The 109,863-nt window shown below is 34.6% G+C and overlaps 7 protein-coding genes, 1 long non-coding RNA gene and 1 other non-coding gene across 12 annotated transcripts; 5 read left to right on the forward strand and 4 right to left on the reverse strand.

The window, feature by feature from the left end:
* The first annotated feature begins 44,071 nt into the window (after positions 1-44,071).
* On the forward strand, positions 44,072-49,485 carry LOC141684486 (telomere repeat-binding factor 1). Its single transcript, XM_074489488.1, has 7 exons — positions 44,072-44,197; positions 45,530-45,712; positions 45,840-46,060; positions 47,457-47,541; positions 47,757-47,840; positions 48,826-49,179; positions 49,260-49,485. The coding sequence occupies exons 2-7, from the start codon at positions 45,563-45,565 to the stop codon at positions 49,281-49,283; spliced, it is 918 nt and encodes a 305-aa protein (XP_074345589.1). The 5' UTR covers positions 44,072-44,197; positions 45,530-45,562; the 3' UTR covers positions 49,284-49,485.
* A 709-nt stretch (positions 49,486-50,194) lies between these two features.
* On the forward strand, positions 50,195-53,224 carry LOC141683126 (WAT1-related protein At5g40240-like). Its single transcript, XM_074487817.1, has 7 exons — positions 50,195-50,688; positions 50,789-50,851; positions 50,943-51,059; positions 51,150-51,384; positions 51,699-51,857; positions 51,939-52,087; positions 52,552-53,224. Exons 1-7 carry the CDS (start codon positions 50,483-50,485, stop codon positions 52,685-52,687), a joined length of 1,065 nt encoding a protein of 354 aa, XP_074343918.1. The 5' UTR covers positions 50,195-50,482; the 3' UTR covers positions 52,688-53,224.
* On the reverse strand, positions 52,814-54,371 carry LOC141683127 (LIM domain-containing protein WLIM1-like). 2 transcript variants are annotated; one of them, XM_074487818.1, is made up of 6 exons: positions 54,201-54,371; positions 53,792-53,876; positions 53,601-53,697; positions 53,440-53,483; positions 53,275-53,352; positions 52,814-53,190 (listed from the first exon to the last, which is right to left on the reverse strand). In XM_074487818.1, exons 2-6 carry the CDS (start codon positions 53,837-53,839, stop codon positions 53,002-53,004), a joined length of 456 nt encoding a protein of 151 aa, XP_074343919.1. In that variant the 5' UTR covers positions 53,840-53,876; positions 54,201-54,371; the 3' UTR covers positions 52,814-53,001. The 2 variants fall into 2 exon arrangements, 1 of the variants encoding a protein (XP_074343919.1); XR_012560122.1 differs by lacking the exon at positions 53,792-53,876.
* A 6,908-nt stretch (positions 54,372-61,279) lies between these two features.
* Positions 61,280-61,351, forward strand: TRNAP-CGG (transfer RNA proline (anticodon CGG)). Its single transcript has one exon. It is a non-coding gene; the product is annotated as a tRNA-Pro (tRNA).
* Positions 61,352-61,465: 114 nt separating this feature from the next.
* Positions 61,466-69,729, forward strand: LOC141684122 (DNA polymerase kappa). 2 transcript variants are annotated; one of them, XM_074488961.1, is made up of 14 exons: positions 61,466-61,779; positions 61,924-62,096; positions 62,962-63,135; positions 63,306-63,429; positions 63,529-63,629; positions 63,755-63,841; positions 64,562-64,657; positions 64,812-64,932; positions 65,503-65,631; positions 66,247-66,338; positions 66,585-66,696; positions 66,862-67,190; positions 68,104-68,429; positions 69,390-69,729. In XM_074488961.1, exons 1-14 carry the CDS (start codon positions 61,698-61,700, stop codon positions 69,502-69,504), a joined length of 2,061 nt encoding a protein of 686 aa, XP_074345062.1. In that variant the 5' UTR covers positions 61,466-61,697; the 3' UTR covers positions 69,505-69,729. The 2 variants fall into 2 exon arrangements, with proteins under 2 accessions (XP_074345062.1, XP_074345063.1); XM_074488962.1 differs by lacking the exons at positions 61,466-61,779; positions 61,924-62,096 and having other exon boundaries at positions 63,013-63,151.
* Positions 69,730-70,264: 535 nt separating this feature from the next.
* On the reverse strand, positions 70,265-71,328 carry LOC141684123 (uncharacterized). Of its 2 annotated transcripts, none has more exons than XR_012560545.1 (2): positions 70,882-71,328; positions 70,265-70,776 (listed from the first exon to the last, which is right to left on the reverse strand). It is a non-coding gene; the product is annotated as an uncharacterized LOC141684123 (long non-coding RNA). The 2 variants fall into 2 exon arrangements; XR_012560546.1 differs by having other exon boundaries at positions 70,878-71,328.
* A 5,920-nt stretch (positions 71,329-77,248) lies between these two features.
* Positions 77,249-77,584, reverse strand: LOC141683709 (cytochrome b561 and DOMON domain-containing protein At5g48750-like). The gene has a single exon (XM_074488461.1). It carries the CDS (start codon positions 77,582-77,584, stop codon positions 77,249-77,251), a length of 336 nt encoding a protein of 111 aa, XP_074344562.1.
* Positions 77,585-78,730: 1,146 nt separating this feature from the next.
* On the forward strand, positions 78,731-82,982 carry LOC141682810 (vacuolar-sorting receptor 3-like). The gene is made up of 12 exons (XM_074487502.1): positions 78,731-79,145; positions 79,792-80,484; positions 80,563-80,651; positions 80,762-80,831; positions 80,896-80,979; positions 81,072-81,148; positions 81,220-81,301; positions 81,424-81,506; positions 81,586-81,652; positions 82,006-82,134; positions 82,228-82,343; positions 82,504-82,982. The coding sequence occupies exons 1-12, from the start codon at positions 78,839-78,841 to the stop codon at positions 82,600-82,602; spliced, it is 1,896 nt and encodes a 631-aa protein (XP_074343603.1). The 5' UTR covers positions 78,731-78,838; the 3' UTR covers positions 82,603-82,982.
* Positions 82,983-83,147: 165 nt separating this feature from the next.
* On the reverse strand, positions 83,148-84,425 carry LOC141683712 (transcription factor bHLH84-like). Its single transcript, XM_074488464.1, has 5 exons — positions 84,000-84,425; positions 83,651-83,926; positions 83,496-83,561; positions 83,330-83,395; positions 83,148-83,240 (listed from the first exon to the last, which is right to left on the reverse strand). Exons 1-5 carry the CDS (start codon positions 84,423-84,425, stop codon positions 83,148-83,150), a joined length of 927 nt encoding a protein of 308 aa, XP_074344565.1.
* Between the last annotated feature and the right edge of the window lie 25,438 nt (positions 84,426-109,863).

Here is a 109,863-nt window from a genome sequence, read left to right on the forward strand (position 1 = left end):
AGAAGAAATATTAGATTTAAGATTGTGAAGCTCAGGACTGAGTGTTGGCAGCTCCCCTTAAATGGATGAGGGAGCTTCAAGAGATGTGCTTTCCTTGTGTGTGCAATCCTTATTTCTCCTACCATACACTTAGATTTGTTCAAGTATTGGCTGTGCAGAATCTTGACAAGGTGTATTGGGGAGCATGCTCTTTTCAATAGAAACATCATGTTGAGAGGATGTCTCTAGAATTTTTTTTCCCTTATTTGTACAACTGCATCCTTTTGGGAGGATACAGAGGTGGCTTGAGTGGTCAGCTCAGTTTTCTTAGCCTTCTTTGTTTTTCTAACCAAGGTGACTCAGGTTGTACTTGTACCTCACTACTCTCATTCATAACAGTTAGTGTTATCTCCTTTTAGAGAATGAAGTGGTTGGTTTTCTAGTTGCTATAGGTATAGAAGAAAGGGTTTCAACTTTGAAAGGTCCTTGTTGGTGTTCCTGTATTTGTACTTCCACAGGTTCATGGACCATTGTTGTACTAAATTGAGTATTAGCCCTCATGTTAGGCATGGGGTAATGGTAAGTCCTAAACCTCTCCATCATAAATGGAGTGATTTTGAGACTTATAGGTACCTTGTTCTTTGTAGTAAGTGATCCAAATAGAATTTTGGACACTTGCTTACAATTGCCTATTTGTGATCTATCTACACCATTTATCAAATGTATGTCATTCACATTATAGTTCAAAGTAGACATATGAATCTAGGAAGAAAATTTTCCTTACCTTCTTGACTCCAATGGCATGGTTAGTCCTGGTGCTCAACTCCTCCAGTATGTAGTGTCCTACATTAATCTGTTTGTTGTGAGCCATTGAGTAGACCAGCTTCTGGACTAACACTAGATATGTTATCAAACCCTGACTTTCTGCAAGTGAAAGCCCTTATCACTGAATCAAACAGGAGGGACCATTCTCTCCTCAGGTGCCTCTTGTTCATGCTTGACAGATTGATCTTCTCAGAATAATTGATGGAGTCCATGAATTCATACAGCTCATCCTAAGTTGGAGCCTCCACCAGCTTGTCAGTAGGTATTCCTAATGCCATATTGACATCATCCTCAAAGATCTCCACATGTTGGCCCTTGATTGTGCAATTTATTACAATTGATACATCCTGGTACTCATGCATAATTGTCCTTATTACCGCTGTGTTCCAAAAATCCCCTAACACATCCAAGTAAAGCACATGATTAGCAGTAAGAGCCCCTACAAAGTAAGTCTCAGACAAGAACTTGATAAAATTTTGAAAGTTTCAGGAGCTTGGTTTGCATCTAAGAATGCAAGGAAGTTAGTCTCCTTTGGGATGAAGGGTGCAATATTGTTTGCTGCCATTGTTATGAGTATGAAATTTAGTGGGTAAGAAAAATTAGTGAAAAATGAGTTGAAACGAGAGAGAAATCGGTTTTGGATTGAAAAAGCTAGGTCATTTAGAGTTCTCGAAGGTGTAAGTATGTATATGTATCGAGATGTCTGAGTATTTATAGTAAAATCAAATGACTTGTCGAGAAGTCAAAAATAGACGTTTGGAGTATACTTATCGAGAAGTCATTTTGAGATGTGAAAAACATATCTATAAGTCATTTTATTTATTCTTGTAGAGAATTATAAATTAACTTACTCGAGATGTCAAATAAATACCCAGTTTGTCCAAAATGGACTGAATTGTTTCCAATTTTTATTTGAATTAATCAAAATAAAATCAGAATAAATTTGCCAAAAGTATTTTACCAAAATAATTTATTAAATTAAATTATTTCAGTTCTGAGTTATTTATAAGTATAAAAGTTATACTTGTAGAGAACTCTGTGAGTTAACACTACTAGAGAACTCTACAATGACTTATCGATAAGTCATAATAAAGCTTATCGAGAAGTCACTCGAGAAGTCATTAAATTGACTTATCGAGAACTCACTCGAGAAGTCTTAAAGTGACTTATCGATAAGTTAGTTAGTCTTATCGAGAACTTGGTTCTCTATATACTTTTGATCAATTTGATTATGCCTTGCGTTAATTTTACATATTAAAGGATGTAAATTAACAGTTAGATAATTTTCTTAGAATTTGAAAAATTCCAAGCTGAATTTTCATTTTTGAAAAATAAATATGCAGAAATTTCTGAAATATTTATAATTCATATAACTTTCCAATTAAATCAAATTAATTTTGATTTACTAGAAATTAATCTACTGCAAAACATTAGTTGAGTTCTTGCCTTAGGATGAAGAATTTAGCATCCCAATTTCACCTACAAGTCTAGTGAAAGTTGCTTCATCTAAAGGTTTAGTAAAAATATCAGCTAATTGTTTTTCTGTGGGAACAAAAATGAGCTCAATGGTATCATTTGTAGCATGTTCTCTAATAAAATGGTACTTTACATCAATGTGATTTGTTCTAGAATGATCAACTAGATTAGCCACTATAGATATAACACTAGTATTGTCACACATAATTGGAATTTTGTGTAACACTAGGCCATAATCCATTAGTTGATTTCTAATCCAAAGCACTTGAGCACAGCAACTTCCTGCAACTATGTATTTAGCCTCTGCGGTAGAAATTGACATAGATTGTTATTTCTTGCTATACCAGAATACAAGTTTTTGTCCAAGAAACTGATAGCTTCCACTAGTACTCTTTATGTCAACCCTGCATCCAGCAAAATCTGCATCTGTGTATCCAACAACTTCAAAACTAGTTCCCTTAGGATACCATAATCCCAAGTTTAGAGTCCCCTTCAAGTATCTGAAAATCCTCTTCACAGCCATCAAATATGATTCTTTTGGATTGGCTTGAAATCTTGCACACAGACATGTAGCAAACATGATGTCTGGTCTACTTGTAGTTAAGTAAAGCAATGATCCAATCATCCCTTTAGCTATAGCTTGAAATATCTACACTTTTGCCCTTTTTATCTTCATCCAACTTTGTTACTGTAGACATAGGTGTAGATGCAGGTGAATAATCAACCATGCCAAACTTTTTCAATAAATATTTGACATACTTAGTTTGGTTCATGAAGATTCGATCACTTGTTTGACTGACTTGAAGTCCAAGAAAGTAACTTAATTCCCCCATCATACTCATTTCATATTCACTCTGCATAAGCTTAGAGAATCTTTGACAGAGCTTCTCATTTGTAGAACCAAAGATGATATTATCCACATAAATCTGAACTAGGATCATATCACCACCATGCAGCTTGTAGAATAGTATCTTGTCTATTGTACCTCTAGTGAAACCATGTTTAAGTATAAAATCTGTCAGTGGGCCATACCAACCTCTAGGTGCCTGCTTTAGTCCATATAGAGCCTTGAGTAGCTTGTACACAAAATATGGAAACTCTGGATCTTCAAATATAGGTGGTTGTTGAACATAAACTTCTTCTTCCAACTTACCATTTAGAAAGGCACTCTTGACATCCATTTGATATACTTTGAAGTTAGAATGTGCAGCAAATGCTAGAAAAATTCTTATTGCTTCAAGTCTTGCAACTAGAGCAAAAGTTTCATCATAATCATTTCCTTCTTCCTGTGAGTAGTCTTTTACAACCAACCTTGCCTTGTTTCTGGTAACTATACCATTTTCATCCATCTTGTTCCTAAACACCCATTTTGTTCCAATTACACTTCTGTTCTTAGGTGCAGGAACTAATTCCGAAATTTTATTTCTTTTAAATTGATTAAGCTCTTCTTGCATGGCAAATATCCAATCAGGATCCATAAGAGCTTCTTCAATTTTCTTGGGCTCTACTTGAGACATGAAGCTTGCATGTAGTCACTCATTAGCAGTTGCACTTCTAGTCCTTACACCATCATTGGGATCACCAATTATTGCATTTTGATTGTGAATCCTATCCCATTTTCTTGTATGAGTTTGTTGACCGGTGCCTTCATCATTTTCTTCATTATTAGTATGACTGGTAGATTCTTCTTCTCTTCCCCCCCCTGAGTTTGTGCTATCAAATTCAGGTGTATGAGATGAGCTTCTATTTTCATGATTTTCCTGTTCAGTAGTCTCTTCATTTAACATCTGTTGTGCATTGCCTTCATCCTCTTCATCAAAATCACTTTTAATGTTGAGATTTTCAAATACAAGGACTTCAGCTTTATTTTCATCAAGGCATTCCAAGCCTGGACACTTGTCATCATCAAAAGTCGCATCTGTGCTCTCCATGGATTTCTTTTGATCAATTACATAGATCTTGTAGGTAGTTCTCTCCAATGAATATCCTAGAAAAATTGCTTCAAAAACCTTTGAGTCAAATTTTCCCACATATTCAGAGTTATCTTTTAAAATGTAGCACTTGCTTCCAGACACATGAAGATGCTTTACAATAGGCTTTATCTTAGACGTGATTGAGTAAGGTGATTTGCCATGATTCTTGTTAATGAGATATTTATTTTAAGTGTAGCATGCAGTATTTACAGCTTCTTCCCAAAAACTAGTTGGCAGATTGGCATCTTGCAACATTGTCCTTGCAGCTTCTACTAATGTTCTATTCTTTCTCTCAAATACCCCATTTTGTTGAGGTGTTTTAACAGCAGAGAACTCTTGAACAATGCATTTATTTTTGCAGAATTCACTCAATATTGCCTTTCTGAATTATGTTCCATTATTACTTCTCAATCTCTTCACACAGTTTTGATCTTCAGCCTATTTTTTTATCTTCTTTATATGCTCAATTATGATGTGTGGAGTCTTATCTTTAGAGTGCATAAATTCTACCTATGTGTATCTTGAGTAGTCATCCACCATCACAAGTGCATATTTGTTTCTTGAAATTGATAAAATATTTACCGGCCCAAACAAGTCCATGTGAATAAGTTGTAATGGTGCACTTATGGAATTCACAGTTTTTGACTTGTGACTTGGTCTTTTCTTTTTTCCTTTCTGACAGGCTTTACAAACTTCAACTTGAGCAAACTCTAATTTTGGCATGTCTCTCGCCAACTCTTTCTTGACCAGAGTGTTGATTGCCTTGTAATTTAGATGTGAGAGTTTCTTATGCCATAATTCGTTTTGCTCTATGGATGACTTGGTGTAGAAGCAACAAATTCCATTCTCATTTGTTGAGTCCAAGTTTACAACAAACAAGCTTCCTTTCCTTGCTCCTTTTAGAGCAATTTCATTGGTTTTCTTGCTGATAAAAATACATTCTTCTTTGTCAAATAGAACTTTAAAGCCTTTGTCTGCAAACTGGATGACACTTTGAAGATTTACTTCAAGACCAGCTACCAATGCTACATTATCAATGACAATATTTCCAGAAACAATCTTGCCATATCCCAATATGAATCCTTTGTTGTTGTCTCCAAAGGTCACCAAAGGACCATCCTTCCCCTCAAATTATGATAGAAGGCCTTATCACCTGTCATATGCCTGGAGCATCCACTGTTTATGATCCATATGACCTTCTTCATTTTGCCCGACACACAATGAGTTTTAAGTGTGTTTAGCAACCCAAGCAGTGTTGGGTACTTTCTTCTTGTTTACTGATTTAGCAGAAGTAGAGTTGGAAGTCTCAAAAAGAATAGCATTCATAGATGTTTGTGCATTTTCCCTTGTAGTTGTAGATCCACTACTGACTTCTTTGAGATCTACTCTCAGCTTGTGACAATTTTTCATTACTTTTAAGTTACATGAAATGCAGTCAAACTTATCACAAAATGAATAGGGGTCATTTGCCTTGGCTTCATTATACTTGCAAGCTCCTTCAGATGGGTTGCTAACAACCTTTTTATAAAGCTGAGTTAGGTGATTCACAGAGCCACACTTTTCACATTTCTTCCTTGGAGCATCTACAACATAAGCAAGATTGTTGCTTTTGTTTATCTCAATCTTCCCATTTATATTCTTCTTCTTCTTCTTTCTTGCATCTTCAGTTTTTGTTTCCTTGACAGGTGTCTTGGAATCTTGGATTATCCATGAGCTTCTTTTCAGCTTTTGAAGTTTGAGTTATTTCTGCATTTTTCTTCTCATTGTCTTTATCATCAATTTCATGCTTTATGATCAACTCCTCTTCACTGAAATTTACTTCACATGTTTTGAACATAGGTGAACCGATCTTTTTCAGCATAGCTGGAACATCTTCATTTTCATTTGCTTTCCCTTTTTCACCTACAGCTTTCTTCTTGTTGTTCAAGGCATCATAATCAAGACCAATAGCAATATTTGCACATGGCTTGTTCTTCTCATGGTATTATCCAACCAACTCAGATGCATTCCTGAAAGATTTCAGCTTGACTTCATTCTTTTCTAACTTCTCCCTTAACACGGCTTACAATCTCATTTGCACACTTGAGCTTGTTCTTTAGATATGCATTTTCTTGTTTCACAGCTTCAAGCTCTACCAACAATAACTCAGTTTCTTGTTTCTCATTTTCAAGCTTCTCATTTATCTTTGTCGATCTGCTAACTTCTACATTAGCAGCAACCATACTTGTATGAATGTGAAACATTTATGTGCTCATCTTGTCTACAGTTTCCTTATATTGACTCACGTTTAAATCAATGGGGGTAAGAGTTGGTACCTATATTTTTGATGAGGATGACTCTCCTTGCTCCAAGACCATTAATGCATAATTTCCAACATCCTCATCTTCATCATTATCAGAATCATCCCAACTCTTTCCTTCTGCAATATAGGCTTTACTTTGTTGTTTCTGTTAGTGTAGGTGCCCTAGAGGCAATACATTATTCTTTTATCTTTATGTCAGTTGATCATTCAATAAATGTATTTATTATGACCTTAATTACTGCGATATTTTGTTAGCATAATAAATGTCCTTAGAATCATGATACAAATTGTATAGTTTAAGTACATGACTTGAACTTGAGATTATATAATATATCATATTCTTAAAGGTCCCTAGTCGAGTATTATTATATAGGACAATAATAATACATAGATAGACTAGTATGTTGTTTGACAAGATAACCACATCTCATTGGTTATAAGTATGGGGATACTAAAGTCAATACATAGGTACATGTGAGAGTACATGGTACTGGACAGACCCACAGTAAGATTCTTCATGTTTAATAAAGTCATAAAAAAGACTCACAGTGATAATGGTGTAACGATCCTTTGACTTGAAATCATTATATTTCTATACGAGGATTAATATACTTTGACTACATTAAAAGTTACTTTTGATCGGGTGATGATAAAAGTGGACATCAGGTATATCATGAGTCGTATGAGAAATATGAATGATAGATAAAGGATTTAACCCTCCTATAATTAGGAGAGATATTATTGGCCTCTTGATTGAGTGAGATTATAAAAGCATGGTCATGCTCAAATAATGATTTGTCTCGATAATCTACTCATGGATCAAGTAAACCCGGATTAAATAGTTGAAGAGGATGACTAAATACATGCCTCGAGTTTAATCTATAATATGTATGGTTAAAGGGATTATATTACATGAAAAACATTAATCACGAAAGGTTTTATCTAATCACGATTTAATTATTGTTTAATTGGGTAATAATGATGTATTACTAGATACCGCTCATTGTTTATAATTTTATTAGAGAATAAAATTATTGCCAATTAAATAATAGCCTATAGGGTCGCACAAATAGAGCACTTAATGGAATAGTTAATTTAAATTATGGATTTAAATTAATTGATGATTATTTGAATTTTATTATAATTAAGTAAGACTTAATTGAGATAATATAAATTCGAATTAAAAGGAATGTTTTTGCCCATAATAATTAAGTATGACTTAGTTATTAATTAAATAATAGAAATTCGTTTTTATTATTTAATCCAATACCTACTAGGGTTGGACTTTGCTATTATGGGCCTTTTTAATCAGTCATTATAAATAGATAATGAGAGGTTAAAGAGGCTTGTACGTTTTTAAGAAAACCCTAGCAGCAAAGAAAGGCAGAGGCAATTCAGATCGTCAAGAAGGAGGCTAGTACATCCATTCCGTAGTCAAGTTCGTGAGACGTTCTTGAAGGTGCTTGTGTGGATACCATAGAGGTGTTTCTCCGAGAGGTAGACACAAAGCGTGATAGCTAGGATCTCCGTTGAGTTCGTGAAAGTTAATCTCTTGAAAGGTATGATTCGTTATCTCCATAATCTGCCCATAATTATACATGGATCCTGTTTTTGGGTTTCGAAATTTTTGTTTTATTTACGTTTATCCGCTGCGTTTTATGCCTTCGGAACCCAACAATGGCATCAGAGCTACGTGTATAAGGGGCTGATTTGGTTATGTGTTTACTGTATTTTTACAAGTATGCATGTGTGATGAGTCTGCCATGATAACAGTTATGTTATATGAGTCTGCCATGATAACAGTTATGTTATATGAATGATATGATGAATCTGTTAATGATCTATATGATGATACTAGTATGTTTAAGATCTGCCATAACTCATATGTATGCGATCTCTTAAAATATGTATACTGATACACGTTTTTGGTAACTGGGATATGGATCATGTGTATACTGATACATGCTTCTGGAATAGTATTCTGATACATGTTTTGCTAGTATTCAGATACTTGAGCATGGTGCATAGTTATGGCCTTAAGTCCTTAGTTGTAATGGTTTATTCTTTTGGTTTGTAATAAATACGACTTGCATGTCGTTTTCTATTTGTAGTTGTTTTATCTCGAATGTAACTCGAGTTCTTTTGTAAGTTCATTAGTATAATTCTTAATGTAACATCCAAGAAGGACAAGGGAAAGAGGAGGCATCCTATGGAGGCCAAGGAGACAATGGAAGCAATAGAGAAGACATATGTAATAGTTATTTTTACACCATAGATTGACCTTGATCTTTTCATTAGTCTGAAAAGATCACATAAGATTGGGCCATAACTATTGCACGTTTACTTTACGTACTTTTCATATGATGTATAAATAGTATGTGTAGAGTAGAAAATGCATGTTTTAATTAGATTAATGATGCATGTATGTATTAGATACATCACCCATGCCATGCCTTTAAACAAGATAAAATCTGTAATGACTCAAGATTTAAAATTAACAAACGATCATGAGATTCTCGTGTTTATAAAACACGGAATAAAATACGAATTTTATTTATTTCTGACATGGGGCGATTTTGTCAACAACGGGTTCATAGAACTTGTAAGGCTGTGGGTTTTAAGCGAGACCGATGTGACTCCTCCACTACCTGGAAATCAAACCATTGACGAGTATTGATTTGAAGTATTTTATTCAAGGAAAAATTGGGAATCTCTTTATGATGGGATCATGATCGTTCTAAATTAAAAATCCCTAAGTAAAAATATTAAGTTTTAATCAGATGCTTTTCAATGAATGAACACTCATTAAATCCTAGATCGATAAGGGGAAGGGCTGTCAGTGGCAGGGGACTCCTATCTATCATGGTGAAATGCGACGAATATAAACGGTTATATTCGGACGTTGTATCATTGGGTCTAACTTAACTGAGTCATCATAATAAGGTGAATATAAACGGTTATATTCAACTATTATGAACTTAGAAGCATAGAGTTTGGTTAAAAATCTATTAGATAGATAAGATCAATTGTTGTTCACCAAATTATCCATGAATTATATATGATATAATTGACAACTGTTGTCTACCTAAATAATCATGTTTTAAGGATACCAGTGGTTGACTTAGAACATGACGAAATATGGGTCTTGGCTCACTAGAAAGATTTATGGGATATACTTTCCGAATTAATAGTTAGGGCTATTAATTTGATAAAAAAATAGTGGGAGATATATTATGAATATATCATAATCATATGAACATAAAATTTTAACTCAGACAATCTAATGTTTATTTTGCGCTTTTATTATTGTAGATACTGAGTAATGGCAAACAACACAAACACACTATTCGTACGTTCAGTCCTTGAGAAGGACAAGCTGACAGGAGGAAATAACTTCCTAGACTGGCAGAGGAATTTGAGGATTGTCCTCAGGCAGGAGCGCAAGCTTCATGTCATTGATATTCCTCCTCCAGGCCCCCTTCCTGAGGGTGCTACTGCTGATGAACGAGCAGCACGCACAAGGGATGAGAATGATGCAAATGATGTTGCATGTCTTATGTTGGCAAATATGAGTGCTGAGCTTCAAAGACAGCATGTGCATATGGATGCATATACTATCAATGAGCACTTGCAAAGCATGTTTGCAAGCCAAACTCGTCAAGAAAGGTTCAACACGAGTAAGTCACTTTTTAATTGCAAACAAGGGGCGAGTGAACCAGTTGGCCCACATGTTCTGAAGATGATTGGTTACATTGAGTACCTTGAAACTTTGGGTTTCCCGATTGGTCCGGAAACTGGTATTGACCTAATCATGAATTCTTTGAACAACAAATTCACTCAGTTTGTTGTGAACTACAATATGAATGAATTTGACAAAACACCTACTGAATTGTTGCATATGTTGAGAACATATGAGACCAACATGAAGACAGCTGAACCTGCTCTCATACTGATGGTGGGAAATAAAGGTAAGGCCAAAGGGAAGGGCAAATGGAAGGGTAAGAAGAAGATTGGATCTGATTCTACACCCAAGCCAAAGTCAGGTCCCAAACAGGCTTTAAAGCCTAAAGTGGTGTGGCCAAGGGTGAATGTCACTACTGTAAGAAAGATGGTCACTGGAAGAGAAACTGTCCAATTTACTTGGAGGATCTGAAGAAAAAGAAAGCAGTTCAGATTTCTGGATCAGGGTATTTATGTTATAGAAGTCAATTTGTCTATTTCTACATCTTGGGTATTTGATACTGGATGTGCTTCTCACATTTGTATAAATGTGCAGGGCCTGCAGAGAAGTAGAACTTTGGCTAAGGGAGAAGTGGACCTAAGAGTAGGCAATGGAGCAAAAGTTGCTGCTTTAGCTGTAGGGACTTATTATTTATCTATGCCCTCTGGGCTTGTTTTAGAACTAGAAGACTGTTTTTACGTGCCTGTGATTCGCAGAAATATTATTTCTGTTTCTTGTTTGGACAAGAAAGGTTTTTCGTTTACAATAAAGAACAACAGTTGCTCTTTTGCTTTGAATGATTTAACCTATGGTGTTGCGCGTTTATTTAATGGTTTATATGTTCTTGATTTAGATAACCCTGTCTGTAATATAGAAAACAAACGACTTAAAATGAATGACTCAAATCAAACATACCTCTGGCATTATCGTCTAGGCCACATAAATGAGAAACGCATATCCAAATTACATAAGGATGGATACTTGGATAAGTTTGATTTTGAATCATACCAAGAATGCGAATCTTGTTTGCTTGGTAAGATGACTAAAGCCCCTTTCACTGGTAAGGGTCAAAGGGCCACTAAACGTCTGGAGCTAATACATAGTGATGTATGTGGCCCAATGCGTGTAATGGCTAGAGGAGGCTACTACTACTTCATAACATTTACTGATGATTTCAGTAGATATGGATATGTATATCTTATAAGAACAAATCCGATTCTTTTGAAAAATTTAAAGAATACAAGGTTGAAGTAGAGAAGCAAATTGGCGGAGATGCAAGTATTAAGATCTTACGATCCGATCGTGGGGGTGAATACTTAAGCACCGAATTTAAGAGTATTTGAAAGAGTGTGGTATTGTATCACAACTCACTCCGCCAGGAACACCTCAATGGAATGGAGTTTCAGAGAGGAGAAATCGCACCTTGTTGGACATGGTGCGATCGATGATGAGTCATGCAGATCTTCCAATTAGTTTCTGGGGTTACGCTCTAGAAACAGCGGCTTTCACACTTAACCGTGTTCCTACTAAGAAGGTTCAAAAGACTCCATATGAGATATGGAAAGAGAAACGGTCAGGCATGAACTTTATGAAAGTTTGGGGATGTAAGGCGTTTGTGAAATGTCAAGAATCTGACAAGCTTGGACCTAAATCCGAAGAGTGCATTTTTGTAGGATACCCTAATGAAACAAAGGCGTATTATTTTTATAGTCCTTCTGAGCAGAAAGTGTTTATTGCTCGAGACGCTGTCTTCATGGAAAGATATTTTGTTTCCAAAAGAAACAGTGGGAGAACTATAGATCTCGATGAAGATCGAGAACCGCAAAATAGCATTGAACCTGAAGTGGAACAAGAGCAGAATAATGATAATGCTCAACAAACACAGGTTGTTCGTAGATCTGGTAGATTTCGCCATGAGCCAGAGAGATATGGATTTCTCATGACTCAGTGTGGTGATTTGATGCTCATAGATGAAGATGAGCCTCTCACATACCAAGATGCTATGAACAGTCCAGACTCTAAGAGATGGCTTGAAGCCATGAAATCCGAGATAGATTCCATGTACGAAAACCAAGTATGGACTTTGGTTGATCCACCTGAAGGGGTAAAACTCATAGGGTACAAATGGGTTTTTAAGAAGAAAAAGGGCATGGATGGAAATGTTCAGACCTATAAAGCTAGGCTGGTTGCAAAAGGTTTCAAACAAATTCATGGTATTGACTATGATGAAACTTTCTCACCAGTGGCTATGGTCAAGTCTATAAGGATTTTACTTGCCATTGCAGCATTCCATGATTATGAAATCTGGCAAATGGATGTCAAAACAGCCTTCCTTAATGGAAGCCTTGAAGAGGATGTGTACATGACACAACCTGAGGGTTTTGTCGATCCAAGGAATGCTGGCAAGGTATGTAAATTGTGTCGATCCATTTATGGATTGAAGCAATCCTCTAGGAGATGGAATATCCATTTTGATGAAATAGTCACAGAGTATGGCTTTGTTCAAAACGAAGATGAATCGTGTGTTTACAAGAAGGTTAGTGGGAGCTATGTGGCATTCATAGTACTATATGTTGATGATATACTACTAATGGGGAATGACATACCTTCTCTAAAGGCTGTTAAGACTTGGTTAGGGAGCAATTTCTCCATTAAAGACTTAGGAGAGGCATCCTACATTCTAGGAATGAGGATCTATAGAGAAAGATCTAGAAGGATGATCGGTCTAAGTCAGAGCACATACATTGATAAGGTTTTGCATCGTTTTGGAATGCAAAATGCAAAAAGGGGATATGTCCCCGTGTCTCAAGGGATAACGATCTCTAAGGACCAGTGTCTGAAATCATTGGATGAGAAGGACCACATGAATAAAGTTCCATATGCTTCAGCAATTGGATCTATCATGTATGCAATGGTATGTACTCGCCCAGATGTCTCGTATGCTTTGAGCATGACGAGCAGATACCAGTCTAATCCGGGTGAAGGTCACTGGACGGCAGTTAAGAATATTCTTAAGTACCTGAAAAGAACTAAAGATTCATTCTTGGTGTATGGAGGAGAAGAGAAACTCGTTGTAAAAGGTTACACCGATGCAAGTTTCCAAACAGACAGAGATGATACTGTATCACAGTCTGGTTTTGTGTTTTGTCTAAACGGAGGTGCTGTAAGCTGGAAGAGTTCAAAGCAAGAAACAGTAGCTGATTCTACAATGGAGGCTGAGTACATTACAGCTTGTGAAGCAGCTAAGGAGGTCGTTTGGATTCGAAAGTTCATTTCTGATTTGGGAGTGGTTCCATCGATCGCAGATCCCATTGATCTATACTGCGATGATAATGGAGCCATTGCACAGGCTAAAGAGCCTAGATCACACTCCCGGGCTAAACATATACTCAGGAAGATTTCACCTTATTCGAGAGATTAATGAAAGGGGTGATATACACATATTCTAGTGCAACTGGGAGATTGTTAGTGTAGGTGCCCTAGAGGCAATACATTATTCTTTTATCTTTATGTCAGTTGATCATTCAATAAATGTATTTATTATGACCTTAATTACTGCGATATTTTGTTAGCATAATAAATGTCCTTAGAATCATGATACAAATTGTATAGTTTAAGTACATGACTTGAACTTGAGATTATATAATATATCATATTCTTAAAGGTCCCTAGTCGAGTATTGTTATATAGGACAATAATAATACATAGATAGACTAGTATGTTGTTTGACAAGATAACCACATCTCATTGGTTATAAGTATGGGGATACTAAAGTCAATACATAGGTACATGTGAGAGTACATGGTACTGGACAGACCCACAGTGAGATTCTTCATATTTAATAAAGTCATAAGAAAGACTCACAGTGATAATGGTGTAACGATCCTTTGACTTGAAATCATTATATTTCTATACGAGGATTAATATACTTTGACTACATTAAAAGTTACTTTTGATCGGGTGATGATAAAAGTGGACATCGGGTATATCATGAGTCGTATGAGAAATATGAATGATAGATAAAGGATTTAACCCTCCTATAATTAGGAGAGATATTATTGGCCTCTTGATTGAGTGAGATTATAAAAGCATGGCCATGCTCAAATAATGATTTGTCTCGATAATCTACTCATGGATCAAGTAAACCCGGATTAAATGTTGAAGAGGATGACTAAATACATGCCTCGAGTTTAATCTATAATATGTATGGTTAAAGGGATTATATTACACGAAAAATATTAATCACGAAAGGTTTATCTAATCACGATTTAATTATTGTTTAATTGGGTAACAATGATGTATTACTAGATACCGCTCATTGTTTATAATTTTATTAGAGAATAAAATTATTTCCAATTAAATAATAGCCTATAGGGTCGCACAAATAGAGCACTTAATGGAATAGTTAATTTAAATTATGAATTTAAATTAATTGATGATTATTTGAATTTTATTATAATTAAGTAAGACTTAATTGAGATAATATAAATTCGAATTAAAAGGAATATTTTTGCCCATAATAATTAAGTATGACTTAGTTATTAATTAAATAATAGAAATTCGTTTTTATTATTTAATCCAATACCTACTAGGGTTGGGCTTTGCTATTATGGGCCTTTTTAATCAGTCATTATAAATAGATATTGAGAGGTTAAAGAGGCTTGTACATTTTTAAGAAAACCCTAGCAGCAAAGAAAGGCAGAGGCAATTCAGATCGTCAAGAAGGAGGCTAGTACATCCATTCGTAGTCAAGTTCGTGAGACATTCTTGAAGGTGCTTGTGTGGATACCATAGAGGTGTTTTTATCCGAGAGGTAGACACAAAGCGTGATAGCTAGGATCTCCGTTGAGTTCGTGAAAGTTAATCTCTTGAAAGGTATGATTCGTTATCTCCATAATCTGCCCATAATTATACATGGATCCTGTTTTTGGGTTTCGAAATTTTTGTTTTATTTACGTTTATCCGCTGCATTTTATGCCTTCGGAACCCAACAGTTTCTTCAGAAGAACTTCATACTTTGCTTCCAGTTCAAGATAAGCTTTGTCTTTCTTTGTTTTCTTGGGTTTTCTGCATTCTGTAGCAAAATGGTCTAGCTCATCACAATTATAGCACCTTATCTTTGATATGTCAACAGATCCAGTTTTGTAACCATTTTTGCTATCAGATGTGTACTTCCCTTTTCCTTTCCAGCTGCTGTCTTTGTTGAATGATTGTCCTTTACCCTTGAAGAATCTTGGCTTCTTTACTCTAATGTTAGAGAACTTTCTTTCCATATAGGCCATTGACTGATCAAGCTTATCAAGTTCATCCAGGATGTAGAACTCATCTTCTTCCAATTCTAGTATGACTTGTTCCTGTGAATCATTAGTTTCTTTGCTCACTTGTTGAGGCAACTGGAGTCTGGGATCTTGGCTCATCATTAGAGGTCTGGCTTTCATTGACAATTAGAGCACTTGAACCATCTACAACATGCCCTTGACCAGCTCTTAATGATTTCCTTTGAATCATTTCTAATTCATATGTTTTTAAGATTCCATATAGAACTTCCATAGTTATTCTGCTCAAGTCTCTCCATTCTCTGATTGTTGAAATTTTATGTTCCAAATGATCAGGGAGTGTAAGCAAAAACTTCAAGTTTACTTCTTCAGCTTCATAGTATTTGTCATGCAGCTGCAAGTCATTAATCATCTTGTTAAACCTTTCAAACACATCAGTAATACTTTTTTTTGGCTTAGCCATAAAACCCTCATACTGTGAAATCAGTATCCTTCTTTGATTTGACCTAACTTCCTCAGTTCCTTCACACAATATCTCTATCTTTTCCCATATCTGCTAAGCAGTGTCACCAGTTGACAATGTTGTTGTACATTACATTATCAAGTGACTCTATTAGGATTAACTGCAAACCACTGTCCAGGGAGACTTTTTCTTTCTCAGGCTCAGTGTACTCTGAAGGGTCTTTAGAAGCATAATGAGTTGGAATGACCATATCTCCATCTGTAGATTCCTCAACTCTTACCATAGGAGTAAAAGGCCTATTCTTGAGAATCTGAATATATAATGGATTGGCCATCCTGATAAACAGTGACATTTTCTTCTTCCATAGAGTGTAGTTAGTCTTATCAAAAGTAGGGATTTTGATGCTACTGATTTTCTGTGTATTCATTCTTCCAAGATCTTGATTATGTTTACTTTCAAATTTTGCTGTGATACCACTTGTTAGATAATGAATCACACACGGAGGGGGGGTGAATGTGTTTTAGTGTTTTTCTACTTTTCTTGAATTGTTTAAGGTGGTGAACAAAGTAAATTAAATCTTGTAGTGAAATGTGTTACTGAAATTAAACAATTAAGAACAGTGGACACGGATCTTTCAAAACTCACTTAATTTTATATTAAAAATTAAAAATATTTTGCTACAAAATTTCCAGGCTCTTTGTTAATAAAGAGCTTAGCTTCTTTCTTGAGAGAATACATGATCTTTCTTATCTAAATTGTTACCACTAAACAAAGCATCCAGTGTTTACTTTATAGAATATTAAACATTGGTTATTACACAACATGCAAAAACATGTACTAAACCATATTTTTGGATAACCAAATCTTTCTATTTATGGCTTAGTGTATCTTTGCTAATATTTCATGCCTGTGACTTTACTTTGGCAGTTAATCTTGGCCTTTGATCTTGTACTCTTCAAGATGCTTTTGTAGACTTGTCAAGCCAACTGATTAGATTGTTTGTTGCTTGATAATCTTGGATATTGAACTGGTCTGCATTTTGTACTTTGAGTTTTACCTCGAGATCTCCAGTTTTGTATATAGAGAACTTGACATGCTCGATAAGAGTATTGGCTTATCGAGATCTCTAATCACTCTATAGATGTTTTAACTTATCGAAGTCTCTGAGTTCTCTATAAGAGAATTTGGCTTGTCGAGATCTCACATTTTCATGTCTTCACTTTGACTTATCGATAACTCCGAGTTCTCTAGTGATAAATAGATTTATCGATATCTCAGAGATCTCTAGTGAAGAAATGACTTATTGATATCTCCAATCTTCATGTCTTAATTTGGCTTGTCGATATCTCTGAGTTCTCTAGTAGCTTTTCCTGACTTGTCAATAAGTCATTTGGAGTTCTCTAATGACTTCTCTATAATACTTAATCTGTGATTTGTAGAGATCTTGACTTAGAATATTTTTCCCAAAATAGATTTATTCAACTCCAAGGTTCTTCACAATTCTTCTGAGGCATGATCTTTTTGATCTTCTTCTAAGATAGAATTCTTAAGCTTGATACTATTTACAGAAAAAGTCTCCAGTCTGCCCTTGAACATTTCTACAGACTTAAGAATTATAATACATAATGCAAACATAGATTATCATACAACTTACTTAGGGTTTTCATATTGACTTAGTCTTCACTACTAGAAAAATGTCAATAGACATCGGCTAAAAACCGATGTCTATTAATGCAAAAATCCGATATCTTCGTGGGTGATGTTAAAGACCCCCCATTTAACATCGGTTTTAAACTGGTGTTAAATACAGCATATAACATCAGTTCTTTGTTTAAAACCGATTTCTGTTTTTTGATATTAAATTTCTCATGCATATCTAATCTTCATATATCATCATAATATGATATTTTTATCAATTTAAATATATGTAAGCTAAGCAAAATCTTTCAATATAACCAATAAACTGATGTTACTAGTACCAGTAACAACAGTTTTCATCAAAAACCGATGTTAACAATACCTTTGGCATCAGTTCTTAATTGGTAACTGATGTCTATTTGTAACAAACTGATGTCTATAATGCTTAATAACATTAGTTTTTAATTTTAAGATTTTTTTTGTTGTAGTATTTAACATTGGTTTTTACTGATGTCAATGGTCAACTAGAACTGATGTATTAAGCTTTGACATACTTCATTTTCCATTGTAATGATGTTTGTACCTGTTTTATTAATGCACATTTTAAAAATATAGATTCCAAAAACCAATGAACTACCAAAACCAATTGCTGCACAATACCAGTTATCCATTAATCTAACAACCAATATTCAAATATCCGGTACAACAGATTCATCTAATCCAAATATCAAGTACTACACATATCCATCCATATATTCTACTACTGTCTATACAAAGAATTTGACTTGATACCGACAATAGCATGTAAAATATCATTTGAGGAACTCCCTTGTTCTTCTGCATCTTCCCACTCCTTAGTAAAGCTCATGTAGCCTCTGGTCCCGTATGATGACAATAAGTTTTTGACAGACCTGAGAGAATTAATTTTGTTGTAGAATACTTCAAGATATTAAAACAGTAACAAATAACTATCCTAAAATAACAGAAATAAAGAAAAACACCAAAAAAAGCATGACATTCACCTGCCACTTTAATGTCTCAAGACTAGTTTCTAGTTAACGCCTATGATTGTTTACTGACGCAAGTAGCCTATGATCAGGTTTATGGGTTTCTTGAGCAAGACTTTGTTCGAGCAACAAAACTCAAAACACTGATTCCATTCTATAACAAAAATCAACCATTTTAAGTCATAGCATAAGCAACAACTTAATCATCTTCTCTTATAATGTTTAAGATAACACTCATACTCAATATACAGAGCAAATAAATCAAAAACAAGTTTTAAAATTACCATTTCAAGGATTTCTATTCTATTGTATGCCCTATCAGAGATCACAATAAGATCTTCAACAACCGGGACTGCCACTTCTTCATACTTGCAGGAGAGAAGAAGAGCTGTAATCCCAACCAGTTGGAGCTTTTTCCGAACCAGGTTGAATGGCCAAAAACCTGTCAATCAGAATCACTGTAAGATACAGGGTAACCTGCATCACCTCAAATTTATAGTGGACCTAAATCAAAATAAGGAATCAGCATTTGACACTCCTGAAGTACCATATCCCAAGATTTTTATAGTGGACCTATAATTTATAATGCCAAATTCTTTAAATGAACCTAAATATGTAAGGAAAATCTTAGGAAGAATCCATTAATTGAATTACATTTTGCATTCAATAACAAAATGATTTAAGACTAGTGACACTACAAATCAAGCAAAGATTTCAAGAAAATTATGACTTGAACTAAAAGACCATTGACACTAGAACTCAAGCCAATATATTTTGTTCTATATCCAAGGCGTGACCAAATCAAGCTTAAACAAAACTGGTGGCCTAGTCCATCTCTTCAAGAAAAAGCAAGTGAAGAAAATACCTTTTTCCAACTGGACTTTTCCATTTGAAGATAGACAGTTAATATGATACATCCAAGTCTGATGTTGCTTTCAATGTCTGTAGGGGTATTTGCTAACCAGGCCAAAAGCTGCCAGAAGTAATTAAGAGCGTAAATTTTATATATGCACCAAGTAGATAGTAGTATTTCAGTTATCAGTGGAATGATATAGTTGTGCATAGATATTAACATGTCTGGCTTTGCAGGTCAGATGGTATTCCACTAGGATCCTGTCCAAAGAGCTTGAAAACAATCCTATATGTGCCGCTCTGAAATCAGTTGATACATATATGTAAGAGTAAACTTCAAGTTTGAACCCGAAAGCAGATGAATAAATTAGTGCTTGACCTTGAAAAAGGTAAGCCGTTAGTTTAGCATAACCCTGTAGCTCTAATGCATTAATCAAATGCTTTTATATATAGACAACATTAAAATTAGCAAACTTATTAAAATAAAATGGATAAATATAATCTGTAATCTAAAAAATAAATTAACAAATATATAAATATATACGTATATATAGCATGCAAAACACTTTCACACCCTATGTATTACAGATAACAGTACATTCCATTCAGGTTACTAACTCAAAGGTTAAGATTTGTAGGTCACGTTGTGAAGACCTATTCTCATTGTAGGATAGAACATTAGTTTATAAATAAAAAGTGCAGTACTCTTCAGGCACACTGACACTGGAGCAAGCCACTGGGGTTGGCTTTTTTGTGTTGTTCCAAACTTGTCACAAAAAGTGTTTGTGAAGTCACTTTTTACAAATGTATGCTAATTAGTCTAAATAATCTTGTAGAAGATTGAAATGTTATCCAATGGTTTGGTGCAGCTTGAGAACATTGTGAGACTCTTATTGGATTTTTTTGGCTTTTTTGTGTAGTTCAAAACCAAATAAGTGTCACAGATCCTAGCTATGTATTCCACAACCCTCTAATATGCCACATAAGGTATTAGCAAGTAAATAAAAAATAAAGTCGGAGATACTAAACCAAACCTACAATCTGAAATATTAGTGGCTCTATATCTTCTAAATTACTACCATAATCGCCATCCGTCCGGTGTGGTAGTAGATGACGAGAGCAAAATTTGATTGATGGACTACTTTCTACACTACTATATATATACAGAGAGAGAGAGAGAGAGAGAGAGAGAGAGAGAAAGAGAGAGAGAGAGAGAGAGAGAGAGAGAGAGAGCAAGAGTAAACAAGTTGTTTCATTTACCACATCATTCAAATCTTGTTGCACCTGCTTCCACTTAGCATCGGACAAAACTTTTTCACGTATCTCATTTTGCAATTGTTCCATCAATGTTTCATGATCTAATGTGCACTTTTCAAGCAAACCTCGAATTCTTTGATTCTGTAAATAATATAATATATTAATCTACTGACAAACTAAGATACAATTTTATTTAGCTGCATATTAGCACAAAACTCAAATTGGGTTATTGGAAGAACAACTAATTTGAATTCTATGAAGTGCAAGTATTTGGCATTCCTGTTTGCAGTAATGAATAAATAACCATCAAAAGTGCTGAATAAGGTTGTACAAAGTTCAAGATGCAAGAAAAAAATAACAATAATACGAAACTATACAAGCAACTCCAAAAGGAAAGATATCTAAGAAGTGATTACCTGTATATTTAAATAATGCCAGATATGATCCAACTCAGGTTCCAGATCCAATAAGAGTCTCACAATGTTCTCAAGCTGCACCAAACCATTGGATAACATTTCAATCTTCTACAAGATTATTTAGACTAATTAGCATACATTTGTAACAGGTAGTTTAAAATGGAAGAGGAAGGAGGATGAAGGGGTTACAAAGGAAAACAAGCACTCATATTTACCACAAATAATATGAAAAAAATGAAATACCCACGGTGATGAAACCTAATCACAGTGCAAAGTAATCCGACTTCTTCATTGAAATTTTGAACTGTTTGAGAAAACAGAGCTGTAATCACAAATAAGTCTATTAGCATTTTACAGAGGAGCATGTAAAAGATGTACTAGATGTAAGGGTATGTAAATCTTTCAAAAAGAAATATCATATATAATTTAAGATGCATAGTCAACTGCTAATTAAGCTTTAAAATGTATATAAATTTTAAAAAAATGAAACTAGAGTTGAGTAATACCGGTTCATGTAAATTGATTTGAAAGAGAATAAATCACAGGCATCCTGGAAAAAGAAATATTACCATCCAAATAGATATCTAATCATAAAACTTATTCTGCTAAAGCAAGATGAGCAGCGCTAGGCTGTGCTTTGGTAAAGCGTCTCTATCCAGCATAGCTTCTTGCCCAATACCACCTGCGAGCTCGACTTGAACGTGTAAATTCCTATAAGCAAACATCATATAGACTGAATGATCAAGAATAAACATAAATAAAAAAAGCAAATTTCAGAGGACATGATTTAACACACCTAGATTGTCAAGCATATATTTGTTATAAAAAAATGGAGAAACCCGTGCTATGTATAAAGAAATTCAAACAGACCTAACACAGGAAATATAGAACTCAATGCAACTGTCAAGGTATTCTACACATCTGAAAATAGAAAAAAATGCAGGAATATTTTTTGCTAAATCACCAAAAACCTCAAGACCACAATCAATTACTGAAGTAGGGGCTGATGCCTATCCACCCATCAGCCGATAAATTACATAATATAAACACATAAATACACATATATATACATTAATATTAACTCAGAGAGTCTTACACAAGATTAGATAACACTACCACACACTACATATAAAATGTATATAAAAAATTCAAACAACTACTCAACTAAAAAAAAGATTAACATGCTTAATTGAAACAATTATTCAAACTAGGTTTCAAATCGAAATCCCCAAATTAAAAATTAGGGTTTTAGGCTTACTTAATTCAAGATTGACCTACGACTTGAGCTTTAAACTCTGATTTGAGCTTTAAGTCTTCACATCTTTAACCTTTAAACTTAGATTTGAGCGTACCCAATTCAACCTCCGACCGAAAGAGATAGCAGAGCCAACAGAGAGACCAGAGAGAACATAAAGAGAGGAGACGAGCGAGTCTTCCATAGAGCAGAATCTGGAGAGAGAGAGGGATTTTTTTTCTCGAGAGAGTTGTTCTTCGAGAGAGATGAAATCTGTTCTTTTTTATTTTTGGTTTTAAGTTTTTAGATCTGCATATGTGTAATTTTGATTTTGATTTTTAGTGTAAAGTTAAAAAAAAGAGGGGGAAATGAGTACTTCAAATTTCAGAAGGTAAAAAACGGGGGGAGTTTAAAGAGGGAATGAAATATTTGGCTAAGGGAGGGGAAACAGGGAAGGCACGTTGATTAATTTTTTTAAAACAGACCTATAACGTCGGTTGGGCTAAAAAACTGATGTTTATAACTACAAAAGACATCGGTTGCCCAAAACCGATGTAAAAACACCTTTTACATCGGTCAAAAAAGCAACTGATGTCTAAGAGGCGATGTCTATTCTACTTTTCTAGTAGTGCTTGTTATTGTACAGGCATGTCTTGCACAATAATTTGTTCTTCTCTATAAAAGTAATGTATGTAATCTGATCTATTATATATTGTATAAGAGTCTAATTATTATTATTATTAAAATAATAATAATAATCCTCACTCAAATATTAATATATATTATACTTATTTATACAAAATATGTTTATAAAGTTCTAGCAATTGGCTTCCAGTTCAGGCCGTGAGCATAAGCCTCAGGCCCTAAACAAACCAAAACTTTTCAGCACCTAAGGACCCGAACCTCTAGCCTCAGGCCCTAAACATTCCAAAAATGTTTTCAGCATACCATCAGGTCCTGAGCTTCCACTTGTTATTAACCGAAAATTACATCAAGAAGATATATTACATGTATCCTCAAATTTCCATTTTCTAACACGGTGTTCACCAGTTCTTATATCTTCCGGTATATATAGTGAACATGTATGATCCTGGTATGGTCACTTATAATGAACATGATCCTGCTTCAAGTTTTCTCCCATGAAATAAATGCAAACATGTGGTTCATCATTTCAGTTAGTGAGATTTTTTTTGTTTCATCATGCCTGCAATGATCATATTTATCAGAGTCACACATTTCTCTTAAGTCTTGAACAAAAAGTATCATCGCACATTTATCTTGAGTGTTGAACAAAAAGTATAGTCGCAAGTATGAAAAATGTGATCAAGATTTAGATGGACTTCCTATGCTTCGACGCCATCCATGTAAAATTAGATTTTATACCGTTTGTGTTAAAAAATGATCAAGACATAGATCTACTCTTTGATTAAATTTGAGCAGGAAAGTCCTATGCAATATTAGATTAAATTTGACAGGTATTCTTTTCAAGATATATGGTCATACCATATCATCGATTGGCAAGTAAATGTAATTTCTTGATTGTTTTCAAGATATAGGGTCATATCACACCATCGGTTGGCAAGTAAATGTAATTTCTTGATTGTTTGAGTGGTGTTATCAATTTTACAAGCGCTAACGGAAGCGTATAATAATTCATTTTTACAAGCACTAGTTTAAGATTTTAAATATCAAAAATTATCATTCTCTCAATTTCAGTTAATAAAACTAAGATCAAAATTTATATTAATAACTAATCCAAAAATATAAAAATATATAAATCAATTTGAGAATCAAACAAGTTAGAAGGTATCTAGGCCTTTAACTGACCTTTACTTCCTCTTGAGTTTAACAAGCATTCATCGTCATCTCTATTTTAATGTTCTGATCTCTAGTTTAGGGTACATCAATAATCACTTGGACCTTCCGAATCTCAAGTGAATCTAACTCATAAAATTAACTCCCATATTTCTATGCAAAATTTAAATCCATGAGTAGCATTAACACATTGCTCTAATTTGACTATCATATCCTAAATACAAATTAACATCATTGTCAATCACAAGTTATATTAATTGACTCTCATCTGGATTATTTCTTCCAAACATTACCTAGACTACCATTTCAAGTAGAAAATTATTTTTTGTAAAACATTACGCGCAAATCAATATAATCAAACCATAATGAACATAAAACAGAGAATTAAAAAGAATGCTTATATAAAAATCCAAGAATTCATTAAAGCCCTAGAATAACAATTAGTTCAACATCTTAAAGTAAAACACAATTAAGGAATAAAGAAGATGAAGGAAAGATAACACTTGTGATGTGGCTTCAATCTTCAATTTTCAATCTTCATGTGCATCTTCTCCAGATGTCTCTCCTCTCGTTCTTCTTCTTTGTCTCTGTTATTTCTATGTCTAACTACGTCACTATTCCCTCTAAAGGCCACTCTGCGAGTCTAACTAATAGGTATCATATAATTCAAGTGTTTTAGATGCCAATATAGGAATAAAAGAAATAATTCTAAATAGAACAACATGTTAATATAAAATTTGTGGGCTGACTTCATGGACTGATTCTGGGTTCTTCAGAGTAGATATAAAGATCAGGCCAAAGATAGAATTATGGACCTCTTTTCAATCTTTCCAATGATTGCTTTTGGGCCTAAAACGGACTTGTAGAACTCCTGGTATAACCCAAATAGGTAAGACCACAAATCATGTCCAAAAATCCAAATTTTCAATGAACTGACTCCAAAATATTCAATTTAAACTCCAATTCATTATTTTCTTCATTAAACATTAAAACACATTAAATAAAATTCAAATTTCATACAAAATAACCTAATATATAAAATATAGAGATAAACTAATAATAAATAACTACTTATCAAGTGGTAAGTAGAAAAGCTTACACCCACTTTGTTGTGCAAGACATGCATGTACTATAACAAGACTAAGTCAAATTGACAGCCCTAAGAATTAGTTGTATGATAATATAAATCTGTATTTTGTATTGTATTACTTGAGTCTGTAAAAATGTCAAAGATTAGAATGGATTATTTTTCTGTAAACAGTCTCAAGCCTGCGAATAAACTCTAGAAGAAGATCAAGAAGATCATGCCTCATAGAAACTGTGAAGAAGCCTTGGAGTTGAATAAATCTGTGTTAGGAAAAATATTCTAAGTCAAGATATCTACAAGTCACAGATCAAGTCATATAGAGAAGTCATTCGAGAACTCCAAAATGACTTATCGAGAAGTCCAAAACAGCTTATAAGGAAGTCTCAGAGATATCGACAAGCCAAATGAAGATATGAAGATTGGAGATATCGACAAGTCAAATTATCATTAGAGATCCCAGAGATATCGATAAGTCATTTCTACATTAGAGAACTCAAAGATATCGACAAGTCAGAATGAAGATATGAAGATTGAAAATATCGACAAGTCAATTCTCTCATTAGAGATCTCATAGATATCGATAAGTCAATATGCTTATAGGGATCTCTGAGATATCGATAAGATTTTCATATATAGAAATTTGGAGACCTCGACAAGCCAGGTTCATTTATAGAAAACTCAGAGACCTCGACAAGTCAAAACACTTATAGAGAACTAAGAGATCTCGATAAGCCATTATACTTATCGAGATGTCAATTTTCTATAGATCAAACTGGAGATCTCGATATGAAGCTCAAGTATAGAATGCAGAAAAGTTAAATATTCAAGATTATCAATCAACAAACGATATAATCACTTAGATTGAAAAGTCTACAAAAGCATCTTGAAGAGTACAAGATCAGAGGCCAAGATTAACTGACAAAGGAAAATCATAGATTCACAGGATTTGCAAAGATACACTAAGCCAGAACTGGACAGCTTTAGAGATAACTTAAAGTAGGGTTTAGTACATCTTATTACATGCTGTGTAAATCTGTTTTTACTAATCTATAAGATGAACACTGGTCCTTTGCTTTTAAGTGGTATCAAATAGATCTCGATTTTCTTGTAACTCTCTCAAGAAAGATGTTGAGTTCTTTACTTACAAAGAACCCAGGATTTGTAGCAAAACACTAGCTCTAGCTTGATTTTAATACAAAATTAAGTGAGTTTTAAAATATTATGTGCACTGTTTTAATTTTAGTTTACATAATATTACTGCATTTCTAATTTGCTTTGTTCACCAAGTAACAAACATTCAAAAAGCCTTAAAAATATCCAAAACACATTCACCCCCTCTGTGTTGTATTTATTACCTAACAAGTGGTATCAGAGCAAAATCTAAAAGCAAACAGATTAAAGATCTTGGAAGAATGAATACACAGAAGATTAGCAGTATCAAGATTCATGCCTTTGAAAGATATAACTACATATTATGGAAAAAGAAGATGTTGTTTATAAAAATGGCAAACCCATTATATGTTCATATTCTCAAGAATGGCCCTTTCACCCCCATAGAATGAGTTGAGGAATTTACAGATGGAGATTTGGTTATTCCAGCTCATTATGCCCTTAAAGATCCCTCAAAGTATACTGAACCTTAAAAGGAGAAAGTCTCTATAGACAGTGGCTTGCAACTGATTTTAATAGAGTCACTTGACAATGTAATGTACAATAACATTATCAACTGTGATACAAGCCAAACAGATATGGGAGAAGATAGAGATTCTATGTGAGGGAACAGAGGAAGTTAGGTCAAACCAAAGGAGAATTTTGGTATCTTAGTATGAGGGTTTTATGGCTAAACCAAAGGAGAGTATAACTGATGTTTTTGAAAGGTTCAATAAGATGATTAATGACTTGCAGCTTTATGACAAATACTATGAAGCTGAGGATGTCAACTTGAAGTTTTTGATCACCCCACCTGACCATTTTAAACAAAAGATCTCAGCTATAAGAGAAGGGAGAGACTTGAGCAGGATGACATTTGAGGTTTTATATGGTATCTTAAAAACCTATGAACTGGAAATGATTCAAAGAAAGTCTTTAAGAGCTGGTTAAGTGCACATTATTGATGGATCAAGTGCTCTTGTAGTTAATGACAACCAGTATTCTGATGATGAAAAAGAAATAAGGACTCTAGTTGTCTCAAGCAATGAGCAAAAGAACAGGGAACCACAGAAGCAAGTTATTCTTGAACTTGAAGAGGATGAATTTTGTACCTTAGATGAACTGGATGAGTTAGATCAGTCCACGGCTTACTTAGCAAGGAAATTCTCTAATATTAGAGTAAAGAAGCCAACGTTCTTCAAAAATAAGGGATAAACATCCAACAAGGACAACATCTGGAAAGGAAAAACACAGTACAACTCTGGTGGCAAAAGTGGCTACAAAATATGATCAATTGACAGGTCAAAGATCAGGTGTTTCAATTGTGATGAATTGGGCCATTTTGCCCCAGAATGCAGAAAGCCTAAAAAGGTGAAAAAGGACAAGGCTTATCTTGAATTGGAAGCAAAGTATGAAGCTCGTCTAAGAAAACAACAGGGTAAAGCTTATATTGTAGAAGGAAAGAGTTGTGATGATTCTGACAATGATGAAGATGATGAATTTGGAAACTATGCACTCATGGCCTTGGAGTAAGGAGAGTCATCCTCATCAAAAATAAAGGTACCAACTCTTACTACTATTGATTTGAATGCTAGTCAATATAAGGAGACTGTTGAAAAGATGAGCATGGAAATGTTCCACATCCATACCAGCTTGGTAGCAGCTATTGAAGAAGTCAATAGGTTATCAAAAGCTAATGGGAATCTTGAGATTGAGAAACAAGATCTGGAACTGTAGCTTATTGAGCTTGAAAATGTCAAGCAAGAGAATGAATATCTAAAGAACAAACTAAAATGTGCTATTGAGATAGAAGCTGTGTTGAGGGAGAAGCTAGAGAAGAATGAAGTGAAACTAAAATCATTCAGAAATGCATCTCAGTTAGTTGGTGAGTACCATGAGAAGAACAAGCCATGTGCTAACATAGCTATTGGCTTGGATTATGATGCATTGAACAATAACGGGAAAGTTGAAAGTGATAAGGGAAACGCAACTGTAAGTGAAGATGTCCCAGCTATGCTGAGAAAGGTTGGTTCACCTATGTTCAAAGCATGTGAAGTAAAATTCAGTGAAGAAGAGTTGATCATAAAGCAAACTAATTGCTGATAAGGACAATGAAAAGAAAATACAGAAACAACTCCAACTTCTAAAGCTGAGAAGAAGCCCATGGATGATCAAACCTCCAAGAAGCCAATCAACGAGGTTAAAACTGAGAATACAGGAAAGAGGAAGAAAAACATTAATGGAAAGATTGGGATAAACAAAAGCAATAACTTTGCATTTGTTGCAGATGCTCCTAGAAAACAGTGTCATAAATGTGGCTCTACAAATCACCTAACTCACCTTTGTAAAAAGGTTGTTAGTGAGCCTAGATTGGGAGCATGCAAATATAATGAAATAAAGACTGTAGATCTCTATTCCTTCTATGATAAATTTGATAGCATTCCTAGCAACATGAAAGTAATGACAAGTTGCCACAAGCTAAGAGTAGACCTCAAAAAAATCAACATTGAGTCTACAACCAAAAAGGAATATGCAAATCAAGCAATGAACACCATTCTTTCTGAATCAACTCATACTAATTCTGCACATTCTGTTAACAAGAAGAAAGTACCCAACACTGCTTGGGTAGCTAAAAATACTTAATCCTCATTGAGTGCAGGGAAAAATGAAGAAAGTCATATGGATCATAATAGTGGATGCTCAATACATATGACAGGTGATATGGTTTTGCAATCACAATTTGAGGAAATGGCTGGCCCATTAGTGACTTTTGGAGACAACAATAAAGGTTTCATAATGAGATATGGTAAATTAATTTCTGGAAATGTTGTCATTGAAGATGTAACATTGGTTGATGGTTTGGAAGTAAATCTCCTAAGTGTCAGTCAATTCACTGATAGAGGATACAATGTTAAATTTGACAAAGGAGAATGCTTAATCATCAACAAAAATACTAATAAAGTTGCTCTGAAAGGAGTAAGAAAAGGAAGCTTATTTATTGCAGACTAGGACTCAGCAAATGAGGATAGAATTTGTTGCTTTTACACCAAGGCATATGAAGAACAAAATAAGTTGTGGCATAAAAAGCTCTCTCACTTGAATTACAAGGCAATCAATACTCTAGTAAAAAAGGAATTAGTGAAAGATATGCCAAATCTGGAGTTTGCTTAAAATGAGGTCTATGAGGCTTGTCAAAAAGGAAAAATGAAGAAATCAAGTCAAAAGAGTAAAACTGTGAATTCTATAAGTGCACATTTACAACTTATTTGGACCGGTTAATGTCTTGTCAATTTCAAGAAATAAATATGCACTTGTGATGGTGGATGACTACTCAAGATACACATGGGTAGAATCTATGCATTCTAAAGATGAAACTCCACACTTTATAATTAAACACATTAAGAAGATTGAAAAACAGGCTGAAGATCAGAATTGTGTGAAAAGGTTGATGAGTGACAATGGCACAGAATTCTGTAATGCAACTTTAACTGAATTCTGAAAAGACATGGGCATTGTTCCAGAATTCTCATCTGCCAGGACACCTCCACAAAATGGTTGTTGAAAGAAAAAATAGAACATTAGTGGAGGCTGCTAGAACAATGCGGCAAGATGCCAAATTACAAATAAGCTTTTGGGAAGAAGCTGTCAATACTGCATGCTCTACTCAAAATAGATATCTGATTAACAAGAATCTTGGTAAATAACCCTATTCAATCTTATCTAAAAGAAAGCCTATTGTGAAGCATCTTCATGTATTTGGAAACGAGTGTTATGTTTTAAAAGACAACTCTGAATATGTGGGAAAATTTAACTCTAAAGTTTTTGAAGCAATTTTTCTAGGATATTCATTGGAGAGAACGGCCTACAAAGTCTGTGTGCTTGAATAAAAGAAAATTATGGAAAGCACATATGTGACTTTTGATGATGACAAATGTCCAGGCATTCTTGGAATGCCTTGATGAAAATGAAGATGAGGCCCTGAAATTTGAAAATCTCGACATTGATAGTGATTCTGAGGATGAAGCCGAAGTCAACACAAATCACAAAATGAATGAAAAGTCAACTGAACAAGTGAATCATGAGAATGGAAGCTCATCTCAAACACCTGAATTTGATAGCACAAAATCAGGGGGAGAAAGAGAAAAAGATTGTGCAAGTCATGCCAATGGTGAAGAAAATGCAGAAAACTCAAGTCAATAAACTCACACCAGAAAATGGGATAGAAGCCACACAAGAGAAGCAATTATTGGTGATCCAACTATTGGAGTGAGATTAGAAGTGCAACTGCAAATGAATGTCTTCATGCTTGTTTTTTCATAAGTTGAGCCTAAGAAAACTGAGGAAGCTCTACTTGATCCTGATTGGATATCTGCTATGCAAGAGGAGCTAAATCAGTTTGAGAAAAATAAAGTTTGGGAGTTGGTTCCTGCACCAAAGAACAGAAGTATAATTGGAACAAAGTGGGTGTTCAGGAACAAAATGGATGAAAATGAGATTGTCACCAGAAATAAAGCAAGGTTGGTTGCAAAAGGCTACTCACAGGAGGAAGGAATTGATTATGATGAAAATTTTACTCCAGTTGCAAGACTTGAAGCAATGAGGATCTTTATTGCATTTGTTGCACACTCAAATTCTAAAGTGTATCAAATGGATGTAAAGAGTGCTTTCCTTAATGGTGAGTTGGAAGAAGAAATTTATGTGCAATAGCCTCTTTGCTTTGAAGATCCATAATTTCCAAACTTTGTATACAAACTACTCAAGGCTCTCTATGGACTAAAGCAAGCACCTAGAGCTTGGTATGATACACTCTCAGAATTTTTGATCGAACATGGATTTACTAAAGGTACAATTGACAAGACTCTCTTCTACAAGCAACATGGTAATGATATAATCCTAGTTCAGATCTATGTGGATAATATCATATTTGGTTCTACTAATGAAAAGCTATGTCAAAGATTCTCAAAGCTCATGCAAAGTGAATATGGAATGAGTATGATGGGAGAACTTAGTTACTTTCTTGGACTTCAAGTTAGTCAAAAAAGTGATGGTATTTTCATCAAGCAAACTAAGTATGTCAAGGATTTATTGAAAACGTTTGGCATGGTTGATTGTTCACCTGCATCTACACCTATGTCTACAGCTACTAAGTTGGATGAAGATAAGAAAGGAAAAAGTGCAGACATTTCAGGTTATAGAGGAATGATTGGATCTTTGCTGTATTTAACTGCTAGTAGATCAGGTATTATGTTTGCAACATGTCTGTGTGCAAGATTTCAAGCCAATCCAAAGGAATCACATTTGATGGATGTGAAGAGAATTTTCAGATTTCTAAAAGAGACTCCAAACTTGGGATTATAGTATCCCAAGGTAACAGGTTTTGAAGTTGTTGGATATACAGATGGAGATTTTGCTGGATGCAGGGTTGACAAAAAGAGCACTAGTGGAAGCTGTCAGTTTCTTGGAAAATAATTGTATCATGGTATAGCAAGAAATAACAATTTGTATCAACTTTTACAGCTGAGGTTGAATACATAGCTGCTGGAAGTTGTTGTGCTCAAGTGATTTGGATTATAAATCAGCTAATAAATTATATCCTAGTGTTAAACAAAATTCCAATCATGTGTGACAATACTAGTGCTATATCTATTGTGGCTAATCCAATTAATCATTCTAGAAGAAAGCACATTGATGTAAGGTACCATTTTATTACAGAGCATGTTGTAAATAGTACCATTGAGCTTATTTTTGTTCCAACAGAAAAACAATTAGCTGATATTTTTACTAAACCTTTGGATGAAGCAACTTTCACTAAACTTGTAGGTGAAACTGGAATGCTAAATTCTTCATCCTAAAGGCAAGAACTCAGCTAATGTTTTGCAGCAGATTAATTTCTAGTAAATCAAAATTAATTTGATTTAATTGGAAATTAACTGGAATATGAGTTATAAATATTTCAGAAATATCTGTATATTTATTTTTCAAAATTCAAAATTTAGCTTGGAATTTTTCAATTCTAAAAAAACTGTCTAAATGTTGATTTGCATTTTCAATATGCAAAATTAGCACAAGGCAGAATCAAAAAGATCAAAAGTAGATAGAGAACTGAGTTCTCAATAAGTCTAATTGACTTCTCGACAAGCCATTTTAAGACTTCTCTAGTGAGTTCTCGATAAGTCATTTTTCTAACTTCTAGAAGGACTTCTCGATAAGCTTTATTATGACTTATCGATAAGTCATTGTAGAGTTCTCTATAAGTATAAATTTTAAACTTATCAATAACTCAGAACTGAGATAATTTATTTTTATAAATTATTTTGGTAAAATACTTTTGATAAAATTATTCTGATTTTATAAAAATTGGAAACACTCAGTTCACTCTGGACAAACTGAGTATTTATTGGACATCTCGACAAGTCATTTTCTAATTCTTGATAAGAGTCAGGAAAATGACATATCGATATGTATCTATTCTCTCAATTGACTTCTCGATAGGCAAATTCCAAACATCCATTTTTAGTTCTCGATAAGTCAATTACCTTTTACTATAAATACCCAGACATCTCGACATACACCTCTTTACGCCTTCGAGATCTCTAAGTGACCTAATTTTTTTTTCAATTCTCAACAGCTCTCTCTCTCATTTTTATTAGCACTCAAATTTACTCCTCTAAAATGGCACTAAACAATGTTGAGGCTACAATTCCCAAGGATGGAACCAACTATCTCGCGTTTACAGATGTTAATCAAGCCCTTGACATTTTCAAGAGGTTTGTTAAGTTTTTTTCTGAATCTTATCTTGCAGGAGCTCTAACTGCCAATCTCATGCTTTACCTAGATGTTCAGCATGAATCTGGACAACAGCTATAGTAAGGACAGTTGTGCATGACAACTCTGTGCCTATTGTGGTGAACTGCTCTATTGGAGGCTAACAGGTGGAGTTTAATGATCAAGATGTGAATCAAGCTTTGGGCATTCCAACTGAAAATGTGATGGAGGTTCCAACACATGATGAGCTAGCTGAGTTCATGGACTTCATCAACTATATTGAAAGAATCAATCTAGCTAGTATGAACAAGAAGTTCCTAAGGAAGGAATGGTCTTTCTTGTTTGATTCCATTGTGAGGGCCTTCACTTGCAGAAAGACAGGATATGCCATATCAAGTGTGATATAGAAGCTGGTGTTCTCCAGAGCTCACAACAGACACCTGAATGTTGGTCTATTGATCCTGGAAGAACTTAGCACCAGGCTCACAATGCCCCTAGCTACAAGAGGTAGGGAATATTTTTCCCTAGGTTTATAATGTCTACTTTAAATCTTAAAGTTCAAGACATTCATTTAGTTAATGGTATAAATAGGATAAAAATAGGCAATTGTAAACAAGTGTCCTAAATTTTATGTGGCTCACTTACTACAAAGAACAAGGTAACTGTAAGTCTCAAAATCACTCCATTTATGTTGGAGAGATTTAGGACTTACCCTTACCCCATGCCTGACATGAGGTCTGCTATTACATCTAGTGCAGTAATGGTTCTTGTACCTGTGGAAGAACAAACACAGGTTCACCAACAAGGACCTTCCCATACTGAGACCCTTTCTTCTTTACTATTAGAAGCTAGGAAACCAACCACTTCATCCTCTCAAAAGGGTGAAGTGAGTTAAAAGAAGAGAAAGCGGGCACCTTTAGCAATAATAAATGAGAGTGGTGAGGACCAAACTAAATAAGAGTCACCCTTGGTTAAGAAAACAAAGAAGGTAAAACAATTTAAGTTGACCACTCAAGCCACCTCTGCATCATCCCAAAAGGATGTAGAACATGGATTAAAATAGACTCTAGGGGCATCCTCTCAACAAGGTGTCTCTATTAAAAAGAGCACTCTCCCTAGTGCACCCTGTAAAGAGTCTGCACAAACACTTAAACAAATTCAAATGTATGAAAGGAGAAATAAGAATGGCACACAAAAAGAGAGCACGTCTCTTGAAGCTCCCTCATTCAGGGGGAGCTGCGAACACTCAACTCTAAAATTCAAACTCTAATTTCTCTAATTTCTTCTTCATACAATGAATCACTTGAATCTGATTTTCAAGTATTGCCAATTTCATGTGACATGGTTCAAGAAACTATGCTCACCACCCATGAACCAAATTTAGTTAGGTGAGAGGCTACATGCTGGGGTAGACCTTGATGACACTAACACAAACACAGGAATTTCATCAGTTTTCACTGAAGACCCTATGGTAGTTACAAATGTACCTTCATGTGCAAATCAACCTTCAGAGGTTGAAAGGTTTGAGGGTATTACTCTTGAGGGGGAGCTATCTAAATCCTCTCCAATTCAATTGGAGGTTCCTCTTGCAGGAACAACTCCTCTCAAAACCCTAGATGAAATTGCACTCATAATTGAAGCTAGGAGTTCAATTGCCAATGATCCTGCTATGGGGGAGGTAAGTTTAGCGCATTCAAGTGCATGCTCTCTGCAAAATGAGCAAAGGGTTTGAAACTAGAGTACATGACGGTAACCTAGTTAACTCCCCTCCAATTCTAATGGAGGTTCCCACCACAAGTGGAGAACAACAAACTGTCATAACCATAAGTGAACCTGTGACTCAAACTGTGACATCTGTCACAGGTGGTTCTATAGAAGATCTACCCTCCACTTCACAATCTACAGATATTCCTTCAACATCCAACCCTACCCAACAACTCTCTCATCCAATCCAACAGGGGTTACAAAACACTCAATCTCAACCAAGCACAGTGGATGATCTTCTGGTTGATCAACTCTCAGGCCTTGCAAAAATCACACAACATCTACTCACTTCAGATATGTCAAATCAAGACTATCAGGAAATTCTGCTTATCTATAATGAAGAAGTTGAAAAACAGAAGCAGAAGATAGTGAATGAAGCTTAGAAAGATGGAAATGTGGATGTTTGGCTTTCTAAGGACTTCACCTTGGAAATGGATGAGGTCTTGGCAAGGTTAAGAGAAGAATATGTCACCATTTTGGGGAGTAATGCCAAGATCCTCACTCCACAGGAGGCCTATGATGCAGTCAATAAAGCCTACAAGGCTCAAATCAAGGCTTTTCACCTTTTTGGTAAAGCACTACAAGTGACTTTGACTGGTCATCAAAACAAAATCAGAAAGATGGTGAGGGAAAAGATGGATGAGATTATCCCCTCACAAGTTAAGATCAAATCATAATTCAAGACCTTTGCAGAATAGATGGCAAGATTTGATTTAACTTCAGTAGATGCCAATTTCAAAAATCTCAGGCAATCTTTTGTGGCTCTGCATGAGGTGGTTCTCCAGCACAATTCCAATTCAAATGACACCAGACTAAAGTTGAATCAACTTCATCAAAGCAGATATGAGCCTTTAGCCTTGTTTATGGAAGGAATCAAGGAAGTTGTGCAAGCAACTTTTGGCACTTCTCTCACTTCAAGCTCTCAACAACCCATCTCTACATCAACCAACTTGCAGATCCAAGCTCTCCAAACTCAAGTCTCCACTCTGCAATTAGCTAATGAGTCCTTGAAAAATCAGGTATCACAACTCACAGCAATGGTGGCAAGTCAACATGCTGATATCCAGACCCTGGTGGACTCTCACAAGCACCTCCAAATACAAAATTCAGTGTCTTTGGGAGCCATCATGGGTGCACTCAACATCCCACTTCCTGCACTTCCAGAAGTTGTGAGGCCTGAAATCCCTACACATCTCATCTTGCCTGCTAAAATGACTAAGGGGGAGATAGAAGCTAGGTTATTAAGATCATCTGCCCAATCTGTTCAAGCTGCTAATAAAGGAAAATCTCAAGAAGTTGATGTTGGAATGGAGAGGCTTATCAAAGCAGCTGAGGGACCTAGTCTGAGCAGGGAATTTGATGAATTGCTCAAGGCTCTCAGGGCTTCTCTAAACAATAACTTCTTCGCATACAAGAAGGCCTTGGACAAGACATTAAATTTTATTAGGGCGATCTTGGTGACAATGGATAATTTTCAGGAGAAAAGAATTGTGGCCAACATAAATGACTCAGGGGTAGACAGGTGTATACAGGTGTCCCTTAACTATCTCATAACAAGAAGGGCATCTGAGTTGCACATTCTGGATAAACAAAGTCAACAGAGTGATTCATGAAGATACTCTCTTGCTAACTGAATTAAAGATGGCTCAAGTAGCTGCTTTTTCAGAAGCATATTTACAGGCAAGCAAGGGAGTATCATACATCTGTCTAACCACCAAACATTGACAAACATTTCCAAATTCCTAAGTAATGTGTCATGGCAAACAAAAAGCTAATTATGACTCTGGAGACAGACTTGAAGACTAAGCAATACAAGACTGTTGAAGGTGAAGAAATGATCAAGCTATTGGGGAGATATCTGAGAGATCCTGAAGCCAATTTGCCCAAAATTCAAATCAATAAGGATAACTTAGATGATGATGAGCAAAAGAAAGATGATAAAAAACCTTTTGGCTCAAATCCAAGTCAATCCTCCAAGGTAACTAGCAGCAAATAAGGAGACAAGAAAAGAGATGCAAAGAAGAAGGGTGATGAGAGAAGAAGGAAGAAGAAAGAGGATGGTTCAGAACCAAAGAAAAATACCCTACAAATCCAAATCAAACAAGCTCAAACCCCTAAGCCAACAAACTCAAACACTTTACTACCTTTAACCTCTAAGCCCAAGTTCTTATATAGACCAACTGCAAACACCATACTAAAATTATCAATCATTTCCAGCCAAACTTCTCTAAAGAGAATTTAAAACCTACCTTCTGTCAAGTCACCAATCAAAGTCCACTACAAATCTGTTGAAAGAAAACCAAAGAAACTGCAAGTTACTGAGAGAGCCATCTGAAATTGTTTCAATCAAAATAATTTTCTACCTATATACTGGTGCATCACAGAAGAAGACTACTTTCAACAATTAGCTGAAGAAATGGTCAAAGGTTGGGTTGTATCATTGACGGAAGTAAGAATCTACTATCAAGATAGATCATACACTTAACTTGGCAGGAATTTAATTGATATATTTTCAATCATAGAGATTAAGAGGGTAATTAGCTTACTAAAGGATCGGGATACTGATACAATGACATGGAGATCTGTATTGGATGTATAGTTAATAGTATGGGAAGAAAAAAGAGCAAAAGAAAATGCTGAAAGAGAGGAGAGAGAAAGGAGATGTTGTGTAAAGCTGTGTTTACTAATCTATAAAGTGAACACTGGTCCTTTGCTTTTTAAGTGGTATCAAACATATCTAGATTTTCTTGTAACTCTCTCAACGAAGAAGTTGATTTCTTTACTTACAAAGAACCCAGGATTTGTAGCAAAACACTACCTTGATTTTAATACAAAATTAAGTGAGTTTTGAAATATTGTGTGCACTATTTTAGTTTCAGTTAACATAATATTACTACATTTCTAATCTGCTTTATTCACCAAGTAACAAACATTTAAAAAGCCTTAAAAATATTCAAAACACATTGACCCCCCTATGTTGTATTCATTACCTAACACACTTCACCGAGAAAGAGCCCATCACCACTTATGTTAATTAATATATGGGCTCGGTTGGTGGGATATCTTAAAAAATAACTTATGAACAAATGTATTATAATTGATAAATAAATGGATATTTATAAGTTATTTAATTTTTTGGATAAATTTATGTGTTTGATAAATTATAACTCATAAATTGACTTATTTATTTATTAAAAAAAACAATACATGAAATTAACTAATTAAAAAAGAGAATAATGAAGTACAAATTTTGAAAAATAAAGTATTTATAGTAAGAGTAGCACTACTACATGCACAAAATTTGGTACAAAAAAACTTACAAAAAAAAGTGTCACATGAGGTGATATAAGGGCTCATTTCAATCAATGGAATATCACATGTAATTTTATAAAGAATTTTGTATCAAATTTTGTAATTTTGTGTGTGTAGCATTTTCTCTAAAAGTAAATAGCATATAAATAAAAAAGAGAAAAAAACAGATAATCAACTTATGAATAATAAGGTTCAATAAATCCAATAAAATTATTTACCCAAATGTATAAGTGGGTTTTTGAGTCCATAAGTCTACCTACCAGACACCCACTATATACATATATTTAATAAAAATTTAACATAAAAAATATATTTGAAGTGCAATTATGACATAATAATGAGTGTAAATATTTTCATCGATAAAAAATCAAGAATATAATTCGAATGGCATAAAGGATATTATCTAAAAAGTATATCAATTGTGATATAAATGATGAGTGTGATTATATTCAATAATTAAATATGAAAACTATTTAATAATCTATAAAAGTTTAATCCTCCTTATAATTATGTATATCTCCCACTCAGGTAAAATACCTCTATTTTTAATATAAATATATTAGGATATATGTCTAATTGGACAATTCAGACGATCCATTATAATGGTCACGGGTACGGCTGATCCCACAGAAATTTGAAAAAATGGATATTTAATATGTGCACATTTATTTACAAAAATATTTTTAGTAGAGAAATGCAAATTTGACCATTGGAATAAGTACTTTCATAGTAATAAAATTTAATTTGACTAATAAGTGCAAAAATATTTCATATCTAGTATCATAATTCCACACATTTTGTTAGATTATAGTGCTTACAGTGCTAAAATTAATCATATTTCGTATATTATGGTGTAGGTTGGTGCATTCAAGAAAATTGAGCAAAAATTTATGTTTTTAATGATTTTAAAGTTTACACATTTTCAAGGCTAGCATATTTATAAGATGTGGGCATGACTTATCGCGGTGGATATGTTCAAGGCTAGCATATTAATAAGGCATGGGAACGCCTTACTACTTGCCGCCTAATTGGAAGAGTCCACTATCACAAATAACTCTTAAGTCACTTGTATTATATCTATATTTACGAAGATCGTATTAGAAAAGAATATGCTACTTTTGAAGATCATCTAGGTTTTCATATCAAGAACATATCATTTCCAAAATCATGTGTGGTTAATTCTCTAAAATCTAGTCAAGGATAATTTAAGGTTTTGAAGCAACAATTGTGAGGTCTAGTTAAAATTTATTCTCTTCATATTTTGCGTATTTATATATTCGATGTATTTCATGTTATTATTATTATTATTATTATTATTATTATTGTTGTTGTTGTTTTTGTTGTTGTGAATGATTAAGTAAAATGCACGTTATTTGATTGTTTATGATAGTATACATTTACTTAGAATTATCAAATCCGTAGTTTTTTTGATTAATCTATTATATATCTAATACAGCAACAGGGGGGTTCGCTGGGCAAATTTAATCATAAATACAGTGATTAATATCCATACATGATTTGTTTTAACCATTAATGCTCATTATTATATAATTAATACCAATTCATTCATGTAATTTTTATTAACTCAATTAAAACATCACTAATATGCAACTCATTCATTATTATATATTTAATACGGATTTATTCATGTAATTTTTATAACCTCAATTAAAACATCATTAATATGCAAGTCATTAAAAATAATTTCTTCATAAAATTTATATACTCTATTAAAAAAAATAGTATAAAAAATTTAAATGGTAACCCTTGCATAAGAATTCATATAATACATAATTGACTTACTAATATCGATTAGTTGTTGCATACTTAGTATATATATTTATTTATAACTAATTATTATAGAGATACATGCATGCATCATATAATACATAAGATTTCTCATAAGTGACTTACTAGTATCGATTAATTATTGCATACTTAATATATATATATATATATATTATTTATAACTAATTATTATATAAATACATGCACGCATGCACGTATCCATATATACATACATACATATATCCATAAAAATATATGTACGTATGTACGTACATGTGTGTATATATAACAATTTAGTTATAGATGTTATATTTTCATAGCAGGTTCTTAATTATCAGAGCAAAACAATAAAAATATTATATTACCCTGAGTTTGTTTTTCTATTTTGGCATGTGTTAGTCATGTCTTGTCCTTTTTATTTGCTTCGAAAATTAAAAACCTAATATTCAAATGAAATTTCTCTTTTAGACTTTAGTTATTGATTCAATTTTTTTTGTCTACAAAAAAAATTGTACTTATTTTTAACGTAAGTTAAATTCTAAAGACGAGAATACATAAATTATTAATTATCAAATTAATAGTATAAATAAGTGAATTTTAAATATAAAGAAAAAATAAATAAAAAATATTTAATTTGAATAGCCGGTCTATAAAACATATATATTAAAAATTCTAATAATAATAATAATTATTATTATTATTATTATTATTATTATAAAAAAATAAACAATATTAATACATGAGAAACTTGAGTACAAAATCATGTTATTTATAAAAAAAAGTGGTAGTACATTTAAATTATTATAAAATTTATTTTTATAAAATATTATTGTTCGTCGTTAATCTTAATGACAATATATATATAGATAAAAAGATATGCGAAAATCGTACAAAATCTTACTATTAAAATAAAATTTATTTATTTATATTAATTGGTCAAACTTTGTAAAGAATACTTCGTCTCTTCGCCCCCGCCCAAAAAACAGCACAACGCCCATTCGCTTCGCACCCCAATTATGACATCCCTTCTCTCCCACTTCACACCCACCTTTAATCACACAGTTGACTGACATATACCATATTTATCACATTATAGTCTACTATAAATATTTGCGAATTAAATATTAAAAACAAATCAACTAGCGAAACTTATATATTGAATATGATTATGTGCATCGCAACCATTTATACCTCTAACTGAATAAATATTTATATTTAATCATGTCATACTTTAAGTGTTATATTCTTATATTTACACAAAAAAAAAAATTCAGGACTTTCATATATATATATACACACACATATATGTATATATATATATACATATATATATATTCTTATATTTACACAAAAAAAAATAAAAATTCAGGACTTTCATATATATATAGACACACACAAATATATTTGTATATATAATACATATATATATATATATATTCTTATATTTACACAAAAAAATTAAATTCAGGACTTTCATATATATATATAGACACACACACATATATATGTATATAATATATATATATATATCTATGTGTTAATTTATTCAAAAAACCTTTAACTTATGGTCTTCATAATTCATAAAATATATGATTATGTTGGTTTACAATGGTATTTTACGGCGTCATCATGGCGTGAACGACTAATATTAACTAAAATAAATAATCTAGGTAAAGTTTACATATGAAATACAACCAAGAAGCGCCTAGTAAGTCGAGAGATGCGAATTTATTAATATTTTTCGAGAGGGGAAAGAGTTACTAAGGTCGGAAATTAAAATTGAAGAATATTAAAATTCAAATAACAATTATAAAATAAAATTTTATGTAAACAAACAACTATTTCGTGCAGTAGTTTAGGCAATTACTAAAATTTCTAAATAACTTCGATAGATCATCCTTAACGGTGGAAAACAAGAAATGTCACTGGTCTCTACTTTAATTGTAGATAAACACTATTGCACCAATGACATCACAATAAAAATCTACTCATATACACAAATAAATTCATCAACATTCAGAAGGGGGATAACATGAAATATTATCATAAAGTATAACTAAAATAATATCGATTCGTCCGATCTAGAGCATGCCAGTGCATTACACGGGCTATAGAGCTAGTTCTAATACAAGTAGCAACTAGCAATGTTGGTTATGGACAATTAATTAATTGTTATTTAGGAATCTATAATCTAATATAAATAAATTCATCGTATATATTTGTTGGCTGGAATTGGTTGTTTTTCTAATTCTTAATGCTAAATATTAGGAAATATAGGAAATTAGGTCGTAGCAATAACCATAATCAATTTATTTGAGAAAATGTGAAGTGTTCCTTGCATCAATGATCAGTTGTTGAATCATCGTCGATATAATTTATTTGGATGGATTATTTTACATTTTTGCTCTCAATACTTTTTAGTTAGTTAATTTTGTTCTCATTAGTTTAATAAGAATTCAAACCCCTCGTTTTAATTTTATAGAAGAGATTATTACCAATCTCTTGAGTTCGACCATGCTCACTATTATATACAGTTATTTTGAGTAAAAATAGTTTTTTTGGTTTCGATATCCATCACTGACCCCTTTAAATTATACATATAGTTAATTTTTACATTAATATGTTTATCGGGAAAAAAAAATCTTACTCCCATCATAGGCCTTATATAAAATTTAACTCAGCTTATTGTAAATTCTGACTACACCACCGACACAACTTGATTAAAAACTTCCCGAATCTATCAATAAAATACACTACATATACGCATATGATTGTCTTAAATACGTACTTATATGTATTTTTCTCATTATGTATTTTGAGCATTTTCAATAAACTCTTTATTTAGACTTTTAACTAAAAAATATAAAGAAAATGAGTGAAAATACAACTCCAACCAGTTTTTAGGTGCTCCTTGAATCACCAATAACCTCTTTTTCTTTTTCTTTTTTAAGTCAAAACTCACTCTTAACTTATGTTTTGTAATAAAATAATCAATCCATTTTCTTTCTTTTTCTCCCGTTCTTTTATAACTTCAATATATTTTTAATTATAAAATAACATATAAGAAGTGCGTTAAGGATTATTGTTGGAGGTGAATATACCTTATCTTACTAAGAGTTATTTTCTAAAAAAATATTTATAAAGAATCGGTAAGGCTATAATTCGGGCCGAGCTTGTTTAAATTAACGAGTCAAAATCTCTGTCCGGCTAGGTTTTCGACTCGTTTCTACTGGACGAGCCCGAGTCGAGCCCTGTTATACGAGCTTGCGAGCCGCCTGATAAGTTACAGCTCAAAGAATGAGTTAAAAATGTATTGGAGATGCTTTTATATTTTCAGTTAAAAGTTTTTTTTAAAAAAAATTGTTAGGCTTCGATTTTTAAGTATGAGTATGTGGTCGAATAAATTCTGCATAAGTGAGAATCGAATCATGTGGTGACAATGAAATTTTAATTAAAATAAAATTTACTATTCTCTCCGCTCCAAAAGATTATTAACACTTTTTTTTATAACATTTCTTAAAAATATAAAATATTTTTCTTCCCTAATCTTGTAATATCCCACTAATTTTCATTTTTTGCTTATTTTATATATATTCCCTTTTTTATTCTCTAACCAACTATTTGAAATGTTTGTTTGCCATAATTTATGGTAAATAACATAGTATAGATAGATCTATAATTATCTCAAAATATTAAAACTGAAATATAAATACATATTCTAAACCTTTGGATAATACACTAAAATCTCGATGAATGAATATTTGATAAACGAATAATTTTATCAAATATATATATATTTTTTCTCGGTCACAATATATAAGATATTTTGTTTTAATTTCGATAAATGAATCTCAATAATGATCCTAAAATTATTCAATTATCGAGATTTAAATATAACATGAAATTACATGAGAAGAAAAGAAAATGAAAAAAAGCAAATAAACCTTTTAATCTACCAAATCCACGTGGCAGAAACAGAACAGATGAACTAAAAACCTATTCTTCTATACATACAATCCATACACAAATTAGGGCAAATATATACGAAAAGGGGGTCTTTAATTTGCCTCCATCAAGCTCAAATCGATCAATCTCCTGGTAATTATCTTCCCTTTTTTAGCTTCATATCTGAATCTTTTAGGAAACCCAGCTCTTAATTTTTCATTTTCTTATAAAATTTTGTAAAGATTTGTGTTTGATCTGAAATCTAGGGTTTCGATTTGATTTTGTATTGTGAGTAATTTTTATGTGTTAATTATGGATCAAAGTTTTGATCTTTTGATGTTTGTATGTGTGTTTGGATGGTGTAGTTATAGTTTTGTCTGTGTAGATTGTGGATTTGGTGTTAACTGGCTGAGGCCTGAGGCTTTTTATGATGGTTTTCGTTGTATCGAAATAATGTAACGGACCCCGTGTATCGTTTATTCTGTAAAGATCCCGACTTTGAGAGTACGTATAATAATGCTAACTGAAGAACCCCGAGTAATGTGTATTACGTAAAGATCCTAATATTGAGAGTATGTAAAATAAGACTCTGTAATAGAATATAGGTATACGTACATTGTGTAGAAGAGAGGGGTGGTAAATGTTGTAGAATAAAATGGATTGGAGAATGTGTATAATTTGAAGATCTGTTGTATTAAGTTATGCGGTGATAGTGCATTTGATATGGATCGATTGTGTAAATGTGAGTTTTTTCTTGGTTAGTGTTGGCAAGAGTGTTAGTCTGAGAGTCGACACTCAGTTATATGTTTTACGTGTGTGATGTTTGGTAAAATTTGTTATTGCTATGGAAAGATGGCCAGCTACATGTTCTTATAAATTCCTGCAACCTAGTCATAAGTTATAGTAACTCTTTGTGGAAAATAAGAATTGTACCTGTTTAAGGCGTAGATAGTCTCTCCCCATCCTAGTCAGTGAAGCATACTGATGAGTGATGACTGATAAGGACGAAGTGACACGTGTGTCTCAAAAATAGTTCCGGTCTGGCGACTTTTTTTAACACTGGTTTTAACAAATTCCGGAGATGATTAAGAGAAACATTATTTCCTTGAAAGTGTTTGGTACTTTTTTTTTATATAAATATAATTTTGCATACTTAAATAGCTGTATGATTATGAACCTTAGCCTGTCCTTGCTGTTTCTTGGGTTTTAATTGGAAAGTCTAGTGGGTGTCTTCATAAGCTCCTTATTGCATCAGACTGGCTTCTTGAAGCTTTTTACAATATGAATTGAAGAAATGAGATTTTGTTCAGATTGTTGTAAGATTAATGTTGAACCTTATGTACCTCCATGTATGTTTGCTCAGGAAAAATAATCATCCCTGGATAATTTTCCAGCTACACCACCTATCTTTTTTGTAGTTTGTTATACTATTCTTAAAGGTGTGTGAATGGGGTAAGAGTCGCTTTTGTTGATCCAATCTTCTAGGTAGTTCTGTTAGGCACTTGTGAGCAATTACCAATGGGTGCCCCCAAGCAGAAATGGACATCAGAAGAAGAATCTGCTCTTAAGGCTGGTGTCAAAAAGCATGGTGCAGGCAAGTGGCGTACGATCCTTAAAGACCCAGAGTTTAGTGGTGTGTTGTATCTGCGCTCAAATGTGGACCTCAAGGTAAAGAATTCACCTCAAATGTAATATTCAATTTCAACTAGAAATCTTGAATCCAATAATTTAGAATTTGTTCTTATTACTTGTGTGTTTTCTTGCACACATGATATTCTTTTGTACATCTTATTAGGACAAGTGGAGGAACATGAGCGTCATAGCAAATGGATGGGGTTCTCGAGAGAAGGCTAGGTTAGCACTTAAAAGAATGCACCAGAATTCTAAAGATGATGATGGTTCTATGGCCCTTGCTCATTTAGATCAAAGCGATGAAGAAATGCTTGATGAGCAGCCGCTTGCAATTAGTATGGGCTCTCCACCGCAGACTGGTAGTTCTAAGAGATCCATTATAAGGTAAGTTGGTTGTATCTTTGCGTATTATTGTTATGTTATGTAAGCTTCTATCATTGTGCACTATAAGCCTTGGAATGATGCAGGAAGCTTTACAGAAAGGCTGACAAAGTCGATTACATGTCTCAGTTTGGAAGTATAATGCTTAAATTCTGAAACTTCCTCGTCTGCCCCTTGGAACCCTCTTTCACAAATCACAAGATAATACAAAGAATACAATATCACAAGTTTCAGGAAAGAGTGATGTGTACATTTTAAGTATGTAGCTGAAAGTAGGATTTAATGCAAACATTTCTTGAAATATGAACCTCTGACAGGGTAACTTACTGTCACGCGAGTCACATGCACAGTTAGGATCAAAAGCCTCCGAGTATATGCCTAGGTTCCGCGCTGTTATTCTTCATTTTGTTTGGATATGATATATCTCAATAGTAGGTTTGAAACACTGTACAACTAGATAATTATAAACAAAAACAAAGTCTATATGAATTATTATGAAGGATAAATACTTGAAAAATGATAACTAGGTGTATCTGACTATCTGAGTATAGGATAGGGTTCAAGGGTCGGCTTGGATATTACATGTGAGAACCTTGGTTAATGCCCGAATTCCAATCCGAAATAAGTACAGTCTATTTCAAAATAACATGATATCGATTTGCTGCAGTTTAAAGTAGAAGTGTCCCTTGTGTTTAAATGTGGGACAAGGTGTTACAGTCTCATTTACTTAATTCTCCTAAAACGTAGTGGATAGCCAGATACCTCGGATTGGTGCTCTCTGACCATTGTAGGTGATAATACCAGTGGGATCATTCCTCATGTTTTCATTGGAGTCTTTAGAGTCTATTGCTGGAGGTGGGATGTTCATTTGGATTTGACCCTGATTTTAATTTTGGACTCAGGATATGGTCATATGACCTGGTTATTGCAGTATTGGGCTTGTTATCAGGACATCCTTTGTCCCTGATCAGTGTATTAAGCAGTATTAATGAGAGATAAACCTGGAGATATTAAATATGAATATGTATCATATATCCGGAAGCCAGAAAGTTGATAGTATTAGCAAGCCATCATGACTGGAGTCTGTGATAAGGTTCAATTGACTGTTCAGAGTGTCATCATGGTCCAACAGTATCCTATAGAATAAACAGAACTCAATGAGTCTAGTGTTCTCTTGAAGTTCTCAGTTGGGAACTTGGGCTTTAGACAAATATTTACAAGGCTCCTAATTTTGTGGTTTGACTTGGTAGCTTAGTGCCACATTAATTTTACTCTTCCTATCATTGGATTCCCCCCTGGTTCTAATTGCCTGTTCTCACATGTTATAAGTTTCAAGTTAAATTAAAATTATGGTAATATAATTTTAATGGTTGAGAATGCATATGCTCACTGTTTACAGGTTGGACAATCTTATAATGGAAGCAATAACCAACTTGAAGGAACCTGCTGGTTCTAATAAGACTACTATTGGAACATACATAGAGGTAGTTAGTTCTATAGGATATACTTCCTTTTTTTTTGCTGTATTCTGCATGCCTGCCTAAATTGGTAGCAACCCCTCAGAAATATTTGTCAAGTCCTAAACTTTTCAGAGGCGTGGACTAACAATAGATGATCTCCCTTTTTTAATGTACCTTTGCCAGTAGACGTGTCCTTATAATCTTTTCCTGTATTAACTCAAATATCTGTTATTCTGCAGGAACAATACTGGGCACCTCCAAACTTTAAAAGACTCCTTTCTGCCAAATTGAAGTTTTTGACTAATACTGGTAGACTGATCAAGGTAAGTCTGATGGAATCTTTATGCAATGTGAGTGGTAGTGCTGAACTATGATGCCGAGTCGCTGCTACTTTTGTTAGATAGATTTTAGCAATAGCTAATCTGTTACACCACATATATTGAGGGCTTGTGATATTTTGCTGATCGTACTGTCTATCAACAAATCTCACTCTTTTGGACTACTGTGATTGAATTATTATAAGGATGATCTATTAATGTAATTCGTATGAGTGACTGAGATTGTGATTTCTTTTAGGGTATCAATATGTTCTTTAGGTTGTAATGCTTATGTGGACCTTTTGTGGTTGAACTTAACAGGCTATCTTTGAATATTTTTTACCCGTTTTAAAAAAATATAGAATGATTTTGGACAACAAAAATAAGAAAATAGGATAAATAATGAAATAATATATAGAATGATTTAGGAGAAGAATGTAGTGTATGGGACTGTGGTTAATGGACTTGATAATTTTTGGTGAATAAAGATATCCAATGAATTTGTCAGATGTTACCCGGATGGTTACTTTCGGCTTGTTAAATATGTAGTATAAGTGGCGGTCCCTTTTTTTCATATCATTTTTGTTATCTACAACATTTGTTCGATACATGGATTGGCAAGTATGTAGCACTGTCCATGTCAACTACAATCAGATCCAAGACAGTTAAGATAACTGTCAATCGTGGTCAGAACATAAGCAGAGACTTGCATCTTTATTTAATGCAAATGATAAGTTCTCCGGAACCTTATTTACTTCTCTCAGCCAGAAAGATAATGATTATGATTCAAGGAATGGATTTTTTGACAGTCTTGCTTCATTAGTTTACCTCAAATATAATACAGAACATGTATCTGGTTGTTTTGTTCTCAAATGATAACAATGAAGTAATTCCGATCTTTAGTCTTGGTTAAATTGCTTCATTTTTCTGTAAGAAGTTGTAGTCCTCCTTGTTTTGTTCGTTCTGTAAACTGTTATATATCCTATTGCAGATGAAGCGGAAGTACAGAATTGCACCCACTTCAGTTTCACCTGACAAAAGGAAACAGCCTTCCATGTTACTCCTTGAGGGAAAACAGAGGTCTTCTCTTAAAGCTGATAGGGATGAGGTTTACGCACCTACAAAGCCCGAGATTGATGCAGAGTTGGCTAAGATGAGAAGCATGACTCCAGAGCAGGCTGCTGCTGTTGCTGCTAGAGCAGTTGCTGAGGCAGAAATTGCTATGGCAGAGGCTGAAGAAGCAGCAAGGGAGGCGGAGGCCGCAGAAGCTGATGCAGAAGCTGCACAAGCTTTTGCAGAAGCGGCAATGAAGACCCTGAAAGGCAGAAGCAGCAACCCACGAGTTGTAAGATCATACATTCCCTTCTACGTTCCTTTCAAGTTGGTATAGAGTTTGACCTAATAAGTTTTAATGAAAACTTACAGAATTTGCACATGATTCGTGCTTGATGAAAATAACAATGGAGCAACCTGGATCTCAGTTCAAAACTTCTAGGTTTTTGACGCAGTTCGTGAAACATCTTCGTTTGTAGTTGTAAATAATGTTAAGGCCTGTTGTCAAATCCAAATGTTGAAGTAAATTGTCCAGACATCTAGTTCCAGTTATTATGAAAATACTTGGAATGCTAAATTACTATTACTGGGCCGTTAATGAGTGTTGGTGCCTGGGTTTTAAATTTTCTGCTAAAATTCTGGAAATCTTATGCAAGTTTGAGAATATTTTTCGCAAACCTTTTTAGAAATGTACGTATTTCTTAGGACCATAATCGAAGTTTTTCACGAAATCAAAATTGAACTCATATACACTAATATTATACTGTGTGCAAGCTCGGCTCAAATTATAAATCTGTGATTATTCTTGATTCGTTGACAAAGTGAACCGAATTGAGATTAAGATTTTTCCGAAATAAACTCCATTTTAAAAATTAACGTAGGCCTGTATAACAACTACCATTTTGTACTCTAGTCTAGTCTCTAGTGGTACAAACTTTTATACTACATATATCGATAGTGAATTTATTTTAAAGAGTTGTTTATGAGGGTAGTTTATTTAACAGGTCCTATAATCCTATTCCAGAGCAAGGGTTGTTGCATCATATCGTATCATGGTAGATTATTGCAGTTCATGATGGAGGCCCATTTTTTCCAACATACCAACCGTTCAGCTCCAATCATTGCTCATATTTCATGTTTCTGAATATGACCCTTAAAATCAATTATTTAAATTTTTTTACCGATCACGTATAGTACAAAAAACATGTGCATTTAAGGAGTCAATATAAAACTCTTAACGAATAATCTATCAAAAAATTTTAGTTGGTGATTATTTTTATGTTAATACAGCTAGCTTGAGCATCAAAGCTTAATTAAAGAATGAAATGGTTGTTAATACTTAAATGCAGCTTGTTTGGAGGATGGTGTTGTATAATAAACCTTTTCTTTGGCTTTTCTGGTGTTGACTAAATTATGATAGCAATAGCTTTGTAATGTATCATCTAAGAGTGTTTTACTACCTGTTTCTATTTATAACTTCGCAAAAATTGTCAACAAAGTGTTGGTGCAGTGGTTGAACTCTTGTACTCCTTCCAGTAAGTCAGGATTTCGATTAAACTTGGGAAAAATTCAGGCACAAATTGTAACAAACAGAGATGACACAAGTGTTAGAATTGCAGTCCTTCACCACAAATGCATTACCCTTTGCTGTAATGATAATGGCAGAGTGCATGGAAGTGATGTTTATAAGTCTTGGCAAGGCAGCACTGAACAACGGGATCAGCTCCTTTGTTTTTGTTGCTTATTATAACCTCTTGGCTACCCTAATTTTTCTTCCGTTTTTCGTTCTTCATGTCTGCAGGTTCGTGATCCTACTTTTGTTTCTGCTATTATTATGATCTTGATTTCAGTACTAATACGACGAATCCAATAAGAGAAAATTTCTTTGTTCTTCTTTCCAGAGGTAATCAGCTTCCACTTACTTTCTCTCTACTGTGTAGATTCTTTCTACTTGGGCTAGTTGGGTAAGAATGATATTAACTTATCTATTGTTTGCTCATTATAATTTATGATATGCTCAATTGTGTAGAACTGTGATAAAGATTTCGGCAACAGAATGTGTCTTTTGCAGATATGTGGTTATGTAGGTATTGACTACGCCTCTGCGACTCTGGGAGTTGCCATGGGGAACTTGATACCCGCTTTCACATTCTTGTTTGCGATTGCCTTAAGGTAGGATTTATCAGTATTGGTAGGTTACATTCGAATAGATGTTTGATGAACATGTCTTTTGCAACATTTTGGTGTTTAATGATGTTTTAGGATGGAGAATCTTGATCTAAGAAGATTGAGCAGCGTAACAAAAGTTCTAGGCGCGGCAATAGCAATATCTGGAGCGTTTCTGATAATTTTTTACAAAGGCCAAGCAATATATACAGTTGTGTCTTCTTCAAGTTCAGCTCAACAGCTCCTACTCTCAAAGCATTCAAATTGGGTACTTGGCGGTGGTTTTCTTACAATCACTTGCTTTTCTGCAGCAATATGGAACATTTTACAGGTCAAATTTTATAGGCACAAAAGTTTCCTTTGAATCTTAGCACATGCTGCTTAGATATTGCATGATACCTTGATAAACTCCTGCATATATCATGAACTAATCTACTTATCTTTTTGGGTTCTGAAACTGCAATTAGGGAGTTGGATTTTTTTCGCAACAGGTTTGTTTACAGGGGTATTTCAATGTTTACTTTTTCTTTTTGCAAGAACAGACATAAGTTTTCAAATTTCTAAATGTTTCAATCATACATTTCAAATGTATATGCACTATTAAGCCACAGTATCTGCTATTGACTCTTAGTCTCTTACACTCAGGCGGCAACCATTAAGGTGTACTCTGACGTAACGACTGTAAACTTTTTCTTTTGTTTATTTGGATCCGTCCAATGTACAACAATTGCTTTATATGTGGAGAGGGATAGAGGTTCTTGGGTGCTTAAGCCTGGTATCGAGATGATTGCTATGGTTTTCGCAGTAAGGAGATTATTAACCGACACAATCTGATTTTAGGTTTATCTTTTGATTTCTCGGCTGATTCAATCTGTTCCATTGTAGGCTGTGAACTGTGTAACCCGTGCCAGTCTCTTGACATGGTGCCTGCACCGGAAGGGTCCAGTTTACATCTCAATGTTCAAGCCAGTATCGACTGCCATTGCAATGATCACAGGGATCATCTTTCTTGGTGATTCTCTTTATATTGGCAGGTATATTCATTAAAACTCACAATTGCAATGCCTTTGGCTGGTCTGTTTTTAATTCTAGTGGAACTTCATTGCCTTAAAAAGTCTCTTCTCCAAAAACAATATGGTTTTAGATTTGTAGAACCTAAAAATAACACAAAAACAGTTGCTGCTGAAAATTGAATATCAAGCTTGCGTAAATATATTAAATCATCTTTTACGACATTTTATCTCAGATTTTAGCCCTTACAAGTCACTGGTTACGGACTTATGGTGTTACAGAATAGTAGCTGTTACAGTACTGTGTATTCATTGATATTATGATGCTAATTACCGATGTGTAGCTTACATACCAAATGAGTTCGTACTTAAAAGAGCCTTTACATAAATTTCAGGCACTTTGCAATAATTTACTGTGACTTATTTTTGTTAGGAATTTTTAAATTCTATAAATAATCCAAGACTTACAATACTGTTTTTTGGTGTAGTGTTCTTGGAGCTGCCACGATTTGCGTGGGCTTCTACGCATTGGTTTGGGGTCAAAATCAAGAGAAGAACATGGTTACCGCGGACTTTGCTTGTGAACCAGAATCATCAACCCAGACTGCCCTCCTTCTGCAATAATAAGTTGTTTTGACAGCATATAAGAATTTTAATTAATGTATTATTTTGATAGTATGAGTTCTTTGCAGCAAATTAGCACCTGGGGAATAATTTTAGCAGGAAACAAAAACAGAGATTTCATGTTGATATATACATAGATAGGTAGACTACAATCAAATGGAAATTACATGTAGTTTCAGTGACACAGAACATGTCTACATATAGAATGGAAGTTACATAATGGAACATCGATGATTGATCACTAAACGGATAGTAGAATACAGAAAAGTTTGATCTGAGTAGGATCAGATCAACTTGCAAAAATTAGGTTTGAGTTAAGAAGAAGGTGGCTGCTCATCCAACTCGAGCTGGCTTAAGTTGCCTTTCTCCTTGATGAGTTGAGTGTGGTGGTATTTGCAGTAAGGTTTCCCATCATGTGACATATAGTTGGTAAGGCTTATAGTGCAACCTCCATGTATACATTTGAAGCATCCGCGGTGATATGCAGTTTTGTTGACAGAAATCTGAATACAAATTCAAGGTAATCTATTTATGTTGTATATGCTGTACGATGTTTTTATGCAAGGGAACTCGATTCTGCTTCTTACCTTCTCCATCGGGTAAACGATTTTGTTGCACACAACACATTTCTCTGTTGTGACAGGAAAGCTACTTGCAACTTTGTTCTGTAGAAATGTCTTACATTAGTACTTAAACATGTTCAGAAACTTGTCATAAAATTATGAAATGTAATGACAGTAGCTTAATATTACATCAGGATCAACAACTCTTTCGGATTTTGGCTTTGATGATGTGCCTGTAACATTAATTTAGGATACAATTAGCTGTAGAAAATTGATAAATAGCTAAAAAAAATTAGTCTGTGCAGGCTCCTACATATCACATATGTAATAGTTAGATTATTGGTCTTTACCTTCGAAACTCTTATCTAGGCTACCAGTTTGCTTGTAGAGCTGATCAAAATGAGGCTTGCAATACAAAGTTCCTTCAATTGAGTTGAAGTTGGCAATCTGCAAGTTCAGGTAGATGTAACACAAGTATTTAGTTATAATTATTGGACTACATCCATAATTTCCTTGTAAGGATTCAAAAATACTCAAATACCGCGCCCTGATCCCTCACAAGCGATTGTTGTAACCTTGGCCACATCATCTGTCCGTGCTTAATTCAACCCTTCTGGGATTTTTTCCTATCCGCGAAAAATTATAGCGGACAGATGGTTAGCAACAATCGCTTGAGAGGGAACAACTTCCTAAAATATATAGGTAATACATATGTAACTTTCGGGTCCGCACAACTAACATTAGTTATAGACCTATTACCCAGACGGCGATTACACCACCGTCCGATCACAAGAACTAGAAAATTATACTTGCCGCGCATAAAAAACAAGAAAAAGGGTATATATTCGTTTTTTCATACGTAAAACAGAGAAAACACTACATAATACTTTTCGCGCATAATAAGCAGGTAGAGGGTAAATTAAGAATCACATTTCAAGTACATATAAGACCTTGAGGGTGTTATTGCAGTGAGTGCAGCGGAAAGCAAGCTCTATGATAAACCTGCTTGTTGTCGGGAGCTACACGATCAACTGGATACACAGTTTTGTTACATGCCAAGCACAATTGTGTTCCTCCTACAAATGCCATGTCTTGAAATATGAGAATTTTATTATGTATTATGCAAAATCTAAGGAAGGTATGAAAATTGTTTTAGTACTTACTGCATATAATTCATTAGAATCTCCCTCCTGTGGTCTTACTTAATTTTCTCAACATTTTTCTCTCCAACCATTCATTCATTTTAGTAAGATTAATAGTTAACTACCATTTAGACATGGGAGATGAGAGTTATATTTTTATTTTCCCCGAACTTAAAGCAATTCCACTCCATTAATTTGATGGTCTCCGACAAAAACTATTTTAACAAATTCTCGGTTAATATTTACTTTCTACTCCTTGTGCTGAAAATATTTCAGATTTCATATGTTCCATATTACTAATACAGTATGAGCAAGAAATCTTTATACCCTCCCCAGAATTTCTTATTTTCTTGTCCAGGGATATTTGGCCACATTTATTAATTGTGGCAATTGAATTATAAGTGAAAATATGTTCAATCGAAACCTACGTAAAACCTAAATTAAATGAACGTCTACTTTGAAGTATTAAATTTATCAACAAAAAACATTTTTTATTACAGATTTTCTATTATGTGCACATGCATACATAATAAGCGCGTAAATTTATAATATTAAGTCAATTTAAGTGGTTCATTTCTTTGTAATAGTAGTAAATCCCATGCATTCACATTAACTCCAATCAAATTGGCCTAGAACTATAAATTTCCGTAATTAGCAGGTGTCTATAAGCACATAATAGAGAAATCGTATTTATAAATATCCATTTTTTTAGACGTGTAAGCTTGTTTGAAACATGTATGATAATTAATAGGGTTAATTTTCAAATACGTCACTTGATGCGTCCAAATGTATCAAATGAGTCACTTATTTCAAAACAGACTCAAATGAGTTACTCATTTAAAAATTTATATCAAAAATATCATTGTATCATTAGTCGAAATTCTTAAAAATATTATATATTGAGTTTCGCACATTTTTTATTAATGATATTACATCCAAATGAAAAGTTCCGAGTTCTACTATTTTAGATAATATTGTTAGATTTTTAAAATTTTATCAACTATTTATTTTTAATTTTTGATTGTTTAATTTAATTTAAATAAAAATAAATAGTAGATAAATTTTAAAAATTAAAAAATATTATGTAAAATACTAGAACTCAGAATCTTTTATTTGGATGTAATATCATTCTTAAAGAATGTGTGAAACTCAATATACTTTTAAGGGCTAATTATCATTTAGGTCATCAATTAAATCCAAAAGTATCACTCGAACCATTATTTTAATTTCGGTCTCAATCGACACATTAATTAATTTAAAAGATTCACTCTATCTAAGTCAATCTAAAATCTAATGATCAACATGATGATATGGCAGTAACGGCTCTTTTTTGCTGAGTGGTTGCTGACATGGCCAATCGATGTATATATTTGTGTGTATATATATATATATATTCATTTATATACATGTTCAATTGCATAACAAATCAATCCCTTATAACAATAACATCCAAAGAGCATGTCATCTAATATCCCCTTTGTTCACAGCTCGGATAGTTCTGCTGTGCACTCAAGTGCAAAGGCAAAAGAGAAAATTTGTTTTTGCGGCACACCAGCTAGGATCCGAGTATTATGGACATTGAAAAATTCTGGGAAGCGATTCTTAACATGCCCCTAGATCAAGGTACATTATATGCTAATATGTACTTATTTTGATTAAATGAACGAGTTTTTCTTATTTTGGTTAAAAATTTGTGTAGAATATCAATGTATGCAGCTTTTTTGAGTGGTTTGATTCAGACTTCCATGGTAGAGCCAGAGACGTTATAACGGATTTGAATTATAGAAGAATATATTTGGAGGAAAAATTGAAACTTGTAGAGGAGAGACTTGGTATGGAGGTTGAAAAAAAGAACATGTTGAAGGTTCTGAACAAGAGGCTCTGCATAGTGTTGAAAATTTGTGGCATTCTTCTTGTCATATTAATTGCTATGTTCTTTGGGAGGTAAGAGAAAACAACAGCTAGTTGGCTCTATCTTAATTAGGTTCATGGTTGTTGTGATTTGTAGTTGTGAAATTAAATGTAGGTGGTTGTGCTGGTAGGTGTTAAAAATGGGGATGTGATGTTAAATGGTAGAAATGAAGAGAACAATGTCAACTATTATGTAATTGTACTATTAATGTTAAAAACTAATGCAACTAGTCGACCATCAGATTTTGTGCTTGAAACACAATTTGTAATATTCGATAGTCATTGGCATTTCATATTGTTCACAAGTTTTCAAAAGTACATACTATAAACATCAAAGAGAATACTCTCTTTCAAAAAGGTAATCTTTTAGAAGATAACCATCAGTACTGTCTAAAGTTGTAGCAACATAACAAAATACTTGCCCTTGCAAAAGTACTGCAATTAACATATTTCTTGCTAAAACAGATTAATGAGATCTAATCATCATCAAGATATACTGGATCATCAGGTGTGTTCTTGAAAGTGAACTTGTTCTTCAACCAAAGCCTGCTGCTCCTCCTTGGTTGCACATCTGCATCTCCATTGTCCTCCAAACTATCCTCCAAGCTTTCTTCCTCACTGTCTTCAATACCTCCAGCATTCACGGATAAAAGGTCATCCTCTTTCTCTTCATTATTCCCAGTGCCATCATTGTGCTCTGTTAGTGGTGGCTGAGATATTGCAGGGTGGTTAACAGGGGGTGTCCCTACACCAGGTGTTCCTCATGGCAGGTGGTTTCCAATGTTAAAACCAGGCGTTGGCATGAACAAATTACCTTTAGGAATTACCTGTTCTGAGCTAACAGCATCATGGCCATTTGTTGCCCATGTCCTTTGGTTGACTAGCCAAGATGGTCTTCCTCTTCTCTCTGTTTGAGATTTATACAACACCTTCTCTTTACTAACTTCTTTTGCTTTTCTTTGCCCTTTGTAGTTGTTTGGTCTTTCATAGTAGGTGTAGCTGAAACTGTACTCAGTAGTTCCCTTATAACAATGCCAGTTGATCTCTTCACTGGTAGTTTGCTTCTTGTTGCTTATTTTTTAGGGTTATCTGTTTGAGGCCTTTCTTCTTCTGTCATATTTTCTTGACCCTCAGATTCCGGCCTTGGAACATCCTTTGTTGGAAAAATTGGCCTCTTATGACCAGCCTCCTTGCAGATAGAGCAATGCACAATCCTCCCTTTATTGTATCTTTGCACCTTTGGCTGACCTTGTTGTTCAGCTGCATCTTGAGTTTTATTCCTACTCTGAGTACCATCCTCCCACTCCTCCCTTCTTCTCATCTTTTTTGGCCTTCCTCTGAGTTTCTTAGGCATATCTGGAGGAAGCATTTCAGATGTATTGTGTAACTCCCAAAAATCTTCTCCTCTAAGTGCTTCTATTGAATGACCATATGCCCTCAAGTATAGTTCCCTTGTAAAGTAATGTGACACATAAGACATGGGTTGCTGCCTCCTGTCATGTATAGCTGCAACAGCATGTGCACATGGAACACCTGTTAAGTCCCAAACCCTGCAAGCACATGTTCTTTCCTCCAAATCAACTGTCACAGACCTTGTTCCCTTTCTAACCATGAAACTTATGTGACCATCCATGTAGCTTGCCACTCCCTTGATACTCTAACTGCAAAGTCAAGCTTCCTCCTAATTACTGGACATATCTGATGTTGGCTAGCTTCCATCCTCTCTTTGTTCAGTCTCACCCTTCTCATTAGTTTAAAATGAATCTCGTGAAGCATGTTAAGCACTGGCATAAACCTTGCAAAATATAGTAAACTAATTAAAAAACCATATATTATAAATTGTTCATAAATAAAGACTAGTTAAGCACCATAAAATATAAATTTATAATGAATTACCTCTCATTAAGTATCCATGAATTAAATGACTCAGACATGTTGTTGTCAACATTGTCTGTCTTTGGAGTTGTTGAGATGTAAGCCTTTGTCCAACTTTTTGTGTCAAACTTAGCCAAGTGAGCATGAGTTTTCTTCGATAGCTTCTCAAGACCCTTCATTGCTTTCACATGAGTTGTAGGGTAGGTGGCTGTTGCTGCAATCCAAAATTGCCTCTTCAACAGTCCAGTACCAAACCTGCAATTACAGATTGATTAAGTAACTGCAAGAATTAAGAAACTGAAATATAATGTGAAAATTGCACATACATTACCTCTTTTTATAGTTTGCAAACAGGTGCCTTACACATAGCCTATGCTCAGCTTCTAGTAAAAATTCCCTCATAGCATTCTCCAAGCCCTAATCAAATACCACATTTAAAAAGTGTACCATATATATGAACCAAACAAACAAACATATAAAGATTTAGATGTCACCTTCTGTTGATCACTAATAATTGTATAGTCATTCCCATTTTCAAGATCAAGGTCATCTCTCAACAGGTCTAGGAACCATCTCCAGCTGTTGGTATTTTCAGATTCAACTATTGCATAGGCTACAGGGAACATTTGATTGTTCCCATCCCTACCAACTACACTTAGAAGTTGGCCTCCACACACAGTCTTCAAAAAACATCCATTAAACCCCAAAACTGGTCTACAACCACTTTTCCAACATTCTTTCAGTGCATAGTAACAAATGTAGAGCCTTTGGAAGGTTTTGGGAGAGTCATCAGTTAACCTATATGTTTTGATTCCAACCCTATTCCTTGGGTTGTTCTTCAGTAATTCATATCTAAAATCCTAAACTTTGCTATAATGTTCCTTCAAAGCATCTGCAACACCTTCCAAAACAGCCTTCATCACTCTTATAAGCTTGATCTTTGGCACTTCAACCTCTAAATCCTCTCTAACAGTCTCCATCATTTTTTTTACTTTCCACTGAGGATTTTTTCTGATCTTATCACCATATAGTTCTGTAAGGTATCTGACTGTGATAAGTTTGTTGTGGTAGGGTTTAGTGCATAGGTGGCTATCTACCAGTGTCTTAATTCAAACAACATGGCTATCTTGCAATCTGATGCACCATATGTAAAAAGGGCATCCCTTCTCACAAGCTACCTGTGCTCTGTCTTTATCATTTGCGATGAAGTGGAGAGCCCTTCGTTCTTTTATTCGTAGTCTTTCACAGCTTTTCGAAATTCTTCCATTGACTCGAATCTCATTCCAGCACTAAATTTCACATTCTCCAGCTTGTGCGGATTATACACCGGTAGCTTCTTCCTTTTATGATTACCAGGTGAAATTCCAACATACCCTTTCTTCACATTTTCATCTTCACTGGAAGATGGAAGTGATCTCAGCTTATTACTATCAAACTCATCTTCACTACATAGAAGGTGGTCATTATTGTCATCATTTCTCTCCATTGATCTGTTATTTTCTCTACTAACCTTCTTTGGAATTTCAGGCTCACCTTCCTCCCTCATGTCATCAGAATCCCAATCTTTACCAAAATCAAATTCTCCTTCTTTCTCATAGCCCTCTTCATCAAAATCTTCATCATCTCCATTGTCCTCACATTCTCCCACAAGTTCATATTCAGAATCCTCACTGTCCTCATCGTCGAAATCCCAATCATCTTCGTCTTCAACTCCCTCAACAATACATTTTTCACTCTCCTCAAATTCTTTTCTACCCCCTCATCGACAATTTCAGTATCCTCAATTATTGAGTTTCTACCATGGTCAACATATAACTCAATCTTCCCATAAGGTAAACACAGAGAAGTCAGAGCTCTAACACTAGCGTCATCATACAACAACCTTATACCATCTTTAAAATTATGACCATTACGTTTGAAGTAGTGAAAATCATTTTTCGAGTAGTTGGATGTAACTGCATAATCTTCCAAATCACGAGTACAAAATATGTCCGTATCAACATCATTAATTATGTCAATACGACCTCCAATATAACCACATTCACCATTAAACGCTTTAGGTGTAAATTTACCATGGTGGTGAAGATGAATCGGAACCCTAGATGTCATTCTGCTAAAAAAAATTAAAGCATACAATTACATAAGATAGGCAAGTAAGAAGTAAACCATCAAGAATACATATAAGAACATAATATGAAGACACATGAATACAAAACAAGATAGACATATGAAGACACTATACAAAGACTGGACGATTCAAAGAAACACACATATAATATGAATAATATATATTAGATCCATAACATATACCTTGTATTGACTGTGTAAGTAATCTTCAATTGATCCATAACATATACCCAGCTCCAATTGATCGAAGAAATTAGGGTTTCAGTTTACCCCCTTTCATACGCTCTCAATTCACTTTTTTCTATTTTGGACCTTTTGTTTTCATTTGATTTCTTTGTTTATGTGTCCATTATAATTTTTTTTTATTTTGTTTTTTATTTGCCATGTCACATGATACTTCACCACATAACGGAGCAAATGGATGAAAATTATCAAATCTGACCCGATTCAAAGTTGACTTAGACGGAGTGAATCTTTTAAATTAATTAATGTGTCGATTGAGACCGAAATTAAAAGAATGGTTCGAGTGATACTTTTGGATTTAATTGATGATCTAATTGATAATTAGCCCATACTTTTAAAAATTTCAACTAACGATAAAATGATATTTTTGATACAGATTTTCAAATGAGTGACTCATTTGAGTCCGTTTTATAATCAGTGACTCACTTGATACATTTGGACGCGGTAAGTGATCTACTTGATAATTAATCCATAATTAATATAATAATAAAAAGGTTACTATGACGAATGTTAATACAGGTTATTGAAAACAAAGGGCAAGAAGAAAGTATTCAAAGTAATAAATGAGGGACTAGAAAAGGGCTGAATGTTTAAATAAAAAACTTAAAAATAAGTTGACAACATTAAATAATAATACAAATAATACAGGCCAGCACCCACTGATTTGTTTAATAAAAAAACTAGTGAGATAAGAAAGTAATTAATATGAAAAAATGAAATATTGAGCAACCGGGCATTTGGTCTAGTGGTATGATTCTCGCTTCGGGTGCGAGAGGTCCTGAGTTCGATTCTCGGAATGCCCCCTTTTTTTTGTTTATTTTGTGCCGAGCTGCCGGATTGTTGTAGAAAAACTGATTGTAACTGCCAAAATAAAATGGTGTTTTGCAAATCTCTCTCTCTCTCTCTCTCAAACATACTCTCTCTCTCTCTCTCTCTCTCTCTCTCTCTCTCTCTCTCTCTCTCTCTCTCTCCCAAAACGCGAATCAAAACAACAACAGCAAGCGAATCCCAAAATCCAAAACATGAGTTAATACAAAGACCCGACCCGAACACCCCATAAGCGTCCCCAACACGTAACATCATTTCATTAAACCCCAGCAACTATAAAAGCACACTAATTTGATCAAATCCTTGACAAAATTGCAAAAAATGGCGGCAAAAAATATCGATGAAACAGCATCATCTCGCCCATGGCAGACTTATCACACTGTCTTCACCAATGCTAAAGCAGGTCTCTCTATTTTTTAATTATTTATTATTTAATTGTCATTAAAAACTATAGTTACAAAGTTATTATTGTATTTAATTTGATTTAGTGATTATATAATTTGTGTGTTTTTATTGAATTGGGGGTTTGATTTGGATGTGTGTGTAGGGATGGAAGGAGTGGACAAGGAAAAAGTGCAGAGAATAGTGTATGAGATGAGTAAGGGTTCTAAGTTTTTCGAAAACGAGGCTCGAAAAGAGGCTGATATGAAGGTTAAGATTGAAAATATGCGTTTGCAGTATTCGAAGCTTACTGCTTCCGATATTTCACATTATCAGAAGGTATATGTGGAATGTAGTTTATAATTTTCATTTTATACCATTTTTATATTGTTTATTGGTCGTTATTCTTTATATTCTTGGAATGCGTAGTTTGTTTACTAAAATTATGAGGTTGAAGTAGGAAATTAGTGTTGTGCAATGTACAGTCACGTTGGTAATAGACGAGACCTGTTAGGATTTCCAATTTGAATATTTGGGCGGGAGTGTTAAACGAATGTTCTTTAAGCGATCCTTTTTATGTTCCTAATTTATTTTACCAATTTACCATTTTGCCGTCTGAGAAGGTCAATGATTTGTGGTCATCGTATGCAAATTATTAGTTGAGTTATAAATGTATTTTTTATACAAAATGACTGGGTTGGAGGTTTAGGGGTTAAGCAGCCTTGTGATCCAACATTAGCGTGTTAAAACTGTATATTAATCTGTTTGCTTGAATGCAAAGCAAGTTGTGGGCAATTTTATATAGGTCTTTTCTTATTGGTAATCTGAACCGGTGTAACGAATATTCACGGTAAATTGCCATCATTATGCTTCTAGACATGTTTGAAAAGTTGAGTTTTTTCTTGTTAAGATATACAGAAAGGGTTGTGTCCAGATTACAGGATCCTCGCAATACTATTTTTCTTACTTGGTCACATTGACAGATATAGGAAGTTGAATTTCCATCCACTGATGAAAATGTACACTTTCTTATAGATTTGTTGACTGAGGACCTCACTTTCTGAAATAAACAAAAATGACCATAATAACTCTGCTACAATGATCTTAGAACCTGTTGATATGAAGTAAAATACTTGTATTTGATCTTAGGCTGCTTCTTCTGGGAGATGTTTTAGATTTTCAAAAAGGTGTTCTCTTGGTGCAGGTTGCTGATAAAAGAATTCTAGAATTAGAAACTACTCGGGATCTCTCAAGGATTTGGTTGCATATAGATATGGATGCATTCTATGCAGCAGTTGAAACATTAAGTGATCCATCACTAAAAGGCAAGCCAATGGCTGTTGGTGGCATGTCCATGATTTCCACCGCTAATTATGAGGTTTGGATTCCTATCTGTAAGTTCTGATGGTGCTAACTGAAATATTTTTGAGCTGTTTTGGCTTTACTTAATTTGTTTCATTTGATGAATGATGTGATATTTCCTCATAACTCACCTATGCGGTTCCGCTTCGTTTCTTTAATTTGTCAATAAAATGATTTTCTTTGTAGGCTAGGAAATTTGGTGTTCGTGCTGCAATGCCTGGTTTCATAGCACGTAAATTATGCCCTGAGTTAATATTTGTTCCTGTTGATTTTAAAAAATATACGCATTACAGTGATTTAACTAGAAAAGGTCAGTTGATACTTCGACGTAATATATCTGTGCACCTTTATTAGTTGGCATATACTGATGGAACTCATTTAAGTACTGGTGTATTTTTGTTCAAATCAGTATTTCAGAGGTATGACCAGAATTTCATGGCTGCCAGTCTAGATGAAGCCTACTTGGACATAACAGAAGTCTGCAGCAAGAGGAGCTTAACTGGTGGAGAAGTAAGTTGGAATACATGTTATACTAATGACTTTCTGCTCATACCATCATCTTTTTGAAGAATATAAAAGTTGTGTAGTTTTTTAAAAATATTTTAAGACCCTTACACGTTGACGTTGTTATGAAGGTTTCTGAGGAACTCAGGGAAGCTGTATATGTTGAGACTGGTCTAACATGTAGTGCTGGAGTGGCACCAAACCGTTTACTCGCTAAGGTTTATAGTTTATGCTAACCCTACAGCAATCCCATTAATCACGTTTTCACCAATCTACCATAAGATAGCAAATGATTCCTATTTTGTCTTTAAACATTGATTAGAGCTGTTCGGCATGTTCCATAAATAACATATATGTGATTCAGCATATGCTGGCTGATAATATTTCTATTCTCTCTCCGTTCTGGATAGTAACTTTTAAATTTTAATGTGATACATCTATGAAATTTGGAATCGAAGTTTGTTATAAAGTTAGTTGTTTTTGAATTATGTGAGTTCCAAACTTATAAATTTCCTCAAAATTTAGAGAATAATTATTGTTACTAACAAGGTCTTACTAGATGCCTCATTATATTAATTAGCAAGGGGATTGGGATTGCGAGGATCAATCTCTAGACCTAGTTTGCACTGGGAGTTAGTTATCTGACACTGCGCTTCTCCCTGATCCTATACTATTCTGCATATGTGAATAATAAGAGTATTGCAAATATAGTCCAAATAAAGTGAAGCGGGACTCCTTTGTGAAGAAAGGGGAGAATTTACGTGGAAAAAATAAAAGTTTATCTAGACAAGGCCATCTGTCTTTACATGTGTGCTGGAAGTACGTTACATTCTAGTGAATATCTACACTTTACTGGAAGAGGTATTAGTTGTATTCCTCGTTTATGTTATTTTTTCATTTTGCTGAGCTATGTTGTCTGTGCACCTTGCTTCTATCAGGTATGTTCAGATATTAACAAGCCAAATGGTCAGTTTATTTTGCCCAATGAGCGGATCGCTGTTGTGACCTTCATATCATCACTTCCTATAAGAAAGGTATCAACTTTGTGTTTATACAAAAACTGCCTTTTTTAATTCAAAAAGTATTGTTTGAATATCCTACTGTTTTTTAATATCTTTTTATTATCCCACCTGTTATAGTTTGTCCTGCTGTAATTTAACAACCACATTGTATGTACAACTTTTTCAGATTGGAGGTATAGGCAAGGTTACTGAAAATATATTAAAAGAAGTTTTTGGAATCACTACTTGTGAGGAGATGCTGCAAAAGAGTGGTCCTCTCTGTGCATTATTTTCCCATTCCTCAGCTGGTACATTTTTCTTGGTGTTCAATAATTACAATTAGAAAAATGTACCTCTACAGTTTCATTGTGTTATTTATTTCCTTTTTTTTCCCTTTTGAGCAGGAAAGTATAGGGAGATTAACGTGTATTAAAGGATAGTACCAAATAACCAGTAACACATATACACAATGCAAGTCTGTTCTTTACGTATGCATTTAAGCTCGTACTTAATGAATAGTACTGGATGAGCTCACTGGATGCAAAGCTTTATGCTATTCAACTCTTAACAGTTTACACACACATAATGACTTCTCTTAGCTTGTTCAGCCCATAATCTAACTACCAGCTATGCATAACATAGCATTATTAACCAGTTAGACCTTCTATGTAACTCAAGCATACGTGTTCCATTTCTTCTGCTTGAATAATCTGTTTTTAGCTTAAAGTCTGCTAAAGCAGTTAAAAACTAACTACAACTGATTGGAGGTTTTACATTACTACCTCTTCTACCTTACTGTGCGACCGCTTTAGTCCTGACATGTACATGTTCATATGTGTGTAGTTTTGTATAGTTATTTGTCTATCCTTTTGTTACAGATTTTTTCCTTTCCGTGGGACTGGGACTTGGTGGAACAGACACCCCTCAAGTTAAGTTCAGAAAAAGTATGAGCAATGAGAGAACTTTCTCAGCCACTAAAGACGAGGCATTGCTTTATAAAAAAATTGGTAAATTGCAATCTTGCCCCCCCCCCCAACAAACACAGACATCACACTGGAGAATGGTCATTTCAGTCTTAAGAGTAAACCACGCTTGCATGTATACTAGATAAATTATTATAGCAAAAATCAATAAAGCTCAAATTAAATTAGGACTCGGTAAAGAACTTTGCAAATTAGGCATATTTGTTGTCTTTCTGCACCCTAAAGAAATATCATATGCAGTCTTTTACTTAGGTGAAGTGTGCACATTTTTGTCAAAGGATCCAACTGTGTTGTGTTCGTGTGTATGGCATGGGTACACTGTACAGTGCCCGAAACAAGAGTCCAAGTAACAAAATTTTTGAGTGATGATTGCACTCAACTTATCATATGCAAAATTTTTGTATTATTATGTGCCTGTTTAAATGTATTTACGTAATATTGCTCTCTCTTGCTCCCTCCCTCCCCCCCCCCCCCCTTCCACCCCCAGCCCAATCCCCAACCCCAGTCTGTATCAGTTGAAGATGCAGTCATACTCAATATGCTTGTATGACTGAAACCCTGCTGTAGTTTATATTGGTTATTTTTCTATCGGTGTTATTTAGGTTTCTCTCAGATTTAGCTATGTCATTGCTGTTGTAGTTGAACTAGCTGAGATGCTTTCTGCCGACATGGAGAAAGAAGGTCTAAGTGGGCGTACATTGACACTTAAGCTAAAAACAGAGACTTTTGAGGTACAAGCTGTTCCATATCAGTAGCATTTCTAGCAATGCAGCCTCCCCTAATGCACAAATCTGGATGATGTGTCTAACTGTCATCCATTGCAAAATAGTCACAACTGTTAACATTTTCTGCAAATTTACATATATTCTCTCTTATTCCTGTCATTTTAAAGCTTTGGGGCGGGGATCGCCATATTGAAGAAAAAGTTGCTTTTGCAGTATGGGTAACTAGATAATATGTTGCTCTGCAATTTTCAGGTTAGGACTCGTGCTGTGACTTTGCAAAATTATGTATACTCAAGTGAGGATATATTGAAGCATGCTTCAAAGTTGCTAAAAGCTGAACTACCATTATCTATAAGGCTGATGGGTAGGTGCTCTATCTTTCCCTCGTAATTACAAATCGTGGTGCCATATATAAGCTTCTATAATTCACATAGTTCTTTAATTAAGGAGTCTAATCTTGGGAAGAAATGGGTCAAAACAAATTAAACAAAAAAGCTTTTAAAAAACAGTATCTTTATTGTGCTTTCAGGTTTGCGTATGTCCCACTTCAGAGAAGATCATGATGGTTTACTGGTTGATCCCACACAGAAAACTCTGTCCAGCTTTTTTGGTCCAGGAGAAGCTAGAAAAGTGGAAATAGATGACAGTGTTTCTTTTGGTTCAGATGTTGATGCAAGTCGTTTAGCAACCAATGAAGAGACTGTTCTTCCTTTGTACAACCATGAGCTATGTTGTGATCAGACGGATTATCCGTCCGATTCCGACCGAATATTGGATCATAGTAGCCGTACCTCAAGTAAGGTTTTTGTGGAAATGGAGGACAGTGACAGAGTTCCAAGCAATGTAAGCGAAGTAAAGGTAAGCAAAATGCAGATTATACCCAAAATTGATCAATTATTTTTTTTCAAACTTATAAGCATGAGTGGAACAGAGAGAAACATCTTACTATAATTCTGTATATAATCGGAGTTCTATTTTACTCTTCCAAACTATTTTTAATACTTTTCTTATTAGATTTATTCGCAGTTTCAAAATTTTATAAACCAGACTGCAAACAGCAGATTTATCTTGAGCAATATCCCAAACCGCAATCGCTCCTCATAGACCTTAAACTGCACAAATACACACAAATGTGGTATGGTACTATGGGCGGTTTATACCTTTCGTCAACTAAGTGAATAAAATTAGCACTACTATTTTACTATAATATAACAGCATACAATCTGATAAATTTTCAGAAAAAAATGAAAAAGTTTCAGCAGCAATAGAAAATACGAAAACCTATAGATATTTTCTAAATAATAGTAAAACAACCTGATAACCTTTTAGCAAGACGATAAAATGTAGCAGACAAGTAAAGTTTTAACATATGTATATGATGATATTAAAAATTAATATTTTCTTAAAGGTTTGGTGTGATGTAATGCTGTTTGAACCACAATAATGAAATTTTGAACCGTAAACAAGCACCTCACCACGCTGCTTTGGGAAAACTCCATCCGCAACCACACTGCAGAGTATACAGTGCAATGCTGACGGTTTGTGACCTTGTGCTATGTTGGCTCTACTTGAACATGTTGATGTACAGAAAATTAGAATCATATTCAATGATGTTTATCTGTGATTTTTTAATATTATTGTTATCCTTTTCACTTGCTTTTCTCCAACATCCTCAGATACCAAAAACTAGACTAAAATTATTCTCTCAAGTTGAAAGATTTCATATCAATCTCTTACATCAGCTTTTGAAACATGCCTTTTGTTTGTGCAGGTTAACTCCCTGAATACAATAAGGAATCATCCCAAGCCTTATTTATCAGATGAATCACAAGAGAAGAAAAATCCATTTAGATTGGTGGATGAAAGCAGCATAGATCTACGGAGTCAGAGGGATATATTCCCTGATGTTGCAGGGTCTTCATCGAATCATAAAGAATTTTCTTTGTGGGTAGATGATTACAAGTGTTCAATTTGTGGGGCCGAAATACCTCCTAATTTTGTTGAGGAAAGACAAGATCATTCTGATTTCCATCTCGCTGAGAGGCTGCAGGAGGAAGAATCTAACAATTACAATGGGAATCTTACACTGAAGAAGAGGTACCACTTGTTTCTTGCCTTTCATAAATGGACAACCATGAAATGTACACTGTTTTTTTCGTTAGGGAAGACTGACTCCAAATATTTAACCCTCAAATGGGTAGTGAGCTCTGCAACATTGTTTTTTATATCAATGTGCATTCCTCTTTATTTTTGAACATAATAATAAAAGAAACCCTAGGCATGCATAATATTCTGTTGGACTTGTTAAGTGTCTTGGACTCTTGGATCACTAGGCTTAACTTTGAAGTGCGGTTTAACATTAATAGATTAACCATAGTACTTTTGAGGTCTTGAATTTGAGAACTACAGGAATTGATCTCTATACAATTCTCATGCAAATTATAATCTCGGCTAGTTTACAGTGAGCATTTGAAATGGTTTGACGGATTATAACATGGATCTACTGTTTCCTTTACAAATATATACGTTGCACGTTTATAGTAGATGCACTCCAAAGTCCAATCTCCATAAGGAGAAAAAGCCACATGATCAAGTGCTTTGCTGTTGATCCGTGAAACTTTTGAACCTATTGTCCTTTGAGAAGTTTATAAAGCCTTTATCACTTAGTTTTCGACTTTTCGGAAATATATTAGCTGATGAATTAGTAGTTCTTCTTGTTTCTTTAGTACCTTTAGTGGTTCCTATACCTGTCATGTTCCTTGGATTATTTACAAGTGGTATTCAAGCTTCTGATTTTTGCAACTTTAGCCGCGGCTTATATAGGGAAATCCATGGAGGGCCATCATTGTCTAGTTTTTGAAAGATTCCTTTTTAGTTTATCCCAAAGCAATCTATGCGCGGCATAAAAAAATAGAATCTACTCTTGACTGGATCACAAGTGGCATTAAAGTGATCATAATTAAGTTACTCGAGTTGTGCACTAATGGCCCTTTTAGTTCAACACTGCTGATGTTATAAATTATTGCAGAGGGTGTAAAGAATCGTGTGTTATTTCAGGTTTGTCGAGAAAGAACAAATTGCAAGTCAAGGCAAAGGTAAGAAGAAGCAAAAGCTGTCACCCGCGCTTGGTAAACATCTTCCAATAGATGTGTTTTTCAGCAAGAGAACTTAGGTTCTCTAGCGAATTCATCTTATTAAATTTGTATATAGTCAGTTAATTTATTTATTCCCAGTGATCTATTTTCCCCCTTTTCCTAAATACCAACCATCTTTATTCCATGTCAATTTATAAACTCACCTGACCCCTCCCTGTACATTTGTAACCGTGTTGTATGACGCAAATTATAACAGTGTTCAAATTAAAACTTAATAGAAACTTGTGTAGATTCTGTCGATATGATTACATTGTGTTAACCTTCTATTTAGATCCTTGTTTTCTAGTTTTGTGCTGGGTCTGTGTTTTGCGCATCAAATGGGGTACTTGGTTTTTATTAACTGATGAGTATCAGTCCTGTGCACAAATTGGTGAAACTTTTAAATGGATTGTAACATCACAAGTGTGTCGATGCTAAATTAGCTGCTGTTGTATGTTCATAACTAAGGGCACTTGGAAGGAATTAGTGAAGATTATTACAAAATGTATAGCTTCCTTTGTATTAGAATGTTGATTTAATAAAATCGAAGAACAGTTCCAGAATCCTACTTGTGTATCTCGCATGTGCAAACTTCTGTACTCTTTATTTCATTGTAACTCGTTCCTAAGTAGTGCTATAGAACTTCCAGAGCTCCTGAGATCTGAGACGGCAAACCGGAGTCTAGTTTAGTTCAACTCTAGCAGCTCTATTGCTCCTTTGTTCACGGTTGGTTAGGTTCTTTTTTACTTTCTCTATTTAGCTTACAATGTGTTCAAAACCTTAAGTCATTAGGAGAAGTTGATAAATATATCATATATTATTGAAGGCCGGTAGTATTCAGATAGATAAACTACTTCTATGTAGTATGTAGTAATGCAACAGAAAATACAGAAGCTGCAACAGCTGAAGTTTCTCAGATTGCTTAGACTTTTGGTACAACACAAAAGAAATCGTCTTCTACAGAACACGAGATAAGAACACTAATAAAGAGGTTTATGAAGAGAATAATGCTAGTTCAGCTGATATGGCGAAGAAAATAAAGACTGCATTGTGTAAGAACGGTGGCTTGTGGTCGTCGTTGTTTCCTCCTGGTACTGTAAATCTGGTTGCATATGTCATTGTCGCAGTATAAGCAGTCACAACAATGGCTGATGATGTTAAGTACTTCACCCATTGTTGTGTTTCTTCTTCGAGCAGCTCTTATGTGTATTAGAGAATACAGTGCTTTGCGTATTGTAATCTTCAATCAAGGCTTCTTTTTGCAATTTCGCAGAAACTTCTGAACTTGGTAGCCTGAATAGACATCAAATCTGTCACAACGAAACAATATTCACTTAGTACTATTTACAACAACCTGAAAAACCAGATTCATAACATGAACTGTGAGCAACTTCAAAATACTCAAACTTACTCACAGGTTCAGATCTTGACTTTAAATGAAGCTGCTCTTAGACTACACAATCTTGTTTTCTTCGCCGTATCAGATGAACTAGAATTATTCACTTCATTAACCTTTCGATTAACGCTCTTATCTACACTTCATCCGCGTTTTGCAGAAGAGGATTTTCTTCATGCTTTACGCAAAAACATTTTTCAAAACGCGACATAATAGTGGAGCGGATTATCTGCAACTACGTGCGTAATCCGCCCCACTATTTGTTCTACACAGCGGAGAGAATTGTGTGTTCCCTCAGCTGTGTAGAGGGGTGTCTAAATTGTATGAGATGCACGCGTTTAAATTAATGTTTTTCTTCTTGGAAGAAGCAGCCTTGAAGTTTCCATTGGCCTGCTACTGCTAGTGCTGCATTATTAAAAGCACGCCACCATCTAACAGTTTTTGACTACTTTGTCATTGGATTCTCTCAAGACCATGTTACAAATTATAAATAATCATTTTGTGCAAGGATTTTCTTAGCAGAACTTAGTTATTTTGAGTCTTAAAATATAATATAAGAAATATGGGAAAAAAAACTAATTCAACAGGATCATAGTGATTTCTTAAATCACTAAGAGCAAGTTCAATAATCTTTTAATAGTTTTTTTATAAATATTATAAAATATTACCTTTTAGTGATTTAAGACATGATTTTAAATTTGAATTCCAACAATGGTCCTTGTCTTGATTCCTTATTATTATAATAATAATAAATTTGAATGAGATATGAAAGGAAGAGAAAGAAAAAAACTAAAAAGTAGAGAGAAAAATTAAATTTTTATTGATAAAAATGAAATAAGAGATGACTTGTACTTTCTTTAAGATAAGACATGAGGGAGGTGTCTTAGTGATAGTGATATAAGGAACTACTAAGACACCGTTGAAGTGCAATTTTTTTGTCATATTTCCTATATTTAGAGTTAAGAGCATGTTTAAGGGAGCTGTTGGACTTACTCTAAGTTCTACTGAGATCTTTTTTCAATTCCCTATATTTAACTAAACTCTCTGCTCTTCTAACTTTCATTTTATAATACATATATATGAAAGAAAAACAATTTTCTTTTCTTTTTTCTTTCTTCACTTTTTGTAATAATAATACTTTTTAATAATAAAATATTATATAAGAAATAAACACCGGGAATGTTGTTGAAAGTGAGAATTTAAGTATCTCCAATAGACTCCTAACTCATTCTTCAAAATAATATTAAAAAAGTAACTCTTAACAAGTTAGTATATTAATCAATGTGGCAAACTTCAACAATATTTTTAATATTAGCTTTTTATTCAATTTGTATTAATAAATCAATTTTCACCATGACCAAAACTTGTACAATGATTGGGGTACGTCACAAATTTTAATATAAAAAAAATATACGTTGAGAGTTACCTGGAGAGAGAGAGGAAGATTTTAGAGTTTAAAGAGCTTCTCGGAGTTTTTTTTAGCTTCTTTTGAGTTGTGCTCTTTATTTTTTAACTAAGTAGGATGTTTAAAGAGTATATCGGAAATGTTCTTGTTGGATATGGAATAAAATTACAGGCTAATGTGTAAGAGAAGTAAGATGTAGAAAGCTGGAGATAATTATTTTATTGATAACTAAGGCCTTACTTATACTGCATAGCAGCAACATTATTGCAGCAAATTGTGCTAACAGTTACAATGAAATATGGTAATAACTTGATGCCTACTAATTAGCATAAAGAGATATTCATGTTCCTTAATTATATCAGGAAGAAATCAGCTCCTGATTATCAGATTCAAGAGTCATTTTAGCTAACACTCCTCCTTGGCTCTGGAGCTGCAAACGCCAAGCTTGTGTCTCAATAACTCATATCTATTCTTTGGAAGTGCTTTTGTTAGGATGTCAGCTCTTTGAACTTCTGAACTGCAATGAATTAGTTTCACTTCACCTTCCTTCTGGACTTCTCTAAGAAAATAAAACTTGATCTTGAAATGCTTGGTTTTATCATGAAACACTGGTTTGTCGGCAATTGCAATTGCAGCTTGGTTGTCCACAAATATTGGTGTGCCTTCTTGTTGTTCCATGTGCAGATCCATCATAATCTTTCTCAACCATAAGGCTTGATTTACTGCAGCAGTAGCGACTACGAATTCTGCCTCAGCCGTGGATTGAGCAGTTATTTCTTGTTTTTTTGAACTCCAAGAGAACATTCCCGAACTAAAGCTAAAACAATAACCTGTGGTGCTTTTCATATCATCTTCACATCCACCCAAATCGCTATCAGCATAACCATGGAGTTTAAAATTCTCAACTTTACTGAACTTTACTCCATAATCAGTTGTACCTTTAACATATCGCAAAATTCTTTTTCCTGCTTGAAAATGAATTTGACTAGCACAATGCATATACCTTGAAAGTATACTTACCGCATTCATGATATCCGGCCTAGTTGTGGTTAGATACATCAAGCATCCAATTAAACTTCTGTAGAGTTCTTCATCAACTTTAGGAGCACCATCTTTTTCGCAAAACTTCTCTTTGTTATTCATTGGGGTTGAAGTAACCTTGCACTCCTCCATGTGAAACTTCATGAGAATTTCTTTGGCATATTTCTTCTGACAAATGAATATCTCATTATTATTTTGCTGCACCTCCATGCCAAGAAAGAAAGTCATTTGTCCAAGATCAGTCATCTCGAACACATTTTTCATTTCATCTTTAAACTTCTCAATCTGGTTCAAGCTGCTACATGTTACAAGTAAATCATCAACGTATAATGACACAATGAGAATTTCACCATCAGCCTTTTTGACATAAAGTGTGGCTTCACTTAGACTTTTTGTAAAGCCTAAGTTTAACATATGAGTATCAATCCTGCTGTCCCAGGTCCCTGGCGCTTGTCTACAGCCATACAAAGCTTTTATTAGTCGGTATACATTATCCTCTTGTCCTTGACAAACAAAACCTTCAGGCTGTTCGACAAAGATTTCCTCCTCCAGAAAACCATTCAAAAATGCTGATTTGACGTCCATTTGATGTAATATCCAGCCATTTTGCGCAACAAGAGCCAGCAACATTCTTATAGTTTCCATCCTCGCAACTGGTGTAAAAGTTTCAGAAAAATCTACCCCATATATCTGAGCATACCCTTTGACAACAAGTCTTGCCTTATACTTGTTTACTGTACCATCAGGATTCAACTTGGTTCTATAAATCCACTTGACTCCTATAACTTTCTTGTGTTTAGGCTTGTCCACCAACTCCCATGTCTGATTTTTTTCGATCATTTTGAGCTCCTCCTGCATTGCAACTATCCACTTCTGATCCTTTGCAGCTTCTTCATACCCAGCTGGTTCCAATAAAGCCACATTGCATTTTTCTTAAATCTCGGAGAGTGGTCTGGTTCCTCTAACAGGTTCGTCATCCACATCATCATTTTTCTCTTGACTCATATCCTGCTCGTCTTTTTCCCAATTCCATTTTTCAGCCTCAAGGAAATGAACGTCTCTGCTAATTATGATTTTGTTGTTTTGTAGTTGGTAGATCCGATAGGCATTTGAGGTGTAGCCTATAAAAATTGATGATTCTGATTTCTTATCCAATTTGTCTCTCTTAACCTGAGGGATATGAGAGAAACAAATACAACCAAATGTTTTCAAATTATTCAACTTGGGTTTGTATTCATACCACACTTCAAATGGAGTCACCCTTCTTAAAGCTTTTGTTGGCAGTCTGTTCAGTAAGAAGACAGTCGTATTTGCAGCCTCGGCCCAAAATTTCTTTGGCAGTCCTTTGTCATGGAGTAAACACCTCGCCATCTCCATAATTGTCCGATTTTTTCTCTCCACAACACCGTCTGGTTGAGGAGTGTATGGTGCTGTCAACTGATGCTCAATGCCTGCATCTCTACAAAACTTGTTAAATTTTTCAGATGTGTATTCAGTGCCGTTATCAGATTTGATCATCATGATTTTGCACTTGCTTTGATTCTCAACCAAAGTTTTAAAAGCTCCAAAAATTTCAGCAACTTCAGATTTCTGTTTCATAAAATAAATTCAGCACATTCTTGAATAATCATCACTAAATACAAGATAGTACTTACTGCCATTTAATGATAGTGTGCTCATGGGTCCAGCAACATCAGTATGCACCAACTGTAACTTTTCTTTGGCCCTCCAAGCATTATTTTGTTGGAAAGAAAGTCTATTTTGCTTTCTATACCGACAAGCAACACAATTTGGTGGCTCCTTCTCTAACACATGCAACCCTCTCACCATATCGTTCTTCTCCATAGAAAGTATAGCAGCATGATGGAAGTGCCCTAACCTTTTATGCCATAATATTGTGTCAGCGTCTTCTTTGTGTATAGCAGCTTGCTCTTCTTTCATCAGATCTAAGGCAAAACTTTTGCCTCTCATTTGAACTTTGAAAATATCTTCATCTTTTGAATTTTTAATGACGCAATGGTTATCTTCAAACAGCACTTTGTAGCCTTTTTCTATCAACTGAGAAACACTCAAAAGGTTTTGATTGATTTCGGGAACGTACAAGACATTAGAAATAAATTTTGAACCTGTATGAGAGTGGATTTCTACTGTTCCTTTTCCTTTTGCTGCGATATATGCTCCATTTCCAACTCTGACTTTAGAAACAACAACCTCATCAAGATCTCTAAAGAGTTCACGATCATATGTCATATGGTTTGTACAACCACTATCTATAAGCCAACTTCCTGCTGAGCTGTTGGTGGAAAAACATGATGCTACAAACAATTGTTCTTCATCTTCGTACTGATTTTCAGCGGCTTTGACTTCTTGTTGAGACTTGCATATTCTTTCCATATGTCCAAGCTGACCACATTTGTGACACTTTACATCTGGTCTCCACCAACACTTGTTTGGAGGATGATTAGTTTTTTTGCAGTAGGAGCAGGGTGGAAAGACTCGAGTGTCATTGTTTTTGTTACTCTCAAATTCTCCAGGCTTGTTGTTTTTGTTCTGCCACATTCTGTTTTTTCCTCCATTGTTGCTCTGAAATTTAGCTTGGTAGACACCTTCCACTGATCCTTCTTTCCTCATGAGTCTCCTTTGTTCCTGTGCCTTCAGTGCATTTAACAATTCTGCCAAGGTAATGCTTGACAAATCTTTGGAGTTTTCCAGCGATGAAATCGTAATTTCAAATTTCTCAGGAAGTGTAACAAGTAATTTTTGAACAATTCTAGAATCTGGAAAATCAGTTCCAAGGAGTTTAACTTTATTACCAATTCCAAGAAGTCTATTAGAATATACCTTAATTGTTTCGGTTTCTTTCATTCTTTGCATCTCAAATTCTCTGACTAGATTCAGCACCTGCATTCCTTTGATTCTATCATCTCCTTCGTACTCGCTTTTGAGGAAATTCCAGATTTCAAATGCAGTCTTCATGGTCATAATTCTTGTGAATATATCTGATGAGACATCGGCAAACAGGGTAGCTTTTGCCTTTGCCTTTTTGGTCTTCCTTTCCTTATGATGTCTAATCTGAGCCATGGTTGGATTATTTGGTAAGGCAGGAAGTTCGTAATCCTCTTCAACCGGTTCCCATAGATCATTTGCCTCTAGGTAAGCTTCCATTCTCGCTGCCCAAATATGGAAGTTTTCACCATCGAAAGCAGGAGGTGCAATGCTGGTGAATGTATGATCCGAATCCATTTTGAATCAAAGATTTTTGGTTTTTGTGTTTGTGTGTGTCTGTTTGTGTGTTGTGTTTTTGGAGGTGTGTTTGAGTGTTTTTGTGTTTCTGTTTGTATTTTTGTGGTGTGTGTTTGTGTTTAGGATGTGTGTCTGAGGTTTTTCTTACATCTCACAAGTCCCTTAAGACTAGAGCTCTGATACCAATATGTTGGATATGGAATAAAATTACAGGCTAATGTGTAAGAGAAGTAAGATGTAGAAAGCTGGAGATAATTATTTTATTGATAACTAAGGCCTTACTTATACTGCATAGCAGCAACATTATTGCAGCAAATTGTGCTAACAGTTACAATGAAATATGGTAATAACTTGATACCTACTAATTAGCATAAAGAGATATTCATGTTCCTTAATTATATCAGGAAGAAATCAGCACGTGATTATCAGATTCAAGAGTCATTTCAGCTAACAGTTCTCAGGTTACCAAGATCCAATATTTTTTTATTAAATTTAAAAAATGAACTAAAAAGCTGTTGAAGATACTCTTACAAAAATAAGACTTAATTATTTTTATATTGATATTTCAGCGAGAACGGAGAAAGCAATAGGTCAATTTATGAGCCCTCTTTTAAAAATTAACTATACAAAATTTCGAAAATCTCGAAAACTTATCTAATCTATACAATTAACTTAACTCTGCTAAAATGATCTGCATCTAGCCCGAGAGAAAGTCGATTTCTCCGAAGGATAGAACATTATGTCCGGTGGTAGAGTGCATTTGAAGAATATTATTTGCAACTGTTCCCCCAGCTTGCCATGCATGGTTAAACTTTGTTTGATTACTAAACGGGCCTAAAACAGCAAATATAATCATCTCATTATTCGTGTATTCTGCAGACATGTTGGAGACCTGAAAGCTAAGATCTCCGGGTTGCATCGAAGGATTATAATTGGAAATCGGAGTTGTGTACGTGATAATACTTCCACTGCTGTCGTGGAATGCTAGTAGTGCTTGTGATCCAGCCATGCCTATATGCAGAGGCGGATCCATGATTAAAACTCCCCGAGGGATACTGACCATATTTTGTGAATATATTTTTATATTTTTTATTTTCTGGGGGGCACTTTCATATATTTTCAAAAAAAATTTGATAAAAAAAATTGTAAAATTTTATTTTAAGCGGGACACGTGTCCCCCGTGCCCCTTACTAAATCATCCCCTGCCTATATGAGTCGATTTTATTGCCAATGCCCATGCAATCCATCCGCTAAGATCTTGTTATGCTCGGTATGCAATTGCAACTTTGTTAGTACCTGGGAAATAGTTCCAGTGGATATGAGCATCAAGATACGGAAGATCGATACATGAATTGAAATGCTGGTTGGATATGAAGGTGTAGTTTGAGCATGGTGCTTGAGCATTTGAAAAGATGAAAAGAGAAGCAAAAACAGTGAACCAGAACAGAGATTCTGAGCTTATGGACATTAGATCAGACCTTTGTAATGAGACACTCTTTTTCGAGGTTGTTAATTGTAAATACATTGCTAAGGTTTATGTAAAAACAAGATAAGGGACAAGTCTAAGGGCGGAAGCCCCAACAACATTGTTTACTTCAGCATTCGAATTGTGTTGTGTTATTAGAATCGACTTTAAATCATACGTTTTTTACTCCAAAATTAGCGTATGAAACAGTAAAGAGATTATTATTCAGGACGAGGAAGTAAAAAATATTAAACAAATAATTGTTGTATCTATTTTCACTAGTCGGTTTGACCAACTAGTAATTTCTGGATCCGCCCCTGTCCCTACTACCATTTCTGAAAAAGATGAATTAGAATAACAATTAGTAAATAAAAAGTGCATTTAGTAGTCACAATTTGCAAACTTAGAAGACTGAAAACAACCATTAATTCATTCATAAAAAACTACTAAAACAAAAGCAACACATCAAAAACAACACATTAACATAGCGTTGTAGGGCCATTGATATCGAAATGTACATTATCACAGAATAATAAATTTGAAATTGGACGAGAAATACAATATCAATGACCAATCTTCCAACAAGTATGAAAACAACAAACAATATGTGTTGAGAGTTGAGACAAATCATGAGTTAAGACACAAATGTGAAACATGAGTTGAGATGAGACCAGTCAATAACTTTGTGAAATGTTAGATTTTTTTATTGTCCACATTAAAAGACTATTAATGTATCATTTACCCCAACTTACACAATCATTCAAGTTCATGATCACTTTGCATTACTAAAAAACATATGTTATTTTGATTCTGTTCTTGAAAATGGGCTGTGAAAAGTCAAGAATTTTACTATTTGTAGGGCTTATTATGCTCACAGAGTATCAGTTAGTGCTAAGTACATTTGTGGTAGAGAAAAACAGCTTCAGGGTGACTTCACCGGAGAGTTTAAAAGGGAACCATGACAGTGCCATTGGCAATTTTGGTATTCCTCAGTATGGTGGAAGCATGGCTGGGACTGTAGTTTATCCGAAACAAAACATGAAAGGGTGCAAGAGTTTTGATGATTTTGGGATTTCTTTCAAGTCTAATACTGGAGCTTTGCCTTATTTTGTTCTGGTTGATCGTGGAGGTATTATGCTTTTCGATACTTGATTGATATTTTTGATATGTTATGTTAGAAGTATGTGATCTAACTAGGACTTGTTCTATCAATTTAAGGTTTCGGGAGAGTCGATCAGTTAACAGAATTTCGTAACACATAGTGTCCAGGTTTAGGAGAGGTTTGGAGTTCAAACTGTTCTAGCCAATATTTTAGAAAATTGTTATGATTTGGACGTTTAAGGCGATTATATCCTGAAATATGAGTTCCCAGGATCCATTTTGTTGGCCCAGAATGGGCAATCGAGGAGAAATGTTAAACGTGTATGATCCAGTTAAGTCTTTCCCTGACGCCTTAAGGTTTTGGAGAGTTAGTTAAATTACATGCTACTTAATCTGGAGATTGATTGGTTGATGTATGAAAATGTCCACTTTTTATTGGTAATCTTGTTATTGATATATCAATTTATGTTTATAGATGAACTTAAATGAACTCTTTAGATAAATTGAACTTGTTAATTTATCTTGTAATAGTTAACTGATTCTTTTTATGTGATTGGTACTTGAGAAGGTGCCTGCTAGTTAGTTCCCTGAGCCCGGAAAACTTACTTTGTGTTGTGAGAAAAGTTATTAATGGAAAGTGGTGATAATTTGGATGTGTGTTCCTGTGTATGCAGATTGCTTTTTTGCTTTGAAAGTGTGGAATGTCCAAAATGCTGGTGCTGCTGCTGTTCTTGTAGCAGATGACATTGAAGAGCACTTGATAACTATGGACACGCCTGAAGAGGATGTTCAATCTGCAAAATATATCCAAAACATAACTATACCTTCTGCCTTGCTTGACAAAGCATTTGGTGAGAAATTGAAGCAAGCACTTAGTGATGGAGAGATGTTGAATGTGAATTTAGATTGGAGAGAATATGTGCCTCATCCAGATGAACGTGTGGAATACGAATTATGGACAAGTAGCAATGATGAGTGTGGCATCAAGTGTGACATATTAATGGACTTTGTAAAAGATTTCAAGGGTGCAGCACAGATTCTGGAGAAGGGAGGGTTTACTCAATTCACTCCTCATTATATAACTTGGTTTTGTCCTATGGAATTCACTATAAGCAAACAATGCAAGTCCCAATGCATTAATCATGGTAGATATTGTGCTCCTGATCCTGAACAGGATTTTAGTTCAGGTTATGAAGGAAAAGAAGTGGTTATAGAGAATTTAAGACAACTGTGTGTGTTTAAAGTGGCGAATGAGACCCAAAAGCCATGGATCTGGTGGGATTATGTTACCGATTTCCAAATCAGATGTCCCATGAAGGAGAAAAAGTATAACAAGGAATGTGCAGACAATGTTATCAGATCTCTAGGTAGTAATTGTTAAATTGATCATTTTCTATTTAGCCACTACATGTTTGTGACAGTTGTATCGTTTTTGTTGTGCATAGGACTTGACTCAGAAAAAATTGAGAAGTGTATGGGTGATCCAAATGCTGATTCTGACCATCCTGTTCTCAAAGAAGAGCAAAATGCTCAGGTATATCTCTCCGACCAAATTATTAATTTTCTTATTAGGCCCTACTGTGGTTGACAGTCTTTCCTATTCAGCGTACCTGTTTTAATATTGTAAAGTGCCTAACTATGTAGATCGGTAAAGGGACACGAGGGGATGTTACCATATTGCCAACTCTCATTGTCAATAATCGACAGTATCGAGGTAAGTTTGTTGAATTCGGATTGGAAAATTAGAGAACTGAAGTTCCTGACATTTCTACTTCTAGGGAAGCTGGCAAAAGGTGCTGTCTTAAAGGCTATATGTTCTGGTTTTGAGGAAACTACTGAGCCAGCTGTGTGTTTAAGCGGAGGTAGGCTTATAATTGGATGTCATGGTTATACTTCATTCTTAGACCTTTCAAATATAAACTGCTTCTCATTTCATTCGTGCTTCTTTTCTTAGACGTAGAGACAAATGAGTGCTTGAATGACAATGGTGGATGCTGGCAAGATAAAGCAGCCAACATCAGTGCCTGCAAGGTATCTATCAGGCTACGCAGGATTCTGCCTTTAGTTGCTTATGTTACTAATAGTTGCATTCATGGTCTCAGGATACATTTCGTGGAAGAGTATGTGAATGCCCCTTCACTGATGGTGTGCTTTATAAAGGAGATGGTTACACGTCCTGTATAGGTAAAGTATTTTACACTGAATCTAAACTTCTTCTCTTCTTTTTCTGTTTTTAGATTTTCATTGTTTCATCTGTTATAGTCATGACATTAGACCCTAGTTACAAATTTTATTGTTCAATTCAGCAAGTGGACCAGGCCGCTGCAAGGTGAATAATGGAGGCTGTTGGCATGAAACCCGTGATGGACACACCTTTTCTGCTTGTCCGGTTAGTGTGAATACATAGCCTTTGGTATTAAGTTTCCACTGTTACCGGCCACTTTAACATTCTTTCATGATGATGACAGGATAACGGGGACATCAAATGTGTTTGCCCTCCGGGATTTAAAGGTGATGGTGTGACGAGTTGTGAAGGTTAGACGCTTTGTGTGGCTTTCATATCGGCTACTTTGACATTATAAACCATAGTAGATGGTAATGAGCATATCATATCTTCTAGGACAATTGTGATATAATATCACTCACTGTTTATGAGTAAGAATCTCAGATACTGCATAAAATAATTCCATATACATCTGGTGATTTACTTGAATAGGATCCTAGTGAATATTTCCTTAAAATATGGGATCCTAGTGATCAACTCTTCGACCCAAAAATGGGCTTTCGGGTAAATAGGGGTTTAAGATGTAATATATGATCAAATTAGACCATCATCCGTTGAGGTTTCAGGAGAGCTGGTAACTTAGCATCTTGTTTATTCCACACAGATATTGATGAATGTGATGAGAAAAAAGTGTGTCAATGCCCCGAATGCAGCTGTAAGGATACATGGGGAAGCTATGAATGCACATGTTCTGAAGACCTTCTGTACATCAGAGAGCACGATACCTGCATAAGTGAGCAACCACCCTGCTTTATCTTTTTTCTCTTATTTTGTTAATAAATCTGAGGATAAAGCTATCTAATTTGTTTAAGAGGTTTTTCTGCAGGCATTAGCAAGACGTCATCAGAACAGAAAGTTGCATGGACCGGTGTTTGGTTCATTTTGATAGGTTTAGCAATTGCTGGTGGCGGGGTATATGCAGTGTACAAGTACAGATTGAGGGTACGTTTGGTACATGGTATATTTGTTGTTATTACTAACTCGTCGTTGTTGCATACATTTGCAGTTAGCACTACCACATGATGTGCAGGTTATCTAGTAACCTAAAAAGCTTGTATCATTGCTATTCTGACAAAAAAAATTCTGGACTTTGAATTTTTAGTCATATATGGACTCGGAGATCAGAGCTATCATGTCACAATACATGCCTCTAGACAGCCAAGGTGAAGTTCCAAATCATCAAAGCGAGGATCGGGCATGATGGAAACCAAAAACTAAGAATTTAGACCATACTTATTCTCGAAACCTTAGGTTAAGCACTGAATTCAGAACCTTTCCAGTAAGAATCGTTACAAGGGCAAAGTCAAAGCCGGATATGGTTCAGATAGCAAACAGAAGCGGAAACCTGATTTTGAAATTGAGGGGCACTGAGAATGCAATTAGCAATGCATATGAAATTATGTATTGGCCTTCTTATCCATGTCTTAAATTTGTTGTACTGTATTGCTACACTATATTTATTTACACAAGAGCTATTTTGCACATTCCTGTGATGGTTTAGGCTATTGTTAGAGTTGCTCAACAGAGCAAAGTTTGTAAATAATGAAATCTTGTTGGTAAAGCTGATAATACATAATGATTGGCACAAATAACTTTTTAACTTGTACAAGTTATACTGAGCACCATCAAAGCCACCAAATAACCATGTAGTTGAAATGTTGAATCAGTTACCAGCAACAGAGTGAAACTACAGCTGTGAAACTTCAATTTAGCACCGTCACTTGTGTTCCACGATGATCAATGTCATTATCTTGGCATGGTGACATTTAAATCTAGACCGAGGTCCATCCCGTTGTAAGCAATAGGAGCATACATCCATAGATCATTGGAGCTTAAAAGCTGCAAAATAGAAAAATGAAACATAAGACATGATAGACATGGACATATCTGAGTGTAACTGAATGCATGCAAATGAATCTTTTTCTGACCTTGATTTGGAGTTGCAGGAACTTAACATACTGAACAGCCTCTTCAAGCATTGTGCTTATGTCAACCTGTCATGTGAAACACAGTACTTGTTTAAGGTTTTTGACCTCTAATAATAGCCTATAGTTTATCGTTGTTGCAGTATCTCAGTTAACTACTAGTTCCTACCTTAGTCCCATTAGGCACAAGGTTCTGTAATGTCCTTAACCGTTCATTTATTCTTTCTCTTCGTTTCTGCAACAAAATTGTATAAAGAATCAGTTAATGAATTGCACAAATTTTGCAGCATTGGTAACGGTATACATGTGTGTGGATTCATTTACCCTGGCATATATACTCTGGGGGTCATTAGCTATGCCTCCTTTAGTTCGTGTCTTTTTGCCATTTGTGTCGATAGGTGCAGCTCCTATTGACCCTGAATTAGTTGAAGTCACCGGCAGTCCTCCAATAACATCATTACGTTCATCATCATCTTCTGAGCTGTAGCTGCTCAAGCTTTGTTTAGAGACCTCACACTTCATATCTTTATCATTAATCTTGCTATTTGAGTCAAGCTTCTGGCTCTTCCTCGGCTTCATAGTTCTTTTGTTCTTTTGTGCCTGCATTATTAAACATCAATGAGAAACACAAAACTACCATTAAAACAATATAACTAAATTTAAACAAACGTACAGTATCTCCCGTGTTGTAGCATCTTTTCTTAGAGTTCTGCACCGGATTCTTCAACTCAATTTCTTTGCATTGCTCTGGCAATATACCTTCCTCCATAATGCTACTATTCATGATCATGCCTCGGTTCAATAAGTCGTTGCAATCCGATGACATGGAATCATTGTTTGCAACCAGCATTTGATTCCAGTCACTAGCTATACAATAGCTATCACAATTACTGGAGATACTAGCATTAATCGAATCTATATTGACCGTTTCAGTGATTTTGAAGTCATGGTCAGGCCAAATAAAGCCTGAGCCTGCATGAAAGTCACCAGAAACAGTCTCATTAAACAATTGTGCCATGAACTGAGACTCTTCATTAGAGCACATAGCAGAACTGAAAGAACTCCATTCATTTTCGAAAATGGCCCCTAGAGACTCCATTTAACTTTATCAAGATACAAATAAAATGGAACTTAATAAGATTAAAGAGAGTTCTTTTGGAGTCTCAAGCTGACTGATTATAATGCTAACAAAACTTAACACATATTTATAGAAGAATGTTGCATTGCATTAAAATATATGGGATAGTACAACTCAGAGGAACTGAGTTGGAAGCAAATCTCAAAGATTATGAACATATACAATGCAATTTATTTAAAAACAAATGATAAGATTAAAAATTTAGATTAGTGAGAATAAGATCAGAAAAGGACGGCTTTATAATAATAATCATGAAAACTGAAGGATCTGAGTACCAAACAGGACAATATACATTCCAGACTATATCTATGTTCTTTCTTGTCTCAACCTAGCATATATTCCATCAACCTGTAAGTTTAAGCAGTGTTAATCTAAGTATTTTATCATATAGGTTAATCTCAGTAATGCTTAATGCCTACATTTTCAGTAAGTTATAAATTTCAGTCAAGATCTGATTAAATATCATACTACACAATAGTATAAGTATGATCTTCAATTTATAACCTGATAACACCGATTCCTATCACCCTCGCTTGATATTTCGAGAGAAATAGTAATTTGACATGGTATCAGAACTTTATTAATATGTTATAAGGATTATCTTGGTCATATTATATTACACGATAAACTATAGAGAAATTATAGGGTCTCTGAATTGTGTTTAGATGTCGCTAATCAATAACTCTTTGGATTGTGTTTAGGTGTCGCTAATCAATAACTGATGTGAGAGAACGATCAGCGACATCGAGACTAAGGGTCTGAGTTGTGTCTCGCTATCGTTAATCAATAACCGATCTGAGAGAACGATCAGCGATAACGAGACTAAGACACAACGCAGGCCCCTACAGAAAATAGTACAGTTGAAAAAAATTTCAGACAGACCGGACAACTAAGGTGGTATAATGATATTATTTCAGACATGTTGTTATATGAGATGGACAGTAAATAAGCATGCATGCATAAATTAATATAAAAAACAATATTATAGAAACAAAACATGTGTAAGTGTCACGTAGAAGTTGACCTTTTTACCACATTGATCAAAATTAGATATGACTGTTAATTAAGTTTTCAAGCCATACAATCTTTACTTGTAATGTTGTGATCTAATGAAAAAATGCCCCATGCTTCGTGTAGATTATCCAACGAATGAACAGCTACTTGGTAGTAATAATATATATAACCCAAGTACCGGAGGCATACTTTTCCGATTTTTTCTAATACAAAGTGGGGGGAATATTAGTGAGGCTCACGTTCAACCAACGATACCAACCACTTGAACCCAAGAAATTTCAATTGAGGGATCCGGTTCTTCGTAGAATTTTGCATTATAATTTGTCAAAATCTTGAAAATAATATACTCATATAAAAGGAAATATAAGTCCCTATTTGTTGTCTTGAGTGTTTTTTACCAGAGTAATTCTACCTAACCCAAAATTTGTATCAAAATAGTTATAAAATGACATGACATGACACGGGTCGAAATTAAACTCATGGTCACATATTAATGTATGCGGAGTCCCATATTATTATGAGGAAGCTTATCATTTATAAAGTATTTGAAAAAAAAATTGTAATAATATTTAAGGCTTTTAACATTTTTATTTTCAATAATTAGGTTTATAAGTGGACGTGCCAATTCTGATAACCGCATCGATTCCGTTTCAGATCAATTTCGAATTATGGTACATTTGGTGATCATCAGATCAGATGTGATTCGGTTCAGGTCTAATTAAAATGAAATCAGACTAAGGGCCTGTTTGGGGAAAAAAAATAAGTGGCTTATTAACTTATAAGCTCGTAAGTACTTATCGACGAGTGTTTGTCGACCAGCTTATAAGTTAAATTTACAACTTATAAGCTGATAAGTTGAATGTTAGCAGTGACGTACTTTTTCTCAACTTATTTTTATTTTTCGATTTTTTGTTAATTTTTATTTTAAGATTTATGTTTTTACATGTGTTTCCGATTTAAAATTTATGAATTAAGATAAATATATTTAAAATTTATTTATTTTAGTTTATTTAAGTAAAAACAAATCTGACGTTTAACCAAACACTTATTTAACTTATAAGTGTCTATCTACTTATCACTTATAAGTTACTTGTTCATTTTAAGTCATAAGTTACTTATTTTAAGATTTCCCAAACGGGCACTAAGATTGGATAAAATTCGGTTCGAATATTCTCGGATCATAACTTATTCATTTTTTTAAAATTGTCAAATTTAAAATTAGTTTTTATTAAATTTGGTATTATTACTATAATATAATGTACTTTTGGAAAAAATTATGATAAAATAATTATGTCATCATAAACATTAATTTTTTTAAGTATGAATTTTGCTTACTTTGCATTCGATCGATTCAAATAACATATTATTCGGTTTTGATCGGTTTCAAATTATAACCGGGTCTAATATTTTGGATCATTTGATTAAATTTTCAATTTAGGTAATTCTCGGATCGATTTAAATTATTTTCAGATAATTATTAAATGATATGATTCGAATTTTGAATCGAATTTCGGTTTCATAACTTTCAGTTTGATCCTTCGAATTCAAACTCATTTTATCGAATGTACTTGTAAGTCATCTGTGTTTTGAATTATTATGCTTACAGGTCATATAAATGAGTATATGATATAATAAATTTTGAAATGGGTGAAGTAAAAACACACATTGCTTATCTTGCAAAACCAGTACACAGTGGGGCACTGTGTTTTGCCATAGTAGAGCCGAAGGTACGTAACTGTTTTTAATTTATTTTGCTAATTCATTAATTATAAACGTACAATTCAGAAGTTAAATTCAAACTCTCGATCTCATGCAGGGCGAGTTTAACTACTGCACCAACAAACGGGTGACACTAGACATAAATACTTCTTGGTTAATTATAGACTAAAATTTCTAACCTCAAACATGACAAGAATAGAGGGAACATCCGAGTAAATATAACTAATTACTCCAAAATCATTTTAACACTACTTCGCATAAATTTATTTTATTTATCTGAATTATGACTTCACTAGTGCTCAATTTTGAAATAAAAATTTCATAGTATGTTAAATCAACAATCCCCTCAAAATCTTAAGGTATCTCAATGAGAATTCAAACACATCAGAAATAAGTTAATAGTTTGATATGCTGAGTTGGTGGTATTTTGCAAGGATATTAGGTCATATTCATTTAGTTTCTAAAAAATTAATAATGAAAATATGTTAAATTTTATTTTAGGAAAGCATATACAGTTAAATTTCAACAAATGAATACACTTATTATATTCATTTAACGATATTATTATTTATTTAGATTTAAAAATATATTCTCTCCATTATACTAGTACTAGAAAAAGTTATTAATTTGATGACGTTATTCATTTATCGAGCTAATTTATTGCATTTGACCTACTTATTATTAGTTTGGGGCTTCGGGCCTCGGGACGGATCCAATAATGAAATTTTAAGGGATATTGATTTTATTTTATGGATGCATTCTTATATTTTTGAATTTTCGAAAGAATTTTATTATATTTTTAAATAAAAAATATTATTCGAGGAGATACGTCCCGGTGCCCTGTATTAGATTCTCCACGGTCACCTATGCTGTGCATTTACTGCATTGAGGAGTAGAGAAACGAATTACGGGAAAAACAGAGAACATGGGCGAATCAGGTAGGCTTTCTTACATTCCGGCGATGTTCTCGGGGGGGCAGAATATATATTATCCCACAGCACCAATTACAATTATTAGTCCCAAATCTGAGAAGAAGCTTCTTCATCTTCACTAGTGCACGATCTCATACCAAACATTTTAGAATAAACTTAAACAACTTCATTATATGTATTTTCTTGAGGCTTTTTCAAAAATATCCAACTTGTAATATTTTTTACAAAAATGCGATCAATCTTCAAACTTGAAATACCACTTTGCAATTTTATATGCAAATATATATGCAATTTTGTTAAAAGTTCAAATTCAACTTACTATGAATTTTTTTATCGCCCTACTTTATTATTGTCTTAAAATAAATTTCAACAGTGTCCTAGATAAATGTCATTAACTAAAATTCTAGACATTTTAAATAAACGACTGATCAACAATAGTGCTAACTAAAATACAAGTAATTTTTGGGGCAACACTATACATGCATTATTTCATTTCTATTATAAAAAAAAATATTTCACTTTTTTTAACACATTTCTCTCCTTTGTTTCTTACTTTCCTTTTATTTATAATTTAAATATATTATTATTTTAATAATAAAGAACAATTATAAGTTATGTTGTTAAAGTTCATGTATCATAATAACTAGCATTCTAGATTTTTTTTGTACATCATACAATTATATTATTAAAATTCTTGATCGTTTTCTTATTGATAAATATTGTATAACGTCTAAAACATATCAAAAACAAGTTGAGTATCTATCAATGGTATGATTTTCATGTAAAACATTAACAACGTTAATAACATTTTTAATATATCTCATTAATCATAATACATATTTTCTTGTTTGTGTCGTATAATTTGTATTTACTAAATGAATACAAGCAGGTAGTAATTGTACGTGTAAAAGAAAAAAAGATTAAAGTTAATCCATCAAATATTGTCAATATATTTATAAAAAGAAACTAAAAATTAATATATATGTATTTTGTAGAGTCGAGTAAATTTTTTGAGTTTTGGTCAAATAAACATGAAGTAATGATATAATCTTTTACTAAAATTATTACTAATTTACAATTATCTTGCTCAATTTATAAGAATTAGAAATGCATAATTAAAGTGGTCAAGACATGCAATCGTAATATTAAACAAAGTAGAATTTACACTACAATTAATATAAGTTTATTTTTTTAGAAAAATGTTATTTTTTTAATTGAACGTTCTTGTTGATTTAATATCATTACTAATGTCTTAATTCATTAACTAAAGTTGATCTCGGCCATGTACTTAGCTTTTAATCCTCACTATTATGCAAAGTTAATTTTACAAGATGTCAGATAATTGTCAATTCAAAAATTAAAATTGACATAATCTATTTAGTTTTTAACACATTAAAAAAACTTAAATTTAAATGATCATTCTTATTTTCAGAATATAAAAGACTTTTGTTATTTTCTTATAGTATATATATCAATAACTCTGAAATACACCATTAAAATTGAATCTTTTAATATTGGTAAAGATAAAGTCACGTGTGTGTGTAAATTATTATTTATTATATATTCGAGTAAAATATGTTGGTTTCGTTTATTTATATGATAGATATCTTGGTCATGTACATATCTAATTGTTATTCAGTAAATTACTCAAATAACATGTATTTATGATAATTCAAAAATTATAATTATCTAACAAATAAATTACAAATATTTATATATCGTAGAAGTAGTAGCACGGACAATCAAACAATATCTATTTTTACTCAATAGAGCATCAGTCATGGATGTGACATAAAAATAATTCATATATCGTAAAGACCAACTACTAATATTCAGAAGTTTTTTTTCAAATCTGAAGATAAATTTGTACTAATATCATCATTCAAATCATTTTGAAGTTCTTTTCATTTATAATTCTAATATTTCTTTTTATAGTAACCTGATAACATTGTATATTATTTTTCTAATATTAAATATTTTCAATTTGATGATTTTTTTTTAAATATTAGTTGAACTTGTTAATCCTTTCAAAATATCGACTAATATATATTTTTTTTATTTAGATAGCATAACATGGATTAAATCAAATATTACAATACATCATAGTTTTAACCTTTTTTCAAATAATTCAAAGTAGTTGTACAATATTTTTCAACACTAAATATTTTTTTATAATTTTTTTATTTCTAGTTTTAAATATATTTTTTTCAAAATATTAATTCTATAATTTTTCAAGTTTCTTATATATATATATATATATATATATATATATATATGAGTTAAGTTCTATTGAGTCCTTGTTTTTAGCTGAGTACGTGAGTTCATATATGTTTTGCAAGTAAAATAGTATAAAAGAAAATTGTAAAACGTATTATAGTGTGAATCATATTCTACAAATATCATTATTTTAATAAATATCTTGCAAATCTCATACATTTGACAAGTTGAATATTGTTGAATATATGATTTTATTATATGGTTTTATTGAACATGATCAGTTTGAAAAACATACGTATTCACGATTCAACTTGCTAAACATTAATGATATAACACCATAACACACGTTTATATCGCGTAGTTTATTATTTTAGTTTTTAAATTATTAGAAACATAAAACCTAAACCATTAGATTGGATTTGTAATATAAAGTTAGGATTTTGGATTTCAGAACTCCACAAAAGAAATAGGGACTTTATGTATATGATTACTTATAATAACCATATCAAACTGAATAATATAAAATTTAGGATTTGTCTCACAAATATTTGAATAGAAATATATCTTTAATTAAATAATATAATAAATAAACTATTTTTTATAAAGAAGCATCAAATGTCTTACCATTTTTCAAATAACATGTTAATGAAAATTATTAATTTTACTTTATAGTTGTAGTTTAATTTTTTCTAAAGAGAATGAAAAAAATAGGACTTTAGGAACACCTCTGATAGGGATAAATGAATCCTGATTCTGTAAATTAAATATTATATTAATTATACATGATTTGGGTTGCTAGGCCCAATAAGAAGATGTATGACATTCAGACCAAAAAGGTTAACACATGGATCAGGCCTGATAGAACAAAGAAGGCCTAAAAATCCTAAATATTAATTAATTTCGTAATTAATTAATAAGGGAAAAATCAGCTGTTGAGAAGAGTCCCAATAAGGACATAAATCCTTGCAGATTAGCCTCTAAGGAACCTGGAAGGATAAGGAATCAATTTCCAACTATTTAGGACTCCAAAGTCCATTCTAATTCTGAGACTTGGCTACCAAGTCTCCTATACCAAGTCCAATTCAAGGACCACCAACATCTATATAAGGGGCCTTACCCCACAAATAAGAACTACGTTTTTTGACTTGATCCTTGGCAATCAGCAAGGTACGTAGACATCTTGTTAAGGCAGATTGAGTCACGAAACACAAGAGCAGTCAAATTGAGCCTTGAAGCTCACGTTCCTTAGTTATAAATACAGCAATCATATACCTTAGTTTTTAATCCATAACATTTGGCGCCGTCTGTGGGAAAGCACAACAACAACCATGGCGAGAACACGGAGAACAATTAGAGCTCTTGAGGAAGGAACACCATCGGGGACAACCCAAGTGATTTCGTCAACCGTGGAGGTACCTCCTCATTCAACTTATGCAGCCACCCAAGGAGAAGCCCAGATAGGGGTAACTGAACCTCAGCCACAAGGGACGATTCCCTCGGCTATTCAAGGTACGAATCCCCAAGTTCAACAACTACATGCACCTGTGAATTCTCGACCCATTGGGTACGAATATTCAACTGTTGTGACTACTAACCACCCTTATGGGATGCCCCTTTACCCCGAGGTTGGAGGAAGTGGACATGCTGGACGGAGTGAAACACGGGGGCGATCGCCCCCTACATACGAGGTTTGGCTCCTATCCCTGAGGATCAGGAATTTTCTGGCCCTTGCACTAAGAGAGACTCTGAATCTTCGGATGATGAAGTAGCCCCAAGAAGGAGACGTGGTGGCAAAGAGCCGATGGCTGATGGTAGCCAACGTCCTAGGAGCACCTAAGGGACAAATCCCCAAGAAGTACAGGAAAGGATCAGGGCTCACGAGGCTGAGATTCAAAGGCTGAAGCGCGACTTGGAGGCGCACCAGACCACCAGACCCCCACTACCTCCTAGGGGGAGAAATCCTCCACCTATCATAGACCTGGATGGACCGACACGGAGAAGGGATGTTGTCCCAAGGGCTGATCCTAGCAATCTTCTTCCCCTTGGAGATCCTGATGATCCTACTCCGCCCTTCACTGAAGAAATAATGAATGCCCATATCTCAAGAAAGTTCAAGATACCAACTATCAAATCTTATGAGGCACGGGAGATCCCGCTAATCATGTTAGGACATTCTCTAATGCACTGCTGTTGCAGCCCGTGAATGATGCTATTAAGTGTCGGGCCTTTCCTCAAACCCTGTCGGGTATGGCTCAAAGGTAGTATAGTCGTTTACCCCCAAACTCTATTGGGTCCTTCAGAGAATTAAGTCAGGCTTTTATTAAGCAATTTATCAGTGGGAGAGTGCATGAGAAAAGTTCACCATCCCTCATGAGCATTGTGCAGGGAGCAAAGGAATCCTTAAGAGACTACTTGAATCGTTTTATAAAGGAAGCTTTAAAAGTCCCGGACTTTGATGACAAGGTCGCAATGATAGCACTGCAACAAGGAACTAGGGATGAGTTTGTCAAGATGTCCTTGGCCAAACGCCCCCCTGAAAGCATGTTGCAGCTCCAGAATAGGACAGGGAAGTACATCAAGGTGGAAGAGAGCATGAGGAAGACCGTAGTGAATAATGAGCCCACTGGAGGCAAGAAGCGGAAAACTGACCTGGAATATATCGCTAAGGACAAGTATCCTAGAAACCAGCAAAACCCTGATTCAACCCCCAAGAAGGGAGGACCTGGGCAAAAGTTCACTGAATACGCTAAGCTGAATGTTCCTAGAAGCCAGATCTTGATGGAAATCGAGAAAGATCGAGATATTCGTTGGCCTAAGCCCTTGAAGGCTGATCCTGCCAAGCTAGATAAGAGCAAGTATTGCAGATTTCACAAAGATGTCGGTCATGACACCGATGAGTGTAGACAACTGAAAGATGAAATTGAGTTCCTCATTCGAAAAGGAAGATTGAACAAATACACTGGAGAAGGAGGGGATAGGAATAACAATGGAAGAAAGAACTTTGAAGATCGTAGGAGGGACCAAGACGATCAGGGGCGGAATCCCCAGCCTAGAGGACCGGTTATAAATATAATTTTTGGAGGGCCACGACCTCGAGGGCCTGTGATAAACACAATCTTTGGAGGACCAACTGCTGCTGGATTATCCAGGAACTTCAGAAAAGCATATACTAGAGAGGTTATGCATATTGTTGGAGAAGCCCCGAAGAGGGCCAGGACAGAAGTGACATTGGCTTTTGATGATTCTGACCTAGAGGGTGTGAAATTTCCTCATGACGATCCGCTGGTCATAACACCGATAATAGGAAATAGCCCGGTCAAGAGAGTCTTTGTGGATAATGGGGCTTCAGTGGATATTTTGCTTCATGACACCTTTCTAAGGATGGGATATAACGACTCCCAATTGACCCCAACCGACATGCCGATATATGGATTTGCGGGAGTAGAGTGCCCCGTGGAAGGGATAATCAAGTTGCCAACCACCATAGGTCAGGAACCAAGGCAAGCAACACAGATGTTGGACTTTGTGGTGGTAAAGGCTAGTTCAACTTATAATGCTATCATGGGGAGAACATGGATACATGCCTTCAAGGCAGTCCCATCTTCCTACCATTCAGTTATGAAATTTCCCACCCGAAATGGGATTGGAGAAGAGAGAGGAGATCAAAAAATGGCAGGAAGCTGTTATGTAGCCTCTTTGAGGGCAGATGGAGTTGGGGGGCAGGTTCTTCCTATTGAAGATCTGGATATCCGAGAGAATGATGAGAAAAGAGGAAAGCCATCGGAAGACTTGGTTTCAATTCCTTTAGCCCCCGAAGATCCTGAGAAGGTGACTTTTATTGGAGCCACGCTCGAGGAGCCCCTTAGAGGGAAGTTGGTGAAATTTTTGCAAGAAAATAGTGACGTATTTGCATGGTCAGCAGCTGATATGCCAGGCATAGACCCGGAACTGATTACTCACAAGCTGAATGTGGACCCGAATCGGAAGACAGTGAAACAAAAGAAAAGAAGTTTTGCTCCAGAAAGGCAAGAAGCTATAAAACAGGAGGTTGAGAAGCTCTTAGAGGCTGGTTTCATTGAGGAGATACAGTTTCCTGAATGGTTAGCAAACCCGGTAATGGTGAAGAAGGCCAATGGAAAATGGAGGATGTGTATAGACTTCACTGATCTGAATGATGCATGCCCTAAGGACTGTTTTCCGTTGCCAAGGATTGATACTTTGATAGATGCCACTGCTGGGCATGAGATGCTGAGCTTCATGGATGGATTTAGTGGATACAATCAGATTAAGATGCACAAGGATGACATTCCAAAGGTATCATTCATCACTGACTTTGGTGTTTATTGTTATCTTGTTATGGCATTTGGTCTTAAGAATGAAGGAGCCACCTATCAAAGATTGGTAAATAAAATTTTTAAGGATCTTATTGGTAAGACTATAGAAATCTATGTTGATGACATGTTAGTCAAGAGTCTAGTAAAGACTGATCATATAACCCATTTAAGGGAAGCTTTTGAGGTCCTGAGGTACCACAAAATGATGTTAAATCCTACGAAGTGTGCTTTCGGAGTAGGATCTGGAAATTTTTTGGGATTGATGGTCTCTAAGAGAGGGATCGAGGCCAACCCCGATAAAATAAAGGCAATCCTGGACATGGAGCCACCAAAAACTGTCAAGGATGTTCAGAAGCTCACAGGAAGGGTTGCCGCGCTGGGACGATTCATCTCCAAGTCAGGAGACAAGTGCTTGTCGTTCTTCAAGTCCTTAAAGAACGTTAAGGATTTTGTATGGAGTGAAGCAAGCCAGAAGGCATTTGAGGAGTTAAAGAAATATATGGCCCATGCCCCGTTGTTAGCCAAGCCAGCTTTGAATGAAGTTTTATACTTGTACCTGGCCGTTTCAGAGAATGCCTTGAGCGCTGTATTGGTTAAGGAGGAACTGAAAATCCAGAAACCCGTATATTATGTCAGCAAAATTCTGCATGGAGCTGAGTTGAATTATTCAACTATTGAGAAGTTTGCTTTAGCTCTGGTAATGGCTTCAAGAAAGCTTCGTCCTTACTTCCAGGCTCATCAAATTGAGGTTCTGACAAATCAACCCTTGAGAAATATAATCCATATTCCTAAGGCTAGTGGGAGACTGATCAAATGGGCAATAGAGCTGGGGGAATTCGACATCAAGTATAAGCCACGAGCGGCAATAAAAGCCCAGACATTGGCTGACTTCGTGGTGGAATGTACCATACCCAACCAAGAAGTCGGGGGGCAGGAAGATACCATACCTCAGGACAAGGAAGTTAATAAGGGGGACAAAGAAAAGGATGATAAGAAGAACGAATATTGGGTTCTCTATTTTGATGGAGCATCAAAAACAAATTTAAGTGGGGCAGGTTTGGTTTTACAAAGCCCTGATGGGTTCTTAATTGAGTATGCCATGATGTTAGACTTCCCATCCACAAACAATGAGGCAGAATATGAAGCCCTGATAGCTGGTCTTGGCTTAGCAGGGACACTTAGAGTCAAGAACTTAAAAGTCTGTGGAGACTCGAAGCTGGTCATATCCCAGGTGAAGGGAGAGTTTGAGGCAAGGGATGATACGATGGCTAAGTATGTCCGCCTAGTAAGGGCCGTGATGACCCAATTCGACGAATGCCATGTTGAGCACATTCCAAGGGACGAAAATGCTAAGGCAAATACATTATCAAAGTTTGCTTCATCTGAGATAGAAGAAAGTTCAGGAAGTGTGTACTTCCGCGTCCTGAAGACACGGAGCATTGATGTTAAGCTTGTAGCTCTTATAGGTCTGGGGGCGTCATGGATAGATCCCATTAAGACTCATATTCAAACCGGTTGGTTGCCGAATGATGCTACTGAAGCACGAAAATTGGTTGTTCGAGCACTAAGATACTCATTGATAGATGGAATTCTGTATAAAAGATCTTTCGTGGTTCCCTACTTAAGGTGTCTCAGGCCCGATGAGGCATGCTTGACTCTTGAAGAGGTACATGAAGGCATATGTGGGCAACACTTGGGGGCAGGGCCTTAGCTCATAAGATAACCCATTTAGGCTTCTATTGGCCAGAAATGATGGTTGATGCCAAAGAATATGTGAAAAAGTGTGACCGCTGTCAGAAGCATGCACCAGTCATTAGACAACCCCCCGAGATGCTGACCTCCATCAACTCGCCCATCCCCTTTGCTATGTGGGGAATGGATATACTGGGGTCTTTCCCCATGGCCACGACACAAAGAAAGTTCCTGATTGTAGCCATTGATTATTTTACTAAGTAGATTGAAGCCAAGCCTTTGGCCAAAATCACAACTAAGCAAGTTGTACAATTCCTGTGGGAAAATATCATGTGCCGGTATGGAATTCCCCGCATCATAGTCACTGACAATGAAACACAATTCAATAATGAGGAATTCAAGAAGTATTGTGAGGAGAATGAAATTGAGTTGCGATTCACCTCTGTGGCTCACCCGCAAGCCAATGGGCAAGCGGAAGTGGAGAATCGAATAATCCTGGATGGACTAAAGAAGAGGATCAAGAAGTCAAGGAATAACTGGGTGGATGAAATACTCCCAATACTATGGGCCTATAGGACTACCTGTAGAGTCACGACTGGAGCAACTCCCTTCATGTTAGCATATGGTGCAGAAGCAGTTGTTCCTGTAGAGATATCACATTCCTCCCCCAGGATTCAAGCTTTCAATGCTGAGGAAAATGAAGAAGGGCAAAGGTTAGCCCTGGATCTAATTGATGAAGTACGAGACGAGGCACATGCGAAGATAATGGAATATCAGAAAAAAGCTTCGTTCTACTACAACCTAAGGGTTAAAGAAAGGTTATTCAAACAAGGTGACTTAGTCTTGAGGAAAGTGGAAGCTTCTGGTGTAGGGCAGAACGGGAAACTTGCCCCAAATTGGGAAGGGCCATACAAAGTCAAGAGCGTTCAGGGTAGAGGAACCTACAAGCTGGAGACTATGGATGGTTTTGAAGTCCCGAGAATTTGGCATGCCCAAAACCTGAGGGTTTACTATGTGTAAAACAGTTAAAGTACGATTCTCACTTGTTAGAGTGACAAGTAGGTTTAAAAGCACCTTGAAGCTTTGCTTGCTTAGGATTTTTTATAGAAGATATGTTTAGATTTTATCAGGGTTGAACCCATTTCATGTAAGGTATCAAGAATACCAAGTTATAATAAAAAGCGTTCGACTTAATATTAGCCTATTATATTGATGCATTGTGAAGGATAAAACCAAGTTATAAACTTGAGTTTGAAAACTCATAAAAAATACGATGATGTTTGGGCAAATACAACTGAGAATAATAAAAGTCAATTACAAATTTAAATATTATCTAGGAAAGAAGAAATACATAAAACTTAGGCCTTGGAAGGCTCAGATTCTTCGGAACCACTATCCGAAGTCTCCTCGGATGTCCCTTCAGTCGGTCCCTCGGATGTCTCTTCGGAAGTCTCCGCAGAGGTTCCCTCGGAACTGTCCTCGGACGCCTTGGAGGCCGCAGAAGATGCTGGTTTAGGAGACGCTGGCTTTAGAAGCCCTTCCACCCTGGCCTTCTTTATAACAGGCTCGGTCTCCTCCTCAGAAGAAGATTCCTCCTCTTCAGAGCTGGATTCAAGCTCTTTCTTTTTTTGGCCTTGGCCCTGGCTTTTTGATGGGCCATCCTTAATCAGATCGGCTAGTTTATCTGCAACACCCCCAAGTGCTGGAACTCGCACAGGACAAGGGAAGGAAGATTGTTCAAGGACTTCTGGAAACTCGTCCTGGATAGCCTCCACAGCGGCGTCCCAGCCTTCCTTGTAGTTGACTGGATGTAGGAGGGCATCATGCTCCACCATTAAATCCTTAAATTCCTGAGTGTCCATTCAGCCGTCAAAAGCTTTATTTTTTTGAGCCTTGAGGATAACATTCTCAGCCCGGGCCGTTTCAAGGTCAGAAGTTGATGAGGCGAGTAGGGCTTCAAGAGCCTCTATCCTCTGGTTGGCCTCCTCCAACTTCTTGTTCGCATCCTCTAGGCCAACTTTCCAAGCCTTGGCTTGGTGAATCGCCCCATGAAAATGGACGTTCTCCTACAAGTTACAAAGTAAAAGTGAGAAATAAGAAAAATTACGGCAAAAAACTATGAATGCCAAAAGAAAAAGGTGTACCGTCGCCAAAGCCTGAGCTCCGAAAAGCTCGTTAGCCTCCAAGTCATGTTGAAGGACAAGGTCGTGATAGTCAACAAGGGAAATGGAATGCATAGACCATTCCTTGGCAAGCGCTGTGTTGCCAACAATCGAATCCTTGCCCTGGATTCCCCAAGCGGGTTGGAAGAAAGCCCCTGGTTTTTGTTTAGTACGTAAAGGTTGGCTGGGGCCTTCCTCGCCTGGTTCCTTCGCCTGGAGTAGGAACTCCGGGAAACGATCCCCGAGGCGCGGGTCTTTGAAGACCTTCCCAGAACGTTTCATCCTGGTTGTCTCCAGGTTTTTAGGCCTTGTAGCCTCTTCAATCTTCTCAGCCACTGCAACAAATAAGGTAAGTGAGTTGCGAAATTAGCAAAGTAAAAGATGGAAGAAACGAAGACAACTAGAAAAGGAAGGAAACATACTCTTTCTAGGAACGGGAGAAAGGCCACGTTCTACAAGAACGGTCTCCCTGATGAGATCCCAAGAGTGGGAAGTCCCATTATCTTGGGTAAGGAGGTTGAAAGCTTTGGACTCCTCCTCAGACAAAACTATATCGTTAGGGCTCCCATCTACAGCTAGCCCAAAAGATGAACGAAAGAGGGTGCCCCAATCACCGCCCTCCCAAAGAACGTACAGAAAATCTTTCTTCCACCCCAAATTATTGTCAGGGATGGACTTCCCATTCACTATGTGGGGAACAATTGGACGCTGGTTCAAAGAAACCCACCCCAGATTCTTGTCGGGACTGTTTTTGAACTGAAAAATCTTTCTAAAAATGGCTACCGAAGTAGGAACGTTGTGCTTGGAGCATTGCGACAAGTAGCACAGAATCAACCTCCAAGAGTTTGGAGGGAGTTGGAAAGGGCTGATCCCCACATCAGCTAGCAAAACAGGGATAAATGGGTGAAAGGGGAGTCTAATACCTGACCTTAGAGTGTCCCTGTAGACGCATAGTGCATCCTTCCTCCATTGACAGGCCCTGTCGGCGGACCCGCAAGAACTAGCTTGAAAGGTTCCTTGATTTTGAAACAATCACTCAACTTGTCCAGCTCCTTTATATCCCGCACGATACTGATATGGTCGTGCGCATCTAAATGCGCATCAGACGGGTACTCGTCCCCCCGGGTGTTGATCATATCAATCAAGGAAGTGTACCTTGCTCTAATGGGGAATTCATTGGACTTTCTGGTCACGTTCATCTTGGCCAAACGAGTTTCTTATCATCCATATGAAAAAAGGGCACATACGAAGATAATTTTAAATGCAAACTATGCAAAAACAAGCACAAGAAGAAAAAAGAGAAAAGTGTTTACCTGAAGAAATGTTGTTAAAAGAGGTTGGCTTGCTAAATGGAAGCTTTGGGGCTCAAAATACTCCGACCTACAGTTATTTCTCTGAGATCCTTAACAGAAGAAAAAAGAAGGAGAATTTAGAAATGAGAAAGTGAGGAGCAATAGACTTTACTCACTCCTTTATATTGAAGAAAAAGTAAAGTTGAAGGGACAAAAAGCCCAGTAAGATTAAAGGCTCAAAGAAGGAAGCCCAGAAATGGAACGTTCCAGAATACTCCAAGGAATTCCAAAGGAAATAAATAAAAATTCCCGAGAATTCTAGAGAATTCTAAAGAAGGTTTTTTAACATATTAAAGTCCAAATTAATATGGAAGAGGCCCAATAGGAGGCCCAAATCCAATTAGGATTTGGAAAAATAGAAGGCCCAAATCCAATTAGGATTTGGAAAAATAGAAGGCCCAAATCCAATTAGGATTTGAAAAAATAGAGGCCCAAATCCAGTTAGGATTTGGAAAAATAGAAGGCCCAAATAAGGCCCAATCCAAATTGAATTAGGAAGAAGCCCAATACTGATCAGGATTGAGGTCGAATTCCAGGTCGTGAGTTCTATTCGAAATCTTTCGAACAGGTGCCCAAAAATTATAAGTAAAAAAGACCAGGATTGAGGTCGAATTCCAGGTCGTGAGTTCTATTCGAATTCTTTCGAACAGGTTCCCAAATATTATGAGTAAAAAAGACCATGATTGAGGTCGAATTCCAGGTCGTGAATTCTATTCGAATTCTTTCGAACAGACACCCAAAAATTACGGGTAAAAAAGATCAGGATTGAGGTCGAAAACCAGGTAAATAAGGCCAGGATTGAGGTCGAATTCCTGAATCAAGCACAATATTTTTCGAGAATAAGCACAGAAATCTCGATTAAAATCCAGGTCGAAAGTTCGACTGGGATCCTGGTCGAAATCCAGGTCGTGAATCCTAGTCGAAACCTTACGATCAGGAAACAAATAAGCACAGAAATCTCGACTAAAATCCAGGTCGAAGGTTCGACTAGGATCCTGGTCGAAATCCAGGTAGTGAATCCTAGTCGAAACCTTACGACCAGGAAGCAAAGAAAGACACAAATTTCGACCAAAATCCAGGTCGAAAATTCGACTAGGATCCTGGTCGAAATCCAGGTCGTGGATCCTAGTCGAAATCCTTCGACTAGGATTGAAAGGCTGGCCCAAAATTCGACTAGGATCCTGGTCGAAATTTCGACTAGGATCCTGGTCGAAAAAGGGATGAAAATTGAAAAATGTATGTGAAAAATTGCAGAAAATTTGGAAAAATCTCGGAAATAAAGGGAAAATTCCTGAAGAATACCAGAAAAATCCTAAAAATAGGGAAAATGTAAGAAAATAAAAAGGAAGTTTTTAAATCGTTGTAAACGTGTAGGTCGCTCCACACTTTACGCAAAACGATACCCTGTAAGCAAATGAATGAACTTAACTTTTGCGAAATCTTATACGGTTTCCCAAAAGTTGGGGGGCAAATGATAGGGATAAATGAATCCTGATTGTGTAAATTAAATATTATATTAATTATACATGATTTGGGCTGCTAGGCCCAATAAGAAGATGTATGACATTCAGACCAAAAAGGTTAACACATGGATCAGGCCTGATGGAACAAAGAAGGCCTAAAAATCCTGAATATTAACTAATTTTGTAATTAATTAATAAGGGAAAAATCAGTTGTTGAGAAGAGTCCCAATACGGACATAAATCCTTGCAGATTAGCCTCTAAGGAACCTGGAAGGATAAGGAATTAATTTTCTACTATTTAAGACTCCAAAGTCCATTCTAATTCTGAGACTTGGCTACCAAGTCTCCTATACCAAGTCCAATTCAAGGACCACCAACATCTATATAAGGGGCATCACCCCACAAATAAGAACTACATTTTTTGACTTGATCCTTGGCAATCAACAAGGTACGTAGGCATCTTGTTAAGGAAGATTGAGTCACGAAACACAAGAGTAGTCAAATCGAGTCTTGAAGCTCACGTTCCTTAGTTATAAATACAGCAATCATATACCTTAGTTCTTAATCCATAACATTTTTATAAATTAACCATCATTGAATAATATTTTAAACCTAATTTTTTGAAGTGAAACATTAATAAATAAACCGATTTAGTATATCTTCGTAGTTTTAACGGAGTTTGGGACATCTAATGTCAAATTTTGAATATATTTAAATATTGGGTCAAGTTTCAAATGTAATAATGTAAAATCAGTAACTTAGTAATTTTGATACATAATATCAATTGACTTGATCGTATAAAAACCTCAAAATATTAATTTTTATTAATACATATTATAAAAATGTATCCTTAGTGGAAAGGTATTCTCGTCAAACTTGTAATTTAAATTTATTAAACCTAGATAGTGATGATGTATTTTTAGCTGGGTTATGTAGATAAATTTTAAGTATTTTTTTAAAATGGGTAAAATTCTGATTTTGAAGCTAGTAATTTTGATACATATTATCAATTGACTTGATTTTATAAAACCTCAAAAATATTATTTTTTACCAACATAATACATCACAAAACTTTTCTTTTTTGGTAAGATTTTCTAGTCGAACTCGTAATTTGAATTAAACCTAGGTAGTGACGGGATATTTACGGGCAGGTCATTTAGTCAAATTTCGAGTATTTTTTAAAAAATGGGTCAAGTTCTAATTTTGAATTCGAAATAAATCGAAATACACTAATTATAACTTATCTAGATATGTGGTACACATATATATTATTTATATAAATGTATCTCTTTTCAACATATAAAAAAAATAATCATATGTACAATTTATTTTTTATTAAAAAATATATATTAAAAATGTATAATACATACTTTTCAAATTAAAAATTGTTTAATAAATGAGGGAATGATCCGTTTATGTACTATACTTAACTTTATATCTGAAATTCAATTGTTCAAAAGTAACTCTACAAATATTTTAGTAATCGTATTTAAAGTTAAATAAATTATCACTATTTACGACACTTACATACTATGTGTATGATAAAAAAACTTAAGTAATAGTGTGGTGCGGTGGTAAGGTGATGTGCTTCTGAATGTAAAGACTCGGGTTCAATTTTTCCCAACAACCCCTCTTATTATAAATACAAGAGATATTTAAAATTGTCTGAACATTAATTTTTATAGTATTTAGAAGACATTAGCAATATTATTATTGAAGTTGCTCTAGTAACGGTAAGATTATGGTCGTGATTAGGGGTGTAATCGAGCCGATGCGAGCCGAATATTGCCAGGCTCGGCTTGAGCTCGATTAAAATAGTTCGGGCTCGAGCTCGAGCTCGATCGAGCCTTTAATTTCAAGTTCGAATATCGGCTCATAAAAGGTTCGGTAGGCTCGAGTTCGGCTCGAAAACTCGAATTAATTCACTAAATATTAACAAAAAACTCGAAATATGATCGGTTCGGCTCGAGTTTGGCTCGAATTCGACTCGATAAAAATAAATAAAATATAATAAATATTAAATATTTACATAAAAATATACTTATAATAAAAAAATTAAAAATATAGAGGCTTGATAAGGCTCGCGAACCTTACGAGCCGAATAATTTAAAGCTCGAGCTCGGCTCGATTAAAAATTTGAAAAGTTCGAGTTCGAGCTCGGCTCGATTATTTCCGAGCCGAATTCGAATTTTTTACGAGTCAGGTTCGAGTAGTTCACGAACAGTTTGACTCATTTACACCCCTAGCGGTGACTAAGCCCTGCCATAGCAGGGGTCAGCCAAAGCAACAGTAGTATTTATATCATTCGTGGATGCGGCTAACTCCCCATGAGGTAATTGTATGATTTTTCAAGGTAAAAGCGCAAATCCCTTATATTCTTCCCCTAAAATAAATAAATAAACATGTTAGAAAAATAAACATGCAGGCCTAATTACTCTGCGAGCTATCAATGAAGCTGCATTCTTCCTAGTCAAAACTTAAGTTTGCAGTTGGTCCGAAATTTAATTATCAAGAACCCTAGCTCGTGGCTCCTGTGTGCCAGTATTCTAATATATGATTATTAGAGAATGTTTGCAGGCCAACTAATAACTTCTCAAATACTTATATTAAATTGTGTTAATTACGTGAACAAAAAAAATCTGATTCTGACTGAAAGTTTACGAGTTCTAGGAAGGCACATGCACATTTTATTTATTGATTTCGATTTCTGCAGTATCTAGTTTGGTTTTGTGATTTGACTAATTTCAATAATATATTCGTTTCAGCATTTAGCTAATTAATAGCTCAAATATTCGAACTAGCAACATATACAATTTAGCAATGTCTCAATTTAGTACAAGTTCGTGATACATGTGTTGTTTAAAGTATATAGCAAATAAACAAAACAAGCGGAGCCAGAGTTTTATCGGGTATTATTGCGAGCCGCGTCAAATATTGTCAGAGTCGACTATATCTATAAAAATTCGGATTCTAATTTGCAAAATATTTAATTTCCTGATTTTAAGATCGAAACTCAGCTCGTAAAAAAAATGATAAAATAGAGTTCTGCTAAAAAACTCGAATCATTTTCACCATATATTGATAAAATTTCGATTGATTCAGCTCGGATTCGATTTAATTAAATATATAAAATATTAATAATATATAGAATATTTATATAAATATATAAATATAATAGAGGCTCGATAATGCTCGTGAACCTCAATTACAAGCCTAGTAATTTCAAGTTCGAGTCCAATTCGGGAAATAATTCGAATACCTTGACTTCGGTACGATATTACCAAGCCGACTACCAATATTTTACAAACCGACATAATTCACAAACGGTTTGTCTTATTTACCCATCTATTGCTAAACTAACAGCCATTAACCCTTTTTTCTAACGAACCCAGTTCTTTCTTGTTACACAAAAAATGTGTTCGAGTTCAAAATTACGCGTTAATGAATCAAATTGCACTCGAACTTTTATTGAATAAAAACGAGCTGAATCACATTTGTACCCTTACCACTTACTCCCGAGTTTTAATTAGGAAGGAAAACAAGTGGTGGGTGAATAAAGTAGTTTCACTTACATTCATATTTGTGCTCCCGAGTTTTTAAAAGGAGCAAAAACAAGTGATAATTAATGTAAATTTAATCCAAAACTTTCACTCCAAAAATGGGATGAAAGTATTTTACCTTCTTATCATTTACTTCTTTTCCTTTAAAAAACTCGGGAGTGAGGCCTTAAAGAGCTCTGAAAAGAAAATTATCACGTACAAAGTGGTTTAAACGCCTCGACCCAACTAATTATTGTTTTTTACTCAACTCAAAATCAAATATTAATCTATTATCCTGAAGGAGTCACATATATTGTAATTCTAAACTTTTAAGTGCTAGGAGTATTTTGAAAAGTCAGACATATATGCAAGGTTTTTTAGGATTTTAACGAGCTCTTTTTCATTCACGTACGCCCTTTAAGAACTCGAACTTGACACGAATGAGCTCGAATTTGTGCAGGAACGTAAGCTCTACATGCAGTAACATATATCATATTTGTTCAGTGGTGCTTCCATATAAAAAATTGATTTTGTTATTTATAGATATTATTTATTACTAAATATGTGCTAATCTAATTTATATTTAAATTCTTAACACATGTATTAATACATAAAAATAACAGCTATGTCTGATAGAAAATTTAATTCTTATTTTACATCCAAGTTCAAATTCTAATTTATTTTAATTTGATATAGGCATTAGGAATAATAATTATATGTGGATATCATCTATTATCTATTATATCTATAATACTGCAACATCAAGTTTTTGGGAAATATTTTATTCGTAATTACTATTTTACCCCTATATTTTATTAAATATTAAAATTTGTTGCTTTGGATGGGAATCGAACCCAAGTCAACTATTTGTAAGTTTAGCATATCAACCACTTGAGTTAGTGACATAATTGTGTAATTTTTGATAATATTAAGTGTTGAGGTAGATGTTATTTATTTACACTGTGTCTTACTCTATATTTAATTTGATATTTATTTTAATATATCTATAAAATATAACGATTTGAGACTTTATTAATTAACTCATTTCTATATACTAGCTTTATATTAGGGAAAAACAACAAAGAATACATGTATTTTAATTGTACAACTTTTTATTTATAGTTAAATTTAGAGTTCATAGACAACTTTAATAAAAAAATTCGTTTTGAACCCAAATTTCTTGTGTAACATAGCCAACTTATTCTAATCAACGAATCGAAGCATCATCTTCGAATCATAGTAATTTTAAAAATATATTTTTCTCCGTAACCATCGAAGCATGTTAGCCTCTTTATACGAATTTTATAAAAGAATAATGTAGGATATTCATAAGTATAAAATATACAGTATCGATAGACGAACATTCGATAAATAAATAAACTCATCAAATAAATTAATAATCTCGGTAAATAAAAAAATTACATTCCCGAATGTATTCATTCATCGAGATTTTATTGTACACGTTTGTGACTGTTCTAGGGATGAGCAAACCTGGACAAAAAACTGAAACCGAAATCAAGACCGAACAAAACTGAACCAAACCGCACCATTAAAAATCGAACCAATTAATAACCAAACCAAATAAAAACCGATTTGATAATATGGTTGCAGTTTGGTTTTAATATTTTTTAAACCGAATACAAATCGACCGAACCAAACCCTTCACAAATTTTCGACACATCTGTAATTCACAAGTCAATTGATTACCCTCCATTTTCATTACTTTGGTAATTTAGTTGATTACTTTTTTACCATTAAAATTGACGTATAATTTATATATGTCTTATAACACAATCAAATAATCATGTTTATCCCAACAAGAGCAAAATGGCAAGGGGATAGGCCGGTACAAAAATAACTCGGTACTTTTTTTAGTCATCTATGGAAGAAGGTCGTAAAGAAATAGATTTGAGACGAAAAGATTTAAAAAAGAAGATTTTTCTCTTTACTAAAATATATGTATATCCATTCACGATCTTATAATAAGAGCAGAGGATCATTCCCTATGAATCGATAATTAGTTAAAAATTATGAACATAAAATCATATTTATGAATAAATAATTTAGAATCAATCTATACCCCCGTAAACACATAATACGTGACGTCAATTATGCCCACGAATTGCATGGGGGAAGTAATTAATACAGCTGATATTTGAACATGGTGAGAAGATAAAAAAAAACTCTTAAAACAACGCACATAACGATCATCGCCCATTTCACGATAATTTTAAAATTTTCATTACTGTTAAAAACTAAAAACATCTCGGTATGAAATGTTTAGCTACCATCATTAATAATAATCATGCTCTACTTCAATGATTTGGATCAATTCTTATTGCGTAGTTAATTCAAATCATTTATTTTAAAGAGTAAAATGTTCGGTAAAGAAAATTAAAATAATATTTTCCTTTATACTACAATCACTTTGAATATTACACGTTCTTACATATTTTTTTATAAATATAACCATATTCTTCGGCTACAAATATTTGTAAAATATATATTTATTAAATATTAAAATATTTAAAAATTAATAGATAAGAATTGCCCGTGCCTTGCACGGGTTTAGGAGCTAGTTTTCCTAATACATCAAAAAATTCAAAAATAACTAAAATATGACACATATCAATCAATCAATCAACCGTAATCACTACATATCGCCTAGAACAGTGTCTGAGCAGGATATAGTGTACGCGGCATTACCCTCATTCTAAAAAATGAAAATTCTGTTTTTTCACAATACCCCAGTTTAGGTGTGTGTATATATATATATATATATATATATATATAAATTGATATACAATAATGCATGAAAGTACGTAAAAAGTAAGCGGGGCAATATATTGGCCCATATTTTTTTTTTCACATAGGACTTACCTATGTCGTAAGAATCATCTTCCTCCTTAATTCTTAATATCCTGGCCAAAAACTTACACTAGTTAACATATTCAAGATTTAGCCGGAACGTTTTTTCTTAATTACAATAAACACCAGACACAAGAATTAAGAATTTACTCAACCCCTAGTGATATTTGGAATGAGCACCCGAACTGGGATGGAATTTCGAAGAGGGCAAAAACACCGATGTTATACAGTCAAATTGTGGGGCGTTTATGTCTTCTTCATTTAAATTGACCAATTAACAAAATTCATTATAAGTGTTGTCTGCGAAATTCTAACCTTAATTCACGGAAAACATGTAGGGCATATTGAAATGGGACACATTACACATATATATATATGCGGTAAATCCAAACCCGAACTCGGCCGATTTGTATCTGGTTTGGATTTATCCGAAATCTAAAAAAGTTGGAAAATAAACTCGAAATCCGAGAAAAAAAAAAGAGAGAAAATAAGTTAGTCTGCAAAACTGAAAATTTAGGATGACATAATCATATGAACCTCGAGTCACAATTATATAAGGGTGTTTGTAAAAGGAAAAATATTATTTTCAGAGTAAGTTTTATGTTTTCATAGCAAAACCTGAGTGAAAATATCAAACTCCCCCTGCATTTATAATAAACATGTCTCCAAAAGATTAAGACAAGGATAATTTGGTAATTTCATATTTCATTACTCTGAAAATAAAAAAAATGCTCTTAAATTAACATTTTCCTTTTAAATATTTAAGAAACGTTTTATGTAATAAAAAAATTGAAACCTTAAAATGCTAAAAGGGAAAATAGGTCATAAAGAAAAAAAAAGTAAAAGTCTCAAAGCCTTCAAATGCTAAAAGGAAAAATAGGTAATAAAGAAATATAAAAAAAACATTGTACGACAGATAAGTTCGTGAATTTCAAAACACAAATATAATACAGTTAATATTCTATATATGGAAGGAGAGTCATACTCCAATAAAAATCAAGTTAGAATAAAAATTAGAAATTAGTACTTCGTCCATCCTATTTTAATGGTTCATTTTGCAAAATAAAAAAATTTCAAAATATTTGTCATGTTCTTTAACCCATGCAAGATATATAGTTTCAATATTAACTAAAACACCCTCTAACTATATATGTTTTTAAGTCTTGTTCATATGTGACAAGTTTCTTAAGTCTTGTTCGTAGGTGACAAGTTAATCTGATATTTTAGTTTGGTTAATATCATGGCAAATCAATATCAAAAGTTGGAGTAACTATATTCACGGTTAACGATCAAGGAGGAAGAAACAGAGGGAATAGTTTTAGGGGTGGATGAAATAGCAGTGAAACCTACTGAGTTTGTTTTAATAGGACATTTTCTAACAGAGAAGAATCTAAACTTCAATGCTATGCAGAATGTAATTGCATCGTTATGACGGCCGAAGGAAGGCATAGAGGTACATGATATAGGTGGTCAAAGGTATATATTCATTCTTTATCATATCATGGATGTAAGGAAAGAACTGGAGGGAGGACCATGGTCCTTTGAACAAAATCTATTGGTGTTACATAGGCAAGTAGACGGAGAAGATCCTCTGGCGGTACAATTGTTGGAGAGTGATATATGGATTCAGGTGCATGATTTGCCGAAAGGATTTGCTTCTGTGAAAGTGCTGGAAAATGTGGGGAATTATATAGGGAAATATGTTAAGTCTGATAATGCAAACTTTGAAGGAACCCGGAAACTATTTCTTCATATTAGAGTTACAATTAGAGTTGATAAGCCATTAAAACGTCGTATGAAGATCAAGAGGGAGGGAGGTAATTGGAGTTGGGTTAATTTTAAATATGAACGGCTTAGTACGTTTTGTTTCGTATGTGGAATTCTAGGGCATGCTGAGAAAGATTGTGTAGTAGTCTATGCAAATCCAGATCGAGAAATAGACAGGGCGTATGGACCGTGGATGCGTGCTCAGACAAGAAATTCTCAGGCTAATGCAGGGGCAAGATGGCTCAGGAATTCAATGGTGATGGCAGCCGGAGAAGGTAGCAGTAACAGATTCCAATCAGCTGATGCAAGTGATGTGGCTGTTACGGAGGAGTTTGTTGAG

The sequence above is a fragment of the Apium graveolens genome, chromosome 9 (genome assembly GCF_009905375.1).
Source record: "Apium graveolens cultivar Ventura chromosome 9, ASM990537v1, whole genome shotgun sequence".
In the NCBI taxonomy this organism is placed as follows: Eukaryota; Viridiplantae; Streptophyta; class Magnoliopsida; order Apiales; family Apiaceae; genus Apium; species Apium graveolens.

Bases quoted from the DNA above. Each gene is read 5' to 3' on its own strand.
- LOC141684486 (XM_074489488.1), top strand. From the start codon at position 45,563: ATGGGTGCCCCCAAGCAGAAATGGACATCAGAAGAAGAATCTGCTCTT. The intron at 47,542-47,756 runs GTAGTTAGTTCT...GTTATTCTGCAG, and splicing joins CTATTGGAACATACATAGAG to GAACAATACTGGGCACCTCC. The intron at 49,180-49,259 runs GTAAGATCATAC...GAAAACTTACAG, and splicing joins GAAGCAGCAACCCACGAGTT to AATTTGCACATGATTCGTGC.
- LOC141683126 (XM_074487817.1), top strand. From the start codon at position 50,483: ATGACACAAGTGTTAGAATTGCAGTCCTTCACCACAAATGCATTACCC. The intron at 51,060-51,149 runs GTAGGATTTATC...ATGATGTTTTAG, and splicing joins TTGTTTGCGATTGCCTTAAG to GATGGAGAATCTTGATCTAA. The intron at 51,385-51,698 runs GTCAAATTTTAT...TCTTACACTCAG, and splicing joins CAATATGGAACATTTTACAG to GCGGCAACCATTAAGGTGTA.
- LOC141683127 (XM_074487818.1), bottom strand. From the start codon at position 53,839: ATGATGTGGCCAAGGTTACAACAATCGCTTGTGAGGGATCAGGGCGCG. The intron at 53,698-53,791 runs GTATTTGAGTAT...CTGAACTTGCAG, and splicing joins TTGTGAGGGATCAGGGCGCG to ATTGCCAACTTCAACTCAAT. The intron at 53,353-53,439 runs GTAATATTAAGC...ACATTTCTACAG, and splicing joins AAAGAGTTGTTGATCCTGAT to AACAAAGTTGCAAGTAGCTT.
- LOC141684122 (XM_074488961.1), top strand. From the start codon at position 61,698: ATGGCGGCAAAAAATATCGATGAAACAGCATCATCTCGCCCATGGCAG. The intron at 67,191-68,103 runs GTAAGCAAAATG...TTGTTTGTGCAG, and splicing joins GCAATGTAAGCGAAGTAAAG to GTTAACTCCCTGAATACAAT. The intron at 68,430-69,389 runs GTACCACTTGTT...GTGTTATTTCAG, and splicing joins AATCTTACACTGAAGAAGAG to GTTTGTCGAGAAAGAACAAA.
- LOC141683709 (XM_074488461.1), bottom strand. From the start codon at position 77,584: ATGGATCCGCCTCTGCATATAGGCATGGCTGGATCACAAGCACTACTA.
- LOC141682810 (XM_074487502.1), top strand. From the start codon at position 78,839: ATGGGCTGTGAAAAGTCAAGAATTTTACTATTTGTAGGGCTTATTATG. The intron at 79,146-79,791 runs GTATTATGCTTT...CTGTGTATGCAG, and splicing joins TGTTCTGGTTGATCGTGGAG to ATTGCTTTTTTGCTTTGAAA. The intron at 80,980-81,071 runs GTAGGCTTATAA...TTCTTTTCTTAG, and splicing joins AGCTGTGTGTTTAAGCGGAG to ACGTAGAGACAAATGAGTGC.
- LOC141683712 (XM_074488464.1), bottom strand. From the start codon at position 84,425: ATGGAGTCTCTAGGGGCCATTTTCGAAAATGAATGGAGTTCTTTCAGT. The intron at 83,562-83,650 runs GTAAATGAATCC...ATTTTGTTGCAG, and splicing joins CCCAGAGTATATATGCCAGG to AAACGAAGAGAAAGAATAAA. The intron at 83,241-83,329 runs GTCAGAAAAAGA...TCTATTTTGCAG, and splicing joins TCCTGCAACTCCAAATCAAG to CTTTTAAGCTCCAATGATCT.